Source organism: Mirounga leonina, unplaced genomic scaffold, assembly GCF_011800145.1.
Source record: "Mirounga leonina isolate KUSES-001 unplaced genomic scaffold, KU_Mleo_1.0 Mir_174, whole genome shotgun sequence".
NCBI lineage: Eukaryota > Metazoa > Chordata > Mammalia > Carnivora > Phocidae > Mirounga > Mirounga leonina.
The window spans coordinates 24,325,466-24,469,644 of NW_023270451.1; the positions used below are offsets into that span (position 1 = coordinate 24,325,466).

The 144,179-nt window shown below is 38.0% G+C and overlaps 1 protein-coding gene across 1 annotated transcript; it reads left to right on the forward strand.

The window, feature by feature from the left end:
• The first annotated feature begins 29,294 nt into the window (after window positions 1-29,294).
• SDHAF3 (succinate dehydrogenase complex assembly factor 3) lies at window positions 29,295-96,869 on the forward strand. Its single transcript, XM_035020608.1, has 2 exons — window positions 29,295-29,549; window positions 96,627-96,869. Exons 1-2 carry the CDS (start codon window positions 29,376-29,378, stop codon window positions 96,828-96,830), a joined length of 378 nt encoding a protein of 125 aa, XP_034876499.1. The 5' UTR covers window positions 29,295-29,375; the 3' UTR covers window positions 96,831-96,869.
• The last annotated feature ends 47,310 nt before the right edge of the window (window positions 96,870-144,179 follow it).

Here is a 144,179-nt window from a genome sequence, read left to right on the forward strand (position 1 = left end):
GACTCCATCCCCTGACATTTGGTTGGCACATGACCTAGGCCTCACAAATGGAAATACAGCTCTACCCCTTGCCCATGGTGACTGGGTCAGGACTGTGTGTGTTATCCTCTCGAGGCCAGTGATAGTTTGGGAAAGAGAAGTTCTTTTTGCACTGTCGTGCTGGTAGGATGTAAGCCCAGAGCTATCTTGCCCATCTTTGCCATCATAGCCTATTCATTCTAGTAAAAGGAAATCAAAAGACAATTTGCTAAAAAGTAGTAAAAATGAGTAATAGATATTCAGTCTTACTAGTAATCAAAGCAATGCAAATTAAAACAACAATAAAACATGATTTACTTTTTGAATTGGAAGGTGACTACTTAATTGATTAATTAGACGATGAGTGTTGGACAGGATGCTATAAATGCTCAAGTTTATAGGTAGGGGTAGAAATTTCTGTGATGTTTTTTGAAAGCAATTTGAATGTGTATCAATATTCTTTTTTAAAAAGATTTTATTTATTCATTTGAGAGAGAGAGCGCACAAGCAGAGGGAGCGGCAGAGGGAGAGGAAGAGGCAGAGGGAGAGGGAGAAGCAGGGTCCCCGATGAGCAGGGAACCTGACGTGGGGCTCAATCCCAGGACCCTGAGATCCCGACCTGAGCTGAAGGCAGACGCTTAACCGACTGAGTCACCCAGGCGTGGTGTATACTGATACATCCGTGTATCAGTATTCTTTATCAATATCATATTCTTTGTAGCAATAACTGGGAATCTATTTTAAGGAAATAATTCTAAATACAGAAGAGTTTGGGACACAAAACCAGAAACAGTATCTAAAGGTATGAAATGTTAAGTAAATTATAGTAGATACATTTGGGATACTTTAAGATCAAGTGAATCAAGCAGAATACAAAATTATAGGTTCATAGTCTCTTAATGCCACCTGTAATATAATCGATTTGTTTTATATAATATGATTTGTCTCTATGATATTTTCCTTTGAAATAAATATATTAACCAATCACTATTGTCCACTTCTAAAATCTTTTTCCTCCTGCTGCAAGTACTCTTGGACTCTCTCAGCCGGTGAGACCTAGGGAAGTCTCTCAGGCCAAAGGTAATTAGCTTCCGCTAGCAGATCAGGCAGCAGGTTCTATTTATACTCTGAGGGTCCCTCTTCATATAGTTTGTATGTACTGAGTGAAAAGTTTTGCCTCAAAATGGTTGACATAATGTCAACTCTTGGAACAAGTGCTTGCAAACATCGGGTATTAAAGCTCAACTTTTCTGGAAGCTTGAGTCTTCAAGGAAATGGCAGAGGAAATAAAAAGTAAAATAAAATAAAATAAGTAAAGAGGATTAGGAGATTAGGGATTGGTGGAAATCCTTCAACCTTTTGAAAGCATGTAAACATCACTGCAAATCAGTAAACTTTTTTAGGACAGAATTTCTCTTTTTGCTAATGGGAAAATAACTCTTTCTGACCGTAAAATTTATAACATATAGGAAAAATGTAATAAAGACTCTACATAATACATACATAATACTCTAAATAATAAAAACTCTTTCTGACTACATAATTTGTAAGTCTCAGTGCAAAAATAAAAGTATGGAGCCCTTGTTTAAAGGCAGGGGAAAAATAAATAAAAAGCAGGGGAAAAATGCTGTTAAAAATGCCATGGTCTCTCTCTCTCTCGACCTTGTCAATGTGTTTTATTTGCTATTTCATGTCATTCTAAGTAAAGAAAAATTTAGATATTAAATGTTTGCATGAAATTTCCCATTTATTTTTATATTGTGCAATGCCAACTTTAAATGCAAATATCAGGACACAATATAACATTTTTTAAAAAAGATTTTATTTATTTGACAGAGAGACAGAGCACAAATAGGCAGAGAGGCGGGCTCCCCGCAGAGCGGGGAGCCCGATGTGGGGCTCGATCCCAGGGCCCTGGGATCATGACCTAAGCCAAAGGCAGATGCTTAACGGACTGAGCCACCCAGGCGCCCCTCAGGACACAATATAAAAAACAAAGGGGAAATCTTCTGCCTGCGGGGGTTCAGAAGAAAAACACAAGCCCTGCTGAGGCAGGGTGGAAGAAGGGCGGGAGCAGGACTTCGCCGAGCGGTGAGCGTGGACCCTCACAGCTGTTGGAGGGCGAGCGTGGCTTGTGTTCAGGAGGGGCCTGATGGTTACCAGCTTCTGCTCCCGCCAGCTGCTGAGCCCAGGCAAGATGCCTCAGCACGGGGTGGGAGGAGATCTAGGGAAGTTGAGGCTGATGCTCCAATCCACAGCCCATGGGTGACTCCTAAGTTTCTTTAACCCTCAGGGCTGGAATGTGCTCATAGTTTGGGTGGGAATAGGGAAGCGAACTCTGGCTCGCTGCCCATGGGATGTATGGGGGAGCTTCTCTCTCTACACTGCACCCAGGCTTCTGCCGCAGCGGAGGGCGGCAGCTGTTGTGGGGCAGGCGAGGGGGAGGCTGGGGTGGGATGTCTGGGAATGGAGAAGCAGGCCACTGACAGCCCACCCGTGGTGAGGAGATGGATGGAGGCTGGAGGCAGGATCACACGACAGCTGAGGCACCAAGATCCTGGGGCATGAGCCATTGTCCCATTGGGCTTCTCTCACAAAATCCAGATCCCAAGATAACATTATTAAGAATTTCAAGGCGGCGATCACCGAGCATTAAACCCCAGTGTGGGGCCCTTCTGAGCACCTGGCCCCGTGACTGCCCTGGTCTCCCAGCCCGTATGAAGGACGCACTCAACGCTTGCTCATCTTGCTGCGGACTCACAATTTCAGGATCTGTGGGTCCCGTCTAGGTCACGTTTCTCTCTCCCTGGGTGCAAATGGAGCTTAAGATTATATAAACAAATTCAGTGCTTATTAAAAAGCATTACCCACGGCCGCCTGGGTGGCTCGGTGGGCTAAGCGTCAGACTTTTTTTTTCTTGTTAGAATGGCTATTGCTATTCTTTAAAAAATTTAAATTCAATTATCCAACGTATAGTCCATCATTAGTTTCAAATGTAGTGTTCAATAATTTATCAGTTGCGTGTAACACCCAGTTAAGTGTCAGACTCTTGATTTCAGCTCAGGTCACGATCTCAGGGTTATGGGATTGAGCCCAGCCTCGGGCTCCACATTCAGCTTGAGATTCCCTCCCTCTTCCTGTGCCCCTCCCCTCTCTCAAATAAATAAATAAATCTTAAAAACAAAACAAAACATCCAAATAAAACCACTGGACACTAATTAGACCCTTAGTGTGACAAGACCAGTGTGAACCTTACTTATTTTCTTACAGTGAGAGTTCTGTCTCCCCAGCTAGCCTGCGAAAGCCCTTAAGGGCAGAGACCCTGTTTTATACTTCCTGAATCCCCTTGCCCCCATCATCACCTCATTGCCTAACATGTGACTGGAGTCTTCTATTTATGATGGTGATAACTTGGTGTGTTAAGGTTGCTCTCTCCAAATGAGGTAATTACCTTCTTTAGAACAGTAAACACGTGCCTAGTCCTAGGTACTGTTCTATAAGTATTTGCAACTTCCTTAAGAAAGCATATTGAATCATATGATTTTAAAGCTGGAAGGAGGAGGGGGGTTCACCAGCGGGTTTGCACTCCTGGTCTAAAGTCATACAGCTCATTACTGACAAAGCCAGGACTAGAAACCATGTCTCCAAATTCTCAGGTCAAATGCTCTTCGTAATACGTGAAACTCCTGTTAAAATTTTAATTAGCAACCTAATTTGAATCCTCAGAGCTAGTTTTATGACACACAATGGGGGAGATGGTTGATATCTGAGAATGAGAAGAATAAGAATGAATGAGAACTGATAGAGTTATACATGTTAGATTGATTCATTAGCAACTTGAGAAGGATAATGAGAAAAAAGGAATGGCTTCTTCACATGATTTAAAAAAATACAGCTGTTTGTATTTTCCCATTGAGTCTCTATTGCCTCCATGTAGTTTATCCTCTGTGGTATAGACATGGAAAATGTAACCTCCAGACCAGCTCCCCCATCGTTCTCCACTTGGCTGGCAGCCTGCCTTCTCTGTCCACAGTGCTAATATTAACATCAGTCTGCTGTTCCTCTAAAGATACATCCATCGATTTCCTGCAGTTATTCGGTGCATTTAACTCATCTCTGCTGCAAATCTAAGCTGTTGGATACTGCGGAGGATATAAAGGTAATTAAATAAACAACAAAACAAGACAATCCTATTTTCAAGGAGCTCAGAAACAAGGACAGGAGACACCAGGTTTCTTTGCTGTTTTGTTTAATCCAAGTCACTGCTACCTGTTATTATGACTAATCAAAAGTTGAGGTGTAATACAAAAAAACAAACAGCAGATGGGGAAGCTGGAGACACTGAATCTAGTTCTTACTCAGCTTTTAATTAGCTGTATGACTTTGGGCAGGTCACTTAATCACACTGGATCTCCAGTTTTGTTTTTTCATCTCTAAAATGAGAGGTTTAGATGGGAAATAATTTCAAAGCGTCCTTCGAAGTCTAAAATCCCAATTTATGATTACAATATATTTATGTGAACTAAGCAATCACCTAATTTATTCCAGATTATGCCAAAATTAACTTATAATTAACTGATGTTACCCTTACTTTCATTCAGAGTACTGAATGAAATCGAAGTTACAAACTGAAGTCAAAATGAAACCAAGCTTTTTAGTGTTGGTGATGTTGGCAAGAAGGTCAGCAGTGAAGGTCTAAATGATTATATTATATTCTTTTTGCTTAGCTTTTGCCTAACCCATAGTTGCTGAGGGGGAAAGACCCGCGGTGTCATGTCTTTTTATTTTGAGGTACAAAGTGCACATGTGTGTGTGCGTGCACACACACACACACATCTTATTTAGGGCAAAGGAAGGTAAAAGAAGGTATTTTGGCCCAGGGCTTACAATTCACCTATTCTTTGTGCCAAGTGAGGGTTTCCTCTTTCAGCTGTGGTTAGTCCTGATTTCTGTGCGAAGCGCTGGGCAGGCTGGTACATATGCATATACAGCTTTGCCACAGATCATGCCCAGAAGCCCTAACAGCTACAAACTACACTGGTGGTCCTGACCCTGAGGATGCCCATTTGACAGGGCGCAGTATAGAACTTGCATTCTTGTACGTGTCCTCAAGGTTGGCTTTTTTTTTTCTTAACGTTTCAGCGTATCTTTGCTTTCCTTTGATGCTTCTGAGGCTTTAGGGTGGTCACTGGCAGAAGTACACAAATAGAGTGTTCACAGCTCAGCAGTCCTTGGATCCACATTGGGAGTTCTACGTGGGTGGCATAGGAATGAACGCCAAGAAGAAGCCAGGACAGATCTGTTAACAGAAATTAAATGACTCAGGATATGGCTCTGAAAGCTTCCATTAAAAGGCCGGCGACACTTAAAAATTATAATAGTAGGAAAAAAAGTCGATTTAAAAATTGCTAATAGTTTGAATTTATGGACCTTTTAAAAATATAACTTTTCACATGTGTACCAGTTGATATTTTTAATACTTTTAAAATTAAGAGGCAAGGTAGCCTTTAGGATTGAATTTAGCTTTGCATTGGATTTTTAAAAATTGAAGTCAGCAACAAAATTTCTTTGTGTTTCTACTCTGGCAAAAATAGGGTTGTGGAAACAGATTGGAAGGTGAGGAAAATATCAGCAAAATGTCACCCTAAACATAGCCTATTCTTCTACATTTATATCTTCTAGGGGATGCTATCAGTTACCTTGATGCAAGCAAAATCAGTTTCACTGAATTCAATGTAATTATTTAATTAAATTTCCAAAATTCTACTAACCGCAATATCAATGATCTGTGCTCAGCTTTCTTTTTTAAGATTAATGATCTTACTATTAACGCATAACCTGTTCAAGATTTCCATTCAAAAATTACAATGATTGAGCAGTTCATATTGCATATATGTAAAAGTAGAGGCATATTTTTTTTTCAGACAACAGTCTCCATTTTAGCTTTTTGGGTAGCAGTTATTTCAAATTCTGTTTTTGTCTGGTTAGAGGCAGGATACATATCTGAATATACAGCGAAATAATTAATTTTCATTATTTTCCTTTAACTCTTGGACACTGGAAATCACCCAGGTTACGAACTGTTCCTGCAGTTGCTTCCCCCTGGGTGTTAGGCTAGCCATGCTGAGCAGCCGCAGAGCCTGCTTTCTATACCAGAGCAATCTTTGCCTCCAAGAGGCACCATGCTGTGCTAGGATTAACATTAAATAATGGCCTCGGACGAGGCTTTCCTGGGACACAGTTTTGTGTTCTTCCCGGCCTCATTGCCAGGGCGATTATTCTCAGGGAAAAGCTATTTCCAGAGAGATTATAAGAGACTTGCTGGCTGCCAAGGGGAGGAATTTTGAAAACGGCTGTGGGGCTGGAAGAAATGATTCTGACCACATATGTTCCCTGGGATCTCAGAGAGAGCAAAGCTCAGAAAAAGAGAAGACTTCGACTGCTTCTCCTTCCTGAAGAGCAAGGGGGCTTGCCCTTTTGGAGTAACAACAGAGATTTAGGATGGGAAGCGGCATTCCCCTCTACGATCAAGGAAGGGCTAACGTCTTTCATCTGTAATGTAACAAGTCAGAAGATAACTGACATTTAATTGGAGTCAGTCGACTCTACTGAGTCTGTTGGAGTTGCAGTAGAGGGAAGTCTACCCATCAAATTGTTGTCCATTTTATGCAGCTTTGGCTTCTTATAAGACCTTCACGAAGATGAGTGGGCATGAGGCAGTCAAGTACCAGGTAACATTTCCTGAACACTTCCTTTGGGAGGATTGTTCCTATGGTATCCTGTTGTTCTTTACAGCCTTCCTAAGAGCCTCTGTAGATGCAAAATCTGAAAAACTCAAATGAATTACTTAAAGTTATCCTGTATAAGCAAGTTGGAACAAAGCGTAAGGACAAGACTCTGGAATCCAAACTCTGTGGTCTAGATGCTAAAATTCTCTCAGGCTGCAGAGACTGTGGTCAGAAATACCCCTTTTCCCTCATGGTCCCAGCAAAATTGGGTAGTGGGTTCTATGCTTTTGGTGACTATTACAGTTGTCTAGGCTGTGTAACAAACTACCCCAAAACTTAGTGGTTTAAAATAACAATATATTTTATAGTATTTCTTTCTTTCTTTCTTTCTTTTTATGGTATAGCTATTCAAGAAGGGCTCAGCTGGGTAGTTCTGGCTCTGAATTTCTCATCTGATTGTAGTCAGACAGTGGTTGGGGCTGGAATAGTAGATGGCTAGAACATCTGAGAGCTGGCCAGTCATCTCTCTCTTTATATAGTATCCCAGGCCTCTCCCTGTGGATTCTCTTTATAGGTTTAGTTTGGGCTTCCTCACAGCATGGCAGCCCCAGGGTAGGACTTCTTAACGTGGTATCTCAGGGCTTCAGCACAAGTGTTTCAGCAAATTCAGCACAAGTTGTGTCTGAGATTGAGAGTTAAGAGGTATGCAGCTTCTGGCTTCTCTGATTGGAACCCTCCTTCTAGGACTCCAGTTTTTAGACATAATGTATTCCTGGAGAATATGCCATATGGTAGTTCTTCCTTGGACTGCTAGGGCGTTGTTGAAAAACCTCAAATGCATGCATTCATGTAACAAAAAGTGACACTTAAGCCTGTGTCTGGCAAAAGAAAGACAAAATGAGAAAAGGCCAAAATTTGATGGACTCATCCTAGAGAAACCACACTCTGTAACTCAAATAAAGCAATAGTTGGTAAAGGTGATGTGCCAGGTCTCTATTCTTAAATTCTTACATTCTTAAATAGGTTTGTATTTTGAAATCAATCCAGCCAGAAGCCAGATCCTGTGCATAAGCTTCTGGAAAATAAAGTATGTGGTATAATCAAGGGACAGAGGTTTATCTTAACAGGTCTTATTTATCTGGAAAATGTCCATATTAATTAGGGTAAAGGCTAAGTGACTCTCATAAAGAGATTTGAAAATACCATGGTTCAAATGAGATAGAATATTATATTTCCTTTATATATCAGTCCAGAATTAATTGGCAACTTAGGGTATGTGGGTTGTTAAGCTTCATGAAGTAACTTAGGGACTCAGGGTTCCTTCTGTCTTGTTGTTAGGCCATCCTTTGGTGTGTTGGTATGTTCAAAATTGGTTCATTAGTTTTATGCTCGGCATTTGAGCCTGGGCAAGGGAAGGGGAAATGAATTAGAGAGAAAAGAATTCAATTCTTTTTTGATGAATCTGACTCAGAATATGCACACATCACTTTTGTTCGCACCCCACAGGTTAGGATTGAGTCATATGTCTCTGCCTAGATACAAGGAAGACTGGACAATATGATGTCAGCTTGGCAGCCATGTGTTCAGTTAAAATGTCAGATTTCTGTCTCTAAAAGGAAGAAGTGGGAATACTATTAGGGAATCATGAACAATCTCTGCCACAAAATTATCATGGAGTTACAGAGCCTACATGGAATTGTTAGTAGAAGAGATAATTATGCTGAAGACATTATGCTCTGTTCATTCTCACTTTTCTCATCGAAACCACTGCAACCATATCTAGTTTGAGTATTGTTGAAGAATACTTAGTCTATAAAAGGGGTCTGCCTGAGGGTCCAAAAGGAATGGAGCCAGATAGCTCATCAGCTGCAGACTACAAGGCAAGTTTTTTTACTTGTGGTATTTCTATGGGGCCATTTTGGCATTGATAGTGTTGAGTAAGAAATCAAGAAACACATATCTGTTGAGGACCTAACATATGCAAAGTATTGTTGTGGGAGCTCTGTTAGGTAAAAGGAGTATGAGATGATCCTTGCCTCCGCAGAGCACAACATCTACTTGGGTAGACTCAATTTTGAAAAGTTGAAGAGCAATGAGATCATAAATAATAATTTAACATTTCTTTGATTACTCATTGTGTGCTCTATAACCCAAAAGGACCCTATGGCCTGTTAAAGATCCATCTAAGCTCTCGGTTAGGTGGGCTGCCTTATGCAGGCAAAAGAGAAGCAAAGACAAAACAACAACATTACTGAATAGTAAGGAGCTAGAGAGAGAAGGTACTCCAAGAGTGGACTGGGGATTGACAATGCCATTCAATCTAAACCATCTGCCCCCTTTATACCAACTCATGACCTAGTGAGTTCTACAGAGAGTAGCACAATGGAGTCTGAGGATGAAGGGCGTTCTTGGAGTTGAAGTTCTCTTAGGGCATTTCCTGAAGAAGTAAATGTCACTTATCATTGGAGAATGGACAAAATGGAGAAAAGAAAAGGGATCTTTGAGGATAAAGAGACAAAAATGGGAAAGGAAGAGGCATGTTCTAGAATTAGCCAGTTATGCCAATTGCCTGGACTGAATGGTTACACAGAAACAGATTGGGAGGAACAAGGGCTGGGATCAGTTTATGAAGGACTTTAAATGCCTAGTCAAGAAATCTTTTTAATGTGCTGTCTATTGTGGAAAGCAACAGGGTGGGCTTGGCAGCAGATGTTTTTAAATAACACGCTACACCTAGACAGTGAAGGAACATGACTTAGCTATATTAGAATTTAAATGTTAGCTGGAAGTTGCTAATCACAGTGGTTTCTTCTGGAACCTGGAGCAAACACAAAAGTTCCATTTTGGAGATCTATATTTAACTAGCTAAGCATGTTTTGCAGACTTTGGTCTTTGAGTGTTTGATCAGTTTTTGTTTATTGTGTTTAATGAGCCTGGTCTCACACAGCCTCCTTTGGGGCTTCCTAAATATGAGTGTCTTCAGGGGGAGAGGAGCAGGGGTTCACTGAGGCCTCCCAGGCCTGCCCCTCCCTCAGAGGAGTGTGGAGGTTGCGATATCATTACTGGTTGTTGTCACAAAGCCATGGAAAGACGGACACAGGCCTATGCATGGCCAAAGTCAGGTACTCCTGTAACATCCGGTGACATCACCTTAAAGATCCAAACGAAGTGATAAAAAAGTTTGCTTGGAGTAATTCAACTCTGCTGACATTACAGAAAGGTGGAAAATAAGGAGAAATTTAGTAGAGGAGAAGGTGTAACCTAGTGCCTGCATTTCTAGCACCTTTCCATAGGTCAATGAAGAGCATTTGGCTGGACATTTGTTTGATAAAAACATGTAATGTGTGTATATTAGCGCATTCCCAGTGCCAAGCACAGTGCCTGGCACATAGGAGATTCTTAATAAATTATGCTGGATGATTGAATTAGTGATCATGTAAAATAGTTGAGGGACAAATATCAACAAGAAAAATCATTAATTATGTGCGTACTTGTGGAATAGCCTTTTTGTTTGTTTTGTTTTAAAAGGCTCAGAGAGTTTGGGGGGAGGGAGAAGTAAAGCATAAAGAAAAAAATGAAAAATTGCTTCTCATTTCACTTTTCCAAGATAATCACTTTTAACATTTAGGTGTATTTCTCCCACTCTTCTTTCTTTGTATGTCTTTGTTCATATATAAATTTTAGCTAATTTAAACCAAGTACGTAATCTGGAAAACAGAGGCATAGGTTAGAGAATACTGCATGGACTTACTAAGTTTTTTTCTCTGCTGCCATAAGACGTAAAAAGGATATGCAAATATATACCTATATCTTATGTGAGTCATGATTAGCATTTTTTGTGAAACGAATTTTATCAAAAATCATTTAAATATTAATTATTATTTAAACAATGATTGAGATTTTTACACCCTTTTTACATTTTATTGTGTTAGGTCTGAGATATCTGATGTGGGCAGTTGATCCTTGAACAACATGGGTTTGAACGGCGTGGGTCCACTTGTATGCAGATTCTTTTCGATAAACACACTACAGGATAATAAATAGATTTTCTCTTCCTTACAATTTTCTTCATAACATTTTGTTTTCTCTAGTTTTACTTTATTATAAGAATACAGATATAATACATGTAACATACAAAATATGTGTTAAAATCAACTGTTTATATTATCGGTATGGTCAACAGTAGGCTGTTATTGGTTAAGCTTTGGGGAAGTCAAAAGTTATACATGAATTTTTGACTGCTCAAGGGTTTGGCACCCCAACCCCTGTGTTGTTCAAGGGTCAACTATATTTGATTTTACATTTTTTAAAAAGATTTTATTTATTTATTTGACAGAGAGAGACATAGCAAGAGAGGGAACACAAGCAGGGGGAGTGGGAGAGGGAGAAGCAGGCTTCCCGTGGAGCCAGGAGCCCGATGTGGGGCTCGATCCCAGGACCCTGGGACCATGACCTGAGCTGAAGGCAGACGCTTAATGACTGAGCCACCCAGGTGCCCAGTCAACTGTATTTTTTTTTTTTTTAAGATTTTATTTATTTGACAGAGAGAGTCACAGCGAGAGAGGGAACACAAGCAGGGGGAGTGGGAGAGGGAGAAGCAGGCTCACCATGGAGCAAGGAGCCCAATGCAGGGTTGGATCCCAGGACCCCGGGATCATGACCTGAGCCGGAGGCAGACGCTTAACCAACAAAGGCACCCAGGTGCCCCCAAAACCCTTCTTATTCCATATAACTTTTTTTTTAAAGATTTTATTTATTTATTTGACAGAGAGAGACATAGCAAGAGAGGGAACACAAGCAGGGGGAATGGGAGAGGGAGAAGCAGGCTTCCCGCGGAGCAGAGAGCCCAATGTGGGGCTCGATCCCAGGACCCTGGGATCATGACCTGAGCCGAAGGCAGAGGCTTAACCATCTGAGCCACCCAGGTGTCCCCTAAACATGATTTTTAAACAGTTCTTTTTTTTTTTTTTTTTAAGATTTTATTTATTTACTTGAGAGAGAGAGAGAATGAGCAGGGGGAGGGGCAGAGGGGGAAGCAGACCCCCCGCTGAGCAGGGAGCCCGATGCGGGGCTGGATCCCAGGACCCCGGGATCATGACCTGAGCCGGAGGCAGACGCTCAACGACTGAGCCCCCCAGGCGCCCCGATTTTACATTTACTTCAGACCTGCCACACCCATATTTCAAAGTGCTCCAGAGCCATGCACGTCACCATTAGCTTCGTTCCACGCGTTTGGAGCCTTGCTGTATTAAAACACACACTTCACGATGTGCATATGCTCCTTTTTCCTCTAGATTTTTAGCAGCATTCAATTAAGGGCTAATTGATGTTATACTAAAAGAAAGCAAAATCCAAAAAAAAAAAAAAAGCAGACACAAATTCGAAAGGCTTTGAAGCCCTCGGCAGTGTGTGTGCATTAGTCAAACTTGACTTTCTTTGCGGAGACTTTAACAAAAGGGAGAGGGAAGCTAGAGGCGTGTATCCTGATTGCCCCCATACTGGTTATTTTGCCAGGACATGATTGCAGCCTCTAAAAATTGGCTTCTAGAGGCGCCTTCAGTCCAGAGATCTATGGTGAAGATAGCACTCAGGCCAGCAAAATATTTGAATACATTGGCATTATATAAATTGGATGCTCTCCTTGTTTCCCATAAGCCCTGGAAGGCTGTCCGCATCTTGAAGTTCAATGTTTTGAGTGTCCTCTACTCTGTCAGTATGCCAGGAAAATAATGGGCTTTTCTTAAGTACGATGTAAGGCGGCTTCTGTGGAAGGCATTTATTGCGCAGTCGGGATGTTTTCCCCTCTTCTTTCTTCTGCTTGCCTATCTAGCTGCACAGGAGGTACGATTAGGCGCCTGGGAGGGGCACGGGGGAGGCTGGTATGTGCTCTCCCAAACCTTCACCACAAACCCGGGCTGCCTAAGCTGAAGCAGCCACACAGAGAGCTAAGGAAACTTTAAAAACTTAATTAAGGGAAAAAAGGCAAACAAAATAATACTATAGTGGATTTACTTAGTGCTGTAGCCTTGCCAGGGAAACCGCAGAGCCTGCATTTAGATGTTTCTTATATAAGACATATTTAATTAAAACAGGAGACGAGACAACAAGCTTTCTTCTAAGTTCATTTAAATACATGTTTATGTTTGTGTTTAAATTCCCTGTGGGGTAAAGTAACGCAGATCCAAAGGCATAAAAGCAATTTGATTAGGCAACTGTAGGCCTTCCTGAATACTTTTAGCCTTAAGTACTTAAGACTTAATCCCTCCCATACCCCATACAAAAGCTATCTACTGAGGCTGGGCAAGCCCCAGACCTGAAGATAATACTTCCCCGTTTGGACTGATTCACCTTCACCTTCGTAGTATCTTTTCGTCTTGCCTTGGCCTTATTAACTCAAAGATTATTATACCTGAGCCTTATTTTTGTTCTTTTTCTGCTCTCGATTATTTATGTTTTCCTTTCAGATGAGGTTTTTCTTTAAAAAAAGATTATTTCTCTTTTCTTTTTCTTCTCTCTCTCTTTTTTTAAAGATTTTATTTATTTATTTGTCAGAGTGAGATAGCACGAGCACGGGGAGGGACAGAGGGAGAGAGAGAAGCAGACTTCCCCGCTGAGCAGGGAGCCCGATGTGGGACTCAATCCCAAGACCCCGGGATCATGACCCAAGCCGAAGGCAGACGCTTTAACAACTAAGCCACCCAGGGGACCCTTCTTTTTCTTCTCATACCACCTTTTTTTTTTTTTTTTTTTGAGAGCAATGAAAATATTTTAAATTGGACTTCAGTTTGGAAAAATTTTAGATAATGGCAAGTCATCCAAAATGTCCACATTATACATATCTGAATAAGAAGATGCAGTCTGGGGGAGTAAGATGTCATTCTCTATTAGCTGAAGTTATGGATTATGTTTTAGGACCTCACTTCTTCAAGTGTGGTCCATGGTCCAGCAACATCGGCATCACTTGGGAGCTTGTTAGAGATGCGGAATCTCAGGGTCCTCCCCAGACCAACTGGATCAGAATGTGCATCTTAGTAAGTTACCCAGATGATTAGTGAGCACATTATAGTTTGAGAAGCACCAATGTAGGGTAAATGTTCTTTCTGGACAAATCATTCTTCCCTCAGGCTCATCTTCTTGAGACATTATATAGGTTCTTCAATAGGAGGACTATGGAAAACATTGTGTGCGCTCAGATTAGGCATCTTAAGTGGCCTTTTATGGACCCATTAGGAGCCTGTTAAATAGAGTAAAAATGAAAAAATTCCTGCATAAGTTTTTAAGCCTTCCCTTTGATTATGTCTTAATTTATAATGGTGCTGGACTATAATTAGGTATCTTAAAAACTGATTTATTTTACATTTGTGAACACATTTAAATTGGGTACTTGTGAACAAATAAATTTCTTTCTTTATTTTTATTTTTATTTATTTATTTTTAAAAGATTTTATTTTTAAGTAATCTCTTCAGCCCATGTGGGGCTCAAACTTATAACCCCGAGATCAAGAGTCTCATGCTCTACCACCTGAACCAGCCAGGTGCACCCCACAAACTTTTCTTTAATATCATGCATGAATACATAGCAAAGTAGATTCTCTCTAAAATATTTCTTCTGCCACAGTACTTGAGAGAGGCTGTAATTCCAACATATATCCATAAAGGAAGATTGGACTTATGATCTTTTTCTTTTAAAAAATTCTGTTAATAATTTGATTATATTAAATATATTATTAAATATTTGATCTAATTTTGAAATGTATATTTCATTACCAGTTGCATATGTTGTGACATACTTGAGAAAGGCTATAATTCCATCATATATCCATTTTAAAATAATCTCATCTGCTTAAGAACATTATTGTGTACTATCCAAAAGGCCTTTTGAGATCCAATTAAATAATTAAAAAAAATTATGATTTGTTCTAAAATTGAGCCTAATAAAAAGATATCTGTGATATTTGCTGTTATATTTTTAAAGAAATCCTGTAAACATTCACTGACAAAGTCTTATTTTATGAAGGAATAACAAATGTTACTTTGCTTAAACACTCTTAATGCAACCTTGAAAACAATTTCTAAAAGTTACTGGTTCAGAATAATGTAGTCTCTAGAACTATCCAACCTCCACTCTTCATTCCCTAGATAAATGATCCTCCTTCATCATCATGACTATAGAATGGTAGACAGAGACTAACCACTAATTTTCACTTAATCTGTAATTCTCATCCAGCATGAGGAGTAGCAATTCAAATGATTTCACAACACAAGTCCAAGACTGAAACGTTCTGTTCCTATCATTGATGCTGAGAATCTGTCAGATATTGCAGTATTGAATCAGTAAACTCGGTGCAGATTTACATGAGATTATCTCTTTAAGAACAACCGTTCTTGTTGCTTAAAGGAAAGTCATCATGTGTGTGTATAGTAGGGGTCCAGGTATAAGCTCTGGTTTAAGAATTTAGGTAGTCATCAGGGGTGCCTGGGTGGCTCAGTCGTTAAGCGTCTGCCTTCGGCTCAGGTCATGATCCCGGGGTCCTGGGATCCAGCCCTGCAGTGGGCTCCCTGCTCAGCGGGAGGCCTGCTTCTCCCTCTCCCACTCCCCCTGCTTGTGTTCCTTCTCTTGCTGTCTCTCTCTCTCTGTCAAATAAATAAATAAAACCTTAAAAAAAAAAAAAGAATTTAGGTAGTCATCTAAATTGCATTACATCATTTCAATTAATTTAAGTTTCATACATCTAAGATTAATGCTACATCTAAAGTGAGGTAAGTTTAGGGGTGCCTGGGTGGCTCAGTCGGTTAAGTGTCTGCCTTCAACTCAGGTCATGATCCTGGCAACCGGGGAGTCTGTTTCTCCCTCTCCTTCTGCCCCTCTCCCCTGGGCTCGTGTGCTCTCTCTCTCTCTCCCTCTCTCTCTCTCTCGTTCACTCTCTCTCAAATGAATAAATAAAATCTTAAAAAAAAGAGAAGTTTAAAAAGACCCACTTCTTAAAATAAGTGCAGTTTCTACTGGCTATCAATTTACATCATCATCATCATTGCTAACACTAATCAGCACTTTCTTTTTTTTTTCTAAAGATTTTATTCATCTATCTGACAGTGAGAGAGGGAGAGAGAGCACAAGTGGGGATTCCGACATGGCGCTTGATCCCAGGACTCTAGGATCATGACCTGAGCTGAAGGCAGCCACTTAACCAACTGAGCCACCCAGGCGCCCCTAATCAGCACTTTCTATGTGCTATAGACTAGCTAGTCTAAATCCTTTTTGCATATTAAATCGTTAAAACACAGAAGAGGCTTTTGAGGTACAATATTTCATTCTCATTTTAAGAAGTGGAAACAGACCCAGAGAGCTTCAACATTAGTCCAAGATCACATAATTAAAAAATGGCAGAGCTGGAATCTAGCTGAATATAAATATGATTTAGTCACTTTAAATTTGTGAGTATGAAGAACACATATTGTGAACTTACTCTAATTTGGGGGCTCGGGGAAGAGGAATGACTTCCCTTGACAGACAGTTTATTTTTTGCATTTGTTCATATATTTGCTCACTTTTGCTTTCTGTAGGTTAAAAGCATAATGGCATTATGAAGTTGAAATCTTGGTCTGAATTTATCATTTAGAATTTTCTTCTTCAATTTTAAAGAAAATTATATAATATACAATTGTACATTATAATATGTATTATAATAAAATTGTATATTATGATAAAAATACTTTTATACATATATAATATGAGAAAGTAGATTAATAATAGCTTAGCTGCAAGTCTTGCCTTTGGTTTCAATGAGATTTTTAAATCTAATTTTATATTCTGTGGGCGCAGACTTTACCCTGAAGACAATGGGAAAGCTTTGAAGGCTTTGAAGAAATTAGAGGACTGTGTGTGATCATTTAAATGAGGGAAAGAGTCTAGGCAGGTGGGTCAATGACGTGGGAAAAAAGTGACTGATTTACGAAAGAAGTTTCAACAAGAATTCTTCAATAACAAGATAGATGAAGAGAGTGAAAGTTGTTATAGATGTCTCTCCAGTCTTGAGTCTAGGTAAACCAAAGAATGGTAGAGAAAGAGGTCTTTGGAGAAAAATGATGAGTTTCATTGGGACATAAACTCTAAAGAGATGATGGGCCATCCAATTTGAACTTATCCCATGGTTAGATAGAGGGGAAGGCTGAAATTGTAGAGAGGTCAGTGGTGTGTGTGATTGGATAAAGTGTCCTGGCACTTTTCCAGGTAAGGGTACAGTGAGAACCTCCAAAGTGGTTAGAATGGGCTTGGCCAGGTGGGGGCAGCAGAGCATCACCAATCGCTGGGGACAGCTGGACAGGATAAGGGCACTGACTGAAAGCTGATATTTGGACTGAGCCTTTGGGTGTATTCACATTTAGGTATGGGAAGAAGAACCATAGCTAGCTAAGGACACAGAGGAAATGGAACCCTACAGGTGGGGTCATCTGGACAGTACAGATGTATGGGAGCCAAAAGATTCAATTTCTAGAAAGATTTCCAGAAGGTCAGGAGACAGTAGGTATATAAACTTAAGCCAAATGACTAGTAACTTTGAAGTAAGTGATTTTAGAAGAGTAATGGGGCCAGTAATAGATTAAAAGGGATTAAGTGGGGGAATAGGAATGGAAATAGAGAAATATGTAATTTTTTCAAGTTTGCCAATGAAGGAAGCAGAGTGATAGGATGGTAATTTGAGGGGGAGGCAGAATAGATGAAGGGTGGTTGTTGTTGTTATTTTTTTATGTTAAGTATTCTCATAAATGTTTCTGAGCCACACAGAATAATCTCATAAAGAGAATAATTGAAGATACCAGTGAGAGAAAGAATGAGTGGATAATTATGAAGCCACTTCTCAGAAGGATTGGGATATAATTAAGAATGCTGGTGGAAGTCTTGGATTGGAGGAGAGGAGGAAGGAAGAAGATCCAGATAATGGAGATTCTGTGGATCTTTATCAAGGGTGCCAACTTTGTATAGGTAAGCTGTGTTCTGAATGTTCATTAGTTATATGGAAAGCTTACCCCATGTTCTGAGAGAAACACTCCAGCATGGTGGATGTGGCATGTGGAAAGTGGGACAGTTCTGGACTGAGCTCTCCACCTTCTGCTTTATCATTGTGGATACAACCCAGAGTTATATCAATCTCTTTTCACTCTTACTTCTCTTCCTCAGATACAATTTTTGCTTTTATGGTTTAAAATATTGTTAGCTATATAAAAAATCTCCATTCCTATCATCATACAAACTCTTCGATATTAAGTACTGGATTTTTAGTAACCAGTTTTTAACACAGTGTCTTAATATCTTGGGTACTTTTCCCAGAACCCACATGTCTCCAAATTAGGAATTTAGACCATTGGTTCTCAATCCTGCCTGCACATTGGAATCACTGGAGGTGCTTCTAAGCAATATCAATGCCTCACTCCACTCTCAGAGATTCTGATTCAAGTGGTTTGGAGTGGGGTTTGGTTATCAGATTTTTTTTTTTTTTTTTACTAGTTTTCCAGGTGATTGTAGTATACAGCCAAAGTTGAGAAGCACTGACACAGACCAATAGCAAATTCCACTGGTACAAAAAGCAACTTTTCAATGCATCATGTAGGGCTGGGCTGTCCCTTCAAACTCAATGTGACTGAAGTATAATGCATTTCCAAAAGCAGTACCCCCCCTGACTTTTCTTTGTAAGGTGTACCACCCAAGGGAGACTGGGGATACTCTTTCATTCAGCCAAGTTTCCCATTTCCCCCCATCTGGTTTGTCCCTAAATCCAGTGTCCTCCAAAGTCCCATGACTATACTCCTAGAGCTTCCCCTACCTCCAGCCGTCACCTCCTGGCTATCTCTTGCTCTCTTTTTTGACTCAAGTGCAGACAGTTGAGTTAATCATATTCTTCTGTGAGTGGCACATTGTAGTCATGGGGTCACCACAAGGCCCTTCTTTCCTTTGAATGAAAGTAGGTATTAATTGATTCTTTTAACAGCCTATTTTGCACGTGGCTGCCAGATTATTCTTTTTCAAGCACTGTTCTCACCATGTCCTTCTGGTTCAAAGTTTCTAGTAACTCCTCATTTCTTACCCTCTAAATAGTGAACTGTGGGGGCGTCTGGCTGACTCAGTCGGTAGAGCATGCAACTCTTGATCTCAGGTTTGGGGTTCAAGCCCCACGTTGGGTATAGAACTTACTTAAAAAAAATGGTGAACTGTGTTGTATGCCTTTTAAGGCTCTCCATATTCTAAACCCATTCAAATTGCAAAGTCACCTCTCTGGTCCCAGTTTCACCACTGTAATCAGATGTTAAAAAATATATATGTGTAAAATATACATATTATCTATATATGTATATAGATATATGTGCATGTATATATATATATCAAAACATATGGATATTCTCTTTAGCTCCAAACATTTTATTTTTTGACAGTTTTCTACTACTGTCTAGACTATTCACAATTCTAATTAAGCTTGGTTTCTTCATTGTTTTAATGACACAAGTACAATGTTGCTTCTCATGTTGGTTTTCTCTTTTGAAGAGGTCTCAGTCTTTCCTACCTGCCCATACTGTATTTGTCATTCAAGGCCCAGCTGAAATGCCACTCATCTTTTTTTTTAAATTTTTTAAATTTTTATTATTATTATTTTTTGAAATGCCACTCATCTATAATGTCTTCTTAGATGAGCAACTGAGTATATGTATATAATATAAGATTTTATTTATTTATTTGAGAGAGAGAGTGCAAACAGGGGGAGAGCAGGCGGGGGTGAGGACAAGCAGACTCTGCACTGAGTGAGGAGCCCGATGCAGGGCTTGATCCCAGGACCCTGAGATTATGACCTGAGCTGAAACCAAGAGTTGGATGCTTAACCAACTGAGCCACCCAGGCACCCCATGATCTAGTTTTTGATCAGTTTTTGTAAAGATTTTATGCAAGCTTGAAAATAATATAAACTCTTTTTTCAATAGCTTTTAAAAATAGTAATGTAAAATAAAATAAATTTTATATATAAAAGGGATAGAACTTGCTCAGAATTGGAAAGTACATCAGCAATCTACCCAGAAACAACAGTGCTGTTAATATTTTAAATATTTATTTCTAGGTTTCCTTTTTACCTTAAAAAAATTACTATCTCTCTATCTCCTGTTTTTGGTGCTTAACAATAATTAACAGGCACTTTCTCAGACCAAATATCATCATAGGCATCATTTTCAAAAGCGTATTAGATATTCCATTGCATATATATATATCATAATTTACTTAATCAATTCCCTGATGTCAGACATTTCAATTTGATTCTGATTTTTACAATGATAAATAATGCTTTGTACTTCAAATGTTAATAGACTGGGAAAACAGTATAGTCACCCATTCCTGCTAATTCTTAGAAAGGTGCTAAAAGGTATATTTCAAAAAGCTGCAACTGGATTGGAAAAATAAAGGAAATTCATGATGTTTTAGGAAGTGTGAGGCATCCCTGAGAAAAGGAGAGTAGATGGAATATCCTTTAAAAAGGAAATTCAGCTCAAAAGGTGAGTAGAAGAGTAGTGCTAGCAGCAGAGGAGAGTGATTCCAAGAACAGGTCATGCTTGGGGAGACAGAACTGGGAGCAGGGAGGGTCCTGATGGCTAAGAAGGTGACTGGTTTGGGTGCTACAGCAGGATGGCCGGGTGTCTGTCTGCAGGTGAGGGCAGTGAGTACAGGAGCTTGGATCAGAGAGAGAGGTGAGTGCCTTTGGTGGCTTGACAAGGACCCAAGGGGAAAGGAATTTTTAAAAGTGGAAGACTGCCCACTGAGATACCCAAACTGGCATGACAGCCTACTGGCACATCCTTTCTGTGCCCCTACTCTCACTGAAAATAGATGGGCAGACTATCCTTAGTAACTTATCTTGCCTGTCCCTCGACTAAGCAGAGAGAATAGAAGCATGAATAGGGCATCTGAATACAAAAGTAAATCCCCAATGAGAATTATCCACATTTGAGGAGAACCAATATCAGGAAAGATAATGGACTTAAACCGAAGAACCTACACCTCAGGAAACAGTTACAGACAAGCAGAACAGGGCTTTAGAATAAGTACACAAGGACTTTGGGATAAGAGTATCCAAGAAGAGAAGAGAGGATAGTGCATCATTAACTAAGAATAGTGAATGAGACAGCAAACTTAATGGGTGAGCTGTAGGGTAGATGAACACATCGGGATAGTCAAGGAATTCTTCCAGCAGAGAGTACCAAGGGATACAAATATGTAAAGTAGAGATATTAGTGACTGATGTAAAGTTTCAGCATCCATTCAGTATAAATTCCAGAAGGCAACAATGGAGATAAGAGAGGGAAGGTAAATTTTAAAGAAATACGATAGACTAGAATGTCCGAGACTTGAACGTCATGTGCCCTCACTTTTAAATGGATCAGAATTAAGCCAAACCACAGCAAACCAAATAAACCCAAACCACCAGAAGCCTAGTCCAAGGTTCTAAAATAAACTGAGGAAGAAGAAATGGAATACAGAAGTAGTGGTAAGGCAAGAAATTCATAAAAATTGATGTTTAAATACGTATTGATTGTTAAGGAAGAGTACTTTTAAGCAATATTCTGAACCCACAATTCCAACTGATAACCACAGGGGACTTTGCAGAAGGTAGCCAGGCAGGGAAACAGAATCATGCCAATGTTCTTATCTTATTTAGAAGAGGACATGCCTACTGATTAACTTTAAATATTTTTTGAACAATGTAACACTATGGATACACATTTAAAATGTAAGAATTATAACACGAAATACAGAAATAAATGTAAAACTTTCCAGTTAATAGTTCAATAAAAGGAAATACAGTAGAAATAATCCAGACTTTGTGGTAAGCAGAAAACAAAATATGATAGCAGAGACTAGTTCAAAAAGGCCATTAAACACAATCAATATGAATAGGCTAAACTCATCTACTGAGAGAGTTAATAAAAATAAAATCTAGCTATAAATAGTGAAGAGGGGACAAAAGAGAATGACAGATAATGGTTGACAATAAAAAGGTACCTGAAGCAAATGCTAACAAAAGGAAAGCAATTGTAATTATATATTAATATTGGACAAAACAGAATTTAAAACAAAATATTTAAAGGGCCCAGAAGAACTTTTGCTAAAAGGTACAAGAAGATAGAACAATCATAAATCTTTTTTTTTTTTAAAGATTTTATTTATTTATTTGAGAGAGAGAATGAGAGAGAGAGAGAGCATGAGAGGGGGGAGGGTCAGAAGGAGAAGCAGACTCCCTGCTGAGCAGGGAGCCCGATGCGGGACTCGATCCAGGGACTCCAGGATCATGACCTGAGCCGAAGGCAGTTGCTTAACCAACTGAGCCACCCAGGCGCCCGACCAATCACAAATCTTAATATGTCTAACATAACTGACTTTCAAACTAACTTTTATGTCTAATATAACTGTCAAAACATAGACGGCAAAACCAAATATAAGCAAATAGAGAAACTGACAAATCCACAATCATACTTGGCAACTCCAATGCTCTACTTTTTGAAATTGAGAGATCAAGGAGGCAAAAACTTAAAAAATAGAAAATTGGAATAATTCAGCTTGATCTAAGATCTATTTCACATATATATTTTGGACCTGCAAAGTAGAAATGACATATTCTTTTTAATTCATTTTTTATTTTTTTAGTGTTTTTAATTTTAACTCCAGTATAGTTTACATACAGTGTAATGTTAGTCTTAGGTGTACATTATAGTCATTCAACACTTCTATAAATGGCTGGTGCTCATCACCTATTTCATCCAACCCCCCTCTCCTCTCCGAAACCACCAGTTTGTTCTCTGTAGTTAAGAGTCTGTTTCTTGGTTTCTGTCTCTCTCTCTTTTTTCCCCTTTGCTCATTTGTTTTGTTTTTTAAATTCCACATGTGAGTGAAAGTATATGGTATTTATATTTCTCTGATTGGCTTATTTTGCTTAGCATTGTACTGTCTAGATCCATCCATGTTGTTGGAAATGGCAAGATTTCATTCTTTTTTTTTTTTTTAAGATTTTATTGATTTATTTGAGAGAGAGAGAGCACAAGTGGGGAGGAGGAGCAGAGGGAAAGAGAGAAGTAGGTTCCCTGCTGAGTGGGGAGCCCAATGAGGGGCTCGATCCCAGGACCCTAAGATCATGACCTGACGGCAAGGCAGACACTTAACTGACTGAGCCACCCAGGTGCCCCAAGATTTCATTCTTTTTTAAGGGCCGAGTAATATTCCATTTTATATATGAATCACATCTTCTTTATCTATTAATCTACTGATGGACACTTGGGCTGCTTCCATAATTTGGCTCTTGTAAATAATGCTGCTATAAACATAGGGCTGCATGTATCCCTTTGATTTAGTGTTTTTGTATTCTTTGGGCAAATACCCAGTAGTGGAGTTACTGGAACATAGGGCAGTTCTATTTTTAACTTTTTGAGGAACCTCCATACTGCACCGGTGGCTGCACCAGTTTGTATTCCCACCAGCAGTGCAAGACGGTTCCTTTTTCTCCACATCTTCGCCAACACCTGTTGTTTCTTGTGAAACAACATATTCTTTTAAGCATACTTAGAATCTCAAAAAATTGTGTAGAAGGGCTAAAGGAAATTTGAAGAAATTCCTTTTCCCTGACAAGTTGATAAATTACAACTTTTTCTTTGATTACAATGCAGTAAAATTAGAGAACATTTATGAACGAGAAGTAAACATCTCTTTTTACATCAACTAAATAACTTTTGGGAAAGGAGGATATAAGTGTAAGTGATGAACTGTTTTGAACAAAACTCACAGTATATGGCCAAAGCAGTGTTCAGTGATCATTCTTAAGGTTTGCTTTCTATATTAGTGTTAGCTTCTAAAAAATTTAATGTGATTTCTTTTTCTATGTAAGATATTTTCACTGCTCAAAAGTTGAAACTATATAAAAATGTAAACCTAGAAGCATCTTATTTCCATTCCTATCCTCTCTGCCTTGCCCCTCACTGAAACTCATCCCCATAGGTAACTTTAAAAAATAGTTTTTGGTTTATCTTTTTGTATAAGGGAAATATTATATATGTTCTTTTCCCATTCCCTTTTATGCAAAAGCTTGCCTACTATATTAGACGTTTTCCTGTTAACTGAGATGATGGATTTTGTGTTGAGAAATCTATTGATTTTTGGGGCACCTGGGTGGCTCAGTCAGTTAAGTGTCCGACTCTTGATTTCAGCTCAGGGTCATGAGATCAAGCCCGGCGTTGGGCTCCATGCTGGGCATAGAGCCTGCTTAGGATTCTCTTCCTCCCTCTCCCTCTGCCCCCCCCCCACCTCTCTAAAAAGAAAAAAAAAAAAAGAAATCCATTTATTTTTATTATTTTAAAATCAGAAATGGGTGTTGAATTTGTTTTCAGCTTCCACAGCAATGGTCCGTTTTTTTCGCCTTAGAAAAAAATTAGTGTCATTAGTACTTTAAATTATTATACATGACAGTGTATCTCAACTTTGGTTGATTTTCTATCCTCGTTTATCAACAACTATAAACATCTAAAACATTCCTTATAGTTAGATCTTTCTGTACAGGTATGAACACATTTAGTGCCTCTTTGATATTTCTTATGTAACATATTTCAAAAACTTAGGAATATACTAAAGGAAGACTAATATGTTTTCCAAAGTGACTTTCAAAGAACAGACTCTCCATGAATTTATTTGCTTCTCCCATTCTTTGAACTGTTATGTTTAAGCTTGAAATTTTGACTTTCAAGAAGATCTGCTTCCTTACCATTGCATTTCAGTAGGTAGAGATACTCAGACACCAAGTAAAAATGTTTAAAGAAGTCCTTCCTCTTACATTTTCACCTCAACGTAGTGATGTTCCTATTTAGGACTCCAAGATAAAGTGGAAGATGAAAGACCATCAGTGGTATTGTTTGGCGGACTGTAGGTACTGACTGTGGTTAAATCCAGCTTATTCATCTCTCCAGGCCTCTAAGCATGTGAAGGTTGTTTGAGTCAAAGATATATCTTGTTCCAGGCATTTACCTTTTCATAATTCTCACAGATTGAAAATTTGGAATTTAGTAGCTGTAAGTTCAAAAATGAGCCACTTATGCAACCAAATGCCTAATAACATAGAGCAGTTTCCAGATCTTTCACCACCAGCCTCTCCCATTCACCAGCCCTCTCTCATTCTGCTGTAGAGGACAAGACTTTAACCTTATTCGCAGGTAAGGATTATTTTCATACTTAATGTAAACACTAGAGCATAATACAAAGTAACAATGCAGTATGCTCCACACAGGTGTTTCCTGTCTTTTTCTTTCAGTTTACTTTTTCTTTTTTTAAATTAAAAATTAAAAAAAAATTTTTAGTACATTTTTTATTGATCACTAGAAAAAAACTGAATAGCTTTTTCTGATGCATGTAAGTGCACAATTAAAAGCTAAAAAAAAAAAAAAAAATCCAGCGACACAAGTAATATAAAGCTATATCCTAATACATATAATTAGGAAATGTAAATGTTTGGGGCACCCGGCTGGCTCAGTCGGAAGAGCATGTGACTCTTGTTCTTGGGGTTGTGGGTTCAAACCCCACATTGGGTGTAGAGATTACTTAAAAGTAGAACCCTTTTTTTTTTTTTTCCAGTTTATTTTTTCTTCCTCACTGATTTTTCTCTATCTCCTTTGACCTCAAAGTTCTCTATCTGCTTCTCAAAAAACTTCCCTGGCAGCCTCTTCTATGTCTGTCTGTGTGGGAATTGGTCTGTACAGGTACCACACTGCGTAGAGCAATTGCTACATTGATCTTCGTTATGGGTATGAGTATATTGTGGTGCTTATGTTTTGTGAGCCCTGAAAGGCTTACATGATGTGTTCCACACAGAGTTTGGAGGAGTTTCCCCTTTCTCTTAAAAGTCCTTTCAGAGCAGGGGTGCCTGGCTCTTTTTTTTTTTTTTTTTAAAGATTTTATTTATTTAAGAGAGAGAGAGAGAGAAGCAGGCTTCCCACTGAGCAGGGAGCCTGATGCGGGGCTCGAGCCCAGGACCCCGGGATCATGACCTGGGCCGAAGGCAGATGCTTAACCGATTGAGCCACCCAGGCCCTCCACAGCTGACTCTTGATCTCAGCTCAGGTCTTGATCTCACCGTCAAGAGTTTGAGCCCTGCACTGGGCTCCAGTTGGGTGTGGAGCCTACTTTAAAAAAAAAAAAAAAAAAAGAATTTTCAAAGCAATTATTTCAGAGTGTATATGTGTGCTATTTTTACAAAAAATTTTGGAGGGAATCTGGGAGAAATCATGATTAGATTAGTAGAAGTAGAAGGTACTGAAATTACCTAACCCAGCGTTTGGCGTGTTAGACAATCCAGGCATAGAGTGGTTGAGTGACTTGCTTAATAACACACAGGAAAAAGAAACACATGGAGGAAAGATAAAGGAATAAAGGAAAAGCCTACATGAAGTGTACAGATCCAGATTAATGGCCAGGAATATAACTCAGATGTTATTTTCAATTCATGGCTATTTTGACCACAAGAGGAAAACTGGTCAGCCTTAATTGGAAGGTCAAGGAATCAGAGAAAATTTTGTCCTCAAAACATACCTCACTGTCCAGCTCATTGTAAAAATAAATAAATAAATAAAGGCCATCTATCATTATAGATGTTATTACTTGATTCCTCTTCCCAAGGCCTAACCGCTATGTCTTGGCTTCTCTCTCACCCATCATTTGACATTTCTGAGTATTGATTGCCCAATGTTCTGTGGACCTTTTCTGCTCCCTTTAGGCTGAATTAAGTCTTTTATTGTTATTTTTTTATTAATTCATTGGCAGAATGTTTTTTCCACATTTTTATAAGAGCTTTGGCTCTGAAAGAAGTATTTATTATACATGTAATTTAGCCCCAAAGGAAACCAGAAAAAAAGTAAACTGGAACAAGAAATTAATTTTCAATTTATAGGGATATTAACAGATGAAGTATGGTTAAAAAAAATTTCCTGAAGTAAAATAACCACACTACCATTCAATTCTTGCCATTAATGTGGTTTGTCATAATACCAAATTAAATCCATTTTTAAAAAATGTTCTTTGCTCTTTTAAACAAATATTTTTTCTAAATTTTAAGCAGAAGGAAAAAGTCTATTCAAGGTAATCAATATTAGAGTACTTACTATTTTTCGGGCACTGTGGTGGGCCCTGAAAAGAACACTAAAATGAATAAGTCCCTGCCCTTGCTAGCAGGGTGTGTGTCTTCTTTGTCTTTCAAAAAGTCTTTGCACAGAAAAAAGTTTGTGAGGGAAGCACATGAATTCTTATACTCTTGCCCCTTCATCACCAGCCGGTCATCTGAGTCATTTGACACCTCCCAAATCACAAAATGCCCGCCCTCATGGAATCTGTATTCTAGGGTGTGTGTGGGTGGGTGGGGGGACAGACAATCAGCAAGTAAGCAAAATTTGTGTTTTAGAGAAAAATAAAGCAGAGAGGGGGCTTAGGGAGTTCTTGGCATGGTGATGTTGTAATTTCAAATATAGTTGCCAGGGAGGGTCTTAGAAGGGGACCTGAAGTTAAGGAGCTGGGTGGAATGAAGGTCTTAGACAAGAAGATACATTTGTGGCAGAGCATTCCAAGCACAGGGAACATCAAGTGCCGAGGTCTTCAGCTGGGAGTGTGCCTGGCCTATTCAAAGATGACTAGTGTGTCTGGAACTGACCAACTAGGGAGAGAGCAGTAGGGGAAAATCTAGAACACTAAGAAGTGGAGAGACCTTGGGTTTTACTGAAGGATTTTGTTGAGCAGAGGAATAACATGATCTAATTTACAGTTTAGGTGGATCATGACCAAAGTTGATCATGGCCAGAAGCAGGAACACAAGCTACCACAATATCAGGAGGTGTTGACTGGAGAGAGAGACGGTTGTGGTTGCCAGCATGGTGAGAAATGGTTTAGTTCTGCATATATTTTGTTGGTGGAGCCATCAGGATTTGCTGAAGGACCAAAGGTGTGATGGGGGAGAAGGAAAGAGGCCAAGTTGCTGCCAGCTTTAGAAGCAGTCACACTCTCAGTATCACCTTTGCTAAAGGTGGGAACTTTTTAAATGTCTTGATTTTATGTTTTCAGCTCAATTTAACCAGCATCTCCAGGATCGTGGCCCTGGAAACAATACATTTAAAATGTTTCTAGGGGCCCCTGAGTGGCTCAGTTGGTTAAGCCTTCCACTCTGGATTTCTACCCAGGTCATGATCTCAGGGTGTGAGATCAGACCCGTGTTGGGCTCTGCACTCAGAGGGAGTAGGCTTGAGATTCTTTCTCCCTCTCCTTCTGCCCCTCCCCCTGCTCTCTCTCTCTCAAATCGATAAATCTTTTTTAAAAAATAAAATGTTTCTCTATGATTCTTCTGCAGCCAATTTGACTTGAGCTAATGAAACCTGCTGGCTCCTGAGATTAAGAATTCCTCATATCAGTGAAGTCATATGATACATGTCTTTCTCTGATTGACTTATTTCGCTCAGCATAATACCCTCCAGTTCCATCCACGTAGTTGCAAATGGCAAGATTTCATTCTTTTTTTTTTTTTTTTAATCTCAGGAAACAAACTGAGGGTTGCTGGAGTGGTGGAGTTTGGGAGGGATGGGGCGGCTGGGTGATAGACATTGGGGAGGGTATGTGCTATGGTGAGCGCTGTGAATTGTGCAAGACTGTTGAATCACAGATCTGTACCTCTGAAGCAAATAATACATTATTATGTTAAAAAAAAGAGAAGAAGATAGCAGGAGGGGAAGAATGAAGGGGGACTAATCGGAGGGGGAGACGAACCATGAGAGACTATGGACTCTGAAAAACAAACTGAGGGTTCTAGAGGGGAGGGGGGTGGGAGGATGGGTTAGCCTGGTGATGGGTATTAAAGAGGGCACGTTCTGCATGGAGCACTGGGTCTTATATGCAAACAATGAATCATGGAACACTTCATCTAAAACTAATGATGTAATGTATGGGGATTAACATAACATTAAAAAAAAAAAAACCTGCTGGCTCACAGCTCACGTGAGTTATATGAAAGAGGCTGCACCTTCAGGGTACAAATTAGGAGCACAGCACTGTGCAAAGTACGTGGGTAGGTGCTCCTGAATGGAGAGATGAATCCTAATCCCACTCTGATCCCTCTCGAGAACACAGGAACACTGTGAGACACCTGAAGTGGGTCTAGCCAACCATGGAAGACTTTCCGGAGGAGCCCGATTTTGATGGAGGCTTTCTCAGGCCTTTATCAGGAGAGAAGGGTAAGATGAATGGAAAGGAGGATGTGGTGTGACTGAGGGGGTGACAAAAGGCCCACGCCAGACCTCTGGTTGGCTGCCTCTCTCACTGGGACAAGTTTGGCTTTAGCAGTAGGGCCGGACCGCAGGCCCATCTCCACCAAGGCCACGCCCCCTCCAGGCAAGAACCCGCCCATTTTCGCGTCAGCCACAGCAGCCCGGTTTCCGGAAGGTCCTGATTTTAGAGCGGACCAAACCGGATGAAGGTCGCGCGCCCTCTTCCGCTCGTGTTCCGGTTTACTAATACCCGGCTTCTCAGCGCGGTGGGCACGCTTCGTTCCTTTGCGCAGGCGCGGTGTGCGGTCCACGCGCGCGGCTATGCCGGCCCGGCACGTCTCGCGGGTCCGGGCCTTGTATCGGCGCATCTTGCTGTTGCACCGGGCTCTGCCCACAGACCTCAAAGCCCTTGGCGACCAATACGTGAAGGACGAATTTAGGAGACATAAGACCGTTGGTTCTGACGAGGCCCAGCGTTTCTTGCAGGAATGGGAGGCAAGTGAATGCCACCTTTTCTTCGCCCCAGACCCTCAGAGGTGTCCCTGTTTGTCCCTGTGAGAGACAGCCTGTCCCTGCTGGTTTCCCCGGGCGCCACGCAGAATCCAACAGCGGCAGCCTGTTCCGTTTGAATTAAACAGCGCAAAGCTGTTCAAACCGTACTTCCCAGAGTTACATCCCGAGCCGGTCTGTTTCTCCCACCGGTTCCGGGCTGGAGCTGATCCCGTTACCTCGGCGTCTCCCATACAATTCATCCTTTTGCGCTCCTGCGCGTGCCAGGCGCCGGAGGGGTGAGGATGGGAGGTTACAAAATTGAGTAAATAACCTCAAGTAGCTTTTTGCCCCTCCAGTAATGCCTTGCATGTAGCAAGCGCCTGTTAATAAGTTAATGGCTTTCTCATTACCTAGTTTTCAGACTTAAAGATTGTTTCCATAATTACTGTTTTTTAAATTTCCGTGCTCTTTCTTGGGTCTTAATGGTCTCAGTTGACCGAGGCAGATATCGGATACGACCACAAGCGGTGGAGGAGAAAAATGCTGAGTTAAGTCAGGTGAAAATTGGGTTTCTCCGGAGTCTCAGGTTCCGTTACTTAGTTACATTGCTCTGTCTCGTTGCACTAAATCTCAGACACATGCATTAGGGATTAGCCCTTTGACTACCCACTCCCCCCCCCTTTTTTTTTGAGTGAGGGAAAAAGATATTTAGAGTATTTCGTGGGGTTGGGGGCCTAGCAGCATTGCTCTTAGTTATGATTTGCAAATATTAAGATATGAATGGAATTGGAAATTAGAGCGACATCTCAGGTATTTGAAAGCGTGAACCAGTGTCGGTAAAAGAACAGAGGTAAGCGATTATTGGAAAGCCTAAAAAATTAATGGCTAGACTTTTTTTTTAATTATAAAGTTTATGGTTAGGGTGAACACATCTTTTTTACTGAATCTTAGAATTCTTGATTGTAGCTTGCAAGAGGGTTATTTAAGACAATCTTGAAATTTAGAACTTTAAAATCGTGTGTTAGCGCCAAGTAGCCTCTATGGAGCCAGGGAAGTTGAATCTTAAGTGCAGATTGCTTTCTTTTAATATTTGGTAAGTTAGTTTTAGAGCTAGAAGAACTGGATTCAAATTCAGATTCTGGAATTTTTTAAATGTCGTATCACTTAATTTTTCCTAGTCTTATTTTATAATCTGTGAAATAATAACAGTATTTATGCACCTCTAAATTAGTGTATGTAAATTCATTTAAAAGCGCTTTGTAAATTGCTAATTGCAGTGAATCTGTAAGAAGTTAGAGTGTTTAAGTGACATCTTTTAAGCCAGGTCAGTTTGTGGCAGGACAAGGAGGGTCTCTAGCTCTGTTTGAGAAGAAATAAGGGCACCTTGAGAGTTCCTAAAGTGTAAGAACTTGGAAGCTTTAGCAAGAGTAGAAACTCAGAATAAATTGATAATACGCTGGAGGAGAGAGATGCATAAAAAAACAACCAGGTAAGTGTGTTGATTGACCGAGGAGGCTTGGTATCAGGAATTCAGCTTTTTTTTTTAATTAAATAATTTTAGACATACAGAAGAGTTACAGAGACAGTACTGAGTTCCCCCCATACATCCTACATCCAGCTTCCCCAAATGTTAACATGGTACATAACCATGGTGCAGTTACCAAAAATAAGAAATTGACATAAAAAAGAAATTAACATTGCTGTAGTGATGTTAACTACAAGCTTTATTCACATTTTGCCAGTATATCCACTAATGTTCTTATTCTGTTGCAGGATCCAATTCAGGATCCCACATTGCATTTAGTCATCCTGTCCCCTTAATTTTCTCTAGTCTATGACAGTTCTTTAATCTTATCTTTCATGTGTTTGACACTTTTTGAAAGTATTGGTAAATTATTTTGTAGACTATCAATTTGGATTTTTTGATTTTTTTTTTCTCATGATTAGATTGATGTGCATTAGTGGGAAGGATACAAGGGTGATGAGTTTTTCTCAACACGTATCAGAGGGCACATGATATCAATATGACTTACTACTCATGATGTTAACTGTGATCACTTGGTTAAGTTTCTCCACTGTAAAGTGACTATTTTCCTTTTTGAAATTAGTATATATTTTGAGGAGATACTCTGAAACTATGCAAATATTTTGTTTCTCAAATTTTGCCAACCAGTTTAGCATCATTGATGGATCTTGCTATTGTGTTCTCATGGTGATTTTCTATCCCCTCATTCCTTTTGAATTTATTTACTGGAAAGTTTCAATAGGTAAGCCTTGTCCCTTCTTCCCCATTATTGATCTAACATTTCCACTTATTTTTTGGAATGAAGAAAAGTGTATTCCGTGGGGCTAGGGCTCTGTAATTAATGAGTTAGCAGCTGGGTAAAGTTTAGTTTAAACCTAGTAATCTAACTATTTGGATAAAGTAACAATTCTCACAGTTGCAAGGCAGCTCAGTCTAAGCCTGGAGTTGGAAGTGGTGGTGTGGATTCTGCCAAGAGAGTAGTTTCTCTTTTTCAAGGATGCATGATAGAGAAGATTCTAATGACTTGGAGGGGAGAACATGTTGGCTAGGGCAGTGATACTGGAAAGTGATATCTTCAGTCTTCTGGGCTTTTCCCTGCTACGTGTTCTTCAACACGTCTAATTTATGATTGTGTTATACATGTTGCGACTAGTTATGGCCTGGATTTCTGTTGTTTTGGTTAATGATGATTACATATTTGGCACACATGAGTATTACTAGCTTGATGCTTATGTTTCTGTCAAGCTAATTGAGAGTAACACAGTTGTGGACTTCCTGTGCTTTGTGGACTTTGGGTTTTGATACTCTCTCACTTCTAAAATTACTTACGGACTAGAATGGATTCTGAATTTGTTTTACGTTACGGGGCAAACTTAGGTATAGGTCCCACTGGAGAAAAGAGAAGGGAAAGCTAAGGCTTCTTAGAGGCCCCAGCATTAGGAGGAAAGTTCTCTGTTCTTTTCATTTGTAATCATGGAAAACCATGGCAAATGATAGAGGGAATTCAGCTGGGGAAGTTTCTGTTCCATGACCACTTAGGGGAAGGTAGGAGAAAAGTATTTCATTTTATCTTAAGGATAAAAATATATATATGCTTATTTACAGAGTAAATACTGAATTTATATAGTACTTTACCATAAGAGAAAAAAATGTAGGTTCAGAAAGAGATGTTGGGAATATTTGAAGGAGAATGTTTGATATCTGGTTGGGTAAAATATTTATTGTAATCTTAAGTCTTTTAGGAGGCAACTGTTAGAAGTGGAATTGGGTCTGGGTAGATCAGGGGTCTTATTTATTATGGCATATTTAAACTTCTAACTGCTCAGTTTTGAAGAATAGCTGATTTAGGTAATACTTTCCATTTTTTTTTTCTTTGCCTGCCCAGTTGTGGAGAGAAGAACTTCTTGCCACTTATTTTCTGGGAAATTAGAATAAGCATTGAAGATTAAATAGCAAGTAAAACATGTTTGTGATAGAACCTGAGATGAAGGGTAAAAAACAGTGAGCTCTCAGGAGCCATTCTGAAGAGACTCCGTGCGTTTAATTTTTCCTTTTCTGCCCCATTTGTTTATGTCTCCTGCTTTCTTGCCTGGTTTCTTTTGCTTTTCTTAAGGAGCTGCTTTGCTCTGTGTCTGTTGGGGGATGTTTATAGTAGAACTTGTTTCTGGAAAAAGCCAAATGGCTTACACCTTCTGTAAGTAGTTATTGATCACTTATTATTGCCAGGCAAAGTTCTAGGCATTATGGGACACAAAAATGAATAATAATTGTATTTTACTTTCACGGTGCCCAAAATTTAGTAGCATATATTAGACAGTTATAATACAGTATGAATGTGTCTGTTAAATGCGATGGGAGCAGGTAGAGAATGGAGGAAGTTGAGGGCCACATACAATGTCTGAGCTGAGCCTTGAGCAAGTCAAAGTTACCATGTCATGAAAAAGACTTTCTAGGTAGCAGGAGTAACATGCAGAGGTATTGAAGTAAGAAACAGTATGACTTTTTCCAGGATCTTCAGTGATGTGTTTAAAATTTAGTGTCTTAAGTGAGAGATTAGGAAGAGATAAAGCTAGAGAGGTGGCAAGAGACAGGATATTCTGCTAAGGATTTTAGGTTTTTATTTGGAATCATTGAAAGATTTTAAGCAGTGGTGAAATGATTCAAATTATATTCTAGAAAGATCACTTTAGCAGCAATATAAAGGAATGATTGAAGAATGAGTCAAATTGAAGGTAGGGGGAACTGTTAGGAGAGATGTAGTAGAGATGTTATAGGTGTTGAGAGCACAGGGTATGGATGTGTTATCTTTTATAAGGTAGAATGGGACTTAACTCGAGGACCCACAGAGGATTAGTGAAAAGGGAGGAAATAGAATGGAAAACTCTCTGTTTTAAGAACATAATACCAGTAACCAGACTAGGTATTTAGAAGAAGCAGGTGAAGAATGAGTACAGTATAGTGTATTTTGTGGTAAGCATCCTGGTGGGACAGTCAAATGGAGATGTTCTGAGGTATATATTAGTCTCATACTTAGGAGAGAGATTGTGGCTGGAGGTAGAGAATTGAAATTCCTCATCTGTAGTTAGTTGCTGGTTCAAAGTTGTGGCTGAAAGTGCCCAGATTGGGTAAAATGTGGGGAAAGGTAATCAAAGATAGACCACTAACATTCAGGAGTTAAGAGAATGAAGGTAGTAGTATAGTGCTGGAATTGTTCTGTTCTATTCTTCTGTATCTGGTTGTTTCTGGCTACTTCTGCAAAGGAACATACTTTTGTCCGTCTTGTGTTTAATTCTTTAGATTTGTATGGCAGTCTAGGTATCATATATAACATTTGATGTTTTGTTGTATTTGTTGGAGAAGAGGAAGTGCTTCATATTTCATGTAACCATCCATTTGTAACTCACATGGGGTATCTTTGTCTTATTTAGGACTTTGAAGTCGATCATCAGATAAAACATGTATGATTAAGTTGCCTGTCACCTATATTTAAAGTTTCCTTAACTTAGGATAATTAGGCTTGGATGGGTATTTTGTAGTTTTTATAATTGTATGCCTTTCTTACCTAATTTGGGGACCTCATTTTGTTGCTTTTGAACATCCTGATTTGTAGTTTGTATTTTAGCTTGCAGAAGAAAAGGAATGAATTACCTCTCTGTTCCGTAGACGATCATAGATGTTGGGGATGCATCTACTAAGTCTGAGGGAGTCATTTGTGAACCTCTCAGTTGTACGTTTATTCAGCATGTTACTCAATGTAGTGTTTTTGTGATGGTTTATTGGATGGTGAGGGTTTACTGAATGGTGATGTATGTTTTCTACATTAAGCTTTACCTCTTAAAAATTTTTTAGCCATATTCTGGTCCTTATCTGGTGGTTGAAAAGGGGTGTAAAGGAGAGGATATGAAACTATCATTGGAACATAAAACATCTTTTTTTTTTTCCATTTCTGAAGCATTGGCTTTTTAGTAATACTTTTAAGATACTGTTTTTATTTAGGAATATTTAATTTTTATTGATGTCATGAGATGTGTTCTGACAGTGCTTGTGTTATAAAGGTATTTTAAAAATCCTAATTTGATCAATATTGTCTATATTGATGTTGTTACCAAGACATAGAGGTCTGTTTCTTTTATTTAAATGATTAAAATTTATTTGAATTTACAGATTTAAAATAATGGTGATAGTATAATAATATTAATATGCTAGTAGTTATCGTTCTAAAATAGATCTCTACACCCAGTGTAGGGCTTGAACTCAAAACCCTAAGATCAAGAGTTGCATGCTCTACTGACTGAGCCAGCCAGGAGCCCCTAAAAAAATAAAATAAGATAAAATAAAATAGATCTGTACATATTTATTTATACATAACACACAGTCTTAAAAATTTGAAATAAGGTTTTGTATAGAATTTAAGAAGATAAAGGATTGTATATGCATAGTTTTACTGGTTTTTACCTACTTTTTTTGAAATATATTTTACAGTTGCTTAATAAGAATACATGTCTGAAATTTTACATAGAGAGTATTAGAATTGAAAGGGAGCTTCAGATCGCTATAGTATACTCTTATTTTTTTTAGTTAATATACTTAAACTTTAAAAAAAGTCAACGTAATGTTATGTGATTAAAAAATTAGTGTGGGAGGGCTTATAATAAAGAGCAATATTTTCTATTCCTTATTTATCTCTTTTTAAGGGGACTTTTCATTTTATTTTGATGTCTTTTATGTTTCAAATATCTTGTGAATTTTGGTTATCTGTCCTTATTTACAAGGAAAGCAGTAAGAAACAGAACTCTGCCTACAGCTAGGCTTGTTGATTGGAAAATTACTTTTAGGCTTACAGAGTTTCCGTTATCTGCCTTAGATTTGCTTCTCACTCCTGATTTCCTTACCTACATGGTATTTGTGTTCATTTGGCTCTGGCAGTTTGGCTTGATCTTCAGCTATGTTCTCTCTCTTCTGTTCTAAGCTGTGGATCCCTATATCTGCACTGTTTTATGAGTTCACTCCTCTACCTGCTTTTGGTCTTGAGAAATTCGCTGAAATCTCTTGGCTGCTAATGGCTCTATTCTTGTTTTCGGTCATTATGGATGACTTCTTTTAAAAATCCTTTACTGTCAGTTCAAAGGGGTTTTGGGAGGGGAGGAAATAAGAAATATGCTGCTATGATTTCTCCAGTCTGTCATCTTAAACTGAAACCCCAGTTCTATCATTTTAAAGAGAAAGTAACTGGGACTTACTGAAGTAAAATGACTTGTTTGGTATCACACAGCTAGATAGGACAAAAATCTTGTGTTCTTACCTCATGAAATTAATGTTTCCAAAAAACTATTAAACTTTTGCAGCATAAAATGGTTATCAGTATTTTTCTTTTGAATTATGCTTGTTTGCTTACTACAGTTTGTGTATTTGCTTCTCCATTTTTTGTATTTTTCCTAAGGGAAACAGAAGCTTCTCTTAATCATGTTTTTATCCTCTACACCTCTAGCATAATAAACAAATGTTTAATTATCGTTTAAAGAATAATTTATTTTAAGTTTATTAGCCCAAGATGCTAATTGCCAAAATTTTTTCAGTAATGAAATGAGAATGGAAGTTGTTGTGATGTAACTGTTAAACTCTAGTTAGTCAAGCACATATGTTTTCTGTGTAATTTTTTGGAAGGTTTATTTAGGCCTCAGTGGTCTCAGTTGGAAAAATAATATTTTATCCTTGAAGATAGGAAGGAACTGTTAAGTTCTTTCACCTCTAAGATACGGTTATATTAACTATATCAAATGGCTTAACCTATTTTACACTTTTCATTGGTAACACTGATTTTTCTCTTTCATCTTTTCTGTTAGTTTTAGGGTAATATGTTTTTATAGTAATAGAATGGGTAAAAAAATATATTTTGTTTTTGTAATACCATTACAATTAACATAAAATTAATAACTCCTGAATTTTAAAAAGTTAAAAAAACAAATGGAATATATTTTGAATTAATGTGATATATGCTTAATAGAATTAATATAAAAGGTTTATTAGCTTGGATTGGGAAAACACAGCTTTTAAAAAGAATGGGCAAAAGGGACTCTAGTAAAAGATCATTCTATGATTTATTTACAAGGATATTCATTGTGCTGCATGTATATGGTAATAATGACAAATCAAAAACAGCATAGATATCCAATGAGGGCAGAAGAATGAAATGATAGCATAGCCATATGATGGGTGGGTTAGTATGCAGCTAGAAATAGTGTTTCAGAAGAATTAATCACTGGGAGAACTGTTCATGTTATAATTAAATGTAAACAGTGTTTATCTTTGGGTGATATGGCAAAGGATGATTGTAATTTTCTTCCTTGAACCACCTATTTTCCAGATTCTCTGCAAAGATCAGGGCTACTTTAGTAATTATAAGAAAAGCCAGTAAATGTTATTTTTAAAAATTCAGTTGGATATACTCAATATTTTTGTTACCAGTCTCATGTCCTAAAGCACTTGAGGCAAACACATTAAAAGAGTCAAATACCAGCACCTTATAAATACATTTCCTAATTTTGCCCTTTCAATTTTGTAAGTTAGGGGCACCCGGGTGGCTCAGCATCACATCGGGCTCCCTGCTCAGTGGGGAGCCAGCTTCTCACTCTCTCTCTGACCCTCCTCGCCCACTTGTGCGCTCTTTCTCTCTGTCTCAAATAAATAAATAAAATCTTTAGAAAAAATAAATTTTGTAAGTTAAACTTAGACTTCTTCATGTTTAATAAATAATGTCAGCTATATATTTTATGATTCTTGCTGAGTTTTGTAAATGAAATGAAAAAAATCTAAACATGTATTCAACATCGTAAATGGCCACTGAAATGAGACAGAAGAAATAAAAGGTACCCAGATTGGAAAGAAAGAAATAAAACTGTTTATTCACAATGTGATTATGTAGAAAATTGGATGGAATCTACAAAAAAAATCTAAAATTAGTATTAGGGTTGTATGATACATTATCATTATACAAAAATTAACTGTTTTTATCTACTAGCAATGCAAACTTGGAAATTAAAATTTAAAAATACGACTTACCATCAAAAATTATTAAATACTCAGGGATGATGCAAACAAAGGATGTACAAACCTGTACACTAAAGACTATGAAGCTTTGCTGAAAAAAATGTGTAGACTCAAAATACAACTTTATCTAGTGATTCTCTTTTACCTAACCACTGGAAGACATATTGAATCTTTAGTGCTCTAAACCGAGATCAGAAAAGAATCATCAGGGCCATTTTCTGGTATAGTAGTAAGTTTATTTATTTTTAAAAGATTTTATTTATTTGAGAGTGCGCATGTGCACATAAGCAGGGAGAAGGGCAGAGGGAAAGGGAGAAGCAGGCTTCCCACTGAGCAGGGAGCCCGATGTAGGCTGGATCCCAGGACCCTGAGATCATGACCTGAGCCAAAGGCAGCCGCTTAACCGACTGAGCCACCCAGGCGCCCCGTATTAAGTTTTTTTTAAACAACATGAAGAATCTTCTCTTGCTTAATTTCCTAGAGATTGTATTTAGTCATTGATTCTCCAGTAACTTAATTTGATCAAATTAAATTGCTACTTAATAACTTAAAAAATATAGTATTTTAATTTTTCACATTTTCTTTTTCTAAGCATTGTAGAAGTTGTGTCAGGCTGACAGGTGGGACTGGGAGGGAGATTGGTTAACTATCTGTTTGTCTTCTGGTAGGTTAGTCAGAGAGAATGGAAGACCTGTAAACAGGCTGACTTGGTGGCTTGGAAGCCAGTAGGTTAGAAAGGAGATTCCAGGTGGGTATGTGCCACTAAACATTGTGATTATAATTCCTGGTAATTGGCCTTGTAGGTCTGGAATTAGACTTTATATACCAATATACCCGGAGGTGGTCAGGTGTTGGCATCAGACTCACGTTAACTAAATTTATAAATATTGAATTATAAACCAGAATGATGATTGAAGTATAAACTAGAATATTCATTTCTGTCAGTGGGGGAATGGGGACTGGTGAAGGGGGCTCTTCTTTTCCAGGAATCAGAATATTTATATCTAGATCCAGGGAACTCTTTTTCAGATGTGTCTCACAATTCAGAATTTTTTAGATTTTTAGAAAGATAAAAAGGAATATGATTGAATTTTAAGAAATACCACCATAGAATCTGGGGTGACACCCTGTAATTGAATACCTTAATATTTCCACAGTAAAATATTTGACTTTTAATATTAAGTGGAGTAAATAAAGGGTTTATGTCCATTTAGATCAGGATTTGCTGCCAATAAGTTCTGAAAAAGCTTTTGTTTGTCAAAACTTTTTTGACTTCAGAACTGTAAATAAGGGATTGTGGACTTCTATTAAGCTTTCTCAGAAACTGAATTAGTGTTTAGAAGGTTGCTGAGTAACATGGAATTAAAATAATGGGAAGTGGGTAGGCATGAGAGATTTTTCATTAGGCTTCACTGTATCTACAGCAGAAAACATCCTGGGTTTTACTGCTTCACTGCTTTTTTTTTTTTTTTCCCCCGGACAGTGCTGAACACATATTAGCAAGTTGGCCCCCTCGTAATAGTTTATTATTTTATTATTTTCATTGTAAGCACTTTCTGTCAAAGCATTATTGCCATTAATGTGTTAATAGATTAAGCTACCAAATTTCTCATCTGGGCCTGAGAGAATTCAGATACTTCCCATGGTGTGTGGATTTAATTAGCTTAATTCCCAAGGGAGGATCATATTTATCTTATTTACAAGTTTTTGCTCTTCTCAGCTCCTAAATCACTACAACTCAGAAGCATTTCCAAAATAAACACATTTTGACTTCTCTGCTCTCAAACACTAAAATATTTATGCTTTATTTGAATAGATTTTAAATACATACGGTTTATTTTCCTTCGAAAAGATATCGTTATTATAAATAAAAATTGTAGAATGTTGCTTATTTTATGTTTAGGCAAAGGTTTCTGGACTTTGATGCAGTGAGTCTTTGCTGAAGGTGAAGAGGTCTACAGTTTGTTTAAAGATTATTCCATTGAATAAAAAAATGCATACATTTCTCATAGAAGATTTCCCCCTTCCAGACTAAGAACGGCAGTAGGGTGGCATGGCAAATACACATACACACGTATCCCAAACCAGCTACAACGACATCGGCATGTAGCATCAGTGGGTATAGCCTCACAGCACACATTCTAAACCATGACTCCTTCAAAAGGCCTCTTATTCAACTGCCTCACACTTCCCAGCATGGGCCTCGATGGTTTGTGCATGTTACTTTTTCATGATAACTCCGGATTTCTAGCCAATAACCCTAGTTAACACCACTTGTAAAAAATGCCATGAACATCTCTAGATGCCTTTACAAGGCCAAGAGCAAGATGCACAGAATGAGAAAAACTTCTTATTTTAAGATATTTGGAAATATGTATAACTTTGATATAATTTTGAGTGCTCTAACACCCTTGGCTACTTCATTCATGTAAATCACTTAGTATTTCTAGGATGTTTTTAGAAACTGCAGTATGATCATATTCTAACTTCGTAATTAAATCTAATGAGGGCAGAGATACCTCAAAAACTGTTATAACCATGTTTTCCTCACTCTGGAATTCATGTGGAGATAGATACTCAGTTTTCTCTATCTTCCTCTCTTCCTCAAACACCTCCCTCTCCTCCTTTCCTATCTGTCATCCTCTTCACTTTCTTCTTTTTTTTTCTTTTTCAGGCAACAAGCTCTCTCCTTTGTACCATCCAATTTTCCCAAGCTGGCTAATTTTTTTTTTTTTTTCTATTTCTTTGTTAGCCTCACTACCTTATTGCAAGGCTGCTTTTTTTGCTGTCATATTACTCCACATATGTTTGGTCTTCAGTGGATATGCCAGGGTTTTTGGATTCGATCTCAGTGTGGAAATCTGAACAGAATGGGAAGAAATTAGCCAGTAATGACCATTTGGGGGCATTAGGATCTTTCCATCTTCCCTTAGTTGGTCCAAAATGGTCCATTTTTGGACCATCAAATTTGGATTTCCTTTTCCCAGATACTGTCTTCTACATCTCAGAGCATTTGGAACACTGCAGAGGAAAAACAAAACAAAAACTGCAATGCTGATTGGGATCTCTGGATTTTTCTTCTTTTGTACTTCTGGCTTACCTGCATGGAGAAGGCAAAACAGACTCTTTGCTCTTTGGTTTCATGGGTCACTGTTAGCCATATTGACTATTGTTTGCTAATCTCTGCATATAATTTTAAAGAAGAATTTGGTAGTTTAATGATTATTGTTAGGATAGTTACAAAAGTATATATTTAAGAACTATTTAAGATCTACATTTCTATGCCATTTTCAGCTGTTGTATTTAATTTGTTTCACCTAGATTTGACAAGCTTTTGGGACAAAGATTGTAATAATAGAAGTTTCTGGAGCTTGATACTTTTGTAACTACTTTTATACTATATTTCTGAAAAGTTGTTTATAAATTGATTTCTTTTGAAATTTAACTATATTTTAAGTATACTGGCAAACTTACTATTAAAGGGAATTCTTTTGAGAATCCTTTTGTGAAGCGAATAATCAGCCCATAATTTGTTTCTTTGTGTAAACCTGCATTTGCATACATCAAATTTGTTTTAAATAGGGTGTGTCTACAAATGTCGATGGCGTGTGTCTAAAAAGAATAAAATCTAATTTCTGTTTGATGTGAAGAACAAATTTAGATTTGGCACTTTTGATGAGTGAGACATACCAGATCATTTTAGTTCTATTCTTTTCAACTAAATGCTATCAAAATGTGCTTCACACCCTAAATTAAGGAGATGGCAAGTGTTCATATATTAAGGTTGAACTACAGTATATTTTAAACTATATTTTCTTAAATAGTAGCAGGACTAGTGTGAAATTATCCAAAGTTTAAAAAGTTGTTTAGTAGTTTTTTCTTTCTTAAAAGCAAACTGGATCCCAAATCCTAATGATTTGTTTTTCTTTTTATTTTATCTTTGTAATTACAGAAGTGTATGTTGCTTTTAACTATAACACGTTTGTTAGCTTTCTACTTTAGTTTGATTCCCAGCAGCTTATTGCTTTGCTTAATACTTGGAAGATACTAATGATAATTCATCCTCCTTTTATGGATACTGAAATGCTTTTAACCAGAATTAACCATAAACAGCTATTTAGTCCATAATATAGCATAAACAATATGAAAACAGAATGTAACTGCTATTGTGTAATATTCTAACTGTACTGTGGTTAAATAGACTTTTTCTGCAGGACTGTTTAGGAGCCTAACTACTATCTGTTACACTGTTTCTCTGGGAAAGGATATACAAATTAAAGCTGAGAGCATTGGGAACTTGGCCCCATCTTTCAGATCCTCTGCACAGCCTACTGGAAAGTCCATGAAAGGAGAACCCTCTCATGATTGAACATGGGTACTGTTGGACACCATGGAAAGTAAAGCCTTTCCTTGATAACTGAGGAGGGAGTCAGTGGGTTAGGGAACCTTTGGAAATGTCTTGGGATTTAGGAGAAACACCTCTTCTAACATAAATAGGGCTAGCCATTTGTTTTTCCATGGTTTTTACAAATTGAGGGTGTTGACGGGTTATCCAGAGGACATTAATAAGGTCAAAAACTGGAAAGGAAGCAAAGAATCAAGAGAGAGTTTTCATCACATCCAAGGTAGGACATGGAGAAATTGTTCCAAATGTGTGGGCCTTGAATTTTGTGAAGATGTTGGTCACACTGTACCAGGGAGGACTAAACAGAAGCCGCCCACCTGAGTTGATTTCATTCAGTGTCCACTCATTCATTCAGTGCCTACTGTTTTTCATGGAATTCAGAGGTTAATACATGGTCAGTATCTTTAAGGAGTTTATTAAGTTTGCTACAAATCTGTATAAGATAGTATGAGACTCATTGTACCTTAAAGAATAGCAGTTGAGGGGCATCTGGGTGGCTCAGCTGGTTAAGTGTCTGCCTTCGGCTCAGGTCATGATCCCAGGATTCTGGGATCGAGCCCCGCATCGGGCTCCTTGCTTGGCAGGGGAGTCTGCTTCTCCCTGTCCCTCTGCTCCTGTGTGCTCACTTTCTCTCAAATACATAAAATCTTAAAAAAAAAATAGCAGTTGAGAATGTTGGTCTTTTGTCAGTAGAGCAAACAATGGGCAGTATGAGTCCAGTGGGAGGAAAACAACTTTTTTGCCAATTGAATTCATGGTTAGGCAGTTTTCTCCTCAGTGTATCTACCTTGTCACTTGTTCCTTCATATAGATCCATTCTGTTGGATTTTGAAGATTTTTTATCTTTGAGTTTATTTAATTATTTATTTTTTAAAAGATTTTATTTATCTGACAGAGAGAGAGAGAGAGAGCGTCCGCGCACACGTAGGCAGAATGGTAGGCAGAGGGAGAGGGAGGGGCAGGCTCCCTGCTGAGCAGAGAGCCCGATGTAGGGCTTGATCCCAGGACCTTGGGATCATGACCTGAACTGAAAGAAGCCACTTAACCAACTGAGCCACCCAGGCACCCCTCTTTGAGTTTGTTTTAAAAATGCGGTTTTTAAGCCCCTTATGGGAGATTGCATTCTAATCTATTGTCGGTAACACTTTAATGATTATCTCACATTGGCTAACATCCAGTCACTTACCCTGTGACCTTGGGTAATTTAACCACTCCAAGCTTGTTTCTTCAACAGTAAAATGGGAGTACCAGCAGTAGTTACCCCTTAAGGTTAAAGAGTCAGTAAGGTAATATATTCATAACAGTTGCCTTGTATCATAGTACTCAATAAATGCTAGCTATTTTACCTCTAGTGTGGGGGAAGAAGGAGATTAAAAGGAAGGAGGCAAGATTTCCAGGGAAGAGCTTTGAGGGTGTTGAAAACAAATTTTGTGATTTCATTATTTTTAATTCTTCTCTCTTATCTTCTATATCCAGTTAGTTGCTAAATCCTGTTGATTCTGTTTCCTTTTACCATATCAGAATCCTGACTTATTGTCTCCATTCTCATTACCTCTATCTGTAGTAATTTCATAAATAATCTTGCCTTTAGTCTCTTGTCAATTTATAGAACACAACTTTGACCATATTATTGCCTCTGTCAAAAATCATCACTGTTTTCCCATTGACCTCTCTTTAACCTAGAGTTTAAAACTTTGCAAAATCTGGCTCAAATATATTTTTCCTATTGTTCATCTCAATATTCTCTGCCATGTATCCTACGTTCCAGTTCTATTTGAGGGCTGTTCTCTGGCTGTGGCCGTAAGTTGTTTTGGCTTTCACTATTCATTTGACCTAAATATTTTCCTTTTTCTGTATGGCCAGATCTTAAAATGTCTTTACAACAGCTCCAGTACTTTCCTATCAACTCTTTCTTAACTAATTCTTCAGTAAAAAACAAAATCCTATCTTCTAATTTCCTAAAACAGTATTTTTTTGGTATTTTTGTTTTGGTACTTAATGCTTTCAACATTGTGTTATAGTTATTTGTGTACATCCTTTTGGCACTAATAGATGATAAGTTCCTTGAGGACAAAAATTATGTTTTACCTACCTTTGTGTACTTTAAAGCTCTTAGGACAGTATTTTGCTTATAATAAATGCTCAGTAAATCTTATTTTTTTCCCCCAAAAGAAAAAATGTGTGATTATATTTCAGATGAAGACCAAACATACTAATGTCCATAGTTAGATTAAAAAGTAAACCAGTCATTTGAATGTGTGAATTGTAGTCTTTATAAAGATTAATAGTTTAAGCAAAGGCTTTTACTCTGAGAATTCTTAAATTGCATTTTATAAATAAGAATTCAGTGTGCTATTTCATAGGGTACTAGGCTTATTCCAAGCACTTTAATTCATGTTTTTATCTAGATACATTGATAAGTCAGTAGGCCTATGAATGTATGAATAGCTGGTTCAGTTTTTATTTTTTATTTATTTTTTGCTATGTAGCTGTTAATAAACTTTTGGTCTTTACAAAATTTACATTCAACATCTGTGGTTCCTAATTACTCAGGACAAGTTAAAGTAGTTTTATATTCCTGTTTCCTTTTCCATTGAATATAGTCTTTTAAGTGCCTAAAGTGGGGAAGAGATAAGGAAAGAATATTTAAGGAATTTAAGATCATGAACTGGGAGAGACCTAGGATAGCCATGATTGCCAAGAGTCTTGGAAACAAAAAAGAGGTTGAATGTCTGTCATGTAGTTTCCTTAAGCTGCAATGAACACCATCTTAGGAAGAAGACAGGAGCTAAGAGTTCCTGTGCATGATCATTTTCACTAAATTCTTCTAAGAATATGGATCTAGCTTATAACTGGATTCTACTATTGGGAAATAAATACTCTAATGAGATACTGGCATTTTTTTGTGTAAGTGTAATTTCAAAAATTTCCACATGATGGCAGAAGATCCTTCTATCTGGAAAGGCTAGCACATGAAATTCAGAAAAGTTGATTACAATTTTATCTGAAATATTTATCTTTTCATATTGCAGCTAGTAATTTTCGTGTTTGCATTGTCTGATATAGATATGTTATTGTTATTTTAAGTATTTTAAATGGTTTCACTAATTTTAAAATGGAATTTTTTTCCTATTGTATACAGTTTAAATACATTTTTAAAGGTTTAATGGATTTCCCTTGAATAGTGTTTAAAATAATTGTTTTGGTGTCTTTTTTTTTTTTTTGATTAGTTAGTTTAGGGGAAATTTAGTACAGTTATTTACTATTTATAAATGTATGAAACTTGATATATAGAGTTGTATTTATTTTCGAAATTGAGAAATTGCTGCAACATGCATTCTTTTATGTTAACTTGCTTAAAATTTTGAATGGCTGTCTCATGCTTCCTGCTCTCTTTACTGTTTTCTTTATCATTGTCAGGTCTTCTCTGAAATCACCCTTGTCTTAATTTAAGAAATTTATTCATTCTGTAAATATTTATTAAATGCTTGCTATGTTTCATATACCACCATAGACAGATGATAATTCATAGTGGTAAAAATTTCAGATACAATCTGTTTTCTAGAGTTTACAGTCTTGCAAGGCAGATAGCTTCCCAAATACATTGTTGTGTTTGAGTTAATGTTTGTGATTCTCACTAAAACAGTATACTTTTAATAAAATTTTAAACACCATGCAAGTTTTACATAGGTATAGCAGATTAACTATAAAATTATGAATTACTCAAATGATTTGAAAAAGATCAAAATAAAGATTTGGAAAATTTGTGGAAACTTAAATAGGCCAATTGTTTTGTTTGTTTTGAACACTAGATGATTATCTAGTTAAAAAGGGAGTAACATGACTGTTTTTACTTGTAGCTAGTAACATTCTGGCCTTTTTCAGTGTGCAAGTGTTTTATCTTATATATTATCTGTATAATTTGTCAAAACTGGGATAATTGGGAGGAAAGCACTAACATAAAGTTGTACAACATATATAAAATGTATATTTATTAACTTATATATTTGGCTTTTATTGATAGACCTATAAAATAGCTCTTTATGGGGATACCTGGGTAGCTTAGTTGGTTAAGCATCTGCCTTCGGCTCAGGTCATGATCCCAGTGTCCTGGAATCGAGTCCTGTATCAAGCTCCCTGCTCAGTGGGGAACCTGCTTCTCCCTCTCCCTCTGCCTGCCACTCCCCCTACTTGTGCTCTTGCTTTCTCTTTGAGAAATAAATAAGATCTTTAAAAATAATAGCTCTTTGTGAAAACTTTCCAAAAATAAGTTGTCAAAATATAAAAATTATATGTATATTTACTTTAAGGCAAAACCCCCCCTCTATCTGAACAATACAAAAAGAACATAAGTAGCATAATAACTCTTGGGATATATTAATATTAGTCCTTTTTAGCTGTTTCTATAATACTGTGTCCCTTTTTTGTGAAGAATATAGTTTTGGCAATATGGTTTTGCTATTGAAAGTTTTCCCTTAAAATTGCTTGCTGTTATCCTTTTCAAAGTTATATTTTATGATTAACAGATTTCAATTGTTGACTTCTTTAATTGAGAAAACCACCTTTTTATAGGTGCTAAGATATCAAAGGAGTTAAAGGTAAATTCTGCTCAATGGAGGATATTTTCAGATCAACATTTTTTGGCATTTAAATGTATCAATATTTAAGCCCAAATATTTTAACAGGTACTATTTTTTAGTCTCCATTTAGAATAGTTTTCTTTGACAAATATTTTTATAAGACAGAACTTGTCAGATAAGTTGTCTTTGTGATTATTTTGAATGTTTTGCCAAATTCAGATGTTCCAAAATCATAGGGCTTTTCAATTTTTATTTATTTTAGTATGAATATAAATGCATCCAATTATAAATAGCTCCTTCAAAAGATTGCTGTCAGAAATTGTGATAGATATGTAATGATAGAATTTCAGAATTAATCTTGTATACCATTTGTGCTCTTAAAATTTGATTTGTTTCTTATTTTAGTAGCAGCAAATTTCAGTCTTCCCGCTTACAAGTTTTGTTTTTTAAAAATGCCATTTGTTGGAATTAAAAGCTTAAGCTTTTTGCCTCTTTGTCTCATATGTTAAGAATCCTACTGATTTGAACAAAGTGCAACCAAAATTTAAAGACGTGTTTACAAAAAAGTTCAATATTATTGTAGAATACTTAGGTTGATTTACAAATTAGTTTTTTTAAAGCTCCAATATTTTTTATTTTTTTTTTATTTTTTTTTTTAAAGATTTTATTTATTTATTTGAGAGAGAGAGAATGAGAGAGAACACATGAGAGGGAGGAGGGTCAGAGGCAGAAGCAGGCTCCCTGCCGAGCAGGGAGCCCGATGCGGGACTCGATCCAGGGACTCCAGGATCATGACCTGAGCCGAAGGCAGTCGCTTAACCAACTGAGCCACCCAGGCGCCCGCTCCAATGTTTTTTAAATCTGTAGATGATAGGCAGCATAAAGAGAAAGTTCATACTGCCATGCTGAAGTGTTGCATTCACTGTCAGTTTTGTTACAAAATTCTGTGGATTACTCTTAATGTGTAAACTATAGATTTTTAAAAAGTGTCAATTTTGACAACAGATTCTGTTTTGATTAGAATATCACAGTTTGGGCACAGTTATAAATTATGTACACACCACAACTGATTCCAAGTACATTCCTTCTCTGAGGGTCTCTAAATTTAATAATAACTGTTTCTTTGGCATTCCACCAAGATATATTCATATTATCACTGTAAAAATGATGTTGAACTTTTTTTTTTGCAGAATTTGCAGTAGCACTGACAATAATGTCAGATATTTCACCTTTAAGAGAGTGAATTTCCATTTACTCTGGACTGGAAAGTTAAGAATCTGGAGCCACTGTGTGTGAGTGCCCTTGCTTATCAGTCAGGCCTTGCATGTTGTCTTCAAAAAGAACATGTTACTTACACTGCATCAGGAAAAGGTCAGGAAAGAGACGTGGGTTATTAGTAGTCCTCTTCTAGATTTAATGGCATCTTAAATTGAAAGCTTGTCTTTGTTGCATCTCTTATGCTACTAGACTAGACTGGCAGAAGTTGGAAGTACAAAATGAAGGTATGCCAATACCAGCCCAGCTATCTTAATGCAACTGTTGATATTTTGGTAAAAATTGAAAAAATTCAGGACAAATTTTAAACTGGATGAAATGTAAAAACAATGGTAATAAACCAGGGTGATCCTCTACCAATCAGAATGTGTGGTTGTTATATTTTTAGCCACTTAAAGTTTATCAGGCAATAGTTTTGATAGGGAAGTGGTTTACTATAGTTTTGGGAATAAAGTACTGAATTTAGTCAGGATTTTTAAATTCTTAACTCTGTCCACTGATTTGCTTTATCACCTTTGTCATGTTTCATAGTTTAATTTCTCCATCTTCCAAATAAAAAGAATATTTTCTTCAGATCCATTTTGTTAGAAAGTATTACATGAACAAATTAGACCTGGCAAGACATTTGGGTCTTAAGAAATAAATCTAAACCTAAAAGAATTACTGGTCACATAAGATGAAAAGTTAGGGCTGCCAGCAATAGCACTCCTAAGAGTATTACCAATGAAAATGTTCCACTAAGCTTGAGGGCTTAAATCCAGACCTTGCTGGAGGGGGCATAGCTATAACTCACTGGATGACAGAGAAGTTGCTGTGGTGCCATGCTGGCAGAATGTGCTAGAAATCTGCCATTTGGAGCTTGCCAGAAATTAGCACCCAAGCTGTGTACAGGGAAGTGTCTCACTAGAGAGGGGAGCTGTTGGCCGCTGGTTGTTTGGCCACTGGGCACTGCGTGAGCTGAGTGTTCTAGAGGAGCTCTGCTGGAGCAAACCTGAGGAAGCAAAGCCATTTACTCCTGCAGAGTCGCTCCTGTGCCCTCTCCTGACGAAGCTTAACATTGTGCCAGCTGGCGAAAGAAAATACTTAAAGGGCCCAGGTCTGTTTCACAGAGCAGTCTTTGGGTGAATTTGGAGCTGTAAATTAATAATTGGCACAAAACCAAACAGCTTCCTCATTTTGCTCTGCTCTGGTAAATTACAGTTGCTATTCATCATGAAATTTGTCATCACTTCTTCCAGGTTTTTTTTTTTTTTTTTAATTTTGGTCCTAGTTCTAGCTTTTGAATGTACTCAATTCTGCATCAATAGATCTTTCTTTTAAATTTAAAGTTGTCCATACTATATTTTTAAGCGGAAACAAATTTAATTATATATAATTTAAAAAACAGGCATTTTGATTTAATTACCAATTAATAGGTATCACTGTAAGTCATGCTGTCTTGCATATTCTCATATGCATGACACTGGTGCCTAGAAGAACATCACTTGAGCTGAAACAGTCCGTGGACACTAACTAGATTGGTTGTGTGCCTGTGTGTAGTACCAAAGTAATGCTTGCACTTTCCTCTGTTAGTACAGCACAACAAGATCTTACACGATACAGTTGTTAAAGTAAAATGTTTCCTATCAAAACAAGAAGGTTGTGTTTACAGGGAAAATATTTTATGCAGCTCAAGTCTGTTTGAAAGGAATTGCCAAACTGTATTCCAGAGTGACTGTACCATTTTACATACCTACTTGTAATATATAATTGACCAGTTTCTCTACATCCTTTCCAGCACTTATTGTCACTATTTTTTTTTTAATTTTTAGCCATTTTGATAGTTGTGTAGTGGTATCTCATTATGTTTTAATTTGCACTTTCCCAATGACTGATGATGGTGAACATCTTTGCATGTGCTTATTTCTCATCTGTATGTTGTCTTCAAAATGTCTGTTCATGCCTTTTGCCCATTTTCTATTTGGATTTTTTTTTCTATTGAGTTTTGGGAGTTCTTTATATGTATTCTAGATTTTAGGCTTTTGTCAGATATGTGGTTTGCACACATTTCTTCTAGACTGTAATTTGTTTTTCATTCTTTTATAACAGTCTTTTTCAGAGCAAAGGTTTTAAATTTTGATGAAGTCCAGTTTATCATTTTTTCCTTTTATGGATCATATTTTTGGTGTCAAGTCAGATGATTCCTATGTCCTGAAGATTTGCTCCTATATTTCCCCCCCCCCGGAAGTTTTATAGTTTTACATTTAACATTTAAGCCAGTGAGCCATTTTGAATTACTGTATGCAAGCAGTGTAAGGTTTAGTTCAAGGTTCATTTCTTTAAGCCTATGGATGTCCAGTTGCTTCAGCACCATTTGTTGAAAAGACTATTTCTCTTCCATTGAATTGCTTTTGCACCTTGTTAAAAAAAAAAAAAAAATCAGTTAGGCATGTTTGTATGTGTTTCTCAGTTCTCCAGTCTGTTCCATTGATCTGTGTGGCTATCCCTCCACCACACTGTCTTGTTTGCTGTAACTATGTAGTAAGTCCTAACATCAAGAAGAGTGATTCCTTACACTTTATTCTTCTTTTCCAAAATGGTTTTGACTATTCTAAGACCTTTTTTTCCCTCCATATACATTTGAGGATAAGCTTGTCTATGCCTACAAAAGCATTTATGGGATTTTGATAAGAATTGTGTTAAACTTGGGGGAGAATTGATATCTTGACTATGCTGAACTGCTTCAGTCTTTAAATGAAATAAAATTAAGAATTCACGTTCTCAGTAATCATATTTCAAGCGTTCAGTAGTCATGTTGTTTAGTAGCTCTGCTCTTAGACAACATAGCTCTAGACTCCTGTACATGCTGGTCCCTTTTTCTGGAACATCTTCCTCCTATTTAGTTTGACCAATTCCTATACTTTGAGAGTTAGTCTAGATGGCACCTTGTTTCAAGCATCTTCTTTGCTTCATGTCTCATTTCTCAGCCCAAGTGCTCCCATTGAACTCTATATTCATTTCTATTTGTGGCAGTTATTCTTTTGCTGCTTTTTATGATTCCATTGTGTGCTAATTACCTTTTTACTTGTCTGTTTGATCACTGAATTATAAGCTGCTTTGAATCAGAAATTGTAGGATTATCCTTGTATCTCTAGCACCTGACATTTAATATATACTCAATAAATAATTGGTGATATATTAACAGTAGTATCACATCTAATTAACCTCATCATTTTCTAGAATTGTGGTCTCCATGCTTTGGGGGCATAGATTTTTATATATACTTATTATTTTATAACTTTTGAGCATGTCTTATCATTAGCTAATATCTGAAACACATTATTCACTTAAGGCCAAATATTCATCATTAACAATAGTGAATATAAATTTGTATTGCAGGTAGTCTTGATGATTTTGAAAATTTTGGGCTGAGTTTTTTAGGCCTGAATATGTTGCCATTTTTCAAAAAGTAAGGCATATTTATCACAACCAAAGAACTTCATTCTTTATTCATATTTGCTTAGTTTTTACCTGATGACCTTTTCTGTTCCAGGATCTCGTCTAGGAGACCACATTACATTTAGTTGTACTGTTTCCATACCCTCTTCTGGACTGGGAGAGTTTCTCAGACTTTCCCAGTTTTTGATGACCGTAACAGTTTTGAGGAGTGCAAGTTGGGTCTTTTGTAGAACGTCCTCCAACCGGGACTTGTCGATGTTTTCCTCGTGAATAAACTGAGGTTCTGAGTTTTGGGAAGGAAGACCACAGAAGTAAACTCTATTCTTATCACATATCCAGGGGACATTTTTGCCATTGTTTTTACTTCATTAATCTGGTCGATGTACTAGTAGTACATGTACTATTAGTGTGATGTACTAGTACGAGTAGTCGGAAAAGTGTTCTCTTTGCTGTATCTTCTTTGCTGGCGCTTATGGTATTAATAATTGTGTTCAGCCAGAAGATTCTTCATAGGCATCTTTTAAAGCCACCTGTCCATTTTATGAATTAGTTTAAGCTAGATAATATAAATTAAAAATCTGTTTAACTGGCTTATCAAACTAGCACATCCAAATACGGTACACCAGAAGCAGACATAGAGGTTAGAGGAAGAGGTCTCTGTCAGCTTTGGTGGCACGGAGGAACTAGAGAACTAACCTCATGTATTACCTGAATCCTGCATGATTCTGTTACACAGTTAAGAGGGTGTCAGTGACAGCCTGTAACTTAAATACCAATAAAACAAAATTTCCCTTATTTTTAAAATAAACTTACATGGAGATTCTGATTATTTTCTTCCCTTACTCTGGTGGATTGCCTTGCTGTAATCCTGTATCCTTCAGGTGCTCACATTCTCACTCTGGAGACTAATGGGCTAGGCTAGTGAACTAAAAGAATTTCAAAGATCATTTTACTGTCTCCCAAATTTCCTTCTCTATATTCTCCAGACTTCTTCAAGTTATTATTCCTTTGTGCATGATGATATCCTTTTTAGGACAATTTCCTTCTATTTCCTGATAAGACTGAATGTTTTGGTTTCTACATTCCAGTTAGTTAGAACTGGGGAACCCTTCTAGAAATCACAGCCATTGTTAGATTCCTTGGTTTCCTTTTCAGGGTGGGTTAATGAGGAGATTATATCTAGGAGGCTGACATTTATTTTCTCTAGGAATATAGAATTTGAATGCTGTCATTCTTTTTCATTTTTTTCTTAAATCTGCATTTCTTTTATAACCACTTTCCTAGTTTCTTTATTTATAAGTACGTCTTTGAAATGGGAAGATACATGTGCTATAATGCTAGAAAAAAGTAATTAGAAAATAATAGCAGAATCATTTTAAGGAAACCCAGTGTACAGAATATGAACATAAGCTGTGATTAGTAGGACTGATGATTTTATTTCCACAGGGATCTTTTAAACATTTTAACAGAGTTTTAGGAATGAACCCTTTCATTCTGTAGTTCATTTAATAATTCAACTTATAAAATTAGGTGCATGCAGCTTTTTCAGAAATGCCCATTACACAGTAAGGTATGTATCTTTAGGCATTTTTGACAGATTCCTATTGTTAAGAGATTCCAGTTAATAGATTCTGTATAAAGCAGTATTTGGACAATCTATGCTGCCATAGATTACAAATGTAATAGTTAATGATGCATATTTTTGGTGTGGGGGGGAATTTGGGTGGGCATCTGTAATCTTTTTTTTTGGCATCTGTAATCTTTTTAAGGAGAACATTTACCTTATGCATTTAGTCTGTAATCTATTTTATATAATACTGTATATTTTATACATATTAATATATTTTTACTTATTTTAACATTTATGGACTACATAAGAATCAGAAAATTGAATGTACACTAACTAAATAATACCAAATACTAAAACTCCAAATAGGAGAGGTAAATTGGAAAACTCAGTAACTGGCATTTTGATGCTGCTGTAAGGAAAAGAAATTCATGATACTTTTAAATAAGGCATATAGCAACATGCTCAAGGAAGTTAATATTTTATGTCTATTTGACATTTTTTGAGATGCTGCTTCCAAAATTTTTTTTTGCTGTATATTTTTTAGAGCATTTTGTAAAAGTATTGTTAATTTTTTTGTTTAAAAATGCATTCAAGATGAATGCAGGCTTAGGGCTTTGGTCATTCCAGGTGAACTGTTAACAGTTGCATGTTTTTTATTTGTTGCTTTGCCTTCCCATTGTTTCAAGAGATTCTCTTTTTATTATTCACAGTTATTCTTTGTCATGTAGTTCTCATCTGAAGCATTATCATTCAGAAGAATAATTGCATGGATTTGAATACATATGAATAGATTTGTATCGACTGTGTTGTTCTTCCTTTTTAGCTTGAAACTAGTTCATAGTTGTTATTTTCAGTTATTGCTCCCAGGTATTAATGCTAAAACTCTCTGACTCAGGTGAAACTCACCTTATAAGAAAGATGTATTCTAGCAAAGTTAAATTTGAGTACATGAAATTCTATTTACCTAACAATATGTATTATGTATTATGAAATTTAAGATGTGGGGGGGCTAACATGTACTGCTCTAAATAACTTAGAGAAAAATATACCTGTATACACATATGAAAACAGCCTATTTTTGTTTTTCTTTTTAATGTTTGTTCGTGATTCAGCAATATAGAGAAAATACATTTACTGAGAGCCTAAGTGAACAGAACATAGTATAAAAAAGTCACTCATTTTTCTTTAAACAAATTCTTCATTTTACAGCAAAATAGCATGCATATCTTCTTGGTTCCTTCGATTCTAGGTCTTTAATATTCACATAATTAATGCCAACTTCTGTAACAATCCCAAAGTCTCGGTGGTTTATGATAAAAATTTATGTCTTGCTCTGGAAAAGTGTGTGTGGATGTCCCTCCCAGGGGGCTTTCCTCAAAGCAGTAACACAGAATCCAAATTCCTTCAACATTTTAGACATGTGGCCATTGTATGTGACCTTTAAATTCCCAGAAATATGTGGGTGCTTTTCAAAACCTTTATTTTGCAAAGCATTTTGTTCATTAGCCTTTTATTCCAAGTTTTTTGGTTAGTCTATTGTTTGCGTCAACTGTTACCTCTTGCCCCAGGCATCAGTAACTAGTATGCTTGCCTGATGTATTTTTGACAAATGTCCCTGGTGGTCCCCCCCAGCACTGGGAGAGTTCTGAGAGGACAGATAAGAGCAAGCCCTTTGAGCTGCTCCTTTAAGGAGTTACCAAACAGGTCTCAACAAAAAAATCCTAATTGTTTGAGAATAAGGTCTTTTCTGTTCCCTCTGATACTGGATACCTATACTGGGAAAGTGACCTGATGTCCTCAACCACTGTCCAGCTGGAGAGCATGGGACAGGACCAGAGTGAGTTCAAATACCACAGAGCTCCTTGACCAAGATTTGACATTTTTTTCTTAGCTAAACGTTTACTTGGTTACTATAAGCTTTCCATTAGTTTCTAGAGTTCTGAAAAAGTTGGTTTTGCCAGTTTTTGCCAGTATATTTGTTGCTTTTGTGGAGGGATGAACTATTGGAGTTTCCACAGGGATCTTTTAAACATTAACAGAGTTTTAGGAATAAACCCTTTCATTCTGTAGTTCTGCTATTTTTGGTGACATCTGTTTGTATGATTTTTAATGTTTGAGAAAGGTTGTATTCTGAGGTCACTGGGAAAGATAAGTACATGTTACCCACTGGATGCTGATGGAAGAGTATCCAAATGGAGAAGAACTGTAGGCAGTTGTCAATACAGGATTGTAGTGAAAGGCAGAGATGTCAAGTTTTGAGATTAGGCTTTGGACTTGGTAGTGCTGAACCTTTGGAATTTAGAAGTAAATTTGTAGAAAGAATAGCAAAGGGCTGCTGAGGCCTTCGGTTTGAAGAACAGTATACAGTCATTGTGTAAAAGGAAACCTGTGAAACTGGTGTAGTAGAACTTTTTTTTTGAATGGGAAAATTTTTGGAATTTGGTATAAACTAACACATTGTGCCAGTTTCTTTGTCATCTCTTTTTTATTTCTGAAATGTATGTATTTATTGAAGTGTGATTGAATACATTATCCTATTAGTTTCATGTGTACATCATAGTGATTCAATATTTTTATACATTATGAAATGATCCCCACAATAAATCTAGTTATCATCTGTCACCATACAAAATTATTACAATATTATTGACTATATTTCCTATGCTTTACATCTCCATGACTTATTGATTTTGTAACTGGAAGTTTGTACTTCTTAATCCTCTTTACTGATTTAGTCCTTCCCACCCCCTCCCTCTTCTGGTAACCAACAGTTTGTTTCCTGAATCTGTGAGTCTGTTTCTATTGTTTGTTTGTTTGTTTGTTTTAGATACCACATATAAGTGAAATCATATGGTACGTCTTTGTCTGACTTATTTCACCTAGTACAATACCTCCTAGATCCATCCATGTTGTCACAAATGGCAAGATTTCATTCTTTTTTAGTGGCTGAGTAATATTTCATCACACACACACACACACACCTTCTTTACCCATATATTTATCATTGTACGCTTAAGTTGCTTCCATATCTTGGCTACTGTAAATAATGCTGCAGTGAATCTAGGGTCTTTGTCATCTCTTAAAAAAATAACTAGCATGTGGTCTGTGGGACTCTGTAATTAGCTGCTGTTAGTTGGGATTGGAAGAAGGAATGACTACAATAGCAGTGTTTCTTTACTTAGTTTTTAATCAGAGAATCACTAATTTGTACTCAATAAGAAAGACCTAAATGCTCAGTGTCATCTTTATTTTTGTTACCTTTTTTTTTTTTTTTCTACTTTGCCAATTCTTTCTTCCTCCCAGAACTCAGGTAGCTTATTTCTAGTTACCATTAATACCAGAGCTTTTTAATCTCTGCCAAGTCAACTTGAACAACCAATTTAACAAATACTTTTTACTATCCTGTCCTTCAAGTAATCAAACTGATCTTATCCTGTTCTCCATTTCTTCTTCTTCCCATCTTTACTTCTCTCATATTTAACAGTTTGTTACAAGCCTGCAGGCATTTAAGAAAAGGCAATGAGATGAAATTTATCAAAAATTCCAATATACTTTGCCAATTACCAGGGTGGAATACCAGGGGCTTTAATTACTTGGAACTGAAAATATCCCATTAATTTTCAAAAGTGTAGTTCATAAATATAGACTTAATCATAGCCCCTTGGGAATTTCAAAATAATTTCTCTCTAGTGACTTGTAAGTTGTCTTTTAAAAATCAATCCATAATTAGACTGGAAAGGGAAGGATCTATCATGAAAGTTTTAATTGCTCCTGGAGTGTGTTTTACCAATGTAGTAACATTTTTTTTTTCTTAAATTGGAAAAGGAGGACAGTATAGTATTAGATTGTGTTATTGAAATAAGAAACACCAAAAGCATTTTCCCTAGCATAGTGGTTTAGTTAATGTTAACAATTTGTATATCTACTAATTAAGTGTAGAGATTTTAAGGAAATTCTACTAGGGCTAAATATTTAATTATGTGCAGATGTATTCTTTAAAATATTCTTGTTCTATCATTGTATGAAGATTAGTATGAAAACTTATCTCTGTGCACTGGAGATTATGTATACGCTTTGGAAGCTGGTCTCATTACAAAGCCAGGGTCTAACTCAGTGAAATGGGGAAACTTGTTAAGGGAGATAGGAGCATAAATCCTGTGGCATGCAGCATCTCCACTTCTCTGCATTTTCTTATTGTCTGAATATTACCTTTCCAAAGTGGGAAATGAAAAAGATGAGAAGTAGAGCATGCTGGCTCAGTTCCCCTTGACTCAGTAGGCAGCATGGGAGACAGGTCCAACATAATCAGTCACTGTCTCATTCTTCTTGGAACCTGTAGTGATTAAAATTCTTAGTAGCTGCAGTGGTTCTGATCTCTGCTTGTTTAAAATTATAGTCTAGCAAGTCATACAGTTTTTGGAAAAATAGTCTAAGGTCCAGTTCAGCTGAGCAGAGTATACATCAAATTTAACCTTATGTGACTTGTATTATCTTCATTATTGTATCTCTTCATTGTTATGGCAGTTGAGAACTATTTGTTGTGGAAATTAATAATTTTTACATTTAATTGAGATTTTGTGGTTAAATTATATTTAAGAGCCTTTTAAAAATAGAGTCCTATTTCTGTTTGAGAAGTTACTTTATTTAAAAAGAATGGGTAAGACTGTATATGAAATGGCAAATTTGTAAAAGAGAATTATTTTTCTTAAATTGATTCTACTACAGTATGGTATAACATTGAGAAATGAGCCAGAGTTTACAGTTGGTTTTACTACAGTATGGTATGATATTTATGAGAAATAAGCCAGAGCTTAGAGTTGGAAGTACTGTGTAGCCAGGTGCATTATAAATGATTAGAAATTATGTCTTCATAGTTTTCACCTTGAGTCATTTTATGGATTGGCCATCATAGAAATTTGTCCCAATTTTTCTTTATTTTGATTAAAGCCTAGAATTTTTAAGGTGAAATTATTTGCTATATGTAACACAGTATGGACCTCTTGTTTCTAGTAAATCTAGGCTAACATGTTCCGGTCGATAAAATTTCCCAGAAACGTTATTTTGCTAAATATGATATATATAAAACTTTTTTGCATAATATTTTCCTTAAGTTGATAATCATTTATAGGTCTGTTATTTTCATCCTGAGATCATACTGAATACATTAAATTTCCATTTTGGGGTGCCTGCGTGGCTCAGTGGGTTAAGCCTCTGACTCTTTTTTTTTTTTTTTTTAAGATTTTGTTTATTTATTTGACAGAGGCAAAGCGAGAGAAGGAAAACAAGTAGGGGGAGTGGGAGAGGGAGAAGCAGGCTTCCCGCTGAGCAGGGAGCCTGATGCAGGGCTCGATCCCAGGACCCTGGGATCATGACCTGAGCCGAAGGCACGACTGAGCCACCCAGGCGCCCCAGGCCTCTGACTCTTGATTTCAGCTCAGGTCATGATCTCAGGGTCCTGGGATGGAGGCCCGGGCTCTGTGCTCAGCAGGGAGTCTGCTTGAGGATTTTCTCTCACTCTGCCCCTCCCCCTGCTCATGCATGTTCTCTCTCTCCCTAAAATAAATAAATCTTTAAAAAAAAACTATTTTAATACAATGAATAAGGGTTTTATTAAGGAAAATAACCCTCCTCCAAATCCATACCACCTGAATATATTAATATACTTGTGTTTGCTTGAAAGTGTTTGCAATTTAAGATATACCAAAGTAGGATAAAATTACAAAAAATCTTGCTAAGACTCTGACCTGTATAGTCACTTTAATTTTAATACTGATTAATTTTTAGAAACTAAAACTAGCTACACATTATGATTCCTGCTATTGTAATTTACTTTGGTACTAAGCTAAGCTCCATTTAACTATATTGTTTTCTTCTTCTCCAACAGACATTCAGTTGATTTCAGTTTTGTTCCAGGGTCCATATTAGCTTTTCATCATTAGGATAACAGTGACAATTGGTTTTTCCAAATACTTAACAGCTGTGAAGAATTAATAATCCTTAGAAGCTTCATTTTGGTTTATTAGCATTTATGGACATGTGCTATAGAACACATTCTATTTTTTATTTGATTAAGAATTAAGAGTGGGGCGCCTGGGTGGCTCAGTTGGTTAAGTGACTGCCTTCGACTCAGGTCATGATCCTGGAGTCCCTGGATCGAGTCCCGCATCGGGTTCCCTGCTCGGCGGGGAGTCTGCTTCTCCCTCTGACCCTCCCCCTTCTCATGTGCTCTCTCTCATTCTCTCTCTCTCTCAAATAAAAGAAAAAAAAAATAAGGGTGGATGAGTCAAAGTGATAAAAATTATGATATTGTAAGTACATCTTTTTAATGTTATGGTAGTTGTTTTTATGGTAATTTATAGTTAAGGAAGATACTTTTATTGGGTGAAAAGGTCTTCAGGGCATCCCTTCCATATTATTTCTTTTTGTGCAACACTTAAAACATTGCAAATTTATTATTAAACACCTATCAGTTTCTGGATATTAGAGGGCAGAATAAAGAGCAGTGTTAGTGATAATTGGTCCCCTTTCCCCAGGTATTTATGTTACATAGAACCAATCTTTTGCATGGGCTGTGCATGTATATCTGTGTTTGTATGGAAATTGTTAGGATGCAACCTTTGTGAAGGAAGGAGTCAGGAAAAGAGAAGGTTAAACCATTGTAGTAGTGGTTCTCAAACTTCAGGGTACAGAAGAATCATCTGGAGGGCTTCTTAAACCACAGATTATTGGATCCCACTTGAAGTTTCTGATTCTGTTGATCTGAGATGAGACTAGAAATTTGCATATTTAACAAGTTTCCAGTGATGCTAATGCTGGCTCTTTCTGTCTTAGAGATTTGAGACCGATAAAGCTGACAGAAAAATCAGAAGACAGACTTCACTTTAGGAAATGAATGCAGATTAGAAATCTAAGAAGCAGGGTATATGGTCACCTGCCAGAAAGACATAATCACCAAACATTCTTTTTATTTTTTCAAAGCTGTAAGTTTACATAGCTTCAAAAGTCAAGTAGCACCAAAACATTTATAATAAACATTGCTGTCCTATCCCATCCCTCCCCATTCCTGCATTTTTTTTTTTTTTTGCTTCCTAAAGGCAATCACTTTTAATTCTTAAGTCAGGTGATCTGATATTCACCATATCTCTCACACATGCGCACACATACAAAATGCCTTTTTGGTGTATGCACATCACCTATACAAAGCAAAATAAATTTGTAAGCATCTAGTTGAAGTACAGAAAAGAGAAAGCATAAACATTTCTAATGTGCAAATAAGTAGAATTGTACAAATTATATTAATATGTAAAATATCATTGATATTGACCTTACTCAATTTGTTGTCTAGTATTTTTTTAAATGTGAATTTTAAAATATAAAGAGCTTTTATAGCTATTAGTTTCAATGTTGGTCTACCTATAGCTTCCCTGCAAGGTTTTAGATTGATAAGAAATAGGAGGGCATTTCAGATGGAAAGAATAGCTGGAGTAGAAGTTTAGAAGCAGGAAAAAGCAGACATAGAGATGGATCTAATGAGAAAGGTGATTTGGTATTTCTTTTCTTAATTCATTGATCTTTCATTGTTTATTTGAATAAAATACCTTCCCTGCTAAATAGCAGCTTCTAGTGGCTGTGATAGATACATAATTAATAAAACTGTGGTACATGCCAGCTTAGAGTTGGATACACACACACACACACACACACAGTAATATATATTACTGTGGGAGTAGGGAATACCTGTTTAAGTTGAAAATAATTTTGGGGTTGGTTGATAGAATTTAAATTTGATCCAGTAGGAAATAGGATACCATTGTGGTTTCTAACGTAAGAGAATGACTGTATTTAATGTCATTGTTTCTGAATGTACAGTGGCAAGGTAATAATTATCCCCAAACGAAACTTAAGGTGTGTTGATTCATGGTTCTTTTATATAGCTATGGCTGTTGTGCCGCTAGTCCCCTCGATGAATTGTTTGAATAACCAGGAGTGAAGTTTTGGAGTAAAAATTGCCTACCAATTTGGGGATGGAGGAGGACAGACTAACATAATTTCTCATAATTTGCTGTACACTGAAGCCATATACTATTATCATATAAACAATAGAATAGTGAACTTAAACCACAAGAAAGATGGCAAAATAAATATATTAGAGAACATAGTTAAACTGTTGTTTTTGGGGTGCCTGGGTGGCTCAGTCGTTAAGCGTCTGCCTTCGGCTCAGGTCATGATCCCAGGATCCTGGGATTGAGCCCCACGTTGGGCTCCCTGCTCGGGGGGAAGACTGCTTCTCCCTCTCCCACTTCCCCTGCTTGTGTTCCAAACTCTCTCTCTGTCAAATAAATAAATAAAATCTTAAAAAAAACCCCAAACTGTTGTTACCATACCTATGAGGAAACTCTAAAGGAAAACAGTAGCTTGGAGTTCTTTTTTTTATTATTTTAAATTTATTTTTATTTTTTTTATTATGTTAATCACCGTACATTACATCATTAGTTTTTGATGTAGTGTTCCATGATTCATTGTTTGCGTATAACCCCCAGTGCTCCATTCAATATGTGCCCCCTTTAATACCCATCACCAGGCTAACCCATCCCCCCACCTCCCTCCCCTCTAGAACCCTCAGTTTGTTTCTCAGAGTCCATAGTCTCATGGTTCGTCTCCCCCTCCGATTTCCCCCCCTTCATTTTTCCCTTCCTACTATCTTCTTCTTTTTTTTTTTTTTAAACATATAATGTATTATTTGTTTCAGAGGTACAGGTCTGTGATTCAACAGTCTTGCACAATTCACAGCGCTCACCATAGCATATACCCTCCCCAATGTCTATCACCCAGCCAATCCATCCCTCCCACCCCCCACCACTCCAGCAACCCTCAGTTTGTTTCCTAGATTAAGAATTCCTCATATCAGTGAGATCATATGATACATGTCTTTCTCTGATTGACTTATTTCGCTCAGCATAATACCCTCCAGTTCCATCCACGTCGTTGCAAATGGCAAGATTTCATTCCTTTTGATGGCTGCATAATATTCCATTGTATATATATACCACTTCTTCTTTATCCATTCATCTGTCGATGGACATCTTGACTCTTTCCACAGTTTGGCTATTGTGGACATTGCTGCTCTAAACATCAGGGTGCACGTACCCTTCAGATCACTATATTTGTATCTTTGGGGTAAATACCCAGTAGTGCAATTGCTGGGTCATATGGTAGCTCTATACTGTTTTCCAGAGTACCTGCACCAGCTTGCTTCCCCATGAACAGTGTAGGAGGGTTCCCCTTTCTCCGCATCCCTGCCAACATCTGTCATTTCCTCACTTGTTAATTTTAGCCATTCTGACTGGTAGGTGGTTCTCGCTGAGGTTTTGATTTGGATTCTCCTGATGCTGAGCGATGTTGAGCACTTTTTCATGTGTCTTTTGGCCATTTGGATGTCTTCTTTGGAAAAATGTCTGTTCATGTCTTCTGCCCATTTCTTGATTGGATCATTTGTTCTTTGAGTTTTGAGTTTGATAAGTTCTTTATAGATTTTGGATACTAGCCCTTTATCTGATATGTCGTTTGCAAATATCTTCTTCCATTCTGTCCGTTGTGTTTTGGTTTTGTTGACTGTTTCTTTTGCTGTGCAAAAGCTTTTTATCTGGATGAAGTCCCAATAGTTCATTTTTGCCCTTGCTTCCCTTGCCTTTGGCGATGTTTCTAGGAAGTTGCTGTGGCTGAGGTCGAAGAGCTTGCTGCCTGTGTTCTCCTTTAGGATTTTGATGGACTCCTGCTGAACATTTAGGTCTTTCAACCATTTTGAGTCTATTTTTGTGTATGGTGTAAGGAAATGGTCCAGTTTCATTCTTCTGCATGTGGCTGTCCAATTTTCCCAACACCGTTTGTTGAAGAGACTGTCTTTTTTCCACTGGACATTCTTTCCTGCTTTGTCAAAGATGAGTTGACCATAGAGTTGAGGGTCCATTTCTGGGCTCTCTATTCTGTTCCATTGATCTATGTGTCTGTTTTTGTGCCAGTACCATACTGTCTTGAAGACAGCTTTGTAATAGAGCTTGAAGTCCATAATTGTGATGCCACCAGCTTTGCTTTTCTTTGTCAACATTCCTCTGGCTATTCGGGGTCTTTTCTGGTTCCATACAAATTTTAGGATTATTTCTTCCATTTCTTTGAAAAAAGTTTATGGTGTTTTGATAGGGATTGCATTGAATGTGTAGATCGCTCTAGGTAGCATTGACATCTTCACAATGTTTGTTCTTCCAATCCATGAGCATGGAACGTTTTTCCATTTCTTTGTGTCTTCCTCAATTTCTTTCATGAGTATTTTATAGTTTTCTGAGTACAGATCCTTTGCCTCTTTGGTTAGATTTATTCTTAGGTATCTTATGGTTTTGGGTGCAGTTGTAAATGGGATCAACTCCTTAATTTCTCTTTCTTCTGTCTTGTTGTTGGTGTATAGGAATGCCACTGATTTCTGTGCATTGATTTTATATCCTGCCACTTGACTGAATTCCTATATGAGTTCTAGCAGTTTTGGGGTGGAGTCTTTGGGGTTTTCCACACAAAGTATCATATCGTCTGCAAAGAGTGAGAGTTTGACATCTTCTTTGCCAATTCGGATGCATTTATTTCTTTTTGTTGTCTGATTGCTGTGGCTAGGACTTCTAGTACTATGTTGAATAGCAGTGGTGATAGTGGACATCCCTGCTGTGTTCTTTTTTTTTTTTTTTAAAGATTTTATTTATTTATTTGAGAGAGAGAGAGTGAGAGACAGAGAGCATGAGAGGGAGGAGGGTCAGAGGGAGAAGCAGACTCCCCGCCGAGCAGGGAGCCCGATGTGGGACTCGATCCCGGGACTCCAGGATCATGACCTGAGCTGAAGGCAGTCGCTTAACCAACTGAGCCACCCAGGCGCCCATAAATTCTTTTTTTTTTTTTTTAAATTGATTTATTTATTTGAGAGAGAGAGAATGAGAGAGAGCGAGTACATGAGAGGGGGGAGGGTCAGAGGGAGAAGCAGGCTCCCCGCTGAGCAGGGAGCCCGATGCGGGACTCAATCCAGGGACTCCAGGATCATGACCTGAGCCAAAGGCAGTCGCTTAACCAACTGAGCCACCCAGGCGCCCCCCTGCTGTGTTCTTGACCTTAGGGTGATAGCTCTCAGTTTTTCCCCATTGAGAATGATATTCACTGTGGGTTTTTCATAGATGGCTTTTATGATATTGAGGTATGTACCCTTTATCCCCTATACTCTGAAGAGTTTTGATCAAGAAAGGATGCTGTACTTTGTGAAATGCTTTTTCTGCATCTATTGAGAGGATCATATGGTTCTTGTTCTTTCTTTTATTAATGTATTGCATCACGTTGATTGATTTGCGGATGTTGAACCAACCTTGCAGCCCAGGGATAAATCCCACTTGGTCATGGTGAATAATCCTTTTAATGTACTGTTGGATCCTACTGGCTAGTATTTTGGTGAGAATTTTTGCATCCATGTTCATCAGGGATATTGGTCTGTAGTTCTCCTTTTTGATGGGGTCTTTGGTTTTGGGATCAAGGTAATGCTGCCCTCATAAAATGAGATTGGACGTTTTCCTTCCATTTTTATTTTTTGGAACAGTTTCAGAAGAATAGGTATTAATTCTTCTTGAAATGTTTGGTAGAATTCCCCTGGGAAGCCATCTGGCCCTGGGCTCTTGTTTTTTGGGAGATTTTTGATTACTGCTTCAATTTCCTTAGTGGTTGTGGGTCTGTTCAGGTTTTCTATTTCTTCTTGGTTCAGTTTTGGTAGTTTATATATCTCCTGGAATGCATCCATTTCTTCCAGATTATCCAATTTGCTGGCATATAGTTGCTCATAATATGTTCTTATAATTGTTTGTACTTCTTTTGTTGGTTTTGATTTCTCCTCTTTCATTCATGATTTTATTTATTTGGGTCTTTTCTCTTTTCTTTTTGATAAGTCTGGCCAGGGGTTTATCAGTCTTATTAATTCTTTCAGAGAACCCGCTCCTAGTTTCGTTGATCTGTTCTGCTGTTCTTTTGGTTTCTGTTTCATTGATTTCTGCTCTGATCTTTATTATTTCTCTTCTTTCTGGGTTTAGGCTTTATTTGCTCTTCTTTCTCCAGCTCCTTTAGGTGTAGGTTTAGGCTGTGTATTTGAGACCTTTCTTGTTTCTTGAGGAAGGCTTGTATTGCTATGTACTTTCCTCTCAGGACCGCCTTTGCTGTATCCCAAAGATTTTGAACTGTTGTGTTTTCATTTTCATTGGTTTCCATGAATTTTTTAAATTCTTTAATTTCCTGGTTGACCCATTCATTCATTCTTTAGTAGGATGCTCTTTAGCCTCCATGTATTTGAGTTCTTTCTGGCTTTCCTCTTGTGATTGAGTTCTAGTTTCAAAGCATTGTGGTCTGAAAATATGCAGGGAATGATCTCAGTCTTTTGGTACCAGTTGAGACCTGATTTGTGACCCAGGATGTGATCTATTCTGGAGAATGTTCCATGTGCACTAGAGAAGAATGTGTATTCTGTTGCTTTGGGATGGAATGTTCTGAATATATCTGTGAAGTCCAACTGCTCCAGTGTGTCATTTAAAGCCTTTATTTCCATGTTGATCTTTTGCTTAGATGATTTGTCCATTTCAGTGAGGGGCATGTTAAAGTCCCCTACTATAATTGTATTATTGTCAGTATGTTTATTTGATTTTATTAATCGGTTCATATAATTGGCTGCTCCCATGTTAGGGGCATAAATATTTACAATTGTTAGATCTTCTTGTTGGATAGACCCTTTAAGTATGATGTAGTGTTCTTCCTCATCTCTTATTATAGTCTTTGGTTTAAAATCTGATTTGTCTGATCTAAGGATTGCCACCCCAGCTTTCTTTTGATGTCCGTTAGCATGGTAAATTGTTTTCCACCCCCTCACTTTAAATCTGGAGGTATCTTTGGGTCTAAAATGAGTCTCTTGCAGACAGCATCTCGATGGGTCTTGTTTTTTTATCCAATCTGATAGCCTGTGTCTTTTGATTGGGGCATTTAGCCCATTTACATTCAGGGTAACTATTGAAAGATACGAATTTAGTGCCATTGTATTGCCTGTAAGGTGACTGTTACTGTATATTGTCTGTGTTCCTTTCTGGTCTATGTTACTTTTGGGCTTTTTCTTTCTTAGAGGACCCCTTTCAGTATTTCTTGTAGGGCTGGTTTGGTGTTCACAAATTCTTTTAGTTTTTGTTTGTCCTGGACCCTTTTAATCTCTCTGTCTGTTTTCAGTGACAGCCTAGCTGGATATAGTATTCTTGGCTGCATATTTTTCTCATTTAGTGCCCTGAATATATCATGCCAGTCCTTTATGGTCTGCCAGATCTCTGTGGATAGGTCTGTTGCCAATCTAATGTTTCTATCATTGTAGGTTACAGACCTCTTTTCCGGTGCTGCTTTCAGGATTTTCTCTTTGTCTCTGAGACTTGCGAGTTTTACTATTAGATGTTGGGGTGTTGACCTATTTTTATTGATTTTGAGGTGCATTCTCTGTGCCTCCTGGATTTAGATCCCTGTTTCCTTCCCCAAATTAGGGAAGTTCTCTGCTATAATTTGCTCCAATATACCTTCTGCCCTTCTCTGTCTTTCTTCTTCGGGGATCCCAATTATTCTAATGTTGTTTTGCTTATGTCTCGAATTCTCCCCTCGTGATCCAGTAGTTTATCTCTTTTTCTCAGCTTCTTTATTTTCCATCATTTGGTCTTCTATATCACTAATTCTCTCTTTTGCCTCAGTTATCTTAGCAGTTAGAGCCTCCATTTTTTATTGCACCTCATTAATAGCCTTTTTTATTTTGACTTGGTTATGTTTTAGTTTTTATTTCTTCAGAAAGGGATTCTCTAGTATCTTCTAAGAGTTTTTCCAGCCCAGCTAGTATCTTTATAATCATCATTCTGAACTCTAGTTCCGACATCTTACTAATGTCTGTATTGATTAGGCCCTGGCAGTCGGTACTGCCTCTTGTTCTTTTTTTGAGATGAGTTTTCCATCTTGTCATTTTGTCCAGAGGAGACTAGATGAATGAGAGAACAAAATGCTGAAAGGGTAACAATGAACCCAGAAAAATAGACGCTAAACAAATCAGAAGAGACCTGAAACCGGGGGGGGGGGGGGGGGGGGAAGAACATGATCAGGCTGGTGTATAGAACAGAGCCACACACTAGATTTTGGGTGTATTTTGGTCTTTTAGAAGAAATTGCCTCCCAAAATTTTAAGGAAAGAAAATCTTACATATATACAAAAATAAGGGTAAATACGATGAAGGGATGGAATATGACTGTAAAGATGAAAATTTAAAAAGATTTTTAAAAATGAATTGATAAGGTGGTTGAAAAATTTTTTTTAAAAATTAAAAAAAATGTGATCATGGCGAGACTAGGACAATGTCATACACTAGATTTAGGGTGTATTTTGGTCTTTTAGAAGAAACCATATCCCAAAATTTTAATGAAAGAAACATATATATACAAAAAAGTTTAAATACAATGAAGGGATAGAATATGCCTGTAAAAGTGAAAATTAAAAAAGATTTAAAAAAATTGATAATATGTTGGTTGAAAAAGGAAAGAAGAAAAATTCAACTAAACAAATAAAATAAAAAAATTAACTTTGAAAGACTAAAGAATCATGGGGAAAATGCCATGAATTCTATATGCTGTATTCCCCTAGCACTGGGGTTTTGCAGTTCTCAGTGATCGGTAAACTTGGTCTTGGCTGGTTGTTCTTGCTCATCTTCTGGGGGAGGGGCCTGTTGCAGTGATTCTCATATGTCTTTGCCTGTGGTGGAATTGCACTGCCCTTGTCAGGGACCAGGCTAAATAATCTGCTTAGGCTTGCTCTCAGTAGATTTTGTTCCCTGCAAGCTTTCCGTACAGCTTTGGAGGATGAGAGTGAAAATGGTGGCTTCCCAATCTCTGGTCCCGGAGGAGCTGAGAGCTCGGTTCCCACTCCTCAGTGACCCCCAGAGAAAAGCAATCAATCACTCCTGTCTCCAGCTGAACTCCATGCTCACCCGGCCTGTGACTGAGCATTTCTATCTCTGGCACCTGACCCTGTTTGGAGTCTCCAAACCCAGCAAATACCTGTGGTGCGCTCCCATGCCGCTCCTCCCCAAGGAGGAAGGGGAGTCTCCCTGGATCTGCTGCTTGTTTGGTCTCTGCTGGAAGAGCAGTGGCCCCACTGTACCGTAGATCACAGTTTATGGCAACCCCGAGCTGAGAGCCCACTCCTCGGCTCTGCCTTTGCAGCCGGCTTCCCTGCTCTGATACCTGGGGGCTCTGCTGCACTCAGGCACCCCCGGTCTTTCTGTGACCCCGAGGGTCCTGAGACCACACTGTCCCAATGAGGGTTCCACCCCTGCTTAGCCACTGGAGGGACATCCCTCAGCGGAGCAGACTTCTAAAAGTTCTGATTTTGTGCTCCGCTGGGCTCTATCACTTGCTGGTAGCTGGCTGACAGAGGCTATGTCCCCGCCCCTGGGGTATGTCTTCCCAAATATTGCCTTGGATTCACTTCTCTGCACGTCCTACCTTCCAGAAAGTGGTTGCTTTTCGGTTCATAGAATTGCTGCTATTGTTTTCTTCAGTCTCCTGTTGAGTTTGTAGGTGTTCTGAATGGTTTGATCCCTATCTAGTTGAATTTCTGAGACCAGACGAAATTTAGGTCTCCTACATCTCTGCCATCTTGCTCTTCCCACCAGGAGTTTTTATCATAATGGATGTTGTGCTTTGTCAGATGCTTTTTCTGCATCTGTTGTGATGATCATATGGTTTTTATGCTTTCTCTTGTGAATTTGGTATATCACATTGATTGTGAATTTGAACCACCCTTGCATCCCTGGAATAAATCCCATTTGATCATGGGTGAATGATTTTTTAAATGTAATTTTGAATTTGGTTTGCCAGTATTTAGTTGAGGATCTTTGCATCTTTGCATACCAGGGATATTGGCCTGCAGTTTTTTTTGTTGTTTTTTTTTGTAGTGTGTTTGTCCTGTTTTGATATTAGGGTAATGCTGGTCTTGTGGAAGTTTTCCTTTCTCTCTTTTTAGAAGAGTTTGAGATGTTTGGTAGAATTCCTATGTGAAACCATATGTTCCTAGACATTTGTTCAGAGTTTTTTGATTGCTGATTCAATTTTGTTGCTAGTAATTGGTTTGTTCAGATTTTTTTTTCCTTATTCAGTTTCTGAAGATTGTATATTTCTAGGAATTTATCCATTTCTGCTAGATAGTGCAGTTTGTTGGCATATACTTTTTCATAATATTCTCTTATAATTCTTTGCATCTCTATGGTGTCAATTATTTTTCTTTCTTCATTTCAGAATTTGAGTCTTGGTTTCATTAATCTTTTTAAAATTATATGTGTGTGTGTGTCTGTATCTCTGTATATACACATAATTATAATTTCCTTCCTTCTACTAGTTTGGGCTTTGTTTTTTCTTTTTCTGCAAAGTTAGTTTGAGATTTTTTGTTTTGTTGAAGTAGGTCTGTATTGCTATAAACTTCTTTCTTAGAACTGCTTCTGCTGTCTCAAAGATTTTGGATTGTGTGTTTGAATCGTCCTCATGTATGTTTTGATGTCCTCTTTGATTTATTGGTTAACTCACTCATTGCTTAGTAGCATGTTGTTTAGCCTCCATGCATTTGTGTTCTTTCTAGATTTTTTAAATCTCTAATTTCATATCGTTACAGTTGGAAAAGATGTGTGACATTTCCATCTTCTTAACTCCACTTTCTCCTCCAGGTTTTATGTATATGACCTCATATCTTAACATCTTTTTGTGTCTCTTGAGTAATTTATTGAGCTTTATTTTGTGGCCTAATGTGTGATCTGTCCTGGAGAATTATCCATGTGCACTTGAAAATAATGTGTATTTTTGGATGGAATGTTTTGTATATACATTTGGTCTATTGTGTTGTTCAAAGCCACTGTTTTCATGTTGATTTTCTGTCTGGGTTATCTATCCATTGATATAAGTAGATGTTAAAATTCCCTAGTATTATTATATTGCTGTCCAATTTCTCCCTTTATGTCTTTGAATGTTTGCTTTATCTATCTAGATGCTCCAATGTTGGGTGCTTAGATATTTATACTTGTTATATCCTTTTGTTGGATAGATCCCTCTGTTATGTAGTGTAGTTCTTTGTCTTGCTGCAATCTTTGTTTTAAAATCTATTTTGTCTGATATAATTATTGCTACCCCAGCTTTTTTTTTTTTCCATTTGCATGGTATATGTTTTTCCATTTTTTTCACTTTTAGCCTGTATGAGTCTTTAGGTCTGAAGCAAGTCTCTGGTAGGCAGCATATAGATGGGTCTTGTTGTTGTTATTTGTTTGTTTGTTTGTTTGTTTGACAGAGAGACAGCAAGAGAGGGAACACAAGCAGGGGGAGTGGGAGAGGGAGAAGCAGGCTTCCCATTGAGCATGGAGCCTGATGCAGGGTTCGATCCCAGGACCCCGGGATCGTGACCTGAGCTGAAGGCAGATGCTTAACGTTTGAGCCACCCAGGTACCCCGTTGTTGTTTTTTAAATCTATTCAGTTATATATATTTTATGGTTGAAGCATTTAGTCCATTTACATTTAATTTTTGATAAGTATGTATTTTTTGCCAGTTTAATTGTTTTATAGTAGTTCTTGTAGTTGTTTCTCTTTTCTTACTCTCTTGCCTTGTGTTTGATGGTTTTGTGTGTATCTATAGGTTTTTTATTTGTGGTTACATTATGGTAATATACATGTGTATATTTGTCTATATTAAGTTGATGATTACTTAAGTTTGAACACATGCTAAAAGTGCTACATTTTTACCTCCCCCTCCATTTTATGTATTGCATAGTTTGCATCTTTTTATTTTGTGTGTCTTGACTAATTTTATAGACATACTTCATTTTACTGCCTTTATATTTTAACCTCCATACTGGCTTTATAAGTGATTTATCTACTACCTTAGCGTATGTTTGCTTTTATAATTTTCCTTTGGTTATGGACTTCACATTTTAAGTCCCTTTAATATTTCTTGTAAGGCTGATTTAGTGGTGATGAACTCCTTTAACTTTTGTCTGTCTGGGAAACTGTTTCTCATTCTATTCTTAATGATAATCTTGCTAGGTAGAGTATTCTTTTTTTTTTTAAATTTAATTATTTTTTAAATTTATTTATTTGACAGAGAGATAGCACAAGTAGGCAGAGCGGCAGGCAGAGGGAAAGGGAGAAGCAGGCTCTCCGCCGAGCAGGGAGCCCGATGCGGGGCTCGATTCCAGGACGCTGGGATCATGACCTGAGCCGAAGGCAGCCGCTTAACCAACTGAGCCACACAGGCACCCCGCTAGGTAGAGTATTCTTTGTTGGAGGTTTTTTCCTCTCAGGACTTTGAATATATCATGCCACTATCTTCTGGTCTGCAGAGTTTCTGCTGAAAAATCAACTGATAGTCTTATGGGGTTTCTCTTGTATGTAGCTTCTGCTGCTTTTAAAATCTCTTTATCATTACCTTTTGCCATTTTAATTATTATGTGTTTTGGTGTGGACTTTCTGGGGTTAATCTTGCTTTAAGGGCTTTCTGTACTTCCTGGATCTGGATGTCCATTTCCTTCCCCAAATTAGGAAGTTTTCAGCTATTTCTTCAAACATGTTTTCTGTCCCCTTCTCTCTTCATTTCTCTTTTTAGGGATCCCTATAATACAGATGTTATTACACTTAATAGTGTCACTGAGTTCCCTTAATGTATTCTCATTTTTTATTACTATGTCTTTTTTTTTTTTTTGCTGTTCAACTTATTTGCTTTCCATTATCCTGTCTTCTACATTGCTGATCCATTCTTCTACATCCTCTTTTCTGTGGATTCCCTTTAGTGCATTTTTTCAGTTCTTGAATTCTTTAGCTCTGTGGATTCTTTTTAATATTATCCATCTCTTTAAATTCTCACTGAGTTCTTCCACTCTTTTCTCAAGTCCAGTGCATATCTATGATCATTACTTTGAATTATCAGGCATTTTGCTTATCTCCATTTCATTTAGCTCATTTTCTGTCATTTTGTCCTATTCTTTCATTTAGGACAGATTCCTCTGTCTCCTCATTTTGTCTAACTCTTGTGTAACTATGTATTAGAGAAGTTGGCTCCATCTCCTGGTCTTGAAAGTAGTGGCCTTGTGTACAACAGGTCCTGTGGTGTCCTGTAGCTCAGTCCCATTTAGTCACCAGAACCAGGAACTCCAGGGGTGTCTTCTGTGTGGACTGCATGCACCCTACTGTTGTGGCTGAGCTTGTTTGCTTTCAGACCAGTTAGCTGCAATGATCTGATCTGCCTGTTGTGGGTGCACATGTCAGGGTTTTGTCCCTGCACTATTAAGAGGCTTTGCTGAGGCCACCACAAGTTTTAGGTGGATGGGGCCAGCAGCCAGACTAGGTGTCTGCAGTTAACCTCCCTGCCACAGCTGCAGGTGAATTGAATGGAAGGACTTGCTCCCTGTGCAACCAGCTAAGAGGCTCAGCTATACAAGGACTGCAAACATGCTGGTGTGTGCAGTTATCTTCCCCTCTCCTCAGGGCAGTAGTCACTTTGGAGTGGTGGTCTCTGCTGAGGCTGCTTGCAGGGTATTTTGGAGCTGGAGCTGCATTGGTGGGAAGTCAGCCAAGGCAGAGAGGTTAGATGGGCGGGTCCTTAGGAGAATGTAGGGGCTGGGCATGTTGTACTAGCAAGATAGATACCATTAGCCAGACATTTTTGAAAGTTAGAACTATCTAGTTTGGGGAAAGGAAACAACAAAATGCCAGCATTTCGTTCCTAGAGAAATCTCCTGAAGATCACTGCCCTGCCAGCACAGGTTCTGAGATTAGTAAATAAATCTCCTTCATGTATATCCCAGGCACTTTTCAAAATGGTGCTTCGGTTTGTGTCTCTGGCCCAGTTTATTATGCTGGCTCTTTAAGGACAGGGACTTGGTTTCCTATCAACCTAGGCTCTCCCTGCTATTAAGCCCAATGAGGTTTAAAGTACCTGGTAAGTCCTGCTTATTTAAAAAGCTCCTCGTGTGGCGTCTGCTCTTCCGGCTTCTCTGTGCTTGGGGTGTCCCTCCCATTTGTGTTTAGTCTTGCTGGAGTCTCTACCTCTCCTGTCTTTTCAATGTGGCCTCCTCTCTGTGAGTAACTGTGAATAACTACACATTCTGCTAGTCTTCAGGTCATTTTCAGAGCCAGTTGCATAAATGTAGTTGTTATCTTGTTGTGTCTGTGGGATAAAGGGAACTCAGGATCCTCTTCTGGATCTTTCCTGAACTCCCCTGCCTTTTTTTAAAAGCCAATTTTGTTTAAGAATATCTTTAATGAAACAGTGTTAATTAATTTTGTTAAATTTTTACTTTTGAGTATGTCCTTTTAATATTCTGTGTGAAGAAATAGGAAGTACTCATGAAACACTTTGGTTTCATACCAAAGCATGATGATTGTCTTGAATAAAAGCACTTATAAAGATATTTGAGTTGAAAGTTAAGTTACTTTTTAAAATGTATACAGTTTTTACCAAAAAGAACGACAACAAGTAATCATTTCTTGGACTTGGGAATTTGCAGACATTTTCTCAAAAATGAGTGGAGTGAGCCCATCACTTCATGGAAAGTTATTGACATTGTTTGCTAAAGGTGAAAATTGAGCTTTTGGGCAAAAATTAGGATTTTGGAAAACTATCCTCTCTCCATCCCCCAATTGGAAGATAGTTCCCAAGACAAATACTTTGCTCATTTTATCAGTGGAGATATTAATACATGTAATTTTTAAAATATTGTAGAGTAAAACATCAGCATTTGGGAGATTAGTATAACTTAGTGAAAGTAGTGATTTTACAAATGACCAATGCATGGTATTACAGAACCATGTAGAGATAAAAATTTCATTCAAAGGGTAAAGTGGAGCAATGAATTTTCATGTAATAGAGTAGGAAAAGTTCATTGATATGGTACATTGCAACTTTCCCGAAACTACCACTTGTTTAGTTTTGGTGTAGTATCAAAGAGTAATATCCACAATTATCAAAAAATGTATTAAAATTGCTTCCCTTTTACAAATGTTAATCAATGTAAGGTTAGATTTTCTTCATATACTTCAACCAAAATTACATATCACAATAGAAAGAGAATCCAGAGGTCTTTGTAGTAAACCAGTTACTAGATTTGCAGACCTATAAAACAGTACCATTCTTCTAAGGTGTTTTTTTTTTTTTTGAAGTTATTTTTCATAAAAATGTGCTGTTACTTTATGAGTTTATTGGTAATATATTTTTAGTGAATTTTAAAATGTTTTAATTTTTAATACAGTGAATATTGGTAGATATAATTCAGATAAAAACCTTTTTGTACTTAAGAATATGAAATTCTGAGACCAAAATATTTGACAACCATTGAGCAAAGATACCTTTGACAATGTCATCAGTAAGAAAAAAGATTTTATGTTTTCACTTTATGAAAATATCCATATTCAGTTCAATATCTTAAATTATGACTCTTTAAAAAAACTAGATAAAGTAAGCATATTTGAAGATTATGCATCAACCTTGTGCCTGTAATACCCTGGGAGAGTGGTTTCTGGTAAATGTTTGGACAGCATTCATTTATTCATCATAAGATGGTAATTATTGAGCACTTTCTTTGATCTAGGCACCATGTTAGATGAAGGGAATTCAGTAGTGAAAAAGACAGATGCGTCCCTATGTTCATGGACTTTTCATTCTAATGGGGGAAATAAAAATACCAGATTAGGGTAAGTACTGAGCAGGAAACTTAAGAGTATTGAGAACAGAAGTAACAGTTATATAGGAAAGAGTCAGGAAGGCCTTTCTAAGGAAGAGACATTTAAGCTATGATGAGGGTAGGAAGGCAGGCATGAGAAGAGCATTCCAGGCAAGAATACTCACAAAGACACATAATCACGAAGAGAATTCTACGGTATTTTACAGACTGAATGCAAAGACCTTTTAAAAATATTAACTGTTTATAATTTAATTGTCACAATAATCCTATACTATACATATTTGGTAGTTCTCATTAATAAAGATGTCCAGTTAGAGAGCTTGACAAGTTTTTATCATTTTAAAATATCTTGTGTTAACCTATCATAATATTACACATTTAATTCTATATCTAGAACATAATGAGGTACTATAAAACTTAAGCAAATTGTATTACAAAAGAATAAAATTGCTAAATAAAGCATAAAATGTACATATAATGCATTTACCTTCATAGTCTTAAAAAATGACCAGGAAAAAAAATTTTTTTTTTTTAATCTTATGAATGTTTTTGGGTGATGAAGAGTTGCCTTTAAGTAAGGTATCTTATGTAATAATATTTACCTTAAGTACCATGCTAATAGTAAGCTTCTAGGAACTTTTGGATGAATTTCATAAACAGAAATTTACTTATTTATTTGTACTGACTTCTCATTTCTGCCATTATGAAATACTTGATTTGTATGGGACTAATGTCAAGAACATACAGAATTCAGAGTAAACAAGTGTAAAGAGCATTTGTGAACCAGATCTTCTCTACATTTCCTTACTACATCCCTAACCAGGAACCTTCCATGTTCATGTGTTCAGTCTCTTTTTTTGCTCTGCTTTGAGTAGCAACTAACACCTTTTTTGCTAATCCCTGGAGTCCCAGGTGAGTCCTGAGTCTCCTTCCCTTCCCTGGGAAGAGGAACCTAGGGAACTTGATTCCCAAGAGGCCCAGCTTCATGGCCACCTGAGAAATACATATTGGTGACACTGGTGCTACTTTCTATTCTAGTTTGTGTTCTGTGAATCACTGTGATGTTTTATAACTATTTGGGTGCTGAGAAACAGCGTTAAGTTGTATTTGATATGTTTTGTGCTATAAAAATGGATCTGTCATCACTGATATGAAAATCATAAAATCTGTCAGCCAGAAGATCAGATTTATTATTGACAACATAGATTCCTTTTTTCTGTAATATAAAATATTCTGTCTTAATGACTTGGGCAGCTGTGCTTCAAATCCCTAAGGTGTCTTTGAATTTAGTTATTATAATTCAGGTAACTTTCAGGTTTCTTATGGAGGGGTTGTTTTTGTTGTTTTTGTTCCTCCAGGAGGCATGGCATTTTTAATCAGTTCTCCAGGGAAAGCTTGACTAAATGTTCCAAACTTTGTTGGTTCAATGTTGCTAAATAAAATCTTACAGTAATTAATTTTTGGGAGAAACATAACTTTCCTTCTGGATCTACTAGTTTTCTTTCTCTTTGGGGGTTTACATTGAAGGAGTAACAGATAATTTAATTTAGCAAAACTCTGAAAGATTACTCTTATTTTAGCTTTCCAGGAAATTGTGGGCATGGCAGCACCATATATGCCTATAAGAGGAATTGATATGAATAGTAATACATATAATATGTAGTTCAAAAGAAAGATTAGGCTTCTTAAGCCATTTGTTTTCACTTTTCAAAGGGGCCTATGATAAATGCTTTTCTAAATATGAATATCCTCTTGTGAAGCAATTTTATTTAGGCTTTGACAATTTACATTATCATATCATGATTTCTTACAGAATTAATGTTTCTGACTGCATTTTTGGGTTGTTCAGTTGTAATTTTGTTTTAAAGAACAAAGGGCAAGTAGTAGATGTGTGATTAAACAAAATGAGAATTTGAGTTTTCTTCTGTTAATCTTTATGGCAAATTGATTTGGTCACAAATCATGAAAACCAGAGCTATAATTTCCTCCATTCTAAAATTTGTCCAGTAAAGCTTCTCTTTGCTTTGTTTTCTTTCCATTTAATTACTTAATAATACTTAATATTATAAAAGATCAAAACATTACAGAAGTGAAATGTTCAGAACGAAATATAAAAGATCACCCCCCAAACTTTTGTGAGCATCCTTTCAGCTTCTTCATTTACATGTATAAATATATAAGTATTCTATTACCTACATAATTGTGTACATATTCTAAAAACATATACAAATGACTTTTTTTTTGTTTTACATAATATTCTGCAAGTTGCTTTTTTCACTTAGGGAGCTCTTTTTAACTGTTGAATATTTTAGATGTACTATATTTAATTTGACTAATCCTTATATCTGTTTCTATATACATGTGAGACTTTTTAAAGATATGATGGGTTTAGTACCTTTTCTGCCCTGATATTCCTGTCATTCACAATTATAGTCTGAACTGTCTGAAGTCCATAGCTTTATTTACTTGATTCCTGGCTTTTTGTGACTCTATCACTGTCCCATGTTCAAGTCTTATTCTCTTACCAACAGTGTTCATTATTGGCATCTTAAAAAATTGTGGCCCAGATTTGTTCATAAGAACCAATTAGTCTCAATTTTTGTATGCCGGGTTTATAAGGAATCTTATTCCACTTTGATTCTAGCCTGCAGGGCGGGTGGTGCAAATCCAGTGATTCACATTATAAATACAAGTGGTATTTAATGGTATACTAAGTGAATTTAATCAGGGTTCACAAGCATATGCTAAAGTATCAAGTTGAAATCCTATTCTTTTGTAAGGAAATTGTTGTGAAACCTATTTAAAATTCTTGTTATGTTTTACCTAGGTTTTAAAAAATATGTATGGCTTAAAAATTATGGTAATAGTAAGGTATTTAAGAAATAGTTCCAGAAACAGAAGAAAAACTGCTGGTAAAGGTAGGGTTTTTTTCATTAAAGAACCTAGTGTGTTCTCTAATGAACATTTACTAGAGAGGAAGGAGAAACTTAATATTGTTTCATCCTCACTCTCTTGCCAATTAACCATTTCTTTAACAGGAAATAAAAAGGACAAAACTTTGTTACCCAGGTAATCATTATGACCTCATTAGAAATAAAGATCTCAGGGCGGGGTGGGTGGTGTGCCTGGCTGGCTTAGTAGGTGGAGCATGCACTCTTGATCTTGGGGTTATGGGCTCGAGTCCCATGTTGGGTATAGAGATTACTCAAGATACATATTTTTTTTTTTTGTAGTTTAACAGAAGTTTATTTCTCATTCCCATAAAGTCTCATTCCCACAGGACTGTGGGACTCTCCACCTGCTCTCCACATAGGGGGCTCAGCATTCCAAACTACTTTGATTTTCTGGCGCCTTTTTCTGTGTGGGCTTCCATGACTGAGGCAGGAAAAGCACTAGAGTCTTGCACCAACAAATAAAAGTGTAAGCCCAGAACAATAAAATCTTTAAAAAAAATTTTTGAGGGTAGCCTCAGAGCAAACTAGTTTTCTTCTTTGAACCCTGATGACTGTGTAAGAAAAAAAAATGTTATAAATTGACATGACAAACAACAGTTAATATTAAATCTGAAAAAGGTTGTTTTTCTTTGATTTACAAAAATTAAATATAGCAGTCAAAACACTTAATATCCTTTATTCATTGAAACAAAAAGAATTAATATGGTTTTTGGTTAGAGAAGTTAATATGAGAGCAGACTAGTCTAGAGTCCACAGGCTTGTGCTTAGATTAGGCCAAGGGAACTTTCCAGTGCTTTGAGAAGCTTTGTAGGTAAGTTTAGGAGTGATTGAAATAATGTTTTTTTTTTTTTTAAAGATTTTATTTATTTATTTGGCAGAAGAGAGAGAGAACAAGAGCAGGAACACAAGCAGGGGGAGTGGGAGAGGGAGAAGCAGGCTTCCTGCTTTGCAGGGAGCCTGATGCAGGGCTTGATCCCAGGACCCTGGGATCATGACCTGAGCCGAAGGCAGACACTTAACTGACTGAGTCACCCAGGTGCCCCTGAAATAATAGTTTTAGTAGAATTGTATTTGCATGGCTAATTCTGTTTAAATTGTGTTGTATATGTGCGTGCAGTGTGTGTATATAATTTTTAGTTAATAGAAAAAATTTCAAACATATACAAATGTAGAGAATATAACGAACCACCACATCCCTATCACTTGGCTTTAGCATTTTTCAACTATGGCCAATCTTGTTTCATTTGTACCTTCATCTACTTTGTTCCCTCACCCTCAGATTATTTTAAAGCAAATCACAAGCCGTAATTTTATTCACAAATACTTATTTATCTCTAAAAGAAACTCCAAAATCGTGATCATAATACCATTACTGTACTTCTAAAATTAGCAGTAATTCTTAATATCATCAAACATCCAGTTTTTTAAATTAGCATTTTTGTTTGAATAAGAATCCAAATAAATTGATACATCATAATTGAGGTCTGTTAAATCTTCCTTTTCTTGAAATGAAAAAAAAATAGTTTAGCTTTTTAATTTGAATTAACTTTAGATTTCCAGTGGCAAAAATAGTATAGCTCCCCTACCTGTTAATATCTGGCATAATTATAGTACAATGATCAGAACTAAGAAATTAACATCAGTACAATATTATTAACTACTTAGTATATCTAGTCTCATCAGTTTTTCTGCTAATGTTCTTCTTCTGTTTCAGGGTCTAATCCAGTGTTCTACACTGCATATGGTTGTCATGTTACCATTGTTTCCTCTGATCTGTGACAGTTCTTTAGTCTTTGCTTTCATGACATTAAAACATTTGAAAACTACTGGTAGTTATTTGGTGAAGAGTCCCTTAGTTGCAGTTTGATGTTTTCTTATGATTACACTGAGGTTGTACATTAATGGGAGAAATATTACGGAGATGACATACCCTTCTCAGTGCAGTATTATCAGGGGGTACCATGCTGTCACTATCACTTATTACTGGTGATGTTAACCTTGATCATTTGGTTAAGGTGGTGTCTTAGTGGTTTCTCACTGGAAAGTTGTTTTTCCTTTATTAGCTCTTAGATTGGGGTTGTTGTTGTAGCCTGGATTTTGCTGATTGCATTCCCATAGTGATATTTAACATGTTATTATGTAAATTGGGTTAAATGTATAGGCTTCTTAGGTACAGGTTGATTTTTGGTATAGGTGATAAATATCGGGGTACATGTCTCTGGTTGTTTATCTTGTTAGATTTTCCGTTTAGTTTTATTAATTTCCAAAACTGGTAAAAAAAAAAATCCCCTACAGTTCACTTCTATTCTTTGATAAAAACCCTGTTCAATAGAAGTCAGTTTTCTAATAAGAGATAAAAAACTGTCAACTTAATAAAATTATCTTTTACATATGTTAAAGTCCTATTCTAATGGATTCTATCCACTTTGTTATCAGTATTTCAGTGGTATCGACTGGATTCAAGTTTAATATGTAGAAGATACAGTGAAGGCAGAACTAGTCTCAAAATATTTTAGTTGTTTTGTCACTGATAAACTGGTACTGTAGGTCCTCTGCCTTTTCAAAAACTAGTGAGAAAAGGAATTAGCAAGCTACAGCGAATTCGCCTTTTGATAACAGTTTAAGTTATTATCATAGCATGAAGGGTAGTTTTTTCTGTTAGACTTTTCTAAAACTTTCAGTAGTTTCTTGCTGTCACAGTTTCCTGATGCTGCTGTAATAAATTAGCACAACATGATGGCTTAACACAACAAAAATTTGTTCTCTCATAGTTCTAGATGCCAACTGTCCTACTCAAGGTGTTGGAGGCTCTAGGGGAGAACCTGAGCCGTGCTTCTTCCAGCTTTGGGTAGATGCAGGCATTTCTTGACTTGTGGTCACATCACTCCAAACTTTGTCTCTATATTCACATAACCTTCTTTTCTGGTATGTCTAATTTCTCTCCACTTCTCTCCTAGACGAACATTTCTGGTGGTATTTAGAGCCCAACAGGATAATTTCCTCATCTCAAGTATTAAACTTTTAATTACATCTGCAAATCCTTTGCCATACAGAATAACACTCACACATTCCAGGGGTTAGGACTTGATATCTTGGGGGACACCATTTAGCTCACTACATCTACTCTCATCACTATCATGAATGGATGTTGAATTTTGTCAAATGCTTTTCTTGATAAGATTTTTATCCTTCATTCTGTTAATGTGGTGTATCACACTGATTTGTGGATATTGCACCATCCTGTATCCCAGGGATAAATCCCACCTGACGATGGTATATGATCCTTTTAATGTATTGTTGAATTGGGCTTGGTAATATTTTGTTGAGGATTTTTGCAGCTATGTTCATCAGGGATATTGACCTCTAATTTTCTTTTCTTGTACAGTGTTGTCTAGTTTTGGTATCAGGGTAATGCTGGCTTTGTAAAATGAGTAAAATAGGAAATATTCTCTACTCATACATTTTTGGAAGAGTTTGAATTTACCAGTGAGGCCATTTGGTCCTGGACTTTATGGATTCGATTTCCTTATTAGTGATTGGTCTGTTCAAATTTTCTATTCATGATTCAGTCTTTATAAATTGTGTGTTTCTAAAAATTCATTTCTTCTAGGTTGTCCAATTTGTTGTCATATAAATTGTTCATAGTAGTCTTTTATCTTTTGTATTTCTGTGATATTGGTTATAATGTCTTTTTTTCTTGGTGAATCTAGCTAAATATTTGTTTATCTTTTAAAAAAACAACTCATAGTTACATTTAACTTTTCTGTTGCCTTTTTTTGGTCTCTATTTCATTTATTTCTGCTCTGATCTTTGCTATTTCCTTATTTTTATGAACTTTGGGCTAAATGTTTACTTTTTCTGGTTCTTTCAGGTGTCAAATTAGGGTTTAAAAAATTTTTTTTATTTGAAATGTTCTTGTTTCTAATGTAGCTGTTTGGGGCACCTGGGCGGCTCAGTTGGTTAAGCGTCTTCTTTCGGCTCAGGTCATGATCTCAGGGTCCTGGGATTGAGCCCCGTGTGGAGCTCACTGCTCAGCAGGGAGTCTGCTTCTCTCTCCCTCAAATAAATAAATAAATAAAATCTTTAATGTAGTTGTTTTGAATTTCCCTCTTAGAACTGGCCTTTCTGCATCCCATAAGTTTGGTGTGTTGTATTTCCTTTTTCTCAAGATATTTTTTGATTTATCTTTTGATATATCTTTTGATTTATTCTTTGACATATTGTTATTCAGTTGTATGTTGTTTAATCTACACATATTTATGAATTGTCCAGTTTCACTGTGGTCTGAAAAGATGCCTGATGTGATTCAAGGCCTTGTAGACTAACATGATGTATGCTAGAGAATTTTCCACGTGTGCTTGAGAAGAATGTGTATTGTTTTTAGATGGAAAGTCCATCAGTGTAATGTGTAGTTTAAGTCCAGTGTTTTATTATTGATTTTCTTTCTAGATGATCTATCCAGATCCAGGTATTGAAGTTTCGCACTATTACTGTATTGCTGACTGTTTCCACTGTAGGTCTGTTAACATTTGCTTTATATATTTAAGTGCTCCTATGTTGGCTGCATAAATATTAACATATCCTCTTGTTGGATTGACCTTTTTATTATTATATAATGACCTTCTTTGTTTTTTATCAGTCTTTGTCTTGATGTCTGTTTTATCTAAGTATAGCTACCTTAGCTTTCTCGTGATTTCCATAGGCATAGTATGTATCTTTTCTGTCCCTTTAGTTTCAGTCTATAGGTGTCCTTAACTCTAAAGTGATCCTCTTGTAGACAGCATAGTTTTTGTTTTTTTTTTTTGTAATCCATTCAGTCATTTTGCATCTTTCTATTGAGGAATTCAGTCCATTTATATTTAAAGTTATTAATGATAGGTAAGGACTTACTATTGCTATTCTGTTAATTATTTTTTGGCTATTCTGCAATTCTTTTGTTACCTTTCATCTGTTGCTCTATTCCTTTGTGATTTGATGATTTTCTTTAGTGGCTTAGATTCCTTTCCCTTCATCTTTTCTGAGTCTATTTATTTCACTCTCTTTTAAGCTGATAACATTAAATGCATACTAAAGCTTTACATTTTTACTTCTTCGCCCCATGTTTTCTATTTTTATTTTCACAACCTACAACTTTTTATGTTGTGTATCCATTAATACTTTTGTGTTTAAACTTCATGTTGGATTTATGTGATTTACTGACCACCATTAGAGTATTCTGAATATAACTATATACCTTCACTGGTAAGGTTTGTACTTTCATGTTTTCCTGTTACTGTTTCTCCCTCTGTATTCCCATCAAGCAAAATATGTAGAATGTATTGTTCACTATTCAAGGTCAGGGGCTCTTGGGGTGGCTAACCCAGAGCATCTCCTCTGTAAGGAAGAGTCCTAAATGGCAGGCCTAGATCTCTTTGGAACACTGGCTGTGCAATAAGGAGAAGGGCTACAGCTGGCTGCTGGGCTCAGTCACTACATTATAAAAGCTTGCTACATATAGATCCTAGCAGTGAATGCTTTGTCCAGTCAGCTGCTCCTGGACTCCCTGTATGTAAGTTCTCTCAATAAACCTACGTTTCAGTTGCTTTTCTTTGGCCTCCCCAGACCATCACCCACCCTGGGCTTAGAGTCTACTGGGGTGCAATTAGACCATTGGCAGGCCAGCCAGGAGGCTGGAAAAAACCCTGTGAGTGCCTAGATGTGGGAAAGGGGGAAATTCTGGGGCGACCATCCACATTTGGCCTTATAGTTGCAATCTTTGATGGATGGGGCCCACACTGTGAGTACAGGGACACCTTGAAAATGCTTAAGTGTCTAGAGGAAATTTTGATTTAGAGGATGGATACACAGGTGAGTAGCTGCCTCTGAGGTTGGGTGGCCCCTCCTTACAGCTGTCCTTGGGGCAGAAGCAGAATTAGCTGCCTTGGAGAAAATGTACCATGTGCAGGAGGAATTATGCTTAGAGAGGAACACTAGCACAAGCAAAGACTGTAGAGAACTTGATAATCTGCTTGAGGAAACAAGATGATAAATTAGAAACTCTAGCATGCAGACTGGCCCTGGCTGAAGGGTTGTAAGTTGCCCTAGCAATGAGTTTGGGTGGTTATCTCTAAGCCCACCTGGGATCAAGTCACGCAGCCCTGTTGAGAGCTCAACTGAGGAAGAGATTGGGATGAGTCCAGAGACATTCTCATTCCCTCAGTTCAGCTGGTTTTAACCACCAAAGTGAAAGCAGAGCAGCCACGCCACAGGGTGTGGAACCCCAGAACCACACTGAGCAACTATACACCAAACTGGTGGAATTGGGGAATAAATTCAGACACAAAGGAAGGGAGTCCGTCACAGCATGGTTCTATCTATGGGATGTGGGCATTGAAGGCATTTTGCTTTTGGGAACAAGTGTCCAACATGGTGTCCATTATGACACATCCTGATTTAGAGCAGGGTCTGCATGGAGCCATCAATGAAGATCATGTGACTCCTTTACTCTCCTGGCTGGCATGGGGCTGTAAATCAGCTTGGCCTAAAGAGGGAAATATACGCACCTCTCCCTTTATGATGGCTGACCATGGAAGAGATATTGCAAGAGGAGAGAATGAAGCATGCCGTCTCTGCTGAGCATTATAGAGGTCCTGATAATAAACTATTTACTGTAGGTATGAAAGATGTATTACAGTCTGCCCCCAATCATTGGTATGGGGCACTTGTTTCCATTTTGAGGCCTCTAGTGGAGCTGCCTATACTGACATTTTACAGGATTTGCATTAGATCAGTCTTTTAAAAAGACATTAAGAGTGCAGATAAAACTTTACCCCAGTCTTTTCCCCTTTCTATGTCCTTAGAGGTAATCAGTATCTTGACATTGGTGTCTGTTGTTTCCATGTTTGTTTTGATATATTTTGCATATACATATATATAATGTTTGTGAATAATATTCTATTTTTAAAATGTATACAAAATGGTCATACTATTTATAAATAAGATTTTTGCTTTATTGGTCCTTTTTAACATTTTGCTCTGATATGGCTAGGAGTGGCTTCATTATTACTACTTTTTAAATTTTTTATTTAAGTTGAATTAGCCAACATAGTACATCATTAGTTTCAGATGTAGTGTTCAATAATTTATCATTTGAGTATAACACCTAGTTGGAGTGGCTTCATTATGTAATTATCTTGCTGGGAGCTTACTAAGCTTTTTGAATCTGTACATTTTTAAGATAATTACTTTTCAAATATATTTTCTGCCTCATTCTCTTTTTCTGGGATTCTATTTAAATATGTAAATGTTTTGACATTGTCCCATAAAACATTGATCTTAAATTTAATAGTTTTTTTCTTTCAGATTGGATAACTTCTGATTTATTTTCAAGTTTATTGAATCTTTCTTCTTTCAATTCTAGTATGCTATTAAGACCAGTGAGGTTTTTTACATTTCAGATACTGCATTTTAGAGTTCCAGAGTTTTCATCTGGGTCTAACAGTTTCTCTTTTTTTTGTTTTTTTTTTTTGAGACTTCTCATCTAGGCATTCTTTATGACCAAATTTTCTTTTACATACTTGCACGTATTCATAATAGGTGGTTTAAAATCCTTTTCCACTGGGGGACCGGGTTAGCTCAGTCAGTAGAGCATGCAACTCTTGATGTCAGGGTTGTGAGATGGAGCCCCACATTGGGTGGAGACATTACTTAAAAATAAAATTCTTTTCCAGTAATATATGAATCATTTCAGACATTGTCTTTTCTTTTGAAATTCTTCATGTTTCTAGTAATCTTGGATTTGTTTCCTGGGGACTGAATGATACATTGTAGAGACCTTATTCCACTATCTTCTTCCAAAGCTTATTGATTTTATCAAGCAGTTACCTTGGCAGAACTCAGATCCCAAACTCTGTCTCCTCTGACAAGAAGCTGCTGAAATATCTATTTCTTGCTTTCTTTTTTGCCATTTTTTTTGGGGGGGGGGGAGGGGCTGTGTGAGTCTGTCCTGAGCATTCATAGTTAAGGGGTTAGCCAGAGATTTTGGCAGAGTTTATTTACAGAATTCAGAGTTCCCTTTCTGTAGCTCTTTTTTCCTGTGATTTCCCCTTGTTGCTTTCCAATTGCTGTGGTTATCGTACAATGTCTGCTGATTCTTTAGTTACTTCTTGGCACCAACTGGGATCTTAGACAAAAAGTTGTAAAAATGGGAGTCTAACCTAGTATTTTCTGTAGTTTTCTGAAGAGTCAACTCCTTTCTATTTTCTGTTTGACTTTGGTTGTTCTCAGGTGCCCTGGGGTTGTTGTTTGATTATATTTGTCCAGAGTTTACAAGGTTATTTGGAGGAGGGTTGGTCTGATGGAAGTTACCCCACCATTAATTGATTGAACATCTTGCATAACCTTTTTCTTAATGTGATAAAAATATATATAACATGAAATTTGCCATTTCAACCATTTTTAAGCCTATAATTCATGAGCATTAATTGCATTTACCATGTTGTGCATCAGTTACCACTATCTATACCCAAAACCTTTTCTTAACCAAACAGGTACTTTGTGCTTATTATGCAATAAATCCCATTTTCCCAACCCCTGGCAACCTCTGTTCTATTTTCTGTCTCTCTAAATTTGCGTATTCTACATATTTCATGTAAGTGGAATCCTATAATATTCATTGTGTTGGCTTATTAGCATAATGTTTTCAAGGTTATCCACGTTGTAGAATATACCAGAACTTCATTCCTTTTTTAATTTTATTGTTAGTCACTATACAGTACATCATTAATTTTTGATGTAGTGATCCATGATTGTTTTCGTGTAACACCCAGTGCTCATTGCAATATGTGCCCTCCTTAATACCCATCACCGGGCTAACCCATCCCCCCACCTCCCTCCCCTCTAAAACCCTCAGTTTGTTTCCTGGAGTCCATAGTCTCTCATGGTTCATCTCTCCCTCCGATTTCCACCCCCCCCCTTATTTTTCCCTTCCTTCTCCTAATGTCCTCCATGCTGTTCCTTATGTTCCACATATAAGTGAAACCATATGATAATTGTCTTTCTCTGCTTGACTTATTTCACTTAAGCATAATCCCCTCCAGTTCCATCCATGTCAATGCAAATGGTGAGTATTCCTCCTTTCTGATGGCTGAGTAATATTCCATTGTATATATGGACTACATCTTCTTTATCCATTCATCTTTTGAAGGGCATCTTGGCTCCTTCCACAGTTTGGCTATTGCGGACATTGCTGCTATGAACATTGGGGTGCATATGGCCCTTCTTTTCACTACATCTGTATCTTTGGGGTAAATACCCAGTAGTGTAATTGCTGGGTCATAGGGTAGCTCTATTTTTAATTTTTTGAGGCACCTCCACACTGTTTTCCAAAGTGGCTCTACCAACTTGTATTCCCACCAACAGTGTGAGAGAGATCGCTTTTCTCCACAACCTCGCCAACATTTGTTGTTTCTTGCCTTGTCAATTTTTGCCATTGTAACTGGTGTAGGATGGTATCTCAGTGTGGTTTTGATTTGAATTTCCCTGATGCCTAATGATGTTGAACAAATTTTCATGTGTCTGTTAGCCATTTGTATATCTTCTTCAGAGAAGTGTCTGTTCATGTCTTCTGCTCATTTTTTGACTTGATTGTTTTTTAGGTGTTGAATTTGAGAAGTTCTTTATAGCTTGGAAATCAGCCTTTTATCTGTACTGTCATTTGTAAATATCTTCTCCCATTCTGTGAGTTGCCTCTGTTCTGTTGACTGTTTCCTTTGCTGTGCAGAAGCTTTTTATCTTCATGAAGTCCCAAAAGTTCCTTTTTGCTTTTGCTTCACTAGCCTTTGGAGATGTATCTTGAAAGAAGTTGCTGTGGCTGATGTCGAAGAGGTTACTGCCTATGTTCTCCTCTAGGATTTTGATGGATTCCTGTCTCACACTGAGGTTTTTCATCCATTTTGAGTTTATCTTTGTGTATGGTGTTAGAGAATGGTCAAGTTTCATTCTTCTGCATGTGGCTGTCCAATTTTCCCCGCACCATTTATTGAAGAGACTGTCTTTTTTCCAGTGCATATTTTTTCCTGCTTTGTCGAAGATATTTGACCATAGAGTTCAGGGTCCATATCTGGGCTATCTATTCTGTTCCATTGATCTATGTGTCTGTTTTTGTGCCAGTACCATGCTCTCTTGGTGATCACTGCTTTGTAATATAGCTTGAAATCAGGCAACATGATGCCCCCAGGTTTGTTTTTCTTTTTCAACATTTCCTTGGCAATTCGGGGTCTTTTCTGGTTCCATACAAATTTTAGGATTGTTTGTTCCAGCACTTTGAAAAATGTCATTGGAATTTTGATCAGGATGGCATTGAAGGTATAGATTGCTCTGGGTAGCATAGACATTTTAACAATGTTTATTCTTCCGATCCATGAGCATGGAATGTTGTTCCATCTTTTTGTGATGGAACATGAGTGTTCTGTAGTTTCTAGAGTATAGATCCTTTACCTCTTTGGTTAGGTTTATTCCAAGGTATCTTATGGTTTTTGGTGCTATTGTAAATGGAATTGTTCTCTAATTTCTCTTTCTGCAGTTGCATTGTTAGTGTATAAGAAAGCAACTGATTTCTGTGCATTGATTTTGTATCCTGCCACATTACTGAATTGCTGTATGAGATCTAGTAATTTGGGGGTGGAGTCTTTTGGGTTTTCCACATAAAGTATCATGTCATCTGCGAAAAGAGAGTTTGACTTCTTCTTTGCCAATTTGAATACCTTTTATTTCTTGTTGTTGTCTGATTACAGGACTTCTAGTACTATGTTGAACAATAGTGGTGAGAGTGGGCATCCTTGATGTGTTCCTGATCTTAAGGGAAAGGCTCTCAGCTTTTCCCCATTGAGGATGATATTTGCTGTGGGTTTTTCATAGATGGATTTTATGAACTTGAGGAATGTTCCCTCTATCCCTATACTTTGAAGAGTTTTAATCAGGAAAGGATGCTGTATTTTGTCAAATGCTTTTTCTGCATCAACTGAGAGGACCATATGGTTCTTCTCCGTCCTCTTATTAATGTGTTCTATCACATTGATTGATTTGCGAATGGTGACCCACCCTTGCATCCCGGGGATAAATCCCACTTGGTCATGGTGGATGATCCTTTTAATGTGTTGTTGGATCCTATTAGCTAGGATTTTGTTGAGGATTTTGGAATCCATATTCATCAGGGATATCGGTCTGAAAATCTCCTTTTTGATGGGGTATTTGCCTGGTTTGGGGAGGTAATGCTGACCTCATAGAATGAGTCTGGAAGCTTTCCTTCTGTTTCCATTTTTTGAAACAGCTTCAGGAGAATAGGTGTTATTTCTTCTTTGAATGTTTCGTAGAATTCCCCAGGGAATCCATCAGGTCCTGGACTCGTTTTTTGGGAGGTTTTTGATCATTGCTTCAATCTCGTTATTGGTTATTGTCCTGTTCAGGTTGTCAGTTTCTTCCTGTTTCAGTTTTGGCAGTTTATAGGTTTATAGGAAGCCATCCATTGCATCCAGATTGCTCAGTTCATTGGCATATAGTTGATAATAATTTCTAATAATTGTTTCTATTTCCTTGGTGTTAGTTGTGATCTCTCCCCTTTCATTCATAATTTTATTAATTTGAGTCCTTTCTCTCTTCTTTTGAATAAGTCTGGCCAGTGGTTTATTGATCTTATTAATTCTTTCAAAGAACCAGCTTCTAGTTTCATTGATATGATCTACTCTGTTTCTGGTTTCTAATTCATTGATCTCTGCTCTAATCTTAATTATTTCTTTTCTAATGCATGGCTTAGGCATTATTTCACTTTCTGTAGTTCTTTAAGGTGCAGAATTGGTGAATTCAGGATTTTTCTATTTTTTTGAGTGAGGCTTGGATGGCTATATATTTCCCCCTTAGGACTGCCTTTGCAGTATCCCATAGGTTTTGGACCGATGAGGTTTCATTCTCATTGGTTTCCATGAATTGTTTAAGTTCTTCTTTGATTTCCTGGTTGACCCAAACATTCTTGAGTAGAGTAGTCTTTAGCTTCCAAGTGTTTGAATTTCTGCCAAATTTTTTCGTGTGATTGAGTTCCAGTTTTAAAGCATTATGGTCTGAGAATATGCAGGGAATAATCTCATACTTTTGGTATCGGTTGAGACCTGATCTGTGGCCCAGTATGTGGTCTATTCTGGAGAAAGTTCCATGTGTGCTCAAGAAGAATGAGTATTGTTTTAGGGTAAAATGTTCTGTATATATCTATGAGGTCCATCTGGTCCAGTGTGTCATTCAAAGCTCTTGTTTGTTGATTTTTCTATTTAGATGCTGTATTGCTGAGAGTGGAATATTGAGGTCTCCTAAAATTAACGTATTATGATCAATATGACTATTTTGGTTAACAGTTGGCTTATGTAGATGGCTGCTCCCATGTTGGGGGCATAGATACTTACAATTGTTAGATCTTCTTGTTGGATAGACCCTTTAACAATGATATAGTGTCCTTCTGTGTGTCTGACTACGGTCTTTAGTTTAAAATCTAATTTGTCTGATATAAGAATTGCTACCCCAGCTTTCTTTTGAGGTCCATTGGCATGGAAGATGGATCTCCATCCCTTCACTTTCAGTCTGGATGTATCTTTAGGTTCAAAATGCATCTCCTGTAGACAGCCTATGGATGGGTCCTGTCTTTTTAGCCAATCTGCAACTCTGTGCCGTTTTAGGGGTGCATTTAGGCCATTCACATTGAGAGTGATTATTGAAAGATATGAATTAATTGTCATCATGTTGCCTGTGAAGACGTCGTTTTTATAGATTGTCCTTGTAAATTTCTGTTGTATATCACTCTTGGGGTCTTTCTCCTTTTATAGAACCCCCCCCCTTAATATTTCTTGCAGGGCCAGCTTAGTGGTCACATATTCTTTCAGTTTCTGCCAGACTTGGAAGTTCTGCATCTCTCCATCCATTCTAAATGACAGCCTTGCCAGATAAAATATTCTTGGTTGCATGTTCTTCTCGTTTAGGACCTGAAAATGTCTTGCCAGGTCTCTGTGGGTAGGTCTGACGTTATTCTGATGTTCTTCCCTGTGTATGTAAGGAATCTCTTCCCCCTACCTGCCCTTAAGATGGTTTCCTTGGTTCTAAGATTTGTGAGTTTTACTATTACATTCCGGGGCATTGGCCTTTTTTCCTTGGTCTTGGGAGGGGTCCTCTTGCCTCTAAGACATGACTGTTTGTTTCATTCCCCAGATTAGGGAAGTTCTCAGCTACGATTTGTTCAAAAATATATCTTCTAGCCCTCTCTCTCTCTTCATCCCCTCAGGGATCCCAATAATTCTGACATTGGAACATTTCATATTGTCACTTAGTTTTCTGATTCTGTTTTCATGGATTTTGAGTTGTTTCCCCCTCTTTATCCTTCTTTTCTATCAATTGGTCTTCTAGATCACTAATTCATTCTTCTGCCTCGCTTACCCTAGCTGTTAGAGTCTCTAAGGGCAGAACTTAAAAATGCTATCAATGAGATCTAATCTAGATACTCTAGGTTGCCATTAATCAATTTCTCCATTCTAGCTCTTGTCTTCACAACTGCTACCCTGAATTCCATATCCGACATCTTGGTTACATCTGTATCCATTTGTAAATCTGTGGCAGAAGTCATAATCTCTGAGTCTTTCCTATTTTGGGGGTTCCTCCTCCTACTCTTTCTGTTGATGGGTGGTTGAGGGAATGTACAGAGTCCAAATTATTGACCACAACCCAAGCAAGATGCACCTGTTTTATAGGGACCTTAGGGTTGTTGGCCTCTTGTTCTCCCAGCCTGTCTTCTCGGGGGAGGGGCCTGCTGCACTTTTACTCAGGCAAGCCTGTTTGGGCAGAGTTGCCCTGCCCACTGTGGTGGTGGGGGGGAATGGGCTCAGTGAAAACTGGTTTTTGGGGCTTTTGTTCTCTGGTGGCTTTCCTCGTCTCTTCCAAGAGAGCAGAAGAGACCGTTTCCAACCCTCTGCCTCAGAGCAGAGAGATCACAGTCTGTTCTTCAGTGAACTCTCCAGGCCACATTATTTCCGTTTCTGTCTGTGCTGCTATAAACTGCAGTGTCCTGGGTTGTGCGCCCCTCAGCAGGGCTCCCAGTCCTTGCCTGCAGGTCGGGGTACAGGAGCTCGTCTCTGCCCTTTGTACTTCTAAAACCGTCAGCCGCCCCCAGTTTGCATACATGACCCCGCCGCTTCAGGTTTCAGTCTGGGGGGCTGCCTTAAAGTCCTTTCCCCACCACTACCAGTCTGTGAGTCTGTGCCCTGTCCCCAGTGCAGGAGGCTGTTGCTCACTGGTGGTGTAGGATCCCCACGGCTCCCTCCGCCTTCCATTTATCTTTGGATATCTGCCCACAGAATCATGGCTCCCCGCTTCATACCTCGAAACCAACTGCCTGTGATATTCTGTTTGTAGAAATCCAGATATATCTTCTTACATCTCATGCTGATTTCATGGGTGTTGAGTGGTCTGGTAGATATCCAGCTCAATTCCGGGGACCAGTTGGAATAGGGTCCCCTGCTCCTTCCCCATCTTTTTTCCATCCAACTTCATTCCTTTTTAAGGGTAAATATTTCATTTTACATCTGTACCACATTTTATCTGTTCATCTCTTAATGGACACTTGGGTATTTACACATATTAGCTATTGTGAGTAAGGCTGTTATGAACAGAAGTGTAGAAGTATGAATTCCTGCTTTCATTTATTTTGGGTAAATACCGATGAGTGGAATTGCTGGGTCTTATGGTAATTCTTTAACCTTGTGGGAACTGCCGAATTGTCTTCCACAGTGGCTATACCATTTCGTATTCCCATCAGCAATGCCCAAGGGTTCCATTTTCTTTAGATCTTTGATTTGCATTTCCCTGATCATATTGAGTATCTTACAATGATGATATACAAATGGTCAAGAAGCACATTAGAAGTCTTTGCACATTTTTAAATTGGGTTGTTGTCTTTTTGTTGTTGAAATGTAGTTTTTTTTTTTTATATAAGTCTGGGCTTTTTCATCATATAATTTTTTTTACCCATTCTGTAGTGTTTTTTCACTTTCTTAATGTTTTCTGGTACACAGACCCCAAAACATGAGCAACAAAAGAAGAAATAAACTGGTATTAGAAATCCTAGCATCAGCAACCAGACAACAAAAAGAAATAAAAGGTATTCAAATTGGCAAAGAAGAAATCAAACTCTCTCTTTTTGCAGATGACATGATACTTTATGTGGAAAACCCAAAAGACTCCACCCCCAAATTACTAGAACTCATACAGCAATTCAGTAATATAGCAGGATACAAAATCAATGCACAGAAATCAGTTGCTTTCTTATACACTAACAATGCAACTATAGAAAGAAATTAGGGAGTTGATTCCATTTACAATAGCACCAAAAACCATAAGATACCTCGGAATAAACCTAACCAAAGAGGTAAAGGATCTATACTCTAAAAACTACAGAACACTCATGAAAGAAATTGAGGATGACACCAAAAGAAGAAAAAACATTCCATGCTCATGGATCGAAAGAATAAACATTATTAAAATGTCTGTGCTACCCAGAGCAATCTATACTTTCAATGTCATCCTGATCAAAATACCAATGGCATTTTTCAAAGAGCAGGAACAAACAATCCTAATATTTGTTTGGAACCAGAAAAGACCCCGAATCGCCAAGGAAATGTTGAAAAAGAAAAACAAAGCTGGGGGCATCATGTTGCCTGATTTCAAGCTATATTACAAAGCAGTGATCACCAAGAGAGCATGGTACTGGCACAAAACAGACACATAGATCAGTGGAACAGAATAGATAGCCCAGATATGGACCCTGAACTCTATGGTCAAATATCTTTGACAAAGCAGGAAAAAATATGCAATGGAAAAAAGTCTCTTCAATAGATGTGCTGGGAAAATTGGACAGCTATATACAGAAGAATGAAACTCAACCATTCTCTTATGCCATACACAAAGATAAACTCTAAATGGATGAAAGACCTCAATGTGAGACAGGAATCCATCAAAATCCTAGAGGAGAACATAGGCAGTAATCTCTTTGACATCGGCCACAGCAACTTCTTTCAGGACACGTCTCCAAAGGCAAGGGAAAAAAAAGCAAAAGTGAACTTTTGGGGCTTCATCAAGATAAAAAGCTTCTGCACGACAAAGGAAATAGTCAACAAAACAAAGAGGCAACCCACAGAATGGGAGAAGTTATTTGCAAATGACATTACAGATAAAGGGCTGGTATCCAAGATTTGTAAAGAACTTCTCAAACTCAACACACAAAAAACAAATAAGTCAAAAAATGGGCAGAAGACATGAACAGACACTTCTCTGAAGAAGACATACAAATGGCTAACAGACACATGAAAAAATGTCCAACATCATGAGCCATCAGGAAAATTCAAATTAAAACCACATTGAGATACCACCTTATATCAGTTACAATGGCAAAAATTAACAAGGCAGGAAACAAATGTTGGAGAGGTTGTGGAGAAAGGGGAACCCTCTTACATTGTTGGTGGGAATGCAAGTTCGTACAGCCACTTTGGAAAACAGTATGGCAGTTCCTCAAAAAGTTAAAAATAGAGCTACCCTATGGCCCAGCAATTGCACTCCTGGGTATTTACCCTCAAGACACAAATGTAGTGAAAAGAAGGGGCACGTGCACTCCAATGTTCATAGCAACAATGTTTGCAATAGCCAAACTGTGGAAGGGGCCGAGATGCCCTTCAACAAATGAATGGATAAAGAGGATGTGGTCCATATATACAATGGAATATTACTCAGCCATCAGAAAGGAGGAATACTCACCATTTGCATCGACATGGATGGAACTGGAGGGGATTATGCTTAAGTGAAATAAGTCAAGCAGAGAAAGACAATTATCATATGGTTTCACTTATATGTGGAACATAAGGAACAGCATGGAGGACATTAGGAGAAGGAAGGGAAAAATGAAGCGGGGGTATCGGAGGGGGAGATGAACCATGAGAGACTGTGGACTCCAGGAAACAAACTGAGGGTTTTAGAGGAGAGGGGGGTGGGGAATGGGTTAGCCCAGTGATGGGTATTAAGGAGGACTCGTATTGCAATGAGCACTGGGTGTTATACGCAAACAATGAATCATGGAACACTACATCAAAAACTAATGAAGTACTGTAGGGTGACTAACATAACCTAATAAAAAAATAAAATTTATAAAGTATAGACAAAAAGAAGAGATGAAGTATCTGAATAAACCTTAGTGTATTTGTCCTTTCTCCTAATGAAAAGTACAATGAGATTTTTTCCAATTTTTGCTTTAACAAGTAATACCACGCTTCCTGTGCTACTCATTCATATGTTTGAAAGTCTCTTTAGGGCCATAGTTCTCAACCTGGGTCAGTCTTGCCTGCCAGGGAACATTTGGCAATGTTTGGAGACATTTTTGATTATCAAGACTGAAGGGAGGTGTGCTCCTGGCATCTATTGGGCAGAGACTAGAGATACTGCTAAAACATCCTACCCTGGAAGAACAGACTCCCACCACCCCACTACAAATTGTAGCATTATCCAAATTATTCAATTTGTTAATAGTGCGAAGGTTGAGAAACCTTGCTCTGGGCATATACTTTGAGGTGGGATTGCTAAAGCTTGGGGTACATGCAACTCTTTCAGTTATATGAAACAGATTTCTGTAAAAGAAAATATTTTCAATACAGGTAAAGGTCGGAATGTTTTGAATTAAAGTTTCTTTGGTGATAATGGCTATCCAGCAGTTATAAGCAATTTAATTAAACCAGATAAAGTTAGTGGCATTACATAGAGTTAACTATTTACTTACCTAGAGGGTACATGTAATCTTTTAACTTCATGAACTAAAATACATTGTTACTTCCTGTCTGATTAAAAGATTGATTGTAGAGTGAGAGTCTGCTTCAAAAAAGTATCACTTGTGTAAGACAACAGTAGTTGGAATATTAGGCTGCAGATGACGATTGAATGAGAGAAAAATGACAGCATGAAAAGTGTAGAATTTTTCCCTGACAGAGATTATTATTAAATATAGAACAGTTAAAGGTTTGAAAACATTCTCTCTAGTGTGATTTAATCTTTTAATTGTAAGCAAGGGAATTAACAATGAATTTTGCACCCCACTTTTAAGTCTATAAGACCCCTACCCCTCCTTAAAAACCTGAGGAAAGTTCTAGCCCCACAACTATCTGCAGTGCTTGTGTACATACATTTTAGCATATGACTTTTGGGTGGTTTATGCATTTTCTTCGAGTCTGTTCGTGGGTCACACCCAACCCCCAGATTTCCAGGTTAAAAACTTTGCTAAAAAGGTGTATTTGAAATTTTCAGTAAAAACTTAACTATATTGTTTGTATCTTCAGTGATGGAGAAAAATAGGTGACTTAGAATTTTTCAAGTCCTCTAACATTAAATGGATGCATACATATCTTAATTTTATATATATAACCTTCAGTTTTTTTTTTTTTTTGGTCTTTTTATTAGGTGTATGCAGCAGTGCTATGGCAACAAACTAATGAAAACAGACAAAATTCAACAGAAAAAGTATGTTTTGGAGCTGCCCTACCAGAAGAAAAACTTAATGACTTTCGTGATGAACAAATTGGACAGTTGCAGGAGCTGATGCAAGAAGCTACTAAACCCAATAGACAATTTAGTATTACTGAATCTAGGAAACCAACATTTTAGTCTACGCAATAAAGCTTAACAAGCATTTTAAGTTCAGAACCCCTTATTTTAAGTCTCATGGTTTTTAGGAATTTGTTTCTTAAGCTTTTAGGCTTTGAGAATGCCTAGTATTAATGAAATATTTTATTTGGGGGATGTTATTAGTGGTATCTACAATATATAGATCAATATGACTAGTACACAAAACTGCATTTAAGTAACAGTACTTGCTGGATAGGATTTGATTTTTGGACTAAACAAGAAAGAATGACTCTAAAATTCCACAAAGTTGTGGAATTTTGCCAGAATTTATTTTTATATATAAATTTAATGCTGTTCTTTTTTTCCAATCAGGCTACAGGGTGGTTTTTTTTTTTTTTTATTAAAATACAATGTATTATGCTGTTCTTGTTCAAGCATTAGCCTCATGGTTTTAGCTTCAACAGATAAGTATATTGTGATAATGACAGATGTGGAATTCCAGCAAGGTTGTTATTTATATATATTGTCATTCTGAAAGTTTCATCATTTCTACTTTAATGATTATTCTTGTAAATATCCATTCTCCCCGAGTCATTGTTCAGATACAATGACAGATTAAAAAGAAGCTTTAACATTCAGTACCATCATACATTGTATAATCTATCATACAAATGATAGTGTAATGTTTCTACAGTGTTTCTTAATAACAGATGAGCCCTTAAATTTATATAATTTGTAGTTACCTTGAGAATCTCATTTATTGCCTCAAAGTTGGGGAGATATAAAAACACTTTTATAAATTTTTTAAGTTGATTATAAACTGAAAAAAATCAAGTGGTAATCCCATGTACATCCTAAAATGTTTAATTTAAAAAAAATTACTGAAACGTCTTGTAACTTTAGTTATGTATGTCTACTTTGAGATTGTGAAGTGATTATTTTTCAGATGCTATTGCATTTATTCAGCTCTTTAAAAATTGATTCATATTTACTCTCTTTTGCCATATGGGCTTTTTGTCTGTGTATGGCTGCCAGACTCCTCACTCCTTTTTAGTATTCCTCATTGAGTCTGCAACCCTCAATGTACATTGATGTAACCACTGTGGAAAAGAGTATGGAGGTTCCTCAAAAAATCAAAAATAGAAATACCATATGATCCTGTAACTCCGCTACTGGGTATTTACCCAAGAATACGAAGACATTAATTCAAAAAGATGTATACACCCCTATATTTATTGCAGCATTATTTGCAATAGCCAAGATATGGGCCCAAAGTGTCCATTGATAGATGAATGAATAAAGAAGACACAGTGTATGTGTACATATAAACTGAAATATTACTCAGCCATAAAAAAAGAATGAGATCTTGCCCTTTGCAACAACATGGATGGACCTAGAGGGTATTATTCTAAGTGAAATAAGTCAGAAAAAGACCAATGCCATATGATTTCACTTATATGTGGGACTAAAACGCAAAACAAATGAACAAACAAGCAAAAATAGAAATAATCTCATAAATACTGAGAACTGGTGGTTGCCAAAGGGGAGGGGGATGGGGGACTGAAAATAAGTGAAAGGGATTGAGAGGTATAAAGTTTCGATTATAAAATAAGCCATCGTAATGAAAAATACAGCAAAGAGAAAACTGTCAATAATATTGTAATAACTGTATGGTGACAGAGGGTAACTACACTTATATACATGACACAGTGTTCACAACGATAATCGTTGAATCACTATGTTGTTCACCTGAAACCAGTATAAAAGTATACATCAACCAAATACTTCAACTAAAAATAAAAAAATAGTGTAGATTGTATGAGAAGAGAATAAAGGTAGTATAATTTAAGTATAAATGTGATTTCTAATGTATAACTCATTTTTATATAATGACCATTTTAGTGGTTACATGTTATATAGAATTGGTTTTCTAATCAAAACCAACCACTAAAATGATTGTTTTATAGAAATGAGTATGTAACTTCCAAGTTAGTAATTGAGGATAAATGAGATAGAAAAAAATTGAGATAATAAGCAAAATATGTCAGTAACACATCAAATGTGTATGGACTATTTTATTGACAAATAAAACCACTTATATGCACACCTAAAGCATAAAATACAGAAAGTTATACCAACCAAAATTAATCTGATATAGATATATTTATATCTGAAAACAACCGTAAAACCAGAAACACTGTTAGAGATAAAGAAAGTAACTTCATATAATGAAAGGTTCAGTTCATTGAGAGGATAATTTTTAAATTGGTATTTACCTGGAAGTAAATGATTAAGCAGCCCCATATTTTAGGGAGTTAACACAGTTGTAAATAACCAATGACTCAATCAAGAAATTCTAATGGATCCTAAAATATAACTGGAACTGAACACTAGTGAAATACTTGATAAAATTTATAGGCTGTAGCTAAAACAGTAGCTGGAGGAAATTCATAGCTTTAAATGTGTCTAGCAAAAAGAAAGCCTGAATATTAATGAGAAGCATCTATTTTAATAAGAAAAATAGCACAAAATAATCTCAAAGGAGATAAGGATTAGAGCAGAAAGTAATAAAAAATCAAAAGCTTATTCTTTGAAAAAGACTTTTTTCAGTGACAAATCTCTGGTAATGTTGAATAAGAAAAATATCAGGAGTGAAAAGAGGACATAACCATTTCTTTTCTGACATTAAATAGATATGATACTATGAACAACTCAAAACCAGTAAATTTGTAGTCTAGAAGGGTTAATTTTTAAAAATTATATAGCTTAGCAAAATAGCCAGAAAAATGGTTCCATAGCTTTTAAATTAATTGTATCAGTATAGAAAGAAAATTTGAGGTCTAAACAACTTCTTTGGTGAGTACAGCTAAATATTCAAGAAATTAAACAAGCTTTTTGAGAGAATAGAAAAAGAGGGATACTTCTTCCTAACTCATTTTATGAGACTGTCAAATATCTGATACCAATAATAATGGTATGAGTAAGGAAAATTACAGGCCAATTTCACTTATGATATAGATGCATAATTCTAAACTAAGTATTAGTAAAAACAAATACAGTAAAGCATGACTTATCATGACTTGGTCAGGTTTATGTTAGAAATCCAAAGTTGTTTTTACATTAGAAAATCAATTACTATGATCCACCACATAATCAAAGGAGTGTAAATGTCATCATCTCATTAGATGTATAAAAAGCATTTGCTAAGCATTCAACATCTATCCATGATAAAAATCTCTTAACAAACTAAATATAAAGGGCACTTCATCAATCTAATTAAAGGGTTTCTACCAAACATCTGCAGCAAACATAATGATGAATCCTTGAAAGCTTTCTCTTTGAGATTGGGAAAAAGACAAGAATATTTGTCATCACTGCTTTTCAAGTCAAAACTGTTAGTCTGAGACAATATTAATGTATATGTTGAACATCCAAAATAATCTATAAATTATTAGAATAAGAGAATTTAACAAGTTTGTTAGATGCAAAAATTGCTGTACAAAAATCAATTGCATTTCTATATAAGCAGCAACAATGTGAAAATTTATAAAAATATTAAAATAGTATCAACAAATAAATACAAAGCAATTTCACAAAAGGTATTCAAAACTCTCTGGAGAAAATTTTGAAATTTTTCTTAAAGACACTAAAGAAGACTGAAAATGTGGTATTCTTTTCACTTGGTTACATTTGTATACAGTTCTGATTGCCAGGTGCTCAGATAGTAAGTGACAAAGCAGAATTCTTTAAAGCATTAAAGTTCCTTATACCTAAGGCTAAATCTTGAATACATTATTGAATTCATTCATATCCTGATGGCTAGCAGATCAACATCTGCACATTTGGCATGCTTCATTTTTGTGTAATTTCTCATTGCAGATTTGTCAATGTACAGTAAATTTTGTAAACTTGCATCAGGTTTACGAATACAGTACCATTTAAAAAGTGTTACTCCATGCTCAAAGATTAGAAGATTTAGAATTGTAAGTATAATTATTCCTGAAGCTTTATAGTTTTGATGTAATCTTCATCAAAATTCCAAATGGTTTTTTAATTGAAAAAGCTTAAAGATTTATATGGAAGTGGAAAGGACCAAGAATAGCCAGTACACTAAGAAGAGAATGTAATAGAACTTTCTCTGCTAGCCAGATATTGAAATACACTATAACTATAGTTATGAAGATAGTGCAACATTTTATTATATGGAGGCTTAGCTTATCCAATGGTGGTACCATCCTACAGGGCAGAAAGGACTGCTTTTCAACAAATGGTTCTGGGAAATTCAGATATTTTTATGGAAAAAAAATCTTGGGTACCTAGAATTGGTTGTAGGTTTCTTAAAGATCAAAAGAAGACAAAGTTACAACACTGTAAAAACACAATATAAAGAATATCTTCAAAATATTGGGGTAGGAGGATTTTTTTTAAGTAGGCTTCACATCCAGCATGGAACCCAGTGCAGGGCTTGAACTCACAACCCTGAGATGAAGACCTGAGCCGATATCAAGAGTCAGATGCGTAACCCACTGAGCCACCCAGGAGCCCCAGGAGAGGATTTTTTTTTTTTTTTTAGTGCAAAAGTGAGAGAGAGCCCAAGCAGGGGTGGAAGTAGAGGGGCAAAGGGAGAAGGAGAGAGAGAATCTCAAGCAGGTTCCACACCCAGCGCAGAGCCCAATGCAGGCTTGATCCCGCTACCCTGAGATCATGACCTGAGCCGAAATCAAGAGTCAGACACCTAACCGACAGCCACCCACGTGCCCCAGGAGAGGACTTTTTTAAAGACACAACCAGCTCTAGCTGTAAAGGAAAAAAGTGAACATATCTAAACACATTAACAAGTTACTTTTCCATCAAAAGCGGTAAGTGCAAATGCATGCCTCAGAATATGGATAGTTGTATCACATCAATAATGCTCAAAGAAATAATATGCAGAACATCTAAAGAACTATAGATCAGGGGTGCCTGGGTGGCTCAGTTGCCTTTGGCTCAGGTCATGATCCCAGGGTCCCGGGATTGAGCCCTGCATCGGGCCCCCTCCTCCGCGGGAGGCCTGCTTGTCCCTCTCCCACTCCCCCCGCTTGTGTTCCCTCTCTCGCTGTGTCTCTCCCTGTCAAACAAATAAATAAAATCTTAAAAAAACTATAGATCAATAAGAAAGATATAAAATCCAAAACAAAATGGAGGAAAACCTTGAACAAGAAATTCACAAATAAGGAAATTCACATGGTCAGTAAACAAAATCCTTTTTCATTTGTAATAGAGAAATTCAAGTATAAATCACAATGAGATTGTATTACAGAACTTTCAAATTGAGTAAAATGAGGAAACTGACAATAACAGGTGTGGAAAATGATAGAAAGTAATGGAAACTCTCTTATCTTGCTAATGAGAGTGTTAATTAGCATAACTTCTCTGGAAAACAGTTTGACATTCTCTAACAAATTTGAAGATGTTATACTGTATAAATACTATTGCATTATGATGTGGTGGTTGAGTACCAATTCTGTTGCCAACTACATGGATTTGAATCCCATCTTTTTACTTCTATGACCTTGAGGATGTGACTTCAAATATAAAAAGAGTAAGATTTTTACTCTCTTACTCCCAATTCCTGCCCCAGGAACTAAGTTTTGCCCTCATGGGAGTTTTTTGGTGAAGATTAAATGAGTTAATCTATGTGAAATGCTCATAACAGTATCCAGAACATAATAAAAACTATAAAGAATTTTCTATCATTGTTATTGCTATCCTTGTTATTAATATTACTTTACAACCCACAAAATCACTCTGACATATGTACACTGGATAATCTTGTGCATTTGTAGTAGATTAGGATACTATGCAAGAATGCTCATATAAGAATGATTTTTAGCAGACTCAAGCCAGAACCAATCCTAATGTCCCTCAAACAGACTGGATAAAAAGTTATGGTGTAGTCAGAGAGCAATGAAACTGAATAAACTACATCCTCTCATAACTACAATACTGATGGAAAGAATTTAAGTCAAATCCAAACACATACAGTATGAATCCATTGGTACAAAGTTCAAAACCAGGCAAAGTGAAACAACAGTGTAAGGGATGCAGATATTAGTGGTAAAACTATAAAGAAAAGTAAGAAAATAACAGTCACAAAAAGTAGTTACCTCTAAGGGAGCAAACAAAGTTAGGATTGGGAATGATATATGGGGCTCTTTAAGGGTCCTGGGTGACTGTTTTATATTTTGACTGGGTAAGGTTTCTATGAATGTTTACCATTATTCTTGGCCTCTCCACTCCCGACATATGACATAATGGACCTTGTTTAAAAAAAGAGCATTTCGCTATTGAGTATGCTGTTGGATTAAAAAAAAAAAAAATACAACAGGTGCCTACACTCAATATTCAATAAAGTCGGAAAATAATCATTTTATTAATCAACCACAGGTTTTCTTTCATTTGATATAATTAGCTCCCCCCTTTTTCTTTTTTAACGTAATCCAACTCTACAGTTTTGATTTATTCATAGTATTTCATGAATGTGTTCAATATGTACTATAGGAACACACTGGCTTGAGAAGGAAAATAAAGGTAAGGGTTAGTTTTGTGTTTGCACTTGTTGCTTTCGTTTTTTTATAAAGCTCTTTACTTTCTAGCCCTTGGCACTGTTTTATGTTGATGTGTTTCAAGTAAACTTGGTTTTGCAGTGACCGGCAGGCGAGCTTGTTGGCGTCTTCTCTTCAGTCTCTAATTTATTCTTTAGTAAGAAACCTGATAGACAAAAGACTATAGGACTTTGTAATGTCAATTAGATTCATATAAAGCTATTCAGTTTGAAGAGGCTGATTAAGTTTATCTGGTCTAACCACATTTTTCACCTCATTTTTAGAATTTATTTGATCCAGAATGCATCTTCACTCTCAAGATTAGTGAATTTCAAACATAAATTTATTTATTTCAACTAGTTTTGTGCTCTGAATATCTCTAAGTCTGATAGAAACATGTAGAAATGCTGGGCTCAATCAGCAGTTATTATGGGCTTTAATAAATGCGCAATTTCTATACAAACTCTAAGACTGTGCTATTTTAGCAAAGAAATAATGGAGTTCAATGCTAAATACCTGAAATAGTACACTCTTTTCAGGGTTTCAAAACATCTCAGTGCAAAAGCTGATAGAAGCTCAAAGTTAAATAATTGTTGCTAAGCAACTTTAAAATAATAACTATCTGCAGAGTAACGGCATATCTAGTGAATGCTGCCACTCACATTAGATGACTGAAAAGAGAACCAAGCACCAGGATAAAAAGAGTAAAACTGTAAATTTAAAATGTTTATCACAATGGACTTATAAGACAAGTTCACTCAAAAGCAACGGGATTTTTATTTTTATTTTTTTAAAGATTTTATTTATTTATTTGACAGGGAGTGAAAGCAAGCATAAAGCAGGGGGAGTGGGAGAGAGAAGGAGAAGCGACACCCCGCAGAGCAGGGAGCCCGATGCGGGACTCCTCCCCAGGACCCTGGGATCATGACCTGAGCCGAAGGCAGACATTTAACCAGCGGAGCCACCCAGGCGTCCCAGCAATGTGATTTTTAAATGATCAAAAGAAAAGATTATGGTAAAAACATTTGAATGAACTAGATTTGAATGAGTTGATCTTTTGCACCAGCTTTTCTAACATTAAGATATGAATTTGATCTCAAAGCTTTATGAAACATGTGAGGGGTATCTTCTGCCTTCTAGAGACAGACATCTCACATCATTTAACTGGTGTCCCAATCCGTCTTCCTAGAGAATGCAAGTTCCATAAGGGCAAGAATTTTGTCTTGTTTATTGCAGTTTTATCAGTATGCACAACAGTGCCAACCACACTGCAAGAACTCAATAAATGTTTGTTGAATAAAATAATGATATCAAAAATAGTGCATCAGTCAAGATCCATTATGGAAACAGAAATCACCATTAATTTGAATATAGAAGGTTTAATATAAAAAAGTATTAAATAGAGAAAGAACTAAAAAGATCTAGGGAGAACTCTAAAGGATACACTATCCAAGGAAGGACCGAGTTGGAATGGGGGGGCCCTCCCCAAGGCTGGGATTCAGAACTCGCTGGAAAAGGCGTGCTTGAAGCCTGGGGGCCAGCAGAGAGGCTAGAGGTAGTCTGTATTTGCTGGGCAAGCAGGAAGCTTGCAGGAAGCATACCAAGCGGGTATGCTGAGGCTGGCAGGTGAACTTGCAGAGAGAGTTGAGGTAGCTGGATCCTGTTCATCGGCGGGGCAGTGTGCAGCCTGGGGTACGTGGTGTACGTATCTGGAGGACCTGGCGCAAGAACTTTGGGAGCACAGGCAGGCTGAGGCTGGCAGCAGGCACGGAGTGAGTCAGGTGCCGCGAGGCCTGGGATGTCTGGGGTCCATGTTGGGAGGGCCATGGGAAGTGTTCACCAGTCCGGGCCAGGCTACAAGCTTGACAAGAGACTACAAATCCTGGGTGTGCAGCCAGGGCAGAGCACCCCTGGATATCCCAAGACCTGTGCCGCTGACCTCTACACAGCAGGAGCCAGAAGCAAAAATGGCAGCACACTGGAGTCAGGGAGAAAAATCCTTCCTCCTGCAGTAATCATCCATCGACAAAGCTCAATACTGTGCTCAGTGCAAGGAAATATTTAAATCTGCATTAGCACGGAGCTGGTAATGCAGGATGACTTTGGAAAGGGAGGCAATAAACTGGTAGCTAGCACATACAGCTAACAGAAGGCTCAGTTGGGCTTTATATGGATTCTCTCATTAAACCTCAACTCTCTTATGATTTGGGTTGCTATTATTTTCTGTTTTATAGATGAATAATCTAAAATTTAAAAGAATGAAATAACCAGCTAGAGGTGAGACAGCTGGTAAGTACAAGAGCTGGGATCAACGTTTATGAGTTTGCTAGTGCCTTTGCCTTTAACCACTTTACTGTTATACTTCCTCCCAAAGGAGAATGGAACTGAATCGGTAAAGGTGATAGATGGGTCGCCTGTTGGGTCAGCACTTATTGGTCATGTCCTCATCAAGTGACACGTTAGACACTTGCTTTTCAGTGGTCTTACCCTCTCAGAGAGTCTCATTTTGCTCACCAGGTTCTCATCATGCTTTTAGGCACCTCCTCCTCAATTCCTCCTGGATGAGTGGCCCGCACTGGCCACCTAGTGGTCATGCCAACACTCAGGGCAGTCCCTTCTGACTCACTAGAGTCCCCTCTGCAGAGAGACACGGATGGCATGGCAGGAAACACTATGTAACAGCTCTCTCAAAAGGAGGAGACTGTGTAGCAAATTTCCCGAGGTCCTGAAGTCACACAAATGGCCCCTAAATCTCAACAGAGCTGTTAGTATCTTTCAAATTCAGGAATTTTCTTGATCCCCAGATCTCTGAATCCAACCACCTCTAGATGTCCTAAAAGCCAAAGCCCACAGTTCAAAACCAAATTCATTTGATTGCCTTAAACCTGATTACCCCTCAGTGTTTGGGCTTCTTTTCTATGAACTGAATTACTTACCCAGCTGTCATCACCAGAGACTGTCAACCTTGATAGCTTCCTCTTTGTCACTTCCAAAGGAAATAAATTTCTTTCCCGCCTTCCCTACCTTTATCCAATCCAGACTAAGTCCTTATGGTCCTAACTACTCAGTAGCAACTACTTCATTTTTTTTTTAATCAATACTTTCACTTCTTCAGTTCAAGGCACTATTTCACCTGGATTTCTGCAATCCCTTCCTAACTGCCTCTAGTATTGACCCCTCCAATGTATTCTCCAGAGTGCAGCTGGGGTAATTTTTCTCAAGTCCAAATCTCGTTGTTACTTTCTTGATTTAAAAACCCTTCAGTGCCATTTTATTGAGAATAAGTCTTAACTTCTTAACGGTTATTGTAAGATGCTTTATGATCCAGCCTGTGTTGATTTTTTTGGATTAGTTGGGGGTTAGTCAGGGGACAGAAACCACACCAGTCACTGCCATTGAGAGAACTGAATATAAAGAACTGTTAACTAGTTATTGAAGAACTGACAAAGCAGAAAGAGAACACTAAGATGGAGCAGAAGCAAGGATTGCAAGAAACGGCTATTAATCTGCTGGAGGGCTGGAGGAATGAAGGAAGAAGTTGAAGTGACTCAACTTCAGAAGCTTGGAGGTGGTGCCCTGAGTGGATCAAGCTCCCCGCGCCCCGCAGACAGGGCAGAGCACAGCGGGTGCTGGTGGCTCTGAGATGGAGCAGGAGGAGGCTAGTTTGCAGCTGGTGGGGAATGGGCTGCTACTTCCTGAGGGAAGAGGTGAGGCCAGAGTGACTCTGAGTAACAGGAAGGAGCAGCCTCTTCCCCTTCGGTCTAGTTTTCCTGGGATCCCCTATTGGCAGAGCCAAACAAAGCCTTTTGGCAAAGCCGAAATGTGATTGGTAGAGTCCCCGCACCAATATCACAAACCGGGTATAGAAGGGTGGATTTGAAGCTAACCGAGAATAACTTAATAACTGGCAAAATCTGTCCCTTTGGCTGGTCAGCGCACACACACACATCCTTCCTGTGCCTACTGGTCTTCCAAACAACAACAGAAACAGCTCTCTGTTTTCATCTAGCAAGGTAACCATCCTTTGTACAAATTAAGACGTTCTCATCCTTTTCTCAAAATGAGGAACCTGAAGTCTCAATAAGTGTATCCACCTTCATTAGTAATCCTACCATTTATCTCTGGGCTATAATACCTGGTCCTCAAATTCAGTCACAGTTCCATTTGAATATTTAATTGCCTAAAGGCTAAGTCGTAAACTGCCAAAAAAACTTGTATAAGATAATAAAGGATAGGATGTAAGAGAAAAATAAATTTGTGTTTACAATTACACAAACATATACCCATTCATATAATCAGCAAAGAAGAAAAAATTTATAGCCATTAGTCATTGTTTCTATAGCCAGTCACAGGACCATTGTTTATATTTATAACCTCCTTCTTCCTCTACCCATCCCATGTTTCCTTTCCTGACAGCCATAACTTTAGCAGATCAAGGTATTTTAATTGGTGAGGTGTTCTAAATCTGCATTCTTAATGGGTCTGATTCTTCAGTGGACCTGCCGTTTTTTGGGCAGAGAAATCCCTGGATTCCAAGTCGTCCTCCCTGTTTCAAACCAATTTCCTTCTAGTAATCAGAGATAATCATCTCAACCAGTAGATCAAGTCCACCTTCACCTATTGAATCAGTAGCTAGCAAACCTCAGAGTTGTTGGGACAGAAAGCAGAAATTCTGCATGTGGATTATGAATAATGAGGGGAACCACATGCAATTCCATAGGTTGATTCCTGGACCCATGTATTCTAACTGTGGGTGAGGCTGTTTTACTTACTGGTCACTGATTCAAAATATGAACTGCATCCTATAAAATAGAATCCTGTCCTGTCAGGACATCATTTCCCAACTGGCACCATAACTGTCTTCAGTAGGTTGTTTCCCCATTCTACTGGGCAAACTGCTGCTAGTGATGGCTATTGGAAGACTAGTGAACTCCACTGGCATGAGCCCATTGTATGCCTCTTTTGCTCTGGAATGAGTTCCCTGCTTAGAAGTGATATTTGAATGATATCGTGATGATGAATGAAGCATTTCAGATGTTCACAAATTGTGGTGCTGGCAGGGCATTATAAATAGGGATGGTCCATTCATATCCAGAATCACGTCTATTTGATGAGGATAAATTCCTGCCTCCTCCATATAACCAACGTAAATTCATCCCTTTTGAATACTGGCACACCAGGGGGCTCAATCTCTGATGTTGGCAGGTTAGGCACTCAACAACAGTGGGAGACAGGTCAGCTTTGGTGAGGGGAAGTCAATGCGTACTGAGCCCATTGATAGCCTCCATTCCTGCCCCCACGGCCACTTTGTACATGGGCCCATTGAGCACTGGGAAGACTGGGGAGATATTCACATCTACAAGTCATTTGTTCAACTGATTACTGAGAACTTCCTCTGCAATAGATGTTTTTTGATGACCAATAACATGGCATAAAAATGTTTTCACACTCTGTGCCCATTCTGAAAGTTTCATCCTCATACTTCTTCCCCAGACCTCACTGGAGGGTGTTTTCCAATATTGTTCTTTCCAAGTTCTTGATCATCCAGATCAACTGTTAACAACTGTCCATGAATCAATGTAGATACGTAGGTCTTCTGGTGCAAAGCGAATGATCAAATAAACTGCCCACTGGGAAAAATTTCCTTTACTGCTACTAGTAGAGTAGCCAGCCCTGGGAAAGATTGTAATGCTGCCACCATTACCTCTGGTTGCTGCTAGAATATCGTGCAGAAACACCTGTAAACCAGGACTGAGTTTTTCTCTCCTTGATCAACTGTCACAGGATTTCCCATGGGGCCTTAAGTATAGACTGGAGGAAATGGGGCAATTCAACCAAAGTAGGTGTCAAAGAAGTCTGAATCATCTACTCATGGAATGTGCTGATAGATTACTGTCATATATACTCGGCATCTAGGTTTCATTGGTAGCTCAGATCACAGGGTCATTTGATAGCTCACGGTTAGGCATTTAATCTTTATCAATACCTCATAGCTAGCCAAAACCTGTTTCTCGAAAGGATAGTTTTCTGCAGAAGAGGGTGTGAGTTTGCTTCAAAACCCCCTAGTTCTATGCTCTGACTCTCCTTTCATTGCTTCCCAGAGGCTTGTACCTCACCCCAGTTTGTCACAGACATTTTGTGTCTCATCGGATCTGCAGAGTCCTAAGGCCCAAGAGCAGCTTGCATTGCAGTGTTGACTTGCTGCAGAGCCTTTGGTTGCTTTGGGACTCACTCAAAAGTGGCAATTGTATGGGTTACTTGGTATGGGTAGGAGTGGAAACCTCACGTCCCCTTTCCAACTTGGACTTTCTGGTGAAGTTTGTGAACGTCATGCCGTTTCATTAATGGGGCATGCTTTCTTTCTCAATGCTACAACTTTACACACAATGCTCCATAGTTTTGGAATGCCTTCCTACACCTTTCCTGGCCCTTCCTCACCATTTTGGCCTCAGCTGAGGGGCCAACGCTGAGAGACTGCAGGGCGGTCTTCCTGTCCCCTAAAGCCCAGGTTGGGTGTCTCTATTTTGTGTTCTCACCATCCACTTGGCTTATCACAGCATTTATCACATTGTGTTGAAATTGCTTGTTAAATTGTCTATATCAGTATTTCTTAGCCCATTTTTAATATCATCCCCCCAAAGAAACTTTCTAGACATTTTTATCTAATCACTATGCCTCCCATAAAATTTTAATACCACATAGTCATATCTGTTCATATACTGCATGTATATCTGTGCCTCATACACTTAAAAACAGATTTTTTTTCATCCTCACAAGAACCAATTTTCACCCCCCCCCTTGTAGGTGATATTACCTCTCCCCCAACCATCCTCCTTCCTGAGAATGCCTGGTCTGTGGGCACCAACCCCCAGCAAGGCAAAAGCTGTGTCTTGTTCTTTTTTGAATTACCAGAGCCTAGCATGGTACTTGGTATGCAGTAAAGACTCAGTAGTATTTTGTAATAATGACCGATACAACCTACAAAGGACATCAAAGATCAGAGATCAAAGCAGATTGGTATCCCTATTGTCTTTCACCTTTGATTCACTCTCACAGAATTTGCTAGGCTATGATTTTTTTCTCCTTTATTATAATTTTTTAATATTTTTGTTCCCAAATTGTAATTTTCTTGAAAGCCAAGACATTCCTCATCCATTTGTTGACTCTTTCTAGAAAGATGGAGTATGGTGTTTTGCACATAGGACATAGTCATGACTAGTTATCCCAGTGTTGGAACTAAATTAAGAAACTTAAGTCTTGTCTGAGAGCAACGGTTGCCAGTTAAGCCCTCAGGAGTGGGTTGAGAAAGAGGGTGGGGGGTGATTTCCCTAAACTGACTCCAGGACCATGAGAGACTTTTCTACAAACTGCCGCCTATTCGATTTCTTCTTCCTCTGTGCTCCCTTAGCGTTTCTTTTCTGTTTTTCCATATGTCACGCGCCCAGAAAGACTGGAAGTTCCCCTCAGGCAAGGACTGTTTTTTGCTCCTTCTTGTGTTGCCTGTCCCTCACATGCTATCAGACATTAAAGGAAGCAGCAGAAGCATATCCATGTGTGAGTTCTCCCTTTGCCTCTGACTGGCTTTGTCATCTTTGGCTAATCATTTAGATTCCTAGGTCGCCATTTTATCATATGATAAATGAGAGTACTAACATTAACTACCTCAAAGGAGAGAACATCTCCTCTCTGAGGTGGAGTGTATACTCACACCCCCTCTGGGTCTCCGGCCCATGCCAGGTGAGGATAATAGAGAGGCCTTTGGTAATACAGAAAGAAGGACAACTATTCTGTTAGCCAAATAATGCAATAGGTTATACTAAAAGGGGGTCATTCTTAGAATTCAAAGAGTTTATCTTGAAATATTTTATCTTCAAACTGACTCATAAGGACTGATTTCTTCCTTTTGGGTTGATCCTCCTACATTCAGCATCTCAGGATTCTGCTCCAGCCCTTTTCCTTATGTTCAGATTTTCTCCTCCTTTCTACCATGTTAATGCTCTGCCTTTAAGCAAGCAGGTCCCCTCACTGACAGTTTTGCCAGCTACTGCGGGCCAGAACTGTGTCCACGTCCACATCTGCAAAGCAGGCAGGGAAATGCAGCCTTGTAGCCCCCAGGACCAGAAGGGTTCTATTAGTGAGAAAAATGGGAGGCAATTATGTGTGTCTGCTGCATACATGAATGAATTCAGTCGGATACATGTAAGTACTCAGTTGCAATTGGTAATTAGTTATTATTGGGTACTCAGTGCTTATTGAATGAATGTACGGATGGAAACATTCCCATATCCACAAGAGGAAGAATTAGACGTAACCCGCATTTATTCTCTTCATTTCACAGCACATACCCCGTGCTTCTGTGTCTGGTCACCCAACGCAAGCCCTAAGTTCTGAGACATGCAGGGGGCAACTGCACAATGAAAAGCAGCCTTAACCTGCTGCTTTTATTGCCTTTCTCCATTTGAGGACACGAGAGCAACAGCGGAACTCAAGATTTAGGATGCTGTTCAAGCCCCTTTCCTTTATGTTCTCAAGAAGCACGTTCTTTCTGTTTCGTTCAGGTAACCATCGCTTCTTGAGCAAGTAAGGCCACCCACTGGCAGTTCCGTCTCCATTCCTACTTCCTCTCTGCTTTGTTTGCCCCTTTGCCTTCCTGCTTAGAAAGTTGCCCCCCCCCCCCCCCCCCACCAAATGATGCCTCTTCATTTGTAGAGACCTTCAGCTTCAGGGTCCCTACCATCCCTGGACCAACCATTCCTCCCTCTCTGACTATCCGCCTTCCACCCTGATCTCTAACTTCCTCCCTGGATTCCTCTAACTGCCGAAATGTGTCATAACAGGCTTGATTTTTCTTCCTGTACGTTAGTTCCTGTGAGCAAGAATTGTGTCTTTCTCATTCTTTTTCCCTTTGCAGCTTCTACAATGTCCCAATACTCATTAGATGGGCCATAAACATAATTTGATCCACTGGTCAGTTGCTCCATTGACTGTGGTGAAGCCCGGGCCTTGCTGCTGTGACAGGTGATGGTTGACGAGGCTCAGAGGGAGACACCTTCACCTTGGCCAGGTGGATAAGAACCCCCATTGCACTGGCTCTCTGGCCTCCTCTGTTGTGTGAGCAAAGCAGGGTCTTGGTGAAGCTTCTTGTTCCAAAGCTTCCTTTCCCTTGGCCGTTTAATATTCATAAGGCCAGAAAGGCCAAATTATCCCAACCTTTCATGACCATAGGGACCCAAGCAGAGTTAACCACAGGTCCAGTCTTCCTTCCTCTCCGAGGGATGGTATCTCACTGACTGAAAGACTTGGGTGGGTGGTCAAGGCATTCGAAACACATCATAGGCAGTTTTGGGGGCTTCTGAATTTTAGGCAAAAGGCTACAGAAGCAAATCTTGCCCCTTATAGCCCATAGAGAGGATGGGTTTAACTCTGATCAGGGTTTTACGCAGAAGCCAAACTGAAGTAAAATGCTCAGAACAATCCCTTCAATGCGAAAGACAAGAAACCCCTAACTCTATTGATCAGGATTCTTGAGAGCAGAAGAAGAATCCATTCTATGTGGTGAAAAGATGCATATTTGAATGGTTCATTTGGCTCATAGAATGGACACATTCAGGAGCAGGGTCTGAAAATGCATCCTACCATCTCTTACTTATTTTGGAAAAATCCCTGTTGCCATAGCTTGCTCCTTGCACCCTCTGATGCTAAAGTCCGGACAGTAGAAAGACAAGGACATTGCCCCAGAAAAGCCAGATACTTCTGCCACTGTGCCTCCTAGAAGCTTTGATGGCTTTGCCCGTGTCATCACCTGGTGCTCACGTCTGCCTCCAAGCGTGTAGGTGGTTCCCCTTGGCAGAAACTCAGTGCAAGATCACCAGGGTGGGTTTCCACTCTGGATGATCATTCAGACTTTCAAGGCACAACAGGCTTACCCAGCACAATGTTTACTTATCTTTAAGAAAGTTTCCAGAAAAGAGGGCGTCCAGGGCAAGAGCATCACAGAGACCTTGGCTACTGTTCCTGATGTCCCTAGTCACATACATTGCTTACGTTCTGGCCACGGGAAATGAAAAGATGCTGAGTGAACGTGGATCACATCAGCACAGGGAAGCCACAGAGTTCAGAATCCCTGAACTTAGACACTTTGCTAATCACCTAGCACCCCAGAGGTCATGTGCCGACCTCCCACTCTTTCTTATAACTATAGTCCTTCCGTAAACGACAAGTTATACAGCAAACAATCTTGGATAACTAAGTACAAAATACTTAGGAGTATTTTTGGTGCTCTCAACTCACCACAATGGATATCTCAAGAACTTTGACTACAGATTTAACTGTGCTCAAACATCTCTGAGGCTGGAGGAGGATTTATAGTCCAGGTGTTAATTCTTTCCTTTCACCAGGTCACATGTAGAATCCTGGCTGAAAGGGACTGTGGGAAATAGCTTTCCTATCATCTGTGGCCCAGGGAGCCGAACAAGAAGAAAGTTGGGGCAGAGCACAGTAGGGCCTACTGCCTAACTGGCTAAGGGCCTAGGGGTCTGACGATAAGCCTCTAACCCATCTGTCCTAAGTTGTGACTTTGGACAAATCACAGAATTACTGGGGTGCCTGGGTGGATCATCTGGTTAAGTGTCTGACTCCGGATTTTGGCTCAGGTCATGATCTCAGGGTCCTGGGATCCAGCTCTGCATCAGCCTCCCCACTGAGTGGGGAGTCTGCTTGTCTCCCTCTTCCTCTGCCCTTCCCCCTACTTGCTCTCTCTCTTAAATGAATCTTTAAAAAAAAAAAAATCAAATACTTACTTGGGTTTTCTTCTTCTTGACTGCCACAAGAGACTTTTGGACTGTATTGCTTTAGCAATTAGTCTTGCTGTAATATTATACAATTCCATAATTTGGGGCAAATCTATTCCAGATTCATTGAGTTTTATAGCACCACGGAGGACACATAAGTAGATAGGCCATGCGTTAATGACTTTAAATGAAAAATCCATCCCACGTCAGAACCTTCGCTCTTATGCATCATCATACTATTTTTAGATTTTTAAAGTATTTTTCCTGCTCTTATGCTAATGGGACTTGTATAAAATCAGTTGGCTTTAATCACATTCATAATATTCAATTTCATAAGGTTAAAATCTCTTAGTATGTTTTTAATTATTTTGGACACATTTGATTTCTGGAAAAAGAATCATTTTTATAAAGAAAATAGCACCACATGCTATTGTGTATGGATTTTACATACATAAAACATTGTGTCAGGTGGCATTTACCAACTTTTGAGGTGAAAATGAAACCACCTCAGTGGGACCTAAAGAGAAGTGTCAGTTTATTACCAGCTAAGCCAAAACCCCTAAAGGAACTACCACCTGGGTATCTCTCTATCTGGCTTGGCTTTCCTCACAGATTTGTTTAAATCCTTGCCAGAGGGATGGTAAAGCTCTATGCACTTCATTACCTCTTTAGAATGATACAAACTTCAGAGAGACATTGAAAGGGCATAATGATTACAGAAGCAGAATTGAGAGAGGTTCTATGATTAAATTAATTTGGAAATGAAAAATCCTCTGACAAGTGATATTCACCTCACTGCAGTGGTTACCAACAACCCCCCCCCCAAGTTGGTGAAGCATATTTTTACAACCTTAATGAATCCAGGTCTTATTGTGTCAAGTCATTTAGTCCAGATTACAAGGATAACTAAGAAGAGATTAAAAACATCAACCTACTTTGGCAAGTTCTTTAGAATAGTTCTCAGGGGCAGTTTATCTCCTGCCTTTGAGGGTGGGATTGATTTTGGAAAAGAGTCAGGTATAGCAAATACTGGGGATGATTAGTCTGATGGTACATATCGACTCTACAAAAACGGTAATTGTAAGTAGACGGATTTCTGATGCAGCTGAGACCCAGTTCTATTGAGGGGTCAGACACACGATTGATAAAGCTTGTACGTTGAGAATTTTTGTTCCAATTCTTTCTTTCACAGTTCATGTGCCTCCCTAATTCCCAACCCTCACAGTTTTGAAACCAATACAGGTTGTAGGTCTTGAATTATTTACTTCTCAATATGACCACCAGCTCTTCTGGCTTTTTCCTTTTAGTTTTATAACAATGTGATGATAGAAGAGGCTAGCACATGCTTTTACCTGAAAAAGTCCGAGAGCCATTATTGGCAGGGGATGGAGAGGGGGTGGGAGGCCAGAAGAACCATGTGAAACCTTAGCAACCTCTGGGGAAAACAATTACAAAAATCGTCCCTTCATGTGTCAACCTCCATGACATAAAAACAAATCACCAAACCTTCCAGAGGTCCACGGGTCTATTCTTGTTATACTAAGAAAGTGCCCAGAGGTCTGATGTGATGGCCTCATCAAGCCTGGGGCTGAGCAAATATTTCTTATTTTATGATTTTGGCTTTAAAAATGTCACAAAAATTCGAATATAGAAAAGATGGCAACTGTGTCATCACATCGTGTCTTGTTTCTAATGAATTAAAGGAAGGACTAAAAAAGGATGCTTCACGAGTGAATCACATAAAAAGAGTGAGGTGAGTTGCAGCAAAAAGAAAAGAAAAGAAAGAAAGAAAGAAAGAAAGAAAGAAAGAAAGAAAGAAAGAGAAAGAAAGAAAGAAAGAAGGAAAGAAAGAAAGAAAGAAAGAAAAAGCAGCAAAATAAAGTTGGGAAGTTGGGGAAAGACTTCTAAGCACAACAGTAAAAAGATGAGGTTGTGCCCCGGAAGATGATGGTGCCAAGGAAGGATTCACAGGAATAGCATTCCTTCACGAAGTTATTCCTGTTTAAGGATTGTCCTCATGTTTACCTTGGTATCAGGAGAAAGACAGGGTAAAAATTAGTAGAGAGGTCTATTATTACTATTATATCGGGAAAAAAAATGGACAGAACATTTCATTTGTCCATTATAGAATTACAGTGAAAATAGGGACAGTAACTCCAGAGAGTGGTTCCCTTTGGGAAGGAACACTGAGCAGGTCCTAGCAAAAGATGAAACACTTGGTCTTGGTCTCTGATATTTGAGCAGGGGGGAAAGATATCTTAGAGGTAGGGTTGCCAGATTTAGTAACAAAACAAAACGTTTAACAACACACAGGAACAACACACACACAACAACAAACACACACAGGACAGTTAAATTTCAGTTTCAAATAAAAAACAGTTCTGTGTACTATTTTTAGTTAGCCCCAAAGGGCATACTAAATGAATCCAATGAATACATACAATTCAAATGTTACCAGGTACGCTGTATTTTATACCAGAGAAAGCCAGGACAGCCCCTAGGAGTGTGTGGAAGCAGAGCTGGACGGTGTAGGAAGAACTGGACCCTGTGGTACTATTTTTGGCAAGGAAGGGAGCAGCCACTGGAAGGGGTAAGAGGAGGAGCCAGAATTGGGCACCTTTGGAAAACACTAGGTTTTCTGCAATCCTGAAGTGTCCTGTCCTCCTTTATGGTAGCTGTCCTACGTGGCCAGAGGCAGAAAGGACAAAGCTTCAGGAGAAAGGAGTTCTATATAAAGCATCTCAAACTAAAACAATAATTGGGACTGGGCAGTCAACAAATACGTGTCAAACTAAGTGATTGCTCTCATCCACTTTTCGGAAACATGAAGCTTTTTCTGGTCTTCCATTTTCTCACTTTTGATAGAGACGTGAGTACCAAAATTTTTTTTTTTTTCATAAGAAAAACAACAGAGGTCACATGATGATAAATGGCAGGCGCTGGGGAGACAGAAGGATCTGGGGAGAACTATGGGGATCTCCAGCCTATGAATCTTGTCTGATCCCATTCTATGGTATCAAAATCCATAGAATGTACCACCCAAACAGTAACCCTAATGCAGACTATTGACTTTTACTTAACAATAATCAATATTGGCTCCTCAGTTGTAACAAATGTAACACACTAATGCAAAATATTAATAATAGGGGGCAAAACTAGGTGTGTGAGGAGAGGGTACATATGGGACTTTACTTTTTTGTGAAATTACTCTGTTAACTGAAAAACTGTTCTAAAATGTGGAATATATTAATTTCAAAAAATGAGTACTCTGCTGGAAATGACTTGGAACTTCTTGGAAATGCAGAATCACAGGTCCCTACAGAAGCATGCTGAATCAGAATCTGCATTTTTGGAAGATCTTTGCATGGTCTCCATGCATGTTAAGTTGAAGAAGCACCAGCACAGTTGTCAGAAATTTGGGTTATCATGTCTGATGGACTTGGTTTTCACTTCTATCTGTCATACCTTTTCTTCTAAAGGGGCCGCTGTGGGCAAGTTACCTAACGACTTCAAACCTCATGTTTTTTTAATTCCTGACACAGGGGAGTAAGAATACCTATCTCAAAGAGTTATTAAGAGGAAGAAATGGGTATTAAGGAGGGCACGTATTGCGATGAGCCCTGGGTGTTATATGCAAACAATGAATCATGGAACACTACATCAAAAACTAATGAAGTACTGTAGGGTGACTAACATAACATAATTTAAAAAAAAAAGAGGAAGAAATGAGATCCTGCTTACAAAGCTCTTAGCATGGTGCTTGGCAAATAAAAAGTAGTTGGTAAAGGTTAAGGATTGCTTATCCCTAACAACGTCAATGGTAGCAAACACCCAGGAAGAATTTGAACTTATTAAGTTAGAGTTTTGCCTTCTTAACTTCCAAGATACTTTTTTTCTAAGGAAGGAAGGTAGAGGGTTAAGGAATAAAGAAGGAAGATATGTCTTACTCCTTAAAGGAATGCTAAAGTCACTCCTCAGATAGCTGGATCATTCCGTTCTATTTGTGGAAATAATTGGCATTGTTCTCTTGGAACTCTGCATGAAAACCAAATGAATCAATCTGCTAGACTGACACGACATAAATGAACTCATTTAGTTCTCATTTAGTCCAGATGACTCGTTAGCTACTCATCCTGACTTTCCTGTTACACAGAAGGAAACGCAAGGGTCCTCTTCTAGTCCTTTTAGCAGCCAAAGTCCCAGTGAGTCTCAGCACTGGAACCTGTTACTGGCACTGGTGTATCTTTGGGATTCTATTATTTCTAGAAGATATGTAAGGCTAAAATAGTTTCTTTAAGGTGGACAGTTTAGGAAGAATTGCACTTTATCTAGCTGCATTCAGTTATCAGAAAGGTGTTTGTATTAATTATGCCTTTTTATTTTCTGTGTTTCTGATGCTTTGACATTTTGAGGCCTTATTGACCCTGGAGAGTCTGTCCCTTTTAGGCTAGCCAGTTCCCACAGATAGTAAATGAAGTAAACCCAGGGGGCATGCCTTTCATATGCAAACTGACCAATCCAGAGCTCCCCACACCCTGTCTCCTGTTTCTGGACCCTTTGCCACCTGCCCTCATCACCCAAAGGCCAGGTACCAGGGGACCAGGGGCTGCCCCTACACCACAGAGCCCACTGAAAGTATTCAGACTAGCCAATCCTAAGCCTGCTTCCCTGGCCTTGCTTGTTTCTTCCCACAGAAACCACAACAAAGGTCCTTGCCCATGTTTTTCTCCTGCTCCCTCAGCCTCTTGCCCAAACCTGGTGCTTCCACACGTGGCCCCTGTGGCCTGGTGTGCATCCTGCTCTTGAGAAGTGTAAGACACTCTGTATTCAGTGGCATCTATCTCCTGATCTGTTGGCTTCATCAGATCTGCATAATAACACCTACATTTTAAAATAGTGTTTTGAAAGGTGTGTTACAAATGACTCTATTTGACAACAGAGTAGTCTGTTTTGAGCAAACAAATGGACGCTGTAGGGTAAGTGCCCATAATAGCAAAACTCAAAGGGTAAATGGTTTGTTTTTATGGATAGGGGGTCATTCCTGTGGATTTGAGTGCAGAGAATAATTCAACTCACCATGCCAGTAAAGTATGATGATGCGATCCTTTCCAAATGCTATTTGTTCTGTTTCAAAAGTTTGTTCTTCCCATTTCTATGGACTTCCTAGTAGTTACTCAGATCTAGCCTTCAAGGCCACCTTCTCTGTGAAGGCTTCTTCAATTACTTTAGCTGTAGTTCACGTGTTTGCTCTCCTGTTTGGTCCTTCTCTCTACTGAATTCCATGTATCTCCCTGGTTAGTGCTGGTTGTTGGTGGGTCTGCCTCCCTGGCCCTGCTCCCCTAGAATTAGGAGTGCCTGGAAACTGGGGATCATGCCATTCATCTCCGTATTCCTAGCACTCAGCAATGAGAGACAGTAGTGAACACTGAAGCAGTGGGTGTTGACTACCTGAGTTAGCAGTCGAGCTCTTTTTCAGATAGTGTTTATTAGTGTGTTACGGCTGCTAACTTGAAGTGCCCCAAATTGGGTGACAGAAATTTCTCAGTTCTGGAGGCTAGAAGTCTGAAATCAAGGTGTCAGTAGGGCCCTGCTTGCTCCAAAACCTCTAGGGAAAAATCCATTCTTGCCTCTCTCGGCTTCTGGTAGCCCCGAGCATCCCTTGTCTTGTGGCAGCAAAACTCCATTTCTGCATCAGTGTTCACATGGCCATCTTCGTCTGTGTCTGTGTCCAAATTTCTCTCTTGTTATAATCCATCATCCTGGATTAAGCACCCACCCTACTTCAGATGTCCTCATCTTAACTAATTACATCTGCAACAAGCCCATTCCTAAATAAGGTCACATTCCAAGGTGCCAGGGGTTAGGACTTCAACATATCTTTTGTGGGTGACACAATTCAACCCCTAACAAATAGTAAGGATGTTCTGGGAAATCCCACAGAAGGTGTGGTCTGTCCTTCCGTGCCGTCTTTTTAGAGGTGAATTCCAATTTAGAGCTAAGATCACGGATAACTTTAATAAATAGCAGCTGGAAATTGAACGTTAGAGAAACAAAGTGAAAAAACTATAGCTGGAAATTCATTATTCTCTCAAATGATATAAAAGTACCTCTGACCTAGAACTCCCTGACATTTATTAAATGAATGAAAATTAATTAGCAGACATCTTTATAATTGTCAATGGAATGAAATACCATTTACTTTTTACACAGGTCTGATCCAGATATTAGAATAATAGTCACTGCTATTTCATGTTAACTAAAATTTATTGGACAATTTACCAAAATGTTGTCAGCTTGCATTCTAATAACTTTAGTAAATAACAAGAGAAAAGCGGGTTAATTAATTCTTGAGGACAGTTTGGGAATATAATGAAAAGGATGGGGAGAAGTTGAAAGCCTAAGATGTCAGCAGTGTGGGTGCTGGCGTTGATGGCAGATGGCACCCCCTGGGGGAACATCTGTATCTTTGACATTTAGTCACAGGCAGCTCCCTGGGTAGGAGCAATGGTGGGGACATTGTGCAGACCCTGCCAGGAGGGTCCCAGCAGTGGTAGAAAACACCATGCAAAGCTGGGACAGCTGAGGAAGAAAATGGCAGGTTCCAATTGGTAGCAAAGAGGTCTTGACTTGACACGCAGCAGACACTCTCTCCAGGTCCCAGAATCATTTGGAAAGAATTAGAGCAGCCATTTGGTAGTTCCGGCAGAACTGTGAGGGAGAGCCGGACAACAGTGGAGTGGAGACATTCACAGTGACATTCCTTTACCTCCAGACTTGCCTGATTATAAGCTCTCGATTCTACAAAGAGAGCAACAAAGATCAACCAGAAGGCCCGAGGGAGGAGGAAAGTGAACCTCGTGAGGGCAAGAGAGAGAGCGGTGATATAGGCGAGGAAGATGATCGACTAAGAAATGGGAAGAGAAGCCCCCAGCGAGATTCATCAGGGATGGTTCATCAGGGATGGTTCATCAAGGATGATCCGAACAATAGTGTAGAGAGTCCCAGGGATGGTCTGGAGAAAGGGTGAGGCTAGGAAGTTGTCTGGAGGCTTTCTAAGAAGCATGTCAAACAGAGGGAAAGATGGGTGAATAAACTTTTTTCCCAGAAGGTGGGAAGGGTGTGGGGAATATTTAGGTGGCTTTGAGAGGGTAGAACGGTGGCAGAGGGATGGGGGTCTGGCGGCAGCTGGTATGTGGTGATGGGATGACCAGGGAAGGTTGTAGGATGTGGCAGGAGGGTTGCTGACATGCTGTCCTGAATGTCCGGGTATGCCAGAGGTGGGGCTGCCGTGTACAGGTGTTCAGGTGGGACCCTTACAAGGGAAGCTGGCTGAGAGCATGTGTGGGGTTTAGAATCCTCTGAGCTGTGGGCGCTCCCTCAAGATGGCACCCCCTTTGGGCGCCTGGGTGGCTCAGTTGGTTGAGCGACTGCCTTTGGCTCAGGTCATGATCCTGGAGTCCCGGGATCGAGTCCCGCTTCGGGCTCCCTGCTCGGCGGGGAGTCTGCTTCTCCCTCTGACCCTCCCCCCTCTCATGTACCCCCTCTCTCTCATTCTCTCTCTCTCAAATAAAAATAAATAAAATCTTTAAAAAAAAAAAAGATGGCACCCCCTTTGGATGAAGAAGGGAGGCTTTGCAAAATTCACAAAATACCGTATGGACTGGTGTCCCCTGACGAAGAGTACTTTCTTTGGTCATTTCTGACACCTGGGCCACTAATACATTTTCTTCCGTTTACCTCCCTGCTTGGAAATAATCATTCATTCTGTAAAGTCTGGGGCCTCTTAATTTTCCCCAGCAGCTCTGACAGAAGGCATCAACACAAACTTGAGAAAGCTTTATGTTGCATCTCCCCTTGAGCTCTCCCTGTCAGTTACTGCTAAATACTTTTCTCGCCTTCACACCGGGCCTTGCTTTCTGCACGGACCAGAATCTTCACAGCCATGAGTCTGTTCGGGGCTCGGTCATTCTTCCTTCTCGACAGGCTCTTTGTACATTCATTCCCAGTTTATGCACAAGCTTCTCTGAGAGGGAAAGGCATGAAGTCTTTCTCTGTACCTTTCTCAGGCTAAAGCTTTCTCTTTTGGTTCTTGAAACCATTTGATTATTTGTAAAACGATGAATTACCTCTCCATAAAAGTGCACACAATTACATCAATATTTTCAGTAGTTCCTGGATTCTGTAAAACTCATTCATCGCCCTGCTCCAGAGACCATTTGAAGGAGTTGTAGACTCCTGTATGTTGTATACTGTAATTATTTTCTCTTTTGTAGAACTCAGTCTCAAGTGCAAAACAAAATCTTGACGTAACCAAATGTCTATGGTATCTAGAGGTATCTGTATTTGCCGCCACTGCTCTGGGAATCCTGTGCTATGATTTTGCTCTAGTCTATCTCCTGGTCTCCAGCTTCATTCCCTGAATTCAGGCCTTAATAATTTCTAACCTGGTTTATTACATGTGGGCTCCTTGCTTATTATCTTGATTCTTACCCCCCTTCATTCCATGTTCCACTCTGGCTTCCAGAGTGATCATGGTAAAATAAAACTCAGGTGCCATTTCTTTGCTTAAAAGCATTCAAGGACATCCCTGCTGCTTATAGCTAGTACATGATCAGACACCTGTGACCACTAATCCTTCATAGATCATAGTATAAAGCTTCAATCAATGTATAAAATCTGGTTTTGTTCCACTGAGATGATGTGATGGTCAGGGAGAACGGGAGCTGAGAGGGTCACGTGATTCCACATAGACTGGGGTCCAGCTTGCTCTGACACTAACAATAAACCAGGACAAAAGAACAGTCATTGCTTCCTGGAGCTGCGGAACCCTTGTCTCAGAAGGTGGAAGGAATCTCCAGAGTGAGAACAGAAGATAATTCTAAGCAAAGACCACACAGTGCTGATGGATAGCCAGAGTTATGCTCTGGTTGTTGTACTATAGTTTTCTGTCCAAATCTCTACAAATGGGGGTTTGTAAGTCTCACAATCTTCTATAATTTTATGATGTATGAAAAAGAGAAAAATGAGTTTTCTGGAACATGAAATGAGGCTTTTAATATTTTCCTAACTTTGCTAAAATACCTAGAATAGATTAACATCCTAAACCCTGAGACAAGGATTATTTGGGGGGTGACTGGAGGAAGCATGGTCAGGGGTGGAGCAGGGAGATGGGGAAGGAAAGAGAGCCACGAATGGGCATGTTGCTGTGCTGTTATTGCTGTCTGCAAGGGACTTCTGGAAAAAGGTGTTAAAACAAAACAAAACAAAAAAACAAACCCCAAAACAAAACCCTGAGAATAGTCTCCCTGGGGGTTGAAGACGCAGGAATATTTTCTAATACTCTTCCTTCATTGTTTGAGGGGCATCCTGGCTCTCCTAGGCACTTTTGGCTTCCCCCTTGTACAACCTGGAGAGTATTTTTTTTTACCACCAGGAAAAGCCCTCAGATGACAAAAAGATGTTGGGGTTCGAGGGAAATGTCTGATGGTGACTTCCTGAATTGCCTGGGGGGACAGGGGTCCACCGGTTGGCTATAAATAGCTCAAGATTCATCACTTTAAAACGTAGATTCATTTACAATTACAGTTTAGAATAATTATGGTACTTCATTTAGTAGTAGTGGTATATAGATATATATACACACATACACACATACATACAGTACTGAATATCTTTATATATTTTAACCTGCTGTGATATCATGTTATTTTCCATTCAGTTCTCTACTGGAGACTCAAAAATGATAGAAAACCATTGGCTTAAAGACTGGTGACCAAACTGCTAACATGACATTCCAGTCCCTACTGATCTAGCCTCCTCTCTGTCCTGTGCCTCATGTGCATTATGGCCCAGCATGACAAAACCCTGTGTTGTTTCATGCTCCTGGGCCTTTTAACATGCTGTTCCTCTCCTACACTGTTACTGACTCCATCCTTCAAAGCCCCACTCATTGTATCTTCTGTGCAGCCGTCCCTGGCTGTCTACCTCCCAATACTCCTTTCCTACTTGGTTCCACCACTCCACCTTGCATGCCCTTCTTTCTGCATGTATCTCATTGGTCTCTCACTATTTTTGGCATATGTGTCCCCCACCGGCCTGCATGATTGTCCATGTTTTATATAAATTTAAATCCCCATCATCTACCACAAACTTGGCCCATGGCAGATACTTGCTGATTATTATTTAACTAAATTGAACTATATTTCCTGAATCTCTGGAAGGAGCCACATGGCTGCAGAGCTGGGTAGATAAATTCATTCAAGCGTATAAGACCAAGGTCAAAAGAAATAACAAAGGCAGGCACATTTTTTCTTTTCCATTGTGGTGAAGAGTTTGGATTTTATTCTAAAAGGAAAGCCATTGAAGGGATTTAAACAGAGGCCTCACGTGATCCAATTTGCATGTTAAATACATCACTCGGGTATGCTTTCATTTGGATACTAAAGAAAGCATTGTTCATGCCGCACACATTATGCAAAAACAAGTCCACATCCTTGAAATCGTCAAGGATGATTAGAAAGAGAAATTTAAATGTGGCAAGTCAGACAAAGAAATCACCCTGCCACCTTCCTATTCTCCCATATATGAATTTTCTATTGAGAATCATAACCTTCCCCCAATAATATTTCAGCTAAAACATAGAGGTAGGTCTTTTAAGTCTCTGGCAGAAAATCTGATGGCAGTTCCCAACCAAGGTAAAAAGTATACAATGTCCTAATGATAAACTTGTTGGAAGTTTAGAAAATGGGCAGGGTTTTGTTTTGTTTTTTTGTTTGGTTTTTTTTTTTAATTTTTTTTTAAAGATTTTATTTATTTATTTGAGAGAGAGAGAATGAGAGAGAGCACATGAGAGGGGGGTGGGTCAGAGGGAGAAGCAGGCTCCTCGCCAAGCAGGGAGCCCGACGCGGGACTCAATCCCGGGACTCCAGGATCATGACCTGAGCCGAAGGCAGTCGCTCAACCGACTGAGCCACCCAGGTGCCCCTGTTTTGTTTTGTTTATTGTGTATCATCATCAGGCCCTCTGGCAGGTTCCACCAGATGAGCAGCTAAGCAGTAGACTGGCTGCCTGATCCAGGCATCCCATCCTCGGGAAGGTGAACCTCTACAGTGTTTCTGAAGCCAGACAGAACCTTTGTATCCTCCATGTCTAAAGTCACCTGTCTTATATTCCCTGCTCTGTGACCATCTCTGAGTGGACACCTCTCTTGACCCTTTGTTCACTAGCATTTACCTGGGCTTAGACATTTCTATTGCAATGCCTGGAACCATGGCATTGACTGGGATTTCAGAATGAAAACCATTCTTCAAGGAAAACTGAACACAGTTCAATTTCCAATATACTTTACTACATGACTCCTGTAGAAATGTCTCCTTAGCTTCAGGTGCTCTGGTGGCATTCTGGAAGCAATAGATGGAGAGATGGAGAGGATTAGGCGTCAGTCAGATTTGCTGCTGTGTGATATTGGTTATGTTTAACTTCTCTGACTCCAGTTCTGTCATTTATAACATGAGGATAATAATGCTTACCATATAGGGCTATTAGAGAGTTTAGAGTGAGTGTATATACAGTGCCTGGCACGTAATAGATACTAATAATAGTGTTTATTACTTTTATATTTGCTGATTTCTACCTCTCCATGGGATTAATAACTTTCTACCCATCAAGAAATAAGTTAGAGTTGCAGTCTCTTTTTTCTCTTTGGAATTTTTAATCTGTCATCTACTTGGTGATACATCTTTTCTTTTCTCACAAAAGAAGTCATCCCTCCCCAACAGAGATGTCCTGACAGGACTCAATTTCCAAACGTTCTTTGCAGCTAACTTATATCAGATTGGGATGCTGTAAATGGAAACTCCATTTTTTAAATTCTTAAAAATCAACTAACTAACTTATTTATTTTGCAGGTGACAGGAACAGCAGGGATGGTGATTTCCTAGTGTTTGCAAGGTTGAGTTTCCGAGGCAGAAGCAGCCCCAGTGATAGAGCTACCAGTGGTTGCAGTAAAATCAAGTTAGTAAAATTTCATGGGGTGATGTGGGGCTTTGTTCCTTAGCCTTAAGATTCCTTTACCTAATATCCCTATATTAAGGTGATATAGGATATTACCCATTCTGCTTTAACTATCCAGAGCAGGTTCTATGATTCTGGGGTTGTTTTCAAATAAACTCTTTATTTGTAGTAATTTTAGATTTACAGATAATTTGCAAAGCAAGCTGCAAAGTTAGGAAACATTACCCCAAATCACCCTCACTTCTTATACCAGTTGTAAGTTCGGAGGTCCCCAAGACCACTCTCAATTTTGATGATTCACTAGAAGGACTCATAAAACTCACTGAAATCTGTTATACTCTCAGCTACAGCTTATTACAGCAAAAGGAAATAGATTAAAATCAGCCAAGGGAAGAGACCCATAGAGCAGAGTCCAGGAAAGTTCAAAACATGGAGCTTCCACTTGTCCTCTCCTCGACATTCTGATTGCATTAACTTTCCTGGCAACAGAGTATGAATTGCTCATCAGGGAAGCTCACCCAAGCTGGGGTATCCAGAAGTTTCACTGAACACATAGACCTGGCTGGCTGTCCACATGGCTAATCTTACTCTCCACCTCATTGGAAGGCTGAGCTAATACTGTGTGACCAAAGTCCCTATTCTTTTCTTTAATCTTATTTTATTTAAATTCAATTAATTAACACATAGTGTATCCTTAGTATCAGATGTAGAGTTCAGTTATTCATCAGTTACATATAATACCCAGTGCTCATTACATCATGTGCCCTTAATTCCCATCTGCCAGTTACCTCATCCCCCACCCACCTTCCCTCTAGCAAACCTCAGTTTGTTTTGTAGAGTTAAGAGTCTCTTATAGTTGGTCTCTCTCTCTGATTTCGTCTTATTTTTCCTTCCCTTCCCCTATGATCCTCTATGTGGTTTCTTAAATTCCACATATGAGTACTTCACTTAGTAGTAGTGGTATATAGATATATATACACACATACACACAGTACTGAATATCTTCATATATTTTAACCTGCTGTGATATCATGTTATTTTCCATTCAGTTCTCTACTGGAGACTCAAAAATGATAGAAAACCATTGGCTTAAAGACTGGTGACCAAACTGCTAACATGACATTCCAGTCCCTACTGATCTAGCCTCCTCTCTGTCCTGTGCCTCATGTGCATTATGGCCCAGCATGACAAAACCCTGTGTTGTTTCATGCTCCTGGGCCTTTTAACATGCTGTTCCTCTCCTACACTGTTACTGACTCCATCCTTCAAAGCCCCACTCATTGTATCTTCTGTGCAGCCGTCCCTGGCTGTCTACCTCCCAATACTCCTTTCCTACTTGGTTCCACCACTCCACCTTGCATGCCCTTCTTTCTGCATGTATCTCATTGGTCTCTCACTATTTTTGGCATATGTGTCCCCCACCGGCCTGCATGATTGTCCATGTTTTATATAAATTTAAATCCCCATCATCTACCACAAACTTGGCCATATGATAATTGTCTTTCTCTGATTGACTTATTTCACTTAGCATAATACCCTCTAGTTCCATCCATGTCGTTGGAAATGGCAAGATTTCATTTTTCTGATGGTTGAGTAATATTCCATTATGTGGTATATATACCACATCTTTATCCATTCATCTGTTGATGGCCATCTGGGCTCTTTCCATAAAAGTCCCTATCTAAATCACATTGTTAGACTATCTTTGTGCACCAAAGCCCCCAGGTAAACAAAAATACTTTTATTAGGACATTCTCCAGGCCTCTTTGGTCTAGGTCAAATTCTTGACAACACATAAATCTAAATAAAAATGTGAATATACTTCACATCAGTTTTGACATTAAGCTACTCTTTGGTTGCAGTAGCTACTATTCAAGTATCTTATATATTCCAGGCCATTTACAAGCATTATTTCCAATCATTGCAGTAGTATTTTTTCAGGCACTAGGATATTTTATAGATGAAGTAACGGGATATTTTAAAGAGAAGCATAAATATGCCCAAAGTCACCAAGATAGTAAGTCATAGAGTCATATTTCAGAACCAGCCCTGATGCCGAAGTCAATCTTCTTTTTATTTGGTCACTGGACTCCCACAGGGTGCTGGTTTTACCATGTGATAGGAACATTTGCCCTGGCCTCTGCTAAGTACAGACAAGACTGATGGACTACTGCCCACTCCAATAAACTCTGATTAGACATGCATGCACATTTTTTGGATCAGTCTTCATATTTGTATTACTCACATGTATATGAATATTTTTTAAAAAAATAAATATACAAATATACAAAACATGCAATATACAAATAGCATGAGTATACTGCAAAGTTCCTACCCCTGTAATTTTTGCTATAGATTTTTTAAAGATATATTTTTAAAAGATTTTATTTATTTATTTGAGAGAGAGAGAGAGCACAATCAGGGGGAATAGCAGACAGAAAGGGAGAAGCAGGCTGCTGCTGAGCAGGGAGCCCAACACGGGGCTCAATCTCAGGACCCTGGGATCATGACCTGAGCCGAAGGCAGATGCTTAACTGAGCCAACCAGGTGCCCCAACCATAACTTTTCTTAAGCTTATTTGAATCTCATTCCTTTCTTCACAAACTTGTTAAGTGCTCGCTGTTAGTATTCAAAATATTTCATGTTCATCTCTTGTAAATAAATAAATCTAATTTTTCACCTTCTTAATGTGCTTGCTTGGGGTCTGTAAAAGTTCAGAGTTTACTTTTAATTCCCCAAAACTGGGTTCCCCAGCACTTTCTTCTCCCTCAAGAACCAGAAGCTCAATCTAAGCTCTTCCTCTAAAGTGTAACATACTCTTACTGCTGAGGAAGTAGAGTTCTAGGAGCGGTGTTCTCAGTGTTAGGTGGGTTAATTAGTAAGTGCTAAGCATGGGGCACCACAGGGAGCTGGTAGTAGGATGAAACTAATACCAGGTCAGACAACAAGAACTACAGTGTCTTAACAATTAAAAGAGATTTAAATAAACCTAATCTGAAGGCTGACAGAGAAAATCTACATTCACACATTTCCAAGGAGATAACAAATTAACTCCTACCCATTGTATTGTAAGATGAGAAAACAGGAGCATGATGATGTCAGATAGCAATATTAATAACAGCAGCAATAATAGCTTCTACTTATTAAGAGGTTTCTGGGTGGCATGTGCTGTATTAAACAGAGCACATTGTATCATTTACTACTCATGATTACCCTGAGATAGGAATGATTATAGTCTTTCTCTGTAAATTGAGAAATGAAGTTTATAAAGGTTAAGTAACTTACCCAAGTTCACACAATTGCTAAATGATGGGAAGAGGATTTGAGTAAAGAAGTCTATGTCCAAATTCATGCTTTTAAACACTAGGTTCTATTTTTGATTAGGAACTCATAGCCAATAATGGAACCACAAGAAGAAGCCATCTTTCTACTGTTACAACTTGATAGAAATCAATATGCCTTTATGTCTCATTATTGATTGCCTTAATATTGCATAGGAACAGCTATGTTGTCAGAAAACAGAATTGGGACAACTAGTAATCTCCATCGATGTCTTCTTATGAGGGACCTATGGAGATAAAATATATTTTTCTGGCCTTTCAGATAAACCTTCCATCTTCCACTATTTGTCTTCTGTCAATCTTGTGTCCTCAGGAATATCAAAATGCAACAGGTCTTGAACTTTCCTAAGCAAATAAATGACCTCAGACTGATTTTCTTCCTCCTTCACTCCCTTCCTCTCTGCCCTTCAGAACTTCATATTGATTCTGGTTCAGGTTTAGCAGGTGTAACAAATTAGAAATGAAAAGTGGGATTGACAAGAGAACAATTTACCAATCAAGATATCCTCCTATATAACCTGATTCCAAACCTCCTGAAGTGTAAATGAGAGAGAATTATATCTCCAGGCCAAAAATGAGAGACTTACTCTAAAGAAATGAAATGAATCTTTTGGGAAAATGAGAAGTCTTATAGTTTGTGTTTTAATATGCCATAGTTTCATCAAACTTCCCAAACTTAATGGGCTCCTCACACAAGAGTGGTTATATTAATATCAGAAAAAGTGAGACACTGTGGCATCCTAACAAGTATAGTTTATGAAAATGATTTAACAGTGATGAATTGTATACACTCAAAGACAAAGAAGCCAAATGCATAAAGCAACCACTATTAGATATGCAAGAATAATTTGATGAAAGCACAATAGTGAGAGATTTTAATGTACTTTTTTTTCAGAATAAAATAGATCTACTAGACAAAAATAAGCAGGGATGTAGAAAATTCTAAAAGTTTTGTTTAATACATAGGTATAGAATTTTTAATCCAATAGAGCACAAATTTTTTTTGTACAATAAAATTTGCATTTGACCACAAAGAAGTTAACAATATTTTTTTCATAAAATTGAGTTTTTTTTTTTGCAGACTGTACGTTCTGATCCTTATATGATGAGATTAGAAATTAAAAAAAGGATAAATAACAAAAACTTACTTAAAATTAAAGAAAAATCCTTTAATTCTTGAAGGAAAAAGGACCTTAAAACTGAAATTATAAGATATTTAAAAAGCAATGAAAAGGAGACCATCTCATCCCCAAACCAATGGGACTCAACTAAAGCAGTTTAGAGAAAAAATTTGTAGCTTGAAATACCTTTATTATTAAAAAATAAAATAATACCAAAATAAAGGAATTTTGGATCCATCTTAGAAAAATAAAAAATGACAATAAAATAATTCTAAGAATGTAAAAAGATGGTTACAAGAAAAAAAAGCTGAAAATCTCAAGAATGGAACACAAAGAAGAATGGAAAATAAATATAAAAACTGTTTTTTAAAAATTAGAGAATATTCTCAAGAAACTGGTAGGGAAAAAATGGCACAGAGAAAACAAAATTATATAAGTTTATAAATATGAAAATAAGGAAATAAGCACAGGAATGAATGAGACTAAAAAAACCACTAAAATGAGACTAAAGTGCTACCTGAAACTCTGTAGCAACCAATGTGAAAACCTAGAGAAAAATGATGATTTGCTAAAAAGTGTAAATTAGCATAACTTTTTCCAAGAATAAGTAAAAAAATTTTTGAATGGATCAATCATCATAAAAGAAATTGAAAAGAGAAAAGATTTTTCACTAGAAAAGGTGCCAGGACCACATGGTTTCATAGTCAATTTCAATGTGATTTGAACCATTCCAGACAAAGCATGAAAATCTCAACAATTTCATGAGGTTAGCATTTAAGTTTAATAGCAAGAGCTGATGAAAATAGTTCAGAAAAGCAACTTATAGACTAATTTCATTCATAAGTGCAAACCCTACATAACATTACTAAGTAGAATTGAACTAAAATTAACATATCAACATGAATAAGAGAGAAAATTATGTGATTATATCAACAGATGCCGAACACATTTAATAAGACTCAAGATTCTCACAAAAATAAGAAAACACTATCACCATTATCATTTATCATTTCACTGGAGGATACAGAGACTATAATATGATGTCAAGATGAAATAGCTGGTACAGCTTCTGAAAAAAAAAAGATAAAACTTTTCTTTTGCTAATGAAAACTATTTTTCTGTGAGGTTCTAGAGACTGTCCCAAAGAACTATATAAATTGAAGGATATTTATTAAAATGACTGAATATAAGGTGAACATACAAAAATCCATAACTCTTCTCTATGGTAACATCATTCAGAGATAGAAATAGAAAATACTTCATTATTAATAGCAACTGTTTTGTCAAATGCTTTTTCTGCATCTACTGAGATAATTATTTTTTATCTTTCATTCTGTTAATGTGGTATGTTTATTGATTATATGTATTGAACCATTTTTCCATTTCAGAATACATTCCACTTGATTATGATGCTTTTAATGTGCTGTTGAATTCAGTTTGCTAGTATTTTGTTGAGAATTTTTGTATCTATATTCATACACACACACACACACACACACATGAAAACCCAGACCAAATTACAGTATTGGCTTGTAACTTTCTTTTCTTGAGTCCTTATCTGCCTTTGGCATGAGAGAAAAGTTGGCCTCCTACAGTAAGTTTGGAAGTATTTCCTTCTCTTCAATTTTTTTTTAAAGAAAATTAGAGGGATTGGTGTTAATTCTTTAAATATTTGGTAGAATTCATTCATGAAGCCATCTGGTCCTAGACTTCTCTTGGGAGGCTTTTTATTACGGATTCAAATGTGTTCAGATTTCTATTTCTTCATGATTCAGTCTTAGCTGTATGTTTCTAGGAATTTATCCATTCCTTCTGGGTTATCTAATTTGTTGGTATATAATTGTTCATAGTCCCTTATGATCCTGTGTGCTTCTCTGGTATCAGTTATGCCTCCTCTTTCATTTCTGGTTTTATTTGAGTATTCTCTTTTTAACTTGGTTAATTTAGCTAAAGCTTTGTCAATTTTATCTTCTTAAAAAACCAGCTCTTAGTATCATTGATATTTTCTACGGTCTATTTTATTTATTGCTGCATTAATCTTTATGATTGCCTTCATTTTGCTAATTTTGGCATAGGTTGTTCTTTTTCTAGTTCCTTGAGGTGTAAAGTTAGGTTGTTTAAGATTTTTTTTCTTCACATAGGGATTTATCCCTATAAACTTCTCTCTTAGAACTGCTTTTGCTGCATCCCTTAAGTTTTGGTATGTTGTGTTTTTATTTTTGTTTGTCTCAAGATACTTTTTGATTCCCCTTTTACTTTCTTAATTCATTGGTTGTTCAGGAGTGTGTTGTTTCATTTCCATATATTTATGAATTTTCCAGTTTTTCATCTGTTCTTGATTTCCAGTTTCATATCATTGTGGTCAGAAAATGTACTTGGTATAATTTTAATCTTTGTAAATTTATTAAGACTTGTGGCATAGCATATGATCTATACTGGAAAATGTTTTGTGTATGGGAAGAATGCTGCTGTTAGATGGAATGTTCTGTATATGTCTGTTAGGTTAATTTGGTCTACAGTGCTATTCAAACCTGCTGTTTCCTTATTGATGATCTATCCATTGTTGAAAGCAGGGTATTGAAGTCCTCCACTATTATTGTATTGTTATCTATTTCTCCCTTCAGTTCTGATAATATTTGCTTTATACACTTGGGTATTTCAATGTTGGGTGCATATGTATTTACCATTATTATATCTCCTTGATGATTTGACCTATTTATCATTATATAGTAAGCTTCTCTGTCTCTGGTGACTGGTTCTGACTGCAAGTCTATTTTGTCTGATGTAAGTATAGCTAGCTCTGCTCTCTGTGGTTACCATTTGCAAGGGTGTCCCTCCTCGTTGGGTTCAACTGTGGTTTTGCAACTTCCTACCTGGATGCCACAGCTCCCACAAAAGCACATTTTGTCTGTGGATGGCTACCAAATTATTGCTGCTGAGAGGGTCTACAGGAGGGTGGCCTCCTATTCTGCCATCATCTAGATGTCACCCCCACCAAATTAATTGTTAGTGTCCTAGAGTGATGATATTTAACGTTCTTTCCTCCTTTCCCTCCCTCTCTTTGTTCTTCCTTTCTTCCTTTCTTTCTCCTTTTAAAATGTTTTTCAGGGGATGCCTGGGTGGCTCAGTCAGTTAAGCATCTGACTCTTGATTTCAGCTCTGGTCATGATCTCAGGGTCCTGAGATTGAGCCTGCTGTCATGTTCCCTGCTCAGTGGGGAATCTGCTTCTCTCTCTCAGTTCCTCTGCCCCTCCCTCTGTTTGTGTGTGATCTCTCTCTAAATAAATAAATCTTTTAAAAATTAAAAAAAAATGTTTTTCAAAATTTTTTTACAAAATCCTAAGCAGGGGGAGGGTAATCAATCTTTATCATAAAAATTGCACAATAACAAATGTCATCAGTCAGAAGAATTGAAATTAATAATATAACTATCAAGAATTGGGAAAGGCATTGGGAGGTTTTGGGGATAAAATAAGCAATGTAAATTCCCTTCTTTCATAGTTAGGAGACAATAAAGAATGCCTATAACTATAAAACCAAAAAAAAAAAAAAAAAGGCAGGGGGTTGCTAAGCATGTAACTTATTGCTATGGAAGTATCCATTAGAAAAGGTAAAAATCAGAGGACTGGCTCAAGATGGCAATGTAGGAAGACCCTGAACTCACCTCCTCCAGGGACACAAATCTGTACCTATTTATGGAGCAATTTGTCCTGAAGAAAAACTGAGGGCTGACTGAACAGCTACTGCACAACAAAAAATGGAGAAGCACATAGAGAATGGCCAGAGAGATGAAGACATGGTAACGAATAGAACCCCCACTCCAGATGTTGCACGCTGCAGTGGGGAGGGACAGCACTGAGGGACTGGGAGTAGAATCACCTGCCCTAGGGCACACAGAAAGTCATGGTCTAAAAGAACCACTAGAGTATAAAGACAGTAGCCTTTGAACCCTGGCAAACTGCAAGGGAGCTGCTGGACTAACCCCTGGCCTGGAAGCACTGGTGAGCACCACAGTTTATATTCCCCTCCATGTTGATAACATAGACAGGAGCAGAGTGTTGGATACCTGTTGCCTCAGCAAGCTTTGGGCCCCTAGCCCACACCAGCCCTGGATGCCTGTAAAAAACAGTACATAAAAGACCCAGTCCTAGAATTCCACCAAATATCAGGAAAGCTGCTGGAATTCTCCCCAGTTGGAGGGGTTGGTGAACACCATGGTTTACATTCCATCTCTATCTTGACAGGGGGATGGGGCAGGGTCTGGATACCCTAGCTGGCCCACCTCCTCAGTGAGCCCTTGGCTGCTAGCCCACACCAACCTCGGCCATCCCACCAAGGCAGCCCTGCTGTGCTGCCTACTGGGACACCCTTGGTCAGCACTCACTGCAGCTCCAGCCACTGCACCAAGGTGATACTGGCACAAAGCACCCCCAGAACGCTCCGGGTCCAACTTCAGCTTTAGACACATTGCACCCCCAGTGCAAAGTACTCCAGAACCTTCGAGCTCATACCAATTTTGGTTCTAGCCACCCCACCAGGGTGCCCCCTGTGGGAAGCATCCCAGGAATGCCTGGCCCATGTCTGCCTCAGTTCCAGCCACCTCACCATGTACCCCCTCTATGGAACACCCCAGGATATGCTGGCTTATGCCTGCTTTAGCTGTCTTACCAGGATGACTGAATGGATAAGAAAAACAAGACCCATCTATATGTTGCCTATAAGAGATTCACTTCAGACCTAAAGATACATATAGACTGAAAGTGAAAAGATGAAAAAAAAGATATTCTATGCAAATGGAAGCAAAAAAAAAAAGCTAGATAGCAATAATTATATCAGACAAAATAAACTTTAAAACAAAGGGCACGTGCTGTGATTAGCACTGGGTGTTATACATAACTAATGAATCATTGAACACTACTTAAAAAACTAATGATGTACTATACAGTGGCTAACTGAACATAATAAAAAAATAAATTAAAAAAATAAAACAAAGACTGTAACAAGAGACAAAGAAGGAAACATTGGTTCTGAATGACACTTTAGGCCAGATGGACTTATACATGGAACACTTCATCCAAAAACAACAGAACACACATTCGTTTTCAGTGCATATAGAACATTCTCCAGGATAGATAGCATGTGAGGCCACAAAACAAGTCTCAAAAATATTTTTATTTACTTATTTTATTTCTTAAAAAAGATTTCATTTATTTATTTACTTGAGAGAGTAAGAGAGTGCAAGCAGGTGGAGGAGCAGAGGCAGAGGGACAAACAGACTCCATGCTGAGCACAGAGCCCGACAAGGGGATTGATCCCAGGACCCTGAGATCGTGACCTGAGCTGAAACCAAGAGTCAGATACTTAATCAACTGAGCCACCAAGGTGCCCCTCAATAAATATTTTTAATATTGAAATCATATTGGGCATCTTTTCTGACCACAATGGTATGAAACTAGAAATCAAATATAAGAAAAAAAGTGGAAATCTCCCCCACCCCCACATGTGGAAACTAAACAACATGCTACTAAATAATGAATGGGTTAACCAAGAAATCAAAGAAAAAATAGAAAACACATGGAAACAAACAAAAATGAAAATATAATAGTCCAAAATCTTTGGGACACAGCAAAAGCAGTTCTGAGAGGGAAATTTATGCAATAGAGGCCTATCTCAAGAAACAAGAAAAATCTCAATCTAACTTTACAGGTAAAGGAGCTAGAAAAATAAAAACAAAGCCCAAGGTTAATAGAAGGAAATCATAAAGGTTAGAGTAGAAATAGAGACTAAAAAAAGAAAACATCAGTGAAACCAAGAGTTTTTTTTTTTTTTAAGATTTTATTTATTTATTTGACAGAGAGAGATACAGCGAGAGAGGGAACACAAGCAGGAGGAGTGGGAGAGGGAGAAGCAGCCTTCCCACGGAGCAGGGAGCCTAATGTGGGGCTCAATCCTAGGACTCTGGGATCATGACCTGAGCCGAAGGTAGACACTTAATGACTGAGCCACTGAGGTGCCCAAGAGTTGGTTGTTTGAAAAGAAAACTGATAAACCTTTAGCCAGACTCAACAAGAAAAAAAGTAGTAACAACTTATACCATAGAAAAACAAAGGATTTTAAGACACTACTATGAAAAATAATATACCACCAAAATGAACAACTCAGAAGGGATAAATTCCTAGAAACATACAATTTTCTCCCCAAACTGATCAAGACATAGAAAATCTAAATGGACCAATTAGTAGTAACAAAATTGATCAGTAATCAAAAAACTCCCAACAAAGGTCCAGGACCAGAGGTTTTAAAGTGAATTCTGCCAAAGTTTTAAAGGAGAGTTTATACCTATTCTCAAATTATTCCAGAAAATAGAAAAAGAAGGAAAGCTTCCAAATATATTCTATGAGACCAGTGTTACCATAATATCAAAACCAAATAAAGACCCTATAAAAACAGAAAACTACAGGCTAATATCCCTGATGAACATAGATGTACAATTTCTCAACAAAATATTAGCAAACAACTTTCAACAATACGTTAAGAGGATCATTTACCACAATCAAGCAGGATTTATTCAGGGATGCAAAGATGGTTCAATATTCCCAAATCAATCATTGTGACATACCACATCAACAAAAGGAAGGATAAAAATCATATGATTATCTCAATAGATGCAGAAAAAGCATTTGACAAAATTCAACCTCCATTCATGATAAAAACTTTCTACAAACTGGATTTGTAGGAAACATGCCTTAACATAATAAACACCATACATGAAAAACCCACAGTTAACATCATACTCAATGGTGAAAAACTAAGAACTTTTCTTCTAAGATCAGGAACAAGACAAAGATGTCCATTCTCACCACTTTTATTCGATATAATACTGGAAGTCTTAGCCACAGCAATCAGATAAGAAATAAAGGGCATCCAGGGGTGCCTGGGTGGCTCAGTCATTAAGTGTCTGCCTTCAGCTCAGGTCATGATCCCAGGGTCCTGGGATCATGTCCCACATTGGGCTCCCTGCTGGGCGGGAAGCCTGCTTCTCCTTCTCCCACTCCTCCTGCTTGTGTTCCCTCTCTTGCTGTGTCTCTCTCTCTGTCAAATAAATAAATAAAATCTTTAAAAAAAAAAAAAAAAGAAAGAAAGAGCATCCAAATTGGTAAGAGAGAAGTTGAACTGTCACTGTCTGCAGATGACATATTATACATACAAAACCCTAAAGATTCCATGAAAACTATTAGAATAAATGAATTCAGTAAAATTATAGGATAAAAATACCCAGAAATGAGTTGTATTTCTATACACTAATAATGAAATAACAGAAAGAGAAATTAAGAACACAATCCCTTTTACAATTGCACCAAAAAGAATAAAATACTTAGGAATGAACTTAACCAAGGAGGTGAAAGACCAGTAGTCTGAAAACTATAAAACACTGATGAAATAAATTAAAGATGATAACAACAAATGGAAAAATATCCCATGCCCCTGGATTAGAAGAATATTGTTAAAAATGTCCATAACTACCCAAAGTGATCTACAGACTTAATGCAATCCCTAACAAAATACCAACAGCATTTTTCACAGAACTAGAACAAATATTACTAAAATTTGCATGGAACCACAAAAGACTCTGAACAGCCAAGGCAATCTTGAGAAAAAAGAACAAAGCTGGAAGTATCACAATACCAGATTTCAAGATATCCTATAAAGCTGTACTAATCAAAACAGTAGGGTACTGTCCCAAAAATAGACACACAGATCAATGGAAAAGAATAGAGATCCCACAAATAAACCCACACATATATGTTCAACTAACCTATGACAAAGGAGGCAATAATATACAATGGGGGAGAAGATGGTCTTTTTGACAGATGGTGTTGGAAAAACTGGACAGCTATGTGCAAAAGAATGAAACTGGACCACTTTCTTACACTACACAAAAAATAAACCCAAAGTGGATTAAAGACCTACATGTAATACCTGAAACTATAAAACTTCTAGAAGAAAACACAGGCAGTGATCTCTTTGATTCAGCTTCAGCAACATATTTGTGGCTATGTCCTCTCAGGCAAGGGAAACAAAAACAAAAATAAACTATTAAAGCTACACCAAAGTGAAAAGCTTTTGTACAGTGAAGGAAACAATCAACTAAACAAAAAAGCAACCTACTGAATGGGAGAAAATATATTTGTAAATGATATATCTGATAAGGGGATAATACCCAAAGTATATGAAGAATGCATACAACTCAACACCAATAAAACAAAAATAATCTGATTAAAAATGAACAGAGGATCTGAATAGACATTTTTCCACAAAAGACATACAGATGGCCAGTAGACAAATGAAAAGATGCCCAGCGTCACTAATCATCAGAAAAAAGCAAACCAAAACCACAATGAGATATCACCTTATACCAATCAGAATGACTAGAATCAAAAAGAAGAAATAACAAGTGTTGGTGAGGATGTGGAGAAAAAGGAACCATTGTGCACTATTGTTGGGACTGTAAATTGGTGTAGCTTCTGTGGAAAACAGTGTGGAGTTTCCTCAAAAAATTAAAAAGTAGAATTACTATACTATTCCATTACTGGGGATTTACCCTAAGAAAACAAAAATACTAATTTGAAAAGATATATACATATATATACCCCTATGTTTATTTCAGCATTATTTACAATAGCTAAATTATGGAAGCAACCCAAGTGCCCATTAACATATGTACAATGGACTATTACTCAGACATTAAAAAAAGAGAGAGAGAGAGAGATCTTGCCATTTTTGACAACATGGATGGACCTATAGGGTATTATGCTAAGTTAAATAAGTCAGATAGAGAAAGACAAATACCATATCATCCCACTTATATGTGGAATCTAAAAAACAAATAAATTAAAAAAAAACAACAAAGAGTAGAAACAGACCCATAAATACAGAGAACTGATGGCTGGCAGAGGGAAGGGGGGATGGGCAAGATGTGGGAAGGGGAGTGAGATGTACAGGCTTCCAGTTATGGAATAAATACATCGTGGTGATAAAAGGTACAGATTAGGGAATGTAGTCAATGTAATGTAATAACATTTTATGACAGATGGTAGCTATACTTGTGGTGAGCATAGCAGAACATACAGACTGGTTGACTCACTATGCTGTAAACCTAAAACCAATATAACATTGTGTGTCAACTATCCTCAATAAAAAAAATTCCTATGAAAGTAGGTCTTAATATAAGATTACAATTACAAAAAATTACAATAATAAAGGGGTGGGAGGAAACATTGGTAGGTGATGGATATGTTCATGGCCTTGATGATGGTTTCATGGGTGTACACTTACCTTCAAATTCATCAAGTGGTATACAATATATATGTACAGCTTTTTACATGTCGATCATACCTCAATAAAGTGGTACCTCAATAAAAACAAAATAGTAAATAAAATTACCAAAAAAGGTAAAATCAGAAATAGTTAAAAGAAGTCATTGCTGGTGTATAGAACTGAGGTTCGGATGGGTAGGATAGGCATTTATTCTCTCAAACTCTGAGTTCTCTGTACTATTACATTTTTTTAACCAGTAAGAAACATTTGTTACCAGTTACCAGCCAGTGAACCTTGAGCAAGCTACTTACTTCTCAAGGTCCCATCCTCATCATCTATAAATGGGAGAAGAAATAACAGCTGCCCTCTCCTAGGGTTGATACGAGAATTATATGTGAATTGTTGACCATAGTGCTTCTGATAAAATAAATGCTCAAAGCCTGTGGCCACTATTTTTATGATTATACTTAAAAAGTTCTAAGTTTTATTCCCCTTTTTAGGGCCCAGTGCTTCCACACTGTCCTCAGCTCTGCTCTCAGGGAGCTAAGAGCTCTCCTTCAGAAGATGTATTTCATCATCGTCACCAAAGACAGAGAACCACGAGTACCTGAAAATGTGAATCATAAAGGTGTAGATTTCTGTGTAGACACACAGCAGTCCTCAAATTGTATCTGGAGACCTATTCTGCCTGCTTCCGGCAATGTGAGGATACCTCTAACCTTTTGTCAGGAATGCTGGAGATAGCTGGTATGTGTGATCTATGATATATGGTCAAAAGAAATAAAGCTTGACTTGGACACCTGTCCACTGTGTATAATGTGAAAAAGAAATTTGTGGAACAGTATGGAGAGTATGAGTTCATTTTTCATTAAAAATAGAAATACAAAAACCCATTAACCCTGTTAATTTTGTTATAAACCTTCTTACAGCTAAATTATTACAAGGACTAGATAATATTTTTATTATTAGAACAAAACTACAATTCTTTTGAAAGGAAAAACAAACTGTGTTTGGTATTGGAGGAGGAAGTGTGGATCAGTGGCTAGGCAGTAAAGAACTCACATTTATTTCCTATGAAATGTAGTATTGATACCAATTAAGCACTAGTGAAAATCAATCTGTGAAAGGAACTATGATTCATTTCGAGACTACATTCATTTTCAAGACGAAGCCCCTTGCTTCTGTATTTATACTTGGCAGCTCACCTGTTTACTTCATGGAGCAAGGCAAAGATATTTCCTACTGGAACTATTAGCAACCATGTTGCAATGAAATAGCGGTTGAAATATTCTTCATCATCTGAAATGTTACTGCAGGGGCCCCATATGAACTTCCCTCCTGCCTGAATTTATGGACAACTTTTTCCAGACTTCAAAGGGCTTGAAAGCTGTGTTTCCACACCGGGGTTGAGAGCTTCTGAGTAGCTTCCAGGCAGTATGAGATCATGTTCAAATAAAGGGCAAGGGGACAGAAGGGAATAAAGCCTCAAAAGGAATACAGTGAGCTAAAATTCAGAGGCTGAGACTCTATCTCTGCAAGTACGAGGGTCCTGGCAGTGAGGCATGGGGGAAAGCTTATCAGACTCTAAGAAGGCCATGACAAAGAGAGAATCCAAGTCACTGTTTCCAGGTTGCACTTAATTTTCTCATGAATAACCATTGTCCACCCCACTCCTTCTGCCAATGAGAATGACAAATGGGAACACCTCACTGTCATGTGGAAGGTGAATGGGAGTTAAAAAGAACGATAAGTAGAGGGGAGAAGCCCATGGAAAAGAGTAATTGAGGAAGATGCCATCTCTCTTGAGTATAGGCATTAAACTCTTCAAGGGCTCCTGGATGTAACCTAGGATTCGTAATTGCTATGACATGATGGTGTCCCCTCGTGAGGGTCTCTTTAATAATTAGCAAGGGAAAAAAGGATTAGTAAGGTAAATTCTTGAGGGCTCCTTCCTCAAGAAAGCAGGAGAAACACCATTTGTGTCATCAAAATATAGTTTAAAATAAGAAGACCCCATTTACCAGAAGTGCTATAGTGCTTGGACTGCAGCTGAGAGCCTTCTTCTAGAAGGCTACAATTTTACTTTAAAAGGCAGTGGTGTTGTCTCCTGATATTATTCTCAAAATACTCAAAACTCTTCAGTGAAGTTTGGATCCTTTCATAAAAGTTTTGAATCCTTTCACTCTATGTGCCTCCGAAGTGAGCATAGTTTTGAATCCTTTCATAAAAGTTTTACCAAAATAATGAAAAAAATGGTCTGACTGCAAGAAGGCAAGGCATTTCCTCCAGAATTTTTCATTTCTGGTCAGTAATTTTCTTAGCATATATATTTTTTTAAGTCAAACCTTTTTGGGGGAGATAACTGTAGATTCACTTGTAGGTATAAGAAATAATACACAGAGAAGAGGAGAAGATGGCAGAGGAGTAGGGGACCCTATTCCAACCGGTCCCTGGAGTTGAGCTGGGTATCTACCAGACCACTCTGAACACCCACACAATCAGCCTGAGATGTAAGAAGATCTGGATCTCTACAAACAGAATATCGCAGGCAGTTGGTTCTGTTGTAGGAAGCAGGGAGCCGTGAATCCGTGGGCAGATATCGGAGGATAAACAGCAGCGGGAGGGAGCCTGGCCATGGGGATCCTGCACCACCAGTGAGCAGTAGCCTCCTGCAGTAGGTAGGGGCACAGACTCGCAGACCAGTAGCGGCGGGGAAAGGACTTTAGGGCAGGCCCCCTCCCCCCGGATGGAAACCCAGGGCAGCGGGGTCGCGTGTGCGAACTGGGGGCGGCTGGTGGTTTTAGAAGCACAAAGGGCAGAGAGGAGCCCCGACCTGGAGGTGAGGATTGGGAGCACTGCGGAGGGTCGCACAACCCAGGACACTGCAGTTTATAGCAGCACGGACAGAAACGGAGAGAGTGTGGCCTGGAGAGCTCACTGAAGAACAGACTGCGATCTCTGTGCTCTGAGGCTAAGGGTTGGAAACAGTCTCTTCTGCTCTGACTCTTGGAAGAGACGGGAAAGCCACCAGGGAAAGCCGCCAGAGAACAAAAGCCCCCCCAAACCGGTTTTCACTGAGCCCATCTGCCCAAACAGGGTTGCCTGAGTAGCAGTGTGGCAGGCTCCTCCCCCAGAAGACAAGCTGGGAAAACAAGAGGCCAGCAACCCTAAGGTCCCTAGAAAACAGGTGCATCTTGCTTGGGTTGTGGTCAATAATTTGGACTCTGTACATTCCCTCAATCACCCATCAACAGAAAGAGTAGGAGGAGGAACCCCCAAAATAGGAAAGACTCAGAGATTATGATTTATGCCACAGATTTACAAATGGATTCAGATATAATCAAGATGTCAGAGATGGAATTCAGGTTAGCAATTGTGAAGACAATAGCTAGAATGGAGAAATCAATTAACGGCAACAGAGAGTCTTCTAAGGGCAGAACTGAAAGCTGAATTGGCAGAATTTAAAAATGATATCAATGAGATCCAATCTAATCTAGATAATCTAACAGCTAGGGTAAGCGAGGCAGAAGAACAAATTAGTGACCTGGCAGACAATTTAATAGATAAAAAGGGAAAAGAGGCAGCCAGGGAAAAACAACTCAGAATCCATGAAAATAGAATCAGAGAAATAAGTGACACCATGAAGCGTTCCAATGTCAGAATTATTGGAATCCTGGAGGGGGTGGAAAGAGAGAGAGGACTAGAAGATATATTTGAGCAAATCATAGCTGAGAACTTCCCTAATCTGGGGAATGAAACAAACATTCGAGTCCTAGAGGCAGAGAGGACCCCTCCCAAGATCAAGGAAAACAGGCCAATGCCCCGGCACGTAATAGTAAAACTCACAAATCTTAGAACCAAGGAAACCATCTTAAGCGCAGTTAGCGGGAAGAGATTCCTTACGAACACAGGGAAGAACATCAGAATAACGTCAGACCTATCCACAGAGACCTGGCAAGCCAGAAAGACCTGGCAAGACATATTCAGGGTACTAAATGGGAAGAACATGCAGCCAAGAACACTTTAGCCAGCAAGGCTGTCATTTAGAATGGATGGAGAGATGCAGAGCTTCCAACACCGGCAGAAACTGAAAGAATATGTGACCACTAAGCCAGCCCTGCAAGAAATATTAAGGGGGGTTCTATAAAAGGAGAAAGACCCCAAGAGTGATGTACAACAGAAATTTACAGGGACAATCTATAAAAACAACGTCTTCACAGGC

Excerpts from the sequence above, each read along its gene's own strand:
- SDHAF3 (XM_035020608.1), top strand. The coding sequence starts at position 29,376 with ATGCCGGCCCGGCACGTCTCGCGGGTCCGGGCCTTGTATCGGCGCATC. Across the intron at positions 29,550-96,626 it reads GTTTCTTGCAGGAATGGGAG|GTGTATGCAGCAGTGCTATG; the intron begins GCAAGTGAATGC and ends TCTTTTTATTAG.